At 41.8% G+C, this 142,652-nt stretch overlaps 7 protein-coding genes across 14 annotated transcripts; all 7 read left to right on the top strand.

Moving 5' to 3' along the window:
- Positions 1-1,187: 1,187 nt before the first annotated feature.
- Krt28 (keratin 28) lies at positions 1,188-8,955 on the top strand. Of its 2 annotated transcripts, XM_090351703.1 has the most exons (8): positions 1,188-1,631; positions 2,640-2,722; positions 3,455-3,611; positions 6,267-6,428; positions 6,512-6,637; positions 7,288-7,505; positions 8,494-8,549; positions 8,813-8,955. In XM_090351703.1, the coding sequence occupies exons 1-8, from the start codon at positions 1,188-1,190 to the stop codon at positions 8,953-8,955; spliced, it is 1,389 nt and encodes a 462-aa protein (XP_090207829.1). The 2 variants fall into 2 exon arrangements, with proteins under 2 accessions (XP_090207829.1, XP_090207830.1); XM_090351704.1 differs by lacking the exon at positions 7,288-7,505 and having other exon boundaries at positions 6,512-6,641; positions 8,514-8,549.
- A 4,489-nt stretch (positions 8,956-13,444) lies between these two features.
- LOC150051730 (keratin, type I cytoskeletal 27) lies at positions 13,445-18,271 on the top strand. Its single transcript, XM_090351702.1, has 8 exons — positions 13,445-13,870; positions 14,309-14,391; positions 14,875-15,031; positions 15,711-15,872; positions 15,954-16,079; positions 17,405-17,622; positions 17,877-17,923; positions 18,115-18,271. Exons 1-8 carry the CDS (start codon positions 13,445-13,447, stop codon positions 18,249-18,251), a joined length of 1,356 nt encoding a protein of 451 aa, XP_090207828.1. The 3' UTR covers positions 18,252-18,271.
- A 5,545-nt stretch (positions 18,272-23,816) lies between these two features.
- Krt26 (keratin 26) lies at positions 23,817-30,385 on the top strand. The gene is made up of 8 exons (XM_090351516.1): positions 23,817-24,248; positions 24,921-25,003; positions 25,575-25,731; positions 25,868-26,029; positions 26,116-26,241; positions 27,453-27,670; positions 29,106-29,173; positions 30,234-30,385. Exons 1-8 carry the CDS (start codon positions 23,817-23,819, stop codon positions 30,383-30,385), a joined length of 1,398 nt encoding a protein of 465 aa, XP_090207642.1.
- Positions 30,386-35,605: 5,220 nt separating this feature from the next.
- On the top strand, positions 35,606-41,881 carry Krt25 (keratin 25). Its single transcript, XM_090351701.1, has 8 exons — positions 35,606-36,034; positions 36,581-36,663; positions 37,349-37,505; positions 39,207-39,368; positions 39,459-39,584; positions 40,223-40,440; positions 41,349-41,416; positions 41,772-41,881. The coding sequence occupies exons 1-8, from the start codon at positions 35,606-35,608 to the stop codon at positions 41,879-41,881; spliced, it is 1,353 nt and encodes a 450-aa protein (XP_090207827.1).
- A 12,853-nt stretch (positions 41,882-54,734) lies between these two features.
- On the top strand, positions 54,735-59,450 carry Krt24 (keratin 24). 3 transcript variants are annotated; one of them, XM_090351699.1, is made up of 8 exons: positions 54,735-55,292; positions 55,978-56,060; positions 56,911-57,067; positions 57,333-57,494; positions 57,578-57,703; positions 58,255-58,472; positions 59,083-59,147; positions 59,347-59,450. In XM_090351699.1, the coding sequence occupies exons 1-8, from the start codon at positions 54,735-54,737 to the stop codon at positions 59,448-59,450; spliced, it is 1,473 nt and encodes a 490-aa protein (XP_090207825.1). The 3 variants fall into 3 exon arrangements, with proteins under 3 accessions (XP_090207825.1, XP_090207824.1, XP_090207826.1); XM_090351698.1 differs by having other exon boundaries at positions 59,083-59,159; XM_090351700.1 differs by lacking the exon at positions 59,083-59,147 and having other exon boundaries at positions 59,318-59,450.
- A 21,183-nt stretch (positions 59,451-80,633) lies between these two features.
- Krt222 (keratin 222) lies at positions 80,634-90,714 on the top strand. The gene is made up of 6 exons (XM_090350814.1): positions 80,634-80,803; positions 85,432-85,560; positions 87,171-87,391; positions 87,804-87,880; positions 88,031-88,166; positions 89,230-90,714. Exons 1-6 carry the CDS (start codon positions 80,708-80,710, stop codon positions 89,456-89,458), a joined length of 888 nt encoding a protein of 295 aa, XP_090206940.1. The 5' UTR covers positions 80,634-80,707; the 3' UTR covers positions 89,459-90,714.
- A 2,463-nt stretch (positions 90,715-93,177) lies between these two features.
- Smarce1 (SWI/SNF related BAF chromatin remodeling complex subunit E1) lies at positions 93,178-116,842 on the top strand. 5 transcript variants are annotated; one of them, XM_090350808.1, is made up of 11 exons: positions 93,252-93,321; positions 95,580-95,631; positions 95,810-95,853; positions 99,276-99,380; positions 105,045-105,125; positions 106,779-106,910; positions 107,189-107,360; positions 110,143-110,315; positions 113,684-113,785; positions 114,314-114,524; positions 116,569-116,842. In XM_090350808.1, the coding sequence occupies exons 2-11, from the start codon at positions 95,625-95,627 to the stop codon at positions 116,775-116,777; spliced, it is 1,236 nt and encodes a 411-aa protein (XP_090206934.1). In that variant the 5' UTR covers positions 93,252-93,321; positions 95,580-95,624; the 3' UTR covers positions 116,778-116,842. The 5 variants fall into 5 exon arrangements, with proteins under 5 accessions (XP_090206938.1, XP_090206939.1, XP_090206934.1 ...); XM_090350812.1 differs by lacking the exon at positions 95,580-95,631 and having other exon boundaries at positions 93,178-93,321; XM_090350809.1 differs by lacking the exon at positions 99,276-99,380.
- Positions 116,843-142,652: the final 25,810 nt, after the last annotated feature.

Below are 142,652 nucleotides of genomic sequence, written 5' to 3'. Positions count from 1 at the left end.
TTTTAAAAGACTCAAAATGTTTCCTATATGTAGCTTTTGTACTTTTTGACCTGGGTGAGTAGATGAGGCCATATCACCTAGCAAATCCTAATCCTCACACAAAGCTTCCAAGTGGGTAAGATGGATGAGGACTATACAAAACCCAAAAATGGAAGATTTCTTAAAGGTTATCGTCATGTCCTTTTCATTTCTGCATCTCTATGGAAGTGTGCATTTAATGTAGAGCACCAGACATATGTTTTAAATAAGTAAATTAATATTTGTGTTATTGTCTAAGGCAATAAACCGAAGTTGCCAACATAAGAACAGGGAGGTTACCAGGAATATATGTGGAATATATATGTGATCATATACATGGAATATATGAAATATATGCTGAGATATAGAAAAATATATTGGGGCTTAAACTCAGGAACTGGGCACTGTCCCTTAGCTCTTTCTCTCAAAGATGGCATTCTATCACTTGAGCCGCAGTTCAACTTCCAGCTTTTGGGTGGTTATTTGGAAATAAGAGTCTCACAGAGTTTCCTGTTCAAGCTGGCTTTGAACTGAGATCCTCAGATCTCAGTCTCCTGGGTAGATAGGACTATAGGCATAACCCACTAGCACTGGATAATATATTTTAATAACATAACATGGTTTGGGTTTGGTTTTTTTTTTTTTGCTCTCATGGGTTAAAAATATATTTCTGTCATGAATGAGCCTTTATCCCCCTCGAGGGTAACTGAGACGCTGTAGTAACTGAGTCCTCATCCCCATCCTGCTTAACTCTTCATCCTTGATACTATCCTCTGGATAATGATGGCATTTTCTTAGGGTCTAGATGAAAGAAAGTGAAGGATTACTCACACAAAATTAGAAGCTCAAATAATGAACTTAAAACACAACAACCCCTAATTTATGTTCAGATAAGAAACATCCTGAAGCAATACCCAGGGGTGTTAGACATTCATTATATATAAATATATATATATATTAAAATCTCCCAATTATACCTCATTTCATACTAATCTAAATGCTGCCATTTTTTTCCTTTTGGCATTCAGAAGTCAAATAGGTGCCCCTCCTCCCACCCCCAACCTCCTCCAGTAATCGTGTATAAAAGCTCAGGGAAACCATCCCCGCTACACTGCTCATCTTTGTGGTTCAGCTCTTCACAGGTGAAGGTGAAAGACCCTCAGGGCGCCATGTCCCTCCAGTGTTCTGGTGACTCTAGGCACATGGGTTTACAGGCTGCAGCTGCCAGAACACCCAGTGGAGGAGCCAGCTTTGGTGGTGGCAGCACCTATGGCAGCTTGGGTGCCACGAGTGGATTTTCCTGTGGTTTGGGAGCAGGTCTGGGCAGTGTTCCCAGTGGGAGCATTGGGAGTGGTGCCCTGGGAAATGCTGGCTACGCTGGTCTGGCTGGAGGCCAGGGAGGCCTCCTGTCCAGCAATGAGAAGGTGACCATGCAAAATCTCAACAACCGGCTGGCCTCCTACCTGGACAGTGTGAAAGCGCTGGAGGAGGCCAATGCAGAACTGGAGAGAAAAATCAAGACTTGGTATGAAAAATATGGACCTGGCTCCTGCCGTGGACTGGAACAGGACTACAGCGTCTATCACCTCACAATTGAGGATCTGAAGAGCAAGGTAAGAAGCCCAGTGACAGGCCCATTCCAAGATGTCCAACGAAGAAATAGCTAGCCAAGGGCAGACAGCCTCACCACCACATGGTCACAACTGCTACCTCCGATTTGCTTACTTGTAATTAATAGGTAACTTAAAGAACGCTCATTTTAATACATAATCACTCAATACATCATCATTCCTGTTGCTTCAAATTAGCCACTTGCATATGTGAATCTCAAGATAGCTAAAAGGTTACTGATGCCATTGTTTGGAAATATATTTGTAGAGAAGAAAGTCTGATGCCCTAGACTAGATGGAAATCAATGGGAACGTAGCTCATTTTTTTTTTTACCAATCCTGGGCTTGAGCTCAGGGGCTAAGCCCTGTCCTTGGGATTTCTCAAGGCTTAGAGCTCTACCACTTGAGCCTCAGCACCACTTCCAGCTTTTTTCTATGTATGTGGTACGAAGGAATCGAACCCGGGTCTTCGTACATGCAAGGCAGGCACCCTACCACTAGGCCAACTCTCAGCCCCCGTAGCTCATTTTTTTAAAAAATAAATTCTAAATGTTTTGGTTGTTTCATGTGGATTTTTATGTAATCACCTCTTACTGATGTAACTTTGCGTGTGTGTCTGCGTGTGTGTGTGTGTGTGTGTGTGTGTGTGTATGTGTGTGTGCGCACATGCACGCACGCATGCACAGATACTGGGGCTTAAACTAGGGGCCCAAGTACTATCCCTTAGCTTTTTTACTCAATACTGGTGTTCTACCACTTGAAGCACAGCTCCACATCCAGCATCTGGCTGGTTAATAGGAGCTAAGAGGCTCTCAGATGTGTTTGCTTGGGCTACCTGCAAAACCCCAAGCCTCAGACTTCAGCCTGCTGAGTAGCTAGGATTATAGACATGAGCAGGCCAGCAGCCAGCGATGTAACAGTTTTATTATTCTGAAATAACAGTTTTTATACTGAAATAATAAATAACAGGAGCAAGTTATTTATTGTTGCATTCCTTTTGATTTCCTCTAGATTGTCACTTCCACATCTGCAAATGCAAATGTGATTCTGCAAATTGATAATGCCAGACTGGCAGCAGATGACTTCCGACTAAAGTAAGTGAAAGAAAAAAAATGTGTTCTAAAAGGAAAAAAGTTCCTATCGACTTAATGAAATTTCAGCTACATCCCAAGTAGAATAAACCAAATCTAAAGATGAAAAGAAACAAAGGACTTATACTGAATCAGTTATAATTGAGATTTGTATATACATATGACTAGCTTGGAACAAAATACCAATTTGGGGCTGAGAATGTGGCTTAGTGGTAGCATGCTTGCCTAGCATGCATGAAGTCCAGAGTTAGAGTTCTCATTACCACATAAACAAGAAAAGCCAGAACTGGCACTGTGGCTCAAGGGGTAGAGTGCTAGCCATAAGCAAAAGAAACTCAGGGACAGTGCTCAGGCCCTGAGTTCAAGCCACTGGACTGGCAAAAAAATATACCAATTCATCTCTATATCTCCCTAAAATAATGCCAAGCATAAAAATAAGTACCCAGTTAATCCCTTGCTGCCTGAGTAAAACTGTTAGCTAAGATAAAATTGCCAAATAGTATCCTTTTTAATTTATTTAATAAAGATATGCCACTGGAAGCTGTGGGGTTACATAACTGCGGGTTTTCATGCCCAGAATCATAAGAAGAGTTTTCTCTATGAACCTTTGTAGTATTTGGAGTACTCATTCAGCTTCTGATTTGGTTTACATGAATGGGAATTTCCCCTTTCTGCTTCTTGAAATTGCCTAAGTGGCTCTGACATGTCTCTCGATGTTCTTCTCCCACTCGCCAGGTATGAAAATGAGCTTTCCCTTCACCAGAATGTCGAGATGGACATTAATGGCTTGCGACGTGTCCTGGACGAGCTGACCCTCTGCAAGACCGATCAGGAGCTGCAGTATGAGTCCCTGAGTGAGGAGATGACATACCTTAAGAAGAACCACGAGGAGGTAGGAGACCCTTCACTTCTAGTCAAATTGTGATTGAGTGTGTGTGTGTGTGTGTGTGTGTGTGTGTGTGTGTGTGTGTGTGTGTATGTGTGTGTGTGTGTGTGCTTGGCACTGGGGTTTCAACTCAGGGCCAGAACCTTAACATTTTTACTTAGGGATAATGCTCTACCACATGAGCCACAGCTCGGCTTCTGGCTTTTTGCTGGTTGGTTGAAGACAAGAATCTCATGGATGTTGCTGTTCAGCCTGACTTTGAACTGTGATTTTTTTCAGCTCTCAGCCTCCTGAGCAGTTAGGATTACAGGGGTGGGCCACCACACCCAGCTGATTCTGCACATTAAAAAAAATGCTTAGGAAGAGGGTGTTAAAATTACAAGAGTAGCTGGACACCAGTGGCTCACACCAGTGACTCACCCTGCCCCCGTGGAGAGCATTATGGGAGAAAGAAAGAAAAAGAAAGAAAGAAAGGAAGGAAGGAAGGAAGGAAGGAAGGAAGGAAGGAAGGAAGGAAGGAAGGAAGGAAAAAAAAACAAAAAATAAGAACTTAAATAAAATAGGAAGGAAAAGAAGGGTGGCAGATCAGAGTGACCGAAGTGACACTGCATCATCGCATGGGGCAGGATAGCACAAGCAGCCCCTTCTCCCCCCTGTTCTCCCACCAAGGCACTGGAGAGGACCTAAGTATGGACACCAGTGGGTTGTAATCCACCTGAATAAGCTCAAATAGGAAAATCTTGGGTTCAAGTAGGAAAGTCTTGAGAAAGGACGGGAAGCAATGGCAAACTCAGCTATCTGGAGACATGAGAGATGGGCCGGGATGGCAATAACATACCCCCAGCCCCTGAGATCATCTGACCCTATGATCACCACCCCTGGAACAATTCCATTTTCAAACACTGACAGCAGCAAGAGTTCCACTTCACATGGATTCTTACACAAAGCTCTCTGAAAACAGGGAGCATGATCCATCATAGCTGGTTTCCTTGGGCAATTCACATCTTGTTTGGCTCATGATAGTTGCTGGAAGGATGTAAGTTTAGGGTCATAAGAAGATTGCTTAGCAAAGCAGAACTGTCAGTCCTTCAAAAGCAGCTTGAATGAAGAGGTCATGCTGGCGGCTCATGCCTATAATCCTCAGATCTCAGGCTCCTGAGCAGGACTTTCGTCTCCCATGAATCACTAGAAATCAGAAGTGGTACTGTGGCTCCAAATGGTACAGTGCTAGCCTTGAGCACAAGAGCTAAGGGATGGCACTCCGGCCCTGAGTTCAAGCCCCAGGGCAAAAAAAAGTCACTAACCCCAAAGATATTCATCAATCCATCCTCTGACTTAGACAGGTTAATGATGTGACTTGGGACAGACCCTGTAAGAGGGAATAGTCCCTCAAGAGCCAGGGTAAGACCTTCAAATCCTCTTCTGTTCAAATCCCAACATGGCAACTTACCCTACCTCTCTGTGCTTCAGTTTCCTAATACAAATGTCTACCTCATGACATTACACGGCTTGAAAATGGGACCCATCCAATGCTAAGAGTAGTGTCTGGTACATAATAATCACTTCATAAACCATAGCTGGTGTCGCTAAGATGAACAGTTCAGAAGAGATGAGATTCTTAGGTGGTTTTCCCATTGGGCATAGATCCCCATCTGTCTGACACCTACCTAGTCCATAATTAGATGCTGACTAACTCTGATCTTTGCAACCTCTTCTCATGGAAAAGAAAGTCTTTCTTTTGGGAATGCTGTGACTAATTTTCATAGACGTAGTGGGTCTGTTTATTTTCATGAGCAAGCAAATGATTGATTACACTGATCATCGACATGAGCACGGATCAAATGAATTGTGTGTGTGTGTGTGTGTGTGTGTGTGTGTGTGTGTGTGTACCTGCATGTGTGTGTGCTGGTACTAAGGCTTGAGCTCAGGGCCTGGGTGGTACTGTCACTTGAGCCGTATCTCCAGTTCCAGCATTTTGGTGGTGAACTGGAAATTAGAGTCTCAGAGACCTTCCTGCCCAGGTTGACCTTGAACTGTGATCCAAAGATCTCAGCACCCTAAGTAGCTAAGATTATAGGTGTGCGCTGATATTTTTTTAAATGGGATCATAACATTTATGTTTCATGATCAATGACTAGGTCAAGTGGGTGTGAAATTTCAGCAAGTAAGACGAAATTCTAGAGACTCGCCACGCAACCTTATGCTCACAGGCCACAGAATTATGTGGCGCACATAAAATTTTGCTGACAGGGTAGCTCTAGTGTCAAGTGTTCTAACCTCAATTTTTGTCATATATTTTTATTCTAATTAATAGAAGGGTTACATGATATTCACCAGATAGAAGGTGCATTAATTCACATACATTGATACCCTTTCTCATGTCTTGGTCCCCATTTCCCTCCCCCCCACCCCCACAATTTTTTTTTTTAATTGAGGAGAAAAACTAGGAGAGAGGGAAGAAGAGAGGGGTGACATTGTCCAAACCAAAATGTACGCATTACCCGACTTAGGTCACTGACGCCGCTCTGTGTAGCACCTTTATCACCACGTTGTTGGTTTTCGTTTTTGAATGTGGGTGGTGAATTATGCCCACTTGATTGCAAACGTTGGGGCCTGCAATGACCAGGGCCCTGGTGGGTCCCCGCTGTGGTTCCCCTGCAGGAGATGAAGGCCCTGCAGTGCGCGGCGGGAGGCAACGTGAACGTGGAGATGAACGCGGCGCCCGGGGTGGACCTCACCGTGCTGCTCAACAACATGCGGGCCGAGTACGAGGCCCTGGCCGAGCAGAACCGCAGGGAGGCCGAGGCCTGGTTCCAGGAGAAGGTGAGGTCTCCCCATGCCCTCCCCGCCCGGCACGGAGGCGGCGCAGGCTCGGGGTGACGCTCTGCGCCCTGCCCGCCCCGCAGAGCGCCACGCTGCAGCGCCAGATCTCCGACGACGCGGGCGCCGCCAGCTCCGCCAGGGCGCAGCTGGCCGAGATGAAGCGCGCGCGGCAGACGCTGGAGATCGAGTTGCAGTCCCTCCTGGCCACGGTCGGTGGCAGTGCGGCGCCAGCCCGGGACTGATTTGCGGGTGCGGGTGGGGGTTTGGGGGAAGGAAGGGAGCCGCTTAGCAGGGTTTAGATTTGGATTTGTTCTTATTTTTGTGTGCTTGTTTTGCTCAGACACACCTCCGTTTCTGGCTTTGGGGTTGTTAATGGAGGGTAAGAGTTCTCGCAGACTCTTCTTGACCAGGCTGGCTTCCAACCAATCAGGATCCTCAGAGCTCAGGCTCCTAAGGAGCAAAGATAGACAGGCGACTTTATGAAGAGAAAACAAAAAAACAAAAAACTAAAGGAAACCCTTCTCCCCCCCCCCCTCCTCTCTCTCTCTCTCGCGCGCACGCGCTTTTTTATTTTTATTTTATGTCGGTGGTGGAGCCTGAACCCTGGACCTGGGCACTGTCCCTGAGCTCTTCGGCTCTAGGCTGCTGCCCCACCCCTTGAGCCAGGCCCCACTTCCCATTTTCTAGAGGTTCATTGGAGATAAAGAGTCTCAGGTCCTTTTGTGCCCAGGCTGGCTTTGAACCTTGATTCTCAGATCTCAGCCTCCTGAGTAGCTAGGATTCCAGGTCTGAGCCACCCCGCCCAGCTAGAAAGCCCTCTTCTTTCCTTTCTCTTGCTATGGATCTTTGCCGTCCCCAGAAACAATCCCTGGAGTGCTCCTTGGTGGAGACCGAGGGCAACTACTGCACACAGCTGGCCCAGATCCAGGCTCAGATCGGGGCCCTGGAGGAGCAGCTGCACCAGGTCAGGACGGAGACCGAGGGCCAGAAGCTGGAGCACGAGCAACTGCTGGACATCAAGGCCCACCTGGAGAAGGAGATCGAGACCTACTGCCGCCTGATAGATGGAGACGGAAAGTGAGACCACGTGGAAGGCCGGAACCTCCGCTCCACCTGCCTCTCCCTCTTCCACACGCCCCTCTCTTTCGGCTCTCCCACTGCACTCAAGCATGTCCATCTCGTGCCTATGCAGTCACCTCTTCCTCATTTTGCACGTCACAGAATTCTCACCTGTCTTGGATGGGGCCAGTTCTTGTGGCTCAAGTTCCAGGTTATTGTCCCTGGCAATGCTTGCATATTTCAACTGTCTTCTGAAGCCTCCTCCCAAGCTTTACTGTGCTTCCAGTTCCTTGCTAACAGTACTTCTGCTCTGAAGTAAATGGACTCTGAAGAAACACTCAAGATCCATATCTATCTGTCTGTCAGCCATCTATCCACCTGTCTATCTGCCTATCTATTTATATTCATATATATATCTGTATATATATACATACAGATGGATATATAGAGATGGATAGATGGATCCTAGCAGTCAAAAAATACTTCATTATTTTATGTATATATATATGTGTGTGTGTGTGTGTGTGTGTGCCTTAAGTTAATATTTGTACCTTAAGTTACATCCATAAATTACCATATATAAAATTCCTGAATTTTAAAATCAAATGGAAATGGGGAGAGGGGTTTGTTTACTATCCTCTGTCTCCTCCCAGTCTCTCTGACTCTGTCTTTCTGCCTCCATCCTTTTGTCTCTCAACTCTCTCTCCCTCTTTTTTTTTTTTAATTTTATTTTATTGTTGGTGTGGCATCTCCCCTTCCTTCTCTGCAGTATTGGTAGTCTGAACTCAGGGCCTCGTGATGGCTGACACTCTGCTACCTCTGTCACCTCTATTGGTGTCCACTTATTTTTCAGATAGGGTCTCATGCTTTTGCACAGGCCAGCCTATGACTCATTATTTTCTCTTTATGAAAACCTCAGTCTTGTCCACCATAATAAATTAACATTCACTTGAACTCATAATACGAACAAACAGAAATACAAAAGTATCTTTTTTTATCCTTACAGTTCATGCTCCACGTCAAAAGGCTTTGGATCAGATAGCTCAGGGAATCCACATAAAGGTAACCAAATCCTGTCCTATTTTCTATCACAGCAAATGCTTTTACATTAATGGCCTTCCTATGCCACAGTCCAAACTTAAGTGATTTTAACTAAAGTGTTCTGACTAAATTTTTAATTTTATCAGCAATGCCAAACTGTTATTATTAATCTATACTTGCTCCCCAGCCAATGATGGGTATGACACATTACAGCCAGCAATGGAATTCTTTGTCACATAATCTTTTAGGCTGACTATATGGATTCACATGTATTTTGTTTCTAGATTCACCCAAAACCACACTGGTAAAGACAGTGGTAGAAGAAATAGATCAACGTGGTAAAGTTCTTTCATCAAGGATCCATTCCATCGAGGAAAAGACATCTAAAATGATAAATGGCAAGAAAGAAAAGAGAACACCCTTCTAACTGTTCTTTTAGGGGAAAGAACAACTCAGGAGAGGGTTCAGCACAATTACATTCCTCTAAGGATGAATAAAAACTCTACTCTTAAAGATTCTTAGCTCAAATAAGTGTTCTCTCAGATGGGTGTTGTTTTCAAATAAATAAAAAGTTGATATACACATATTTCCATTCACTGATGACTTATAATGTTTGTTATGGTATCTTTCCTTAGAAATACACTCATGGAATGTGTTTAAATTTCAATCAAGGGTTTTTTTTTCCTTTGTTTTATTTTTTGTTTTGGTGCTATTACTGGGGCTTGAAGTTGGGGCCTGGACACTCTCCCTGAGCATTTTTGCTGAAGGCTAGCCCTCTACCAATTGAGCACAGCTCCACTTTGGGCTTTTTGATGGATAATTGCAGATGGGAGTATCACAGATTTCCCAGCCCTGGGAAGCTTCAAACCTTGATCTTCAGATCTCAGCCTCCTGATTTTCTAGGATATCAGGTGTGAGCTACTGCCACCAACTTCTAGTCTAGTTTTACATAATAGCTGATACCTGGCATTTAAACATTAAAGACTCACCAGGCATTGTCTTTACATCCCCTCATGTCTATAAACAGGCAAATGATCTATGAAAACGTAGAAATTCTTCTGCAACTGAAAAACCCCAACACTAGATGATGCATACTTAATGTTTTACCAAAAGCCTGTCTGGAACTCTGCAAGGCATGGAGATAATTCCAGGGTACTGTTTCTTACCTAAACAGGAAATCTCCAGAAATAGCCGCAACTATGAACCTCATGTTAATGACTTCCTTTTTTCCTAGAAAAGAATTTTGATGCTTTTTTCTATGAGGGCTGAGAGCAAATATTTTTGACTTTTCAGGCCTCCCTATCTATTCAACTGCCCAGTTTAGTGATGTTAACAGAAAATGGTCATAAACATAGTCATGGTCATAAACATAGTCATGGTCATAGACAAAAGCCAAATGAGTGTGACTGGGTTCCAATAAAACTTTATTTAGGACACTAAAACTTGAAAACACTTTCACATATCATGAAGTATCATTCTTCCTCAAAATTTTTCACTTAAAAAAACCAACAAACTGGGTGCAGTGGCTCATGCCTGTAATCCTAGCTACTCAAGAGACTGAGATCTGAGGATCAAGGTTCAAAGCCAGCCCAGGCACAAAAGGACCTGAGACTCTTATCTCCAATTAATCACTGGAAAACGGAAAGTGGAGCTTGGCTCAAGGGTAGAGTGGTAGCCTTGAGCTGAAGAGCTCATGCACAGCACCCAGGCCGAGTTCAAGCCCCATGACCCACAAAACAAAACAAACACACATAAAAAACAAAAACAAAAAAAAACACAAACAAACGTTCTTCATCTGGGAGCTATATAAAAACACATGGCTGGCCAAATTCAAGCAACCAGCATCTGTTTGTAATGTCAAAACTCCACAAGGTTGAGAAGCGTTATGGTTATTGTGACCTTCAACAAAAGTAGAGGAGAAAATAAAAGCAACTCATATTTTTCAAATACATGGTCTGATTTGAATGAAAAGTTCCATACACAACAACTGCATAGTCACATGGGAACTCGAAGAAAGATAAAATAATTAGCTTTAACAATATCAACAAGTCAAAAATTCATCCCAAAAAGCAAAAATTAGAAACTCCTTGAGAAATGACTCTTCAAATCTACAACGCACGGGACCAGCTACTTAATTAGCTTAGTGTAATTGGGGTTTAGTCCCCTTTTTCAAAAACCAAAGGAAATATGCTATCAAAGGCAATAAAATATTATTCTTTTTCCTCTCTTTTTTCAGTCACATTCTCAATTTGTCCTGCATTTTGGTTGCTTTGGTTTTTAGAGTTTGGGGGTTGGGTTGGTTTGGTTTTGCTTTTCATTTTAGGTTTTATGGTTTATTTGGATTTTTTTGTTGTTGTTATTTGATGTCGTTCTGAGTAAAGGGAAAAAATAAAATTTTAAGTTGTTGCATGCCTTTTATCACACATTTTTATCTGTTGCTGAATGCCAGTTTTAAATTCAAACACGAGAACATTTAACATAGATGTACAACACCAGAATTACACAATCCATACTTTGTAGTTCACACAAGCAAGGATATTTTATTCTTACCAAACAAGAGGCACACAACATACTACAAACTCAATTGCTTCTCTTTCACTTCACATGGCCTATCCTATTAGCCCCCTTTACCTTTGGCTTACTGGTAAGTAAGAAATGGCTCAAAGGAAAAGGAACAAGGCTACTCTACCTTGCTATAGAAAAGCAACAATAATACTATGATTAGTATAAGTACATGGCTAATATAAGAAAGCACACATGTGATAGGATGCCTTGGTCATTCATGTTCATTGAAACACCAATACCTTCCTTCTGTACTTGAAGTAAGTTCTGGTTTGCAGGGAAAGCCTTGCTTGTTGGGGTTGTCAGAACAGAAGCCTGACTTAGTGGTAGTCATAACAGTGTACTTGGGGTACACTGCCTCACAGGGCTGCCAGAATGCAGTGCACATGGACTCTGTCTACGTTCTAGATCTCAGAGGTAATGTGGAACCAACTATAAGACAGACGTCTCACACATTGCTCTGTTCCTTTGCACACCCCAAGATTCAATTAAAATTCTCTTACCAGACACATGTTCAATGACACAACCACAAAAATATTCACCAAGGCAATAAGGAATATCAAACCAAAGCGGAGGACTCTCCCAAGCATATGACCTTTGTCCTCCATCTCTATGACCCTCTCCTGACCAACTGGTTCTGACCAACAGATTCTCATTGTGGGCTACACTTCTGGAAGAAAGCTATTATCTGGTCACGTTTGAGACTTCATAGTGCCAAGGTGACATCATTTCCTTCTGACTGGACCATAGAGACAACCTCAGAAGTTCGAAGATGTCGGGTCTGATCATTCACCCCTCACACACACTCCTATTTGCCAAATAAAGAGAGGAGTGAAGGGCAGAGAAAACTGTGAGTACGCCACAAAAGGAGATTGACTGTGCCCTTGAGCCAATCTTGGCAGTAGACACATGAGCTTTGGGTTTAACTAGACGAACTGGGAGAGATGCAGAGAATGCCTTCATAATTAAACAGTCCAAGGTAAAGGAGAGCTTGGCTGATGGTTATCTCCGTTGTGTTCTGGGAAGGGTTCTAGCTAAGTTATCACTGACATCACTGGAGGGGAGTAATCTGGTTCCCAGGAGATGATTACTACTGTGCCAAACTGCAGCTTTATCCCAGCTGGTAATTGTCCTCATTGGAGGAGTAGTCTGTCCTGCCAGTCTCTGCCTTTCCTTTTCCTGGGTGTAGTTTCATCTCCTCATCCTAACAGATGTTGTTTACCAGTCAGTCCTGTTCTCCCTGGAACCCAAGGGGATTTGCAGGGGTGAGAACACAAGAGTCAATGATGATGGATGTGAAAGAGAGGCTGAGATGACAAGTTTCCCTCCTGATTTTCGTTAATTCAATGTTTTTGAAACAACTAAGTATTAAACTTATTTCTGGACGACCAATAATAAATTCATGGCCCTATATGGCCCTGAGGATGAATTAGATATTTGAAAAAAATCTGTCTGTGGGGCTAGGAATGTGGCCTAATGACAGAGTGCTTGCCTGGCATGAATGAAGCCCTGGGTTTGATCCCTCAATACCACATAAACAGAAAAGGCCAGAAGTGGTGCTGTGGCTCAAATGGTAGAGCGCTAACCTTGAGTAAAAAGAAGCTCAAGGACAGTGCCCAGGTCCTGAGCTCAAGCCTCAGGACTGGCAAAAAAAAAATGAACTCAGGGGTCATAATCTAGGTCCTTCATTGGCAGCTGAAGAAACTGAGGCTCAGAGAGGTGAAACCAATTCCCTTAGCCACCAAGCTTAGATAAAAAACAAGAAAAGAGTCAGTGATAATTCAGGAAGGATAAAAATCAAGGGAAGACTTTCAGTCTCCGAAGTAGATAAGATTTAGTCCTTCCATTTTCCTTTATGACCTTCTTCTAGTATAGTCTGGAAAGTTATCTTCCACATATTTGATATTAAAAAAACTATATTTCACTAGCTGAAGAAATGCAATGTTATTGATTTGGAAGAAAGAAAGAGAAATGAGTCTACCACAGTTTTTTTTTAATTCTTACACGAATCTCATATTCCCAAAGCCTAGAAGACAGGAAGGGTTACTCACATGAAATCTGCAAAGCGTCCCTATAATAACCTTGATAATACTCCACCCTGCCCCAGTCCAGAGATAACAAATAACCCCAGGGGAACCCTCCACCTACAGAAGTGGACATGGGAAGATGAAGATAGTCATTAAAGGGGGGAGGGAGAAAATATCACCCAATTATGGATAATTCACAATGAGCTGGCAAGCCCTATTTTGCTATGAGTAGCAGAGTTCACCCTGAAACACCCTAACAATGTGTATATAAAGCAAACCCCACTGAGAAGAGCACTCGCTACCTGAGCAACACCCCAGCTCAACACCATGTCTGTGCGCTTCTCTTCAGCATCCCGACGCGTGGGCTCCGTGCGACTCTCAAGTGCAGGGTCAGGGCTGGGGGCCGGAAACACATGTGGTGTGCCAGGCATTGGAAATGGCTTCTCATGTGCCTTTGGGGGCAGCTTGTCAGCTGGAAGCTATAGTGGAGGGCCGGGCAGTGGAAGTGTTTCATGTTCTACCTTCACCACCAATGAAAATGGCCTCCTGTCAGGCAATGAGAAGGTGACCATGCAGAACCTCAATGACCGCCTGGCCTCCTACCTGGAGAATGTCCAAGCACTGGAGGAGGCCAACGCTGACTTAGAGCAGAAGATCAAGGACTGGTATGAGAAATTTGGACCTGGTTCTTGCCGTGGTCTTGACCATGACTACAGCAGATACTTTCCAATAATTGATGATCTTAGGAACCAGGTAAGCAGCACCTTGTCACGTGAAGCCAGGTACTTAGCGACACGCATGTGCAAATACATATGTTGGCACCACAGGGCTTTGGGATCTGCTTCCAAATATTTGGTAATTTATTGCCAGCGTGAATTCTAAGGTTCCGTTGTAGCCCACTTGTCACCTGATAGGGAGTACGCATGCATGTTTTTCAGTAATATTTAAAATATTTTTAAACTGTCCTCAGTGATTTCAGTTGCATTTTTATAAACTTTTTATAAGGAAAAATAAAAGGTTTCTGTGACAGGTTGAGTGGGAAATTAAAAGAGACTATATTTCCATTTCTCATTTTCATGTTTTTAAATACAGGTGCCAGAAATACTGCTATACATTCGTAGGTAACTTTATGTCAAGGAAAATTGAACTTCCAAAGAGTTTTCTCACTCTTAGCTCTCCATTTTTTTTCAGATAATTACTGCAACTACAAGTAATGCCAACATCATCCTGCAAAATGACAATGCGAGACTGACAGCTGATGACTTCAGACTCAAGTAAGTAGAACTGAAGAAAAGCAAAAGAAGAAAGCATTTCCTTCTTTATATTATTATTTTTCCTGTGCCAGTACTGGAGATTGAGCTCAGTTATGGGGCTTGAACTCTGGGCCTTGGTGTTGTCCCTGAGCTCTTCAGCTCACAGCTACCACTCCACCCTGAGCCAAAATGCCACTTCTGGTTTTCTGGTGGTTAATTGGAGATAAGAGTCTCACGGACTTTTGTGCCTGGGCTGGCTTTGAACCATGATCCTCAGATCTCAGCCCCCTGAGTAGCTAGGATTACAGGGATGAGCCACCAGCCCTGGGCTAGATTTCTATTTTCTTACTTCAAAGAAATGTATTTATTGCATGATAGGTGATCTAACTGAGCCTTGTGTATGACTTTAACAGTTTGACCTCAAAGTTTAGTTGGAGTTTTATGGTCATCTGATGCGTGATACGAGTTACTTATGAATGATGTCTTTTCAATGACATTTCTCAGGTTTGAAAATGAGCTGGCCCTTCACCAGAGCGTAGAGGCAGACATCAATGGCTTGCGAAGGGTCCTAGATGAACTGACCTTGTGCAGAACTGACCTGGAGATGCAGCTGGAAACACTCACTGAAGAGCTGGCATACCTCAAGAAGAATCACGAGGAGGTAGAACACTTCCTCACTGGCTCTCACACTTGACTCCTTTCCAAAATGCCACATGACGTGACCAAAGTCACATCTTAAATTGTCTAAAAGGAGCTTGTCAGTTTGCCCCCATGTCTGAAAATGGCTTCATTTTGTCCCTTTTCCATAAAGGCTTCCAATTCTAGGGATCTTGTGTCCCTGAATCTTTTTAAAGCAGTCAAGATCTTTTTTTTTTCCCCCTGCCATTCCTGAGGCTTGAAGTCAGGGCCTGGGCACTGTCCCTGAGCTTCTTTTGCTCCAAGGCTAGCACTCTACCACGTGAGCCACAGCCACTACTTTCAGCTTTTTCTGTGCATGTGATACGGAGGGATTGAACCAGGGGCTTCATGCATGCTACCACTGAGCCACCTTCCCAGCCCTAGTCAAGATCTTAAGGTGGTTAAATAAAATCTGGTTCAGAGCCTGGAGCAGTGGCTCAACTCCTATAATCCTAGCTACTCTATCTGAGGATGGAGGTTCCAAGCCAGCCCGGGCACTAAAGGCTGTGAGACTCTTATCTCCAATTAACCACCAGAAAACTGGAAGTGGGGCTGTGACTCAGGGGTAGGGTGACAGCCTTGAGCTGAAGAGCTCAGGGACAGCGCCCAGGCCCAGAGTTCAAGCTCCACGACCAAAAAATAAAATGAAAACTCTGTTTCAGGAGATGAAGGCCCTGCAGTGCGCGGCGGGAGGCAACGTGAACGTGGAGATGAACGCGGCGCCCGGGGTGGACCTCACCGTGCTGCTCAACAACATGCGGGCCGAGTACGAGGCCCTGGCCGAGCAGAACCGCAGGGATGCCGAGGCCTGGTTCAACGAAAAGGTGCCTGCCGTCCAGTGAGCCGCCGCGGCCCTGGGGCTCCTCCGGGCACTCACGCTGGCTCCCTGGCTTTCCCCATCACAGAGCGCCTCGCTGCAGCAGCAGATCTCAGAGGACGCGGGGGCCACCACCTCCGCCCGGAACGAGCTGACCGAGATGAAGCGGACCATGCAGACCCTGGAGATTGAGCTGCAGTCTCTCCTCGCCACGGTGAGTGCTTGCTAGCTGGCTACAAGTCTGTACGGCCAGATTTGCTTTCCAAGGGTGGGAAGGGTGAAAGGGGTGTTTTCTTCCAGAGAGCATTACTCACGCGGGGATGTTTATCCACTGATGATGAGGTTGACATAAGAAGATCCACTTGGCATTTTGCATGTGACGCTTCCCTGGGCCTGACTGATACACTTGGTCGCTAATAATTTTGGGTTGGCACATGCAATTATTTTGAGGGACAAGAAGAAAGAAAGGAAAGCTAGGCACTGGTGGATCCAGTCTGTTATCCTAGCTACTCAGGAGGCTGAGAGGGTGGCTCAAAGCCAGCCTGGGAAGAAAGGTCTGTGAGACTCCGTCTCCAATTAGCTCAGCAAAATTCTGGACTAGAAGCAGGAGTCAAGTGGTGGTGGGCACAAAAAAGAAAAGAAAACAAGAGAAAGGGAGGCAAAGGAGAAGAGAAAAGAAGAAAAGAGAAAAGGAAGTTTACCCTGAATCTCCTCTTCCCACTCAAAAGGAACAAAAATTGCTGTTTAAGGAAAGCAAAACTATGTTCCAACCTTACCTCATCTAGCATTCCTTTTGGCCAGTTAACCAAGCGCACTTAAGTTTCTTTTAAGTGACCATTAAGAAGAAACAAAGCAGAGGCGTAAGGGTTGACTCCAACCATGTGTAATGATAATAATAACCTTTTTCATTAAGGGTTTGCTCAGTGATTTCACCCACATTAGACCACAATCCCTTGAGGCAGAGGCAGGGAACCTGGGCCACTGGTGCCATTGTCTCCAAAGGAAGAACTCAAGATTCAAGGAAGTTTCATGCTTCCCAGAGTCTCACTGCTGGAGACAAAGGAACCACAACTGTCTCTCCAAATTGTCAACCTCCAAGACTATATTTTGGCTAGCAAACTTCCATACTTTAAGCACAGACAGAGCTGTGAATATATATAAAATTGGGGTTTCTGTAAAAGATATTTCCTATACAATTAGTTCCTCCTGTGGATCAATATAAACGTACGTGAGCTCACAGGGCCAAAGAATCACACTATAAAGCTTTTGTTCATTCTACTTAAACAAATTTCATATAATTCCTTATAGGATTGTTTCTTCTTTTCATAGAAGACCTGCAATCCTAATGAGACAAGGCTGTCATACAATTAGAAATAAAATAGGCAAATATAAGGGGACATTTATTCCTTAAATATTGAACAAACGGAATGGTTTAGTGAATAGGATCATTTGCATTAAGTAAATGTGTTTCCTAAGTGATTTGGCTTATTCTGAAACAGTATGGTAACATCTACAAAACTATGTCTTATCAAACCCTAGAAACAATCCCTGGAGTGCTCCTTGGTGGAGACCGAGGGCAACTACTGCACACAGCTGGCCCAGATCCAGGCTCAGATCGGGGCCCTGGAGGAGCAGCTGCACCAGGTCAGAACAGAGACCGAGGGCCAGAAGCTGGAGCACGAGCAACTGCTGGACATCAAGGCCCACCTGGAGAAGGAGATCGAGACCTACTGCCGCCTGATAGATGGAGATGATAGGTAAGTACTGCTTACACTGAGAAGGCCATTCATCTCCTAAGATGATTAAAGATTAATCAAAATCAAGGACATGCAACCTATGAACCAGATAGTGTATTAAAACACACACACACACACACACACACACACACACACACACACTCAGAACCTTTCTAGTACTAGTTCAGCATTTAGTGACTCCTTCCTACTAAGCAGTGCTTTCAATTACTTTAGCAAAACCCACCGAAATAATAAGTGCAATATCTACTTTACAGTTCTTGTTTTAAATCAAAAGGCCAAGGAGGACCAGGAAACCTCAAAGGTAACTAAAAGCTGCATGTGCTTCCTCCCTTCTTGAATTCCTTCCTTCACTCCTTCCATCCATCTGTCCCTCTTTCCTTCCTTCCTTCTTCCTTCCTTTCTTCTTTTCTTCCTTTTAGTAAATGTTTCAAATAGAGTTGTTTCCCATTTAGGAAGTTAACAAATTTTAACAGGTCATGCGTGTTTTTTCAGACTCATCTAAAACTGCCATTGTTAAGACAGTTGTTGAAGAATTAGATCCTCGTGGCAAAGTGCTCTCATCCAGAGTCCATACCATGGAGGAGAAATCCACCAAAGCCAACAAGAGTGAGCAGAGAGTTCCTTCCTGAGCTTTAGGATAAATCAAAAGAGTGGCCCCTAAATTAAAATGCAAAGTAGAAACCCATTTCCTGGATAAGGGGCTTCTTACTTTTATTCTGCTGAATGAAGATACACACTTCTTAGAGTAGTGACACTTCTTTGACTTTTCTTTATGGTTGGTGTTTCAATAAAACTTCTTCCTGTTGCAAGTCATCTTTGGCCTGGGTCTGGTTATTCTTTGTATTTTAAATATATCCTCGAAGGGGAGCTGCATTTGTCTTTAGTTTCCTTGGTTTAATTCATAGGTCCTTACAAGTTATGAGTGAGTTTAACATATGTAAACTAGTTGGGATCTTTTTCTCAGTTCTGTAAAATTTTGTCTGAGTACATACTAATGCCAGCTAATGAGAATAAAACATCAGAAACACACAAAATACTCCACATGACCAACGCTAAGGAGTGAACTCAGAACCTATAAGGTTCTAGGCAGGAGCTCTACCACTTGAGCCATGCTCTCAGACCTTATAAAAAGTTCCTTTTGAAAGGAGAAAGAGAGACATGCGAGGCATGGAAAATTAATCATTTTAGTCCTTACATCGTTATTTTAGTCTCTCTGCCATGAGGGTGGAGATTTACAACCACACTGTTCAGATTTTTCCACCCATGGCTACACAGCAATGGACTCCTCAAGTTAGACAGAATTGTAGGTGAGATTGTATGCAGCCTGTGTCATCAATGAATTTGTTTCCCTGACTCATGGAGGCAGGAGGAGCTAGAAACACAGCAGAAACTCCTTCAGAGACGTATTTGAGAGGGAATGAATTTGGTTCCTGCCTTGACCCACGTGACAGCCTGGTTTTCCTCAGAAGCCAGTATCTATCACTGCAGTCTGCAAAGCAGGTTCACACCAGCTGAGTGGAGTCACTCCCAAGCCTTCCTCACACACACTTAAAACAACCCAAGTGAACTTCAAACACATATCTACTTTCTCACTTATCTAATTAACTGGGCCTCATATCCAATAGTTCAAAATCAGAAAAAAATAACTCCCCCTACAGCTTCGTAGTCCAAAGGATTTAGCTTTCTTTTTGAAGAATAGTTTAACAGGTGCTTACCAAACCAGACTTACTCTTACTACATGATCCAGGAGCTGCTGAACCCTCACCCCTTTATCCAAAAGAGTTAAAAACTGTATGTCACGCCTCTAATCCTCACTATTCACGAGGCTGAGATCGAAAGGTCATGGCTCAAAGCTAGTGCGGGTAGGAAAATCCATGAGAATCTAATCTCCAATTAACCAACAGAAACCCCAAGTGAAGCTGTGGCTCAAGTGGTAAAGCCTAAAGAAAAAAATAATCTCCAGGATAACAATCCAGGTCTTGGGTTCAAGCCCCATGACCAGTACACATGCATTTTAAAACCAAGACGGGTGGGGGGGGGTGGGGGGGGGAGGGAAATGGGTACCAAGACATGTGAAAGGGTATCAATGTATGTGAATTAATGCACCTTCTATCTGGCAAATATCATGTAACCCTTTTATTAATTACAATAAAAAATGCAAAAAAAATCATGTCCATAAAAACTCACACAGATAGATTTAGTCACTTTGTTCATTAATGGCATACTTCTACATTTGTAGAAGCAACCAGAATGCCTTTCAGTGAGTGAAAGAGTAAAGAAACTGTCTAGATCTAGACAATAGGCTATTATTCAACACCAAAAAAAAAGAAAGAAAGAAATGAGGTGTGGAGCCACAGAAAAAGACATGGAGGAAAGTTAAATGTAATTAATGAGTGAAAAAAGCCAATTTAAAAGGCTTTTGTTGTTATACATAGATCTCTGTTGCCAGGGCAGAGGATAAATAGATAGACCAAGAAGATTTTAGGATAGCAAAAATATTTTCTGTGATACCTAAGAGTCTACACATCACCACTGAAATGTCCAAACCCAAAGAATGTACAACGCCAAGAACAAGCACAAATGCACATCCTGGAGGTTAGTGATATGAGGTGTCAACATAGATTAGGTGACTGAAATAGATGTGCCGCTCTGGTGGAGGGTATGAGGGATAACCCCATTTCCGCAGTGGAGGGTATGAGGGATAACCCCATTTCCGCAGTGCATATGCAGAAACTTTGTGTACATTTCTCTTACTTTTGTTGTGAACCTAAAACTGCTCTAAAATAGACATCACTATTTTTCTTCAAAGATTTTTAACTGCTTGGCTCAGATTTCTTTAGTATTTGAAATGTCTGACCACCAGTTCATGATAACTCAGGGAATAAACTCCTACTACTAGAACCAAATTGAAAGAATTGATTCCAGAAAGAATCAATAACAATACTTACTACAATAACAACACTTACCACACAGAAAGCGCTATTCTAAAAATTAATTTTCACAACAACCCTGTGCAGAAGATAACTATATCATTTTTACCTTACAGGAGACAAAATTGAAGCAGAAACAAGTTGAGTTATGAGACTGATGTGTTACCTACTACACTAACAAAACACTTATAAGTTGAATTATTTCCCCAGAGCTACACAGCTCATAAGAGGAATCCAGTAAATCTGGGGACTTGACCAATACCATTCTGCTGAAAACTTTTGGACCTTTAGTCAATCTGAGGTTAGCAGAGCTCTCAGTCTCCTTCCCAAACCCAAAGAGTCATTTGGTGAGAAGAATTAGCAAACCAGAACCTGATTCTCCAAGGAAATAAAACTAAGTAGGCATTCTTTCCAGCCCTTGAGTGACAGAGACAGGGAGATCATGGGCTTGAGACCAGCTTGAGGTTCATATTAAATTCAAGGTAAATCTGGGCTGCATAGTAAGACACTGTCACATAGTAAGACCCTTTCTCAAAAATAATAATAATAATAACAATGTAATGAGAAAACTTCATTTGTGTTCTAGAAAAAAGCCTTCATAAGCTTGGCTAATGAAAAGGTAGAGTGTGGGCTTTAAGTAACAATGTTTTTAAAACTAAATCCTAAATTCATTGAGGGAAAAATTAACATACAGTCATTAGAGTAACATGACACACTGAAAAACTTTATCCTGAAATAAGGAAACCCCAATGCAGCCTAACTTCAGGGTTTGTTCTATTTGATCACTCTGATGATTTATACTATGCACATTCTGTAACATTCTACTATCTAATAGATTTTCAAAAAAAAAAGTTGAAGAATAAATTGCTGGATACTTCTTCCTTAACATGGATAAAATAACCGCCCTCCCAGAATAGACACATGGACCGAAGTGGCCTGGGAAGTTTATTAAATCTATCCTCCACTTCCAAAAAAAGGACAAAAGCATACCTAAACTTTTTAAAGACAGGAAGCTCATGCTTAAGAGAATTCAGGAGACTTTCCCAATGAGTCAGTGGGGATGACCTTCGGGAAGGAATTAAGCACCATGTGTCCCCTGCCTGCTTCGATGGAGGAGGAGTTGTCTGTGATCTATGCAGCCATTTCAGTTTGGGAGCCAACTCATCTCCAAAATGGTGCTAATAATATATGCTTAACTTATTTTGCAAAAGATGTGAAGTTAATTAGTATTTATAAACTATCTGGAGATAAATAGATTATGCTAATAATACTTTGCAACCTCATAATACTTCCTATCTAAAACAAAAACTCAAACCTTGTAAACTATCATACTGACAATACATTTTGCTTTTTGTATTTTGTTTCATTTTGTTTTTCATGAGAACTTAGGATAAATGATTAAAATTTTGACCAGGTCACAACAAAATCAGTAATAAGTCTCTAAATGCAAAACGAATTCTTCTCATGCACTATTCAAACATGAATTGGAGGTCTGAGTTACTCTCATATTAATTTTTTTAATATTTGTGGTCAAGAAAAACCCATGCATACAAATCAACCAGATATTCCATGCCTTCTACTGACAATAACATTGGATATTTATCAATATATTCAGTATCCACAACACTGAAACATCTCATTCAGGAAATTTAAAAAAAAAAAAGATTGCTTTACCACTAAGCCTGTAATTAGTTGACCAATTTAATTTGTCCCATTGTAAGTGACAGAGAGTTGTCTGACATGCCCACTTCATTATAATGATACAAATAATTAATATTTGCAAAATGTCTGTGCCCTTCAGACTGTCTTATAAGTCATTCATTATGGGAGCCACTAATGATTGGAGTCTTCAGGTGAGGCTGTGGGTGTTTACTTCGTAGGGGTGAACCACAAGGGTACTGGTTAAGAGCCCAAGGACATCAAGGCAAAAGAAAAGAACATTCTCGCCTCCATGACAACTGACATTGGTACCACAGTGAGGGAATTTCAGGTCATGATGAAAATCTCTCTCTCCAGACTTTTCATGTCCCACTGGTAGGCACCAAGCTATGTCTCAAAACAAGTCAAAATGTTTTAAATATATCCATGTAAAGAACAATAAGCCATGTCCTTGAGGCAGGGAAGTGAACCATTTGGACACTCCAAAGTTAGTTCAATTGGTGTTCCGCAGAATCAGGAACTCTCAATACATATTGGTACATATTGTAGCAAGACAGATAAGTAAGCGACCACAGGAATGCTATTATCTGTTTTCAACATTTTTTAAAATCAAAACTCCTACTATTAAAAGATCACTGGATATTGAGTGTCTGGTTTCAGTTTTTTTTTTAAAAAAAACAACTCATTAAAGTGACTCATGAAGAAACTTGTACATATGTGCAGCACAAGTTTAGTGACTGTTTCTCACTTGAATAACTAATCCTTGGTTGGACAGGAAGGAAATCTAGACTCTATTCCTGCGATCAGAAAGATGTGCAAAGCCAGGTATGGTAGTACATGCCTGTACTCCCAATACTAGGACAACTGAAACAGGAGGACTTGAGTTCACAGACCTGCACTATGCAAAGAAAGGAAAGAAGGAAGAGGAAGGGGAGGGGAGGGGAGGGGAGGGAAAAGGAAGAGAGGGGAGGGGAAAGGAAGGGAGGGGAGGGGAAGGGAAGGGAAGGGAAGGGAAGGGAAGGGAAGGGAAGGGAAGGGAAGGGAAAAAGGAAATAAACTATTTTTTTTGCCAGTCCTGGGGTTTGAACTCAGGGTCTGGGCACTATCCCTCAGCTTCTTTATTGCTCAAGGCTAACACTCTACCACTTGAGCCACAGCCCTACTTCTGGCTTTTTCTGATTATGTGGTACTGAGGAATTGAACCCAGGGCTTCATACATGCTAAAGCAAACACTCTACCACTAAGCCACATTCTCAACCTGGAAAAGAAATTTTTGTAAAACTAAATTATGGCTTCCATGGTCTGTGAACTATGATTTAATATTACTAGGGCTATGAAGCTATGATTTAGTCTGACTCTACCTGCCACCTTTTTCATATATAAAATATATCCCTGAGGCATCTTGTCACCTACTGGACACTATAAAAAAAAATCACCCAATGGTGCAAACAACAATTAAGATGCAAGTAGTGCTTTATTACAGGTGGGCTCCTGTGGATTGCAAGGACTTCTAGATGCTATAAAAGGCCACTTGAGCCATGCTCTGAGCAATGTGGCCTTCGCTCTGGACCAGTCTGGGAAAGGGGCACTGGCCAGGCTGTCACCATGTCTTTTCGGCTTTCTGGTGGATCCAGGCGGATGTGCTCCCCGGCTGAGTCGGTCCGGCTGGCTAGTGGAGGGACCAGCTTTGTGACTGGTAGCGTGTGTGTTGGGTCGGGAGCAGGAAGCAGCTATTCTTGCACTCTTGCAGGCATTTCTTCTGGGGGCAGCTGCAGCCACAATGGAGCACCAGGAAGTGGCTCTGGTTATCTCGGGAATGAGGCTGGCCTCCTCTCCGGGAATGAGAAGATGACCATGCAGAACCTCAACGACCGTCTGGCCTTGTACATGGACCACGTGCATGCCCTGGAGAAGGCTAACGGGGAGCTGGAGCTGAAGATCAAGGGCTGGTATGAGAAGTACGGGCCTGGCTGTTGCCGGGGACTTGATCATGATTACAGCAGATATTTCCCAGTCATTGAAGACTTGAAAAAGCAGGTAAGAAATGATAGACTTGAGGCCAGGAATTTGGCCTACTGATAGAGTGCTTGCCTAACATGCAGAATGCTCTGGGTTTGATTCCTCAGTACCACATACACTGAAAAAAGCCAGAAGTGGTGCTGTGGCTCAAGTGGTAGAATGCTGTCCTTGAGGAAAGCCCAAGGACAGTGCTCAGGCCCTGAGTTCAAGTCCCAGGACAGGCAAAGAAAAAAAGAAAAAAAGAAATATGGACTTGAGGTGGGCACTGATAGCTCACACCTATAATCCAGGCTACTCGGGAGTCTGAGATCTGAGGACTATGGTTTGAAGCCAACCCTGGCAGAAAAGTCTATAAGACTATTTCCAATTACCCGACCAAAAAAAAGCCAAAAGTGGAGCTGTGGCTCACTGGCCTTGAGCAAAAATAGCTTAGAGAGTGAGAGACCCTGCATTCAAGCCCCCAGAACAGGTACAAAAGAAGAAAGGAAGAGAAAGAGAGGGAGGAGGGGGTGTGAAGAGGCCATGTAACATTTAAGTTCAGGACAACTATTATCTGAGGGAAATTTAGAGTTCATTTAACATAGGGAAAAAACGGTGCTTAATACATATGCCTACCATGGAATCATACTGAAATCTAGAGGGTCCTTTGACTTTGCTTATTTCACATTTTGCACAATCTGTCTTATTTAGATTATTTCTGCGACCTCTGGTAATGCCAGAATTATCCTGCAAAATGACAATGCAAGACTGACTGCTGATGACTTCAAGATGAAGTAAGTTCCAATCAAGTCGTTCATGACATTCAGACACGAAAATACTGCCACTAAAGAACTCAATCTTTTCCTTTTAACCCCTGAAATGTGCTGACAAAATGATTCTACAAAAGAAATCCAATGTCACACACCTTTCTAAAGAGCTACCACCAACTCTTTAAATCTAGCAATACTTCCTTCAACTGCCCAACACACTGGATGACAAAAATCAGTTCTAACAAAAGGACACCCATAGAATAAAGTGCATCAGTTAGTAGGCTTATCAGATTATTTCAACAGTTTATCCTTGTAAGAAATGCCAGCAAGGGCATAGAGTGTGGCCTAGTTGTAGCATGCTTGAAGCCCTAGGTTCGATTCTTTGGTACCACATACATAGAAAAAGCTGGAGGTTGTGCTATGGCTCAAGTGGCAGAGCACTAACCTTGAGCAAAAAGTGCCCAGGCCCTGAGTTCAAGCCCCAGGACTGACCAAAAGAAAAAGAAGAAAAAAAGAAACACCAGGAAATGTCTTTACAAGTTTTGCCTTACCCCAATCTGTGATAAGAATGCTTAAGCACCTTGTGATGTTTAAGGTATGAAAACGAGCTGGCACTGCACCAGGGTGTTGAGGCCGACATCAGTGGTCTTCGCCGAGTGTTAGAGGAGCTGACCCTTTGCACAACCGATTTGGAGCTGCAATGTGAGGCCCTCAATGAGGAGTTGACCTATCTCCAAAAGAACCATGAGGAGGTGAGAAAGCAGCCTGCATCATCGCCTTGTACATGATGTCTGGCTTCCTTCCTCACCTTCCATTGCAGGGGTGAATATCAGTGCCCCCCCCCAAAAAAAAGGCCTCTCTTTAGTATTAATGCTGATCCCTTTCCAGGAAATGAAAGTCCTACAATGTGCCTCAGGAGGTAACGTCAACGTGGAGATGAATGCAGTCCCGGGAGTAGACCTGACTGCTCTGTTGAACAACATGAGGGCCGAGTACGAGGACCTGGCGGAGCAGAACCGCAGAGATGCCGAGGCCTGCTTTAATGAAAAGGTGTGACTATGGGAGCTCACACAGGCCAAGCTTGTTTGATAGGCAATCCAGACCGGCAACTAACGCTTCTGACAAATCTGTTTCAGAGCGCATCCCTGCGACAACAGATCTCAGATGATTCAGGAGCAGTCACATCGGCCAGATGTGAGTTGACAGAACTGAAACGCAACCTGCAAACTCTGGAAATAGAACTGCAGTCCCTCGTGGCTATGGTATGTAGAAACTGCCACCAAATCCAGTATCTGTCAGTCCATTTGCCATCAGTATGACAAAATGCATGAGGCCAGATACTTTAGAAAGAAAAGGGATCCATAGTTTTGGACACTGAAAATCCAAACAACCTGGCACCACTAGATCATGGTGGATCGTATTGTGGTGAAAGTACATGCAGAAGTAGAAGGGCAGGAAGTTAGACCATGTGGGGTTGGGAAGAAATCACTGTAACAACGCTTTCAGGGGAACTATGAACAATTTCTTCCAAGAGCAACATTTTCAATGGCTCAATTATTTCCCACTGAGCTCCACCTCTTAAAGATCCTAGCACCACTTCTTTTTTGTCGGTCATGGGACTTGAACTCAGGACACTGTCCTTGAGCTCTTTTCCTCAAGGGTAGAGCTCTATCACTTGCAGCCACAAGGCTACTTCTGGTTTTCTGATGGTTAATTGGAGAGAAGAGTTTCAAGGTCTTTCCTGCTTGGACTGGCTTTGAACTTGGATGTTCAGATCTGAGCCTCCTAAGTAGCTAGTATTACTGGTGTGAGCCACTAGATCCTGGCTCCCAGCACTTCTTAATATCACCGTGCGAGGACCAAGTTTCTAGTCTACAAGCTCTCAGGGGATACATTCAAACTTTCATCCAAATATGGCAATGCAAATAATTATGTTATATAGAGAAGATATAATACACACCTTATTTATGCTTTTTTTAAACTTTTTTTTTTGCCAGTACTAAGGGCTTGAATTCAGGACCTTGAGCTCTTGCATGGCTTTTTCTGCTCAAAGCTGCTCTATTTTCAGCTTTTTGTTGGTTCACTAGAGATAACAGTCTCTGATTTGTTTGCTCAGGCTGACTCTGAATAGCGATTCTCAGATCTCAGCCTTCTGAGTAGTTTGGATTATAGGTATGGGCCACTGACAGCTTAAAATAGATATTGTAACACAACATACAGTATGTAATGATATATGACTAAAAAGATAGAGTATCATAAATATCTAGAATGCTGTCCATAAATGCTACTCTGACTCACCAATACCAAAACTTGAAAAATGGCATTTTTAATAGAGAGTACTTTTTTTTTTTAATCTTGACAATTTGGATTTTCCATGGAAGGTACTTGGGCCCTAAACAAAGATTCCTTTCTGCCTTGGGAATGTTTAAAATACAAACATACAATTCTCTTTTTCTTTCCTTCATTCTCTCAGAAACAGTCCTATGAATGTTCCTTGGCTGAGATGGAAGGAAACTATTGTGTTCAACTCCAGCAAATACAGGATCAGATCAGCGCAAAGGAAGAACAATTACAACAGATCCGAACGGAAACAGAAGGCCAGAAGCTGGAGTATGATCAGCTTCTTGATATCAAAATATTCTTGGAAAAAGAAATTGAAACCTATTGCAACTTACTAGATGGAGAAGAAGGGTAAATACTGATTGGGGAAAGAATTAACCTCACAATGACCAAGCCTCTCTCTATATATTAGGCCAATATTACATCCTGAAATTTGCTGAAGATTATATTCTTAGATATCTTCAGTTGTATACATTATTTCATTCCAGTAAAATAATTTGAGAGACAGATTTGAAAACAAAAGTTCTATATAGGTAAAATAGTTGGGTATACAATGATATAAAGGACAATTGAGTATGTAATATTTAATCCTAGTAGTTCAATCAGAGAACCTGTTCTGTATCTTTGTATCACTTATGTTTAAACTGTGTGTGTGTGTGTGTGTGTGTGTGTGTGTGTGTGTGTGTGTGTGTGCAGGTACTGGTGCTTGAACTCTGGGCCTTAGCTTTTTGTCACTCAAAGCTAATGCCCTTTCATCACACACCTCCACTTTTCAGCTTTTGAGTAGTTCATTCAAAATTAGTCTCACAGACGTTCCTACTCAGGCAGGTTTTAAACTGAGATCCTCACTCAGATCTCAGCCTCCTGAGTCGCTAGGATTACAGGTTTGAGCCAGCAGCACCTGGCTTAGTCATTTCCCATATAATCACTTATTTTCTTATTACTTTACAAGTTGTCCCACACACACCCTCCCTCTATCCAAGTTGAGCAATGATGATTATGAAGATGTCATTGTCAGCCAAGAAAAAAAAGGCCCTAGAATTATAGTCCTGGGATGAATCACACACTGAATGAATTTAAGCATATGGTTTAACTCCTTTGAACCACAATTTCCTCACTGGATAATACCAAAACCATTTTCTTAACTGCTGTCAGCCACAGTGGCTCATTGCAGGTAATGTACTCTGGTAAGAGCTTATGCGTGAAAGGTCCTCAGCCATCAAGGGCTATCACGATACTGTTGCCATGGTCACAGGATGGGTAGGTAACATCTCTGTATCCTCTGAGGCTAAGATGATCCCTGTAAAACTTGTTTTCCCATGGACTCAACAGTGATGGCTTCTTTCTCAGTACAAAGTATGCTTTGTAGCCACCCTACATGTTTTTTGCCTTTCATACAATGCTATATGCAAATTTTTACATGCCAATGCTTGATTTCTAAGAAAGCATTCTAGTAAACTATTTGTATTTTTTAACACTATACCAGCTACAGTGCTCCGAATCAGCACTCCAAGTGTGGTCACTGGACAGGTGAATGAAAAGTGGGAATGAGAGCCTGAAGCGGCCACATTGTTAGATGAAATATATTTGGTTATGGGAAATTTCTGATTGCCAACAGCTATTTAATCTCTTCTGAAGTTGTGAAAAGTTTAGTGGTGTGTCTTAAACATAGATGAATTTAACTTTTACTGAAAAGGAGAGCTCCAAAATTCTTGTTTCCCGTCATATTTGTTCCTGATGTTCCAAATAAAAGAAAAAATACAATAATTTACTCTTTTCTTCACAGAATAAGTAAAGCTACATGTCACAAATCAAAGGAAAGCAAGCCTGCAAATTCTGGAAATCAAGTCAAAGGTATAGAAAGACTTTTACTGGATGTAGTTCTTTCAAATTATTTGTTTTATTAAATAATCTGTTGATTTGTTAACTAAATAAAATGTATTCTAAGTTTAGTGACTGAAGACATGTGAGGATATTATGACAATTGTGTGTGTGTGCACACGCGTGCATGTACATGCGTACAGACGCGCACACACACCTCTACTAGAGCTTGAACTCAGGAGCTTGAACTCTTGTTTAGCTTTTGCACTCTAAGTTGGCACTTTACCACTTGAGCCACACACTGCTTCACTTCTAGCTTTTTTGGTAGTTAATTGGAGATTAGAGCCGCATGGGCTTTCCCATCTGGGCTGGCTTCAAGCTATGACTTCAGATCTTCAGTCTCCTGAGTAGCTAGGATTACAGGCATAAGCCATCAGCACCTCACATGACAATTCTTAATATTTATATTTTATATGTCTATAGAATGGCTGTGATCAAATTATTGGAAAAAAAGAAAACTCAATCCCCAACATCTTTCTTACCCAAAATATGTTGTCTTTTATGAGTTTCATGTTTGATAAAAGAGTAACTCTAAACCACATCATAGGAAAGCTAATATTTTTTAAAAACATAACATACTTTAAGCCTGTTCTTATCCAACAATTAGTCATTTTTAATTCAGATTTATTAATGCTTCCAAACTACACTTAAAAATAACAGTGGCTTCGTGGTAGAGTGCTTGTCTAGCATGCATGAAGCCCTTGGGTTTGATTCCTCAGTACCACATATACAGAAAAAGCTGGAAGTGGTGCTGTGGCTCAAGTGATAGAGTGCTAGCCTGGAGAAAGCCCAAGGAAAGTACACAGGCACTGAGTTCAAGCCCCAGGACTGGCAAAAAAAAAAATAGAAACAAAAAATACGTGATAAACATTTTTTTCGATAGATAGTCCCAGGTCTTGCTAAATGTTGATTTTAGATACAGTATTTTATCTCAATTTTCTACAAATGAACAACTGATTTAAAAAAAAAACATACCTATGGCAACTACCTTTTGGTTTGTTACAAATGATCACTGCACTTTCTTTTAATTTAGACTCAACAGAAGAATCATTTGTCAAGACAGTGGTTGAAGAACTAGATCAACTTGGCAATGTCCTTTCACTAAGAGTTCATTCAGTGGAAGAAAAATCTTCTAAAATAAGCAACATTACAATGGAGCAACGGATGCCTACTAAAGCACTCTAAGGAAGCAGGGGAAAGTTATTTTAACACAATGCAAACTTCCTTTGCCCAATCCCATCACTAAAGTCACCCAAGGAAATTATTCACCCTGCCCTTAAAAATAAAAGGGCTATAATCTGATTTCCTTTTTACTTTTCTCATGGATTTTGCATGTAATCCTTTCAGGAGAGGGAAACATCTTTCTCTTTGCCGAGTTTTTTTTTTTCCTTTTACTTTGTGGGCCTTTGTTTTTTTTTTCCTTTTGCCATTCCATTAAAAAAAAATCCTGTCACACATTATTGTTTTTATAAATCTGATTCCACAGTTGATCTCCATGTGACAGTATTAAAGCCATGCTAATAAAATAATATGCTTGAGGGTCACATTTAACTCAGTTAATAACAAGGACAAATTGGGAAGTACACTAACCCTACATCTAGTCCCCAATATATCATTGATACTGCATAAATAACCTAATCACTTTGGGTTTAGGCTTGTAGGTATGTAAAAGATGAGACACCTGCTGCTGGTGGCTCACACCTGTAATCCTAAGGACTCAGGAAGCTGAGATCTGAGGAACTCAGTTCCAAGCCACTCTAGGCAGGAAAGCCCATGAGACTCTTATCTCCAATTAACCACCAAAAAATGTCAGAAGTGGAGTTCAAGAGATAGAACACTAGCCTTGAGCAAAATAGCTCAAAGACAGTGCCCACGCCTTGAATTCAAGCCACAGTACCAACACACGTGGGCACCCGTGCGTGTGTGTGTGTGTGTGTGTGTGTGTGTGTGCGCACACACATATAACTGTTCATTCTCATATACTGGGTAGAAATATTTTAAAACTGTTGCCAGTCTATATTTGCCACAAAGTATGAATTCTATTGTGGACTTCTTTCTAATTTGAGACAACAATATTCTATAGATATTCCTCACCCACCATCTAGTACATGTGCAACATAAGTTAAATAGAAAAATAAAAATGGTAAGAATGAAGGACCCGGCCGGGAGTTTGGTCTAGTGGTTAAAGTGCTTGCCTAGCATGCATGAAGACCCGGGTTCGATTCCTCGGTACCACATACATAGAAAAAAGCCGGAAGTGGTGCTGAGGCTCAAGTGGTAGAGCTCTAGCCTTGAGAAAACCCAAGGACAGTGCTCAGGCCCTGAGCTCAAGCCCAGGACTGGCAAAAAAAAAAATGAAGGACCCATCAGGAACACTACCAAGCAAATACTTATATAATATATGAAAGTTGCAGGGGAACTGGAAGAAGGAAAAGAGTAGAAATCATACTTTAATAGTGACCCCTGTTGCCCCTAGAGACACAAAGTAGTCACCTGGGGAACAAGAGGACCTTGCTGGCCCATGGGCTGTACGGCAGCTTGTGGCCTAAAACATCTCCTAGTAGGTCCCCACACACACAAAAAAGGACCACTTCTCAAGTGAGGCACAGAAATGAACAGCTCTTCCCTTAACCATACAGTACCAACCCTCACACTGGGAGCTACAAAAGACCCTAGTTGGTTTTCCACTGTGTGAGTGGTGCCACTAGTCAGGCCTTGTGCCCTGACTTATACAAGTGAATGTTTGGATACTGGGCTAGCCCCCTTCTCCAGTGGTGAAAAAGTTTACCTCCATCCTGCTACTCGGCAGTCCTGCCTGAACACTGGGAACATTCAAATTGAAAGATGAGCAATGAAAACGCCCAAACAATGATTTGGCCTTGATATACAAATCTCCATTCAGAAATACAAGATAAATGTAAAAACACGGCAATAAGCACACAAGAATGAATGCCAGTGAACATGGATGAAATCCCAAGGAATTCCAAAGAACGATTGTAAGAATGAACAATATAATTAAACACACATATTAATACCTGAATGAATTTTTTAAAGAATATAAATAAACCACTGAATGATTGTTTTAAATTCAAGCAGTTAAATGATAAAAGGAAGACCATATAAGATATAAAACAGAAATTCAGCCAGGCACTTGTGGCTCATACCTGTAATACTAGCTATCCAGGAGGCTAAGATCTGAGGATTGTGGTTCCAAGCCAGTGTGGGCAGGAAAGTCCATGAGACCCTTATCTCCAATTAACCACCAAAAAGCTGGAGGTGGAGGTATGTATCAAGTATTAGAGCACCAATACATGAGGAGAAAAAGCCAAGTGAGAGCACACGGCTCTGAGTTCAAGCCCACATACTGGCACTATAATAATTAATAATAATAATAATAATAACCATATGTGACAAGTTCACAATTAACATCATATGTAACAATGAGAAGCTGAAAGCTTTTCCTCTAAAATAGGAACAAAACAAAGGTGCCCATGCTCACTAATTCTATTCAGTATAGCACTGGAAGTCCTAGCCAGAGCAGTTAGCTTAAAAGAATTAAAGGCAACCATGTTGGAAAAGATGTCAAATCACCTCTGTTTACATAAGATGTATAGAGAACTAAACACTTTATTAAAATCTGTTAGAACCAGTCAGGCACTGGTGGCTTACACTTGTAATCCTAGCCACTCAGAAGGTTGAGAACTAAGGGTCACAATTTTAAGTCAGCCCAAGGCAGGAAAGTCTATAACACTCTCATCTCAATTAACCACCAAAGTGGAAGTATGGCTCAAGTGGTAGAGCACTAGCCCTGATCAAAAAGCTCTTGGACAGAGCAGAGGCCTAAGTTCAATTCCCAGGACCAATACACACACACACACACACACACACACACACACACACACACACACACACACAGAGAGAGAGAGAGAGAGAGTCTGTTCCAACGAATAAATTCAATGAAGTTGTAAGATATAAAGTCAACAACTGAAAGTAATATTGCTTACTGACTAATCACAAACTAAAAAAAAAAAGTCAAGAAGACAACCCCTTTAACACTAACATAAAAGATCAGAAGAAAAACATAAAGCAGTGAAAGATCTTTATACTGACAACTGTAAAATAGGAAAGGAAACAAAACTTATGGAAGCAGAAGCCAGTAGCTCATTCCTATAATCCTAGCTACTCAGGAGACTGAGACTCTTACCTCCAATTAACCATGAGAAAACAAAAAGTGGCACTATGGCTCAAGTGGTAAAGCAATAGCCATCTGAAAAGCTCAGGGAAAATGCCCAGGCCCAGAGTTCAAGCCCCAGGACCACCTCCCCAAAAAAAAAACTTAATGGAAAGATATTACATGTCCATAGATTAGAAGAACTGGGATTATTAAAAGATTCATAATAGCCACAGAGATCTACAGATTCCATGTAATTTCCAATTTAAAAAAAACTGCACTACAATTTTTCTCAGAAATTCATATGCAATCACAAAAGATACTCAGAAGAGAACATGAAAAATGTTGGATATATCACTTCATCTAATCTCAGAATCTACTATAAAGCTCTAAATAACCAAAACATCATGGTCCTGGTAAAAAAAAACTCTTCTACAGACCTACAGAACCAAATAAACAGCCCAAAAATACAATTGCATTTATAGCCTTTTTTTATAAAAAAAAAAATAGTGCTAAAAATATAGACTAGAAGTTGGACATTCTCTTCAATTAAAAAAATGAGAAAATTGTGATATCCACACATAGAAGAAAGAAATCAGACCTTTATTGCATACTATGTACAAAAACAATTCAAAATGGATTAAACATGCAAACACAAAATGTGGAAAAAAAACTGTAAAGCTATTAGAAGAAAATGTAGGGGCACGTTTCTTGATATTGGGCTGGACCAAAAAGCAAGGCAGAAAAAAAATGAGATTATGTAACCTGAAAGGGGTTTTTTTCACAGCAAGAAACTATTTAAAAAATAGATACCTCACATATTCAAAGAATATTTATGAACAATACATCTGATTAAGGTTTAGTCTCCAAAATATATAAGGAACTTTATTAGCCCAATAATAAGAAAACAACCTGATTTGTAAAAGACAGTGTTTTTGGTCAGTTGAAGGGCTTGAGTAAAACAATTTTTAAAGGAAGACATTCAAGGAGTCAATAAGTATTTGAAAAAAAGCAAAAACAATTCAATAACACACTAATTGCCAAGGAGAGACATTGGCCCAAGTATACAAAATTTCAATGAGAAGGAAGATATAAGTTGAAGAGGTTTATTGTACAATTAGGTGACTGTCATTAGTAACAATGTATTTAATGCTTGAAAATTACAAAGGGTAGATTTTAAATGTCTCACTACAAAACTATGTGAGGTAATAGGTATGTTAATCACCTTTATTTAGGCATTCCAGAATGTTATACATATCAAAACATCACATTCTACCCCACAAATATGGGGCTATCAGACACTTTTCTATCATATTTAATAGAGTTTTTGATAAATATTTCTATTCATATCTAGTAGAGAGCTAGCCTTCCTCGCAACTTTCACCTAAGCTAAATAAACCACACTACTTAAACACACATCAAATAAATTCCTTCCAGGTTGGCTTCAAATTGTGCAGGGTCAGGAAACAGGCTAATACCTTTCCAAACTCCCACAAAACATAACAACAATTAGAAGGCGTGTGTTCCTAATTACTCAAAGGAATAAGAGAAGACAAACTATCCCCATCATAAGTGTCAATAAACACGTTGCATGTGTCAGCCAAAATGGTAGTTAACTTCCCTTTGGAAATGGTGGCAAAAATGAAGCAAAAAGCAAATGCCACCAACAAAATAAACCACCAAAGCCTCCTGATTGAAGGTCCCCAGTTTAGGAGGCACGGTTACAATTTCTCTTCTCAACTGATCCCAAAAGAATTGCAAAAATAAAAGCAGAGTCTCAGAAACTTCAAAACCTACCTTAGCTTCATAGCCCCCAAACCACAGTGTCTGGTTTGTTTGTTTTGTTTTAAATTCTGTAATGGCCTGATGAGCTTTATCTTCTTAGGGTGGAAATGAAGAATGACTCATTAGTAATTTTAAAATGCGATCATGAACCCGACCTTGCTCCACCCAGACCCATTTCTCAGATAACCACCAACCCAAAGGCAACTGCCCTCCTACGAAAAGGAGCCCAGCAAAGCTAGATACTAATTAGGGAGGGGGGGAGAAATAGTGCAATTATGCGAACTTGCTGAGGCTGGCAAGCCATGTTTTATTCCTTGTAGGCAGAACTCCCCTACTGAACACCCTTGCGCATCGTCTATAAAAAGGCAGACATCCTCGCGGAGAGGAGAAGGCAGTCCACTCTGGCTTTCACCAACACAGATCTGTGACAGATTCGCCCTGAGATCATCATGTCTCTTCGACTTTCCAGTGGATCCCGGAGATCCTATCCCCGGCCCAGCACAGGGTCACTCAGGCTGTCTGGAGGAGCAGCCAGCTTTGGGGCTGGAAATGCTTGTGGCATCCCAGGCATCGGAAGCAGCTTCTCTTGTGCCTTTGGTGGCAGCTCCTCAGGAGGAAATGCAGGGGCAGGCAACTCCTGTGCTGGCTTCACCATGAATGAGGGGGGACTCCTGTCTGGCAACGAGAAAGTGACCATGCAGAATCTCAACGACCGCTTGGCCTCCTACCTAGATAATGTGCAGGCTCTGCAGGAGGCCAACGCCGACCTGGAGCAGAAGATCAAGGGCTGGTATGAAAAATTTGGACCCGGCTCATGCAGGGGTCTTGATCATGACTATAGTAGATACTTTCCTATCATCGATGATCTTAAAAACCAGGTAAGAGATAACATTTGGCCATCACATGCTGTGTGTGTGTTTTTATGTACGGATGTCATGTCACTGGGATTCTAGAACCAGGTGTCATCCCTATTCGTGATTATTTCTTACAAGGAACTTTAATTCAGCATTGGAAATTAGCACTAAGTAGATTCAGTCAACTAACCTCATGATAAAAATGTCAGTAATAACTGAGTTGATTTTTATTATTTGCTAGTCTGGGTGGGGGGGGGGGGGGGGAGAAGCTTGGGAGGGTTTAACTCATTGTGATAAACTGCCATGAGAAACTCAAACTCCTGCCAAGTGTCAGTGGTTCACGCCTGTAAACATACCTAGCTACTCAGGAGGCTGAGATCTGAGGATCACTGTTCAAAGCCAACTTAGGCAGAAAAGTCTTCGAGACTCTTTCTCCAATTAACCAACAAAAAAGCTAGAGTGCTAGCCTTAAGTAAAAAACACTCAGGGACAGACAGCCTTCAAGCCCTGAGTTCAAGCCCTGGAGCAAAGTAAATTTTTAAAATGAAACTCCAACTCCCTATTTTTTAGATCATTGCTTCCACCACCAGCAATGCTAATGCTGTTCTACAGATCGATAATGCCAGGCTGACAGCTGATGATTTCAGACTCAAGTAAGTAGACTTGCAGAGTAAAAACAGCACATGGTGACTAATAAAATGACTCAAATTTCTTTTTTAATGGCACCGTTAAATGTACCCACTCTTACTCCAAAACTGTAAAGTTTTTTTAACAGACTTTAACAGGGAATCTTATTATAGTAATAAGATTATAACACCACTCATTATTTAAAATATAAATTTAATATTACTAGAATCTCTCACTTTTCTGCATTGTGGCTAGTTTTAATGCACTCCCATAAATATAGTGTCCATTACCTACTTCTTTTTCTGTTCAGTACACCAGAATACAATAATCACATATAATAAATTTTATAAGTGTTTTTTGTGGCCAAATTTGCCACTTCAAAAAAATTCCAGAGACAGCTAGGCACTGGTGGCTCATACCTGTAGTCCTAGTTACTCAGGAGGCTGAGATGAGACTATCATAGTTAAAAGCTAGCCCAGGATGAAAAATTCATGAGACTCTAATCTCCAATTAACCAGCAAAAAAAAAAAAGTAGCTAGAAGTGGAGGTGTTGCTCAAGTGGTAGAGTGCCAGCCAAGTGAGAGATACAGGTCCTGAGTTTAAGCCTCAGTACTGGTACACACACACACACACACACACACACACACACACACGTGCACACACACTGTTTTAGCATTATCCTGTGACACGTTGGAAACTTCCCTTTTCAAGGTATGAAAATGAGCTGGCTCTTCATCAGAGCGTAGAGGCCGACGTCAATGGGCTACGCAGAGTTCTGGATGAAATCACCCTGTGCAGGACAGACCTGGAAATCCAATATGAGACCCTGAGTGAAGAACTGACTTATCTCAAGAAGAACCACAAAGAGGTAAGAGTTGATCGCCTCCATTGTTCTCCACCTCTATACACACTGCCTACTCCACTAGGGTCAGTGTACTAACCGTATTAAATAAGGAGGTCTGAAGACCCACTGCGTTCTGCTGGTTAGTCTTTGTGTTGAGTTCCCTGTATGGACTCACCTTTGTTCTCTCATCTAGTTTCCCATGAGAAGATAAAAGAATCTTGCTTCCCAACATAATCAGGGTTACAAGATCGGCATTTGCTATGTAATTATAGCTAAGTTAAAATACTCTACTTAGCAGATTATATCTAATTAGATAAAATGAATATCCTTTAAGGGGCTCCATTAACCAAAACAAAACTATGTAACTGTTACACACTTTAAGTACATATGCTTGACATAAAGACATATCTTAATTAATAGGGCTAGAAAAATGAAACAGCAATTAAACTATTACTCTATAATTTATACTTCTAAGCACATAGTACATTCCAAAGTGGTCACTCCAGGAAGCTAGATTGAAAATCAGACCATGTGATCATTTCATTTTGGAAGTCTGTTTTAAAACTACTTTTTTCTAAAAAAAAAAAGAAAGAAAGAAAGAAAGAGAAAAAAATAAAGGAAAATCTTTAAATTTTGAAAGGAATTTAATATTGTTAAACAGCTAAGAGACTTCCAAACCTAAGTCAACTGCTTGAAGCAGGAGATTAGCTGTGTTGAGAATGATACTTGGTTAATCACCAAGCTGCCTTGCAAATAAAATTACTTAAATCATTTGACCAAACAAGTTCAAGTATGAGTGCAGTCCATGGAAGTCATTCAATACATTTTTGATGAATTGTAAGCAAGTGATTTGAAAAAAAGAATGTTTCTCTCGGCTGGGAGTTTAGCCGAGTGGTCGATAAGTAAATCTGGGCTTCAGCAGGTCAGTCCACAGTCTCTAGTTCACACAACCACTAGAGGACAAAGCTAGACTTCACACAGAGATTTATCTGACTCCAAAATCCAACAGATCCATATAATGTCACTGTATGAGCATGACAGGAAGCTGGCTTCTTTCTTCCCTAGCGGAAATATACACACACTTAAGGATTAATTGATTGACTATCAACTCACTTGGAATTCTTCAAACTCCGATCCCAGTCCTCATGTCTATTCCCAGAATGCACCCAGGTTGAGAGCTTGTGGAACTGTGAACTTTAGTGACATGAAGCCCATCACAAGGATGTATATTGATGTTACAAACAGATTAAGAGCCAGAGGGCCAGTTCATTTTAAGTATTTTAAAGACTTGCATTTGGAAAAGGAAGGAAGACTTGTTCTGGGTAACAGAGCTAAAACTCCTGAGTTGGAGTTTCAAGACTAAGAACCCCATTCACCACAATGAAAAGCTGTGTAACCATTAAAACTCTAAGTCAACCATGGTGATGCATTCCTGCAATCCCAGCTTTAGGAAAGGCTGGGCAGGAGAACTGGGCCTCTGCATTGAGACCTTGACTCAACACAAACAAAACCCACCAAACTCACTACCCCCATGAAATGGTGATGCGTTCACCAACTATCCAAGGCAAGTTGAATAGTCAGAAAGGATAAAACGTGGAGGGAAGAGGTCACTTCACACAGCCTGGAAATTCAAACCAGACGGCTCAGAGCTCTTCCAAAACTAAGCTTCTAGACTTCCCAGACTGCGTGCATGGCTGAGCTGAATGCACCCTTCTCTGTCTACAGGAAATGCAAGTCCTGCAGTGCGCGGCGGGAGGCAACGTGAACGTGGAGATGAACGCGGCGCCCGGGGTGGACCTCACCGTGCTGCTCAACAACATGCGGGCCGAGTACGAGGCCCTGGCCGAGCAGAACCGCAGGGATGCCGAGGCCTGGTTCAACGAAAAGGTGCCTGCCGTCCAGTGAGCCGCCGCGGCCCCGCGGGCCCTGGGGCTCCTCCGGGCACTCACGCTGGCTCCCTGGCTTTCCCCATCACAGAGCGCCTCGCTGCAGCAGCAGATCTCAGAGGACGCGGGGGCCACCACCTCCGCCCGGAACGAGCTGACCGAGATGAAGCGGACCATGCAGACCCTGGAGATTGAGCTGCAGTCTCTCCTCGCCACGGTATGGAAGCATTACCCTACCAGCTCCTAGGTTCACGATGACTACGTGCCCATTGGTTTTTAAAGCCCCTCACAATGATGAACAGATACCCACAGAGAGGTGTGTGTGTGCGTGTGTGTGCGTGTGTGTACATGTGTGTGCATGTGTGTGCATGTGGGCCTGGGGCTTGAACTCAAGGCCTGAGTGTTGTATCCAAGCTTTTTTGCTCAAGGCTGGTGTTCTACCACATGAGCCACAACTAACCTTTTGGCTTTTGGACAATTAATTGGAGATAAGAGTCTCAGGGACTTTCCTGCCCAGGCTGGCTTTAAACCAGGATCCTCGGATTCCAGCCTCCTGAGGAGCTAGGGTTTGAGGTGTGAGCCATTAGCCATGACAGATTTTTATAACAATCTTGAAATAATAGGACACAATGGCATTACATGTCAGTTAAACGGCAACCCAAAACCTCTAGGCCTTTTCTACCATAAAGAAAGATTTGTCCACTTAGTTATGAAGCCGTAGAGTCATCTTAACTACAAGTTGATGGGAAATCTGAGAGTCCTACACCAAGCTGATGAGAAGAGGAGATCTTATATCAAACACCTATTTGCCTGTCTGTGTATCTGCCTCAGGTTCCCTATTCTGTTCCCTAACAGAAACAATCCCTGGAGTGCTCCCTGACAGAGACAGAAGGCAACTACTGCACACAGCTGGCCCAGATCCAGGCTCAGATCGGGGCCCTGGAGGAGCAGCTGCACCAGGTCAGGACAGAGACCGAGGGCCAGAAGCTGGAGCATGAGCAACTGCTGGACATCAAGGTCCACCTGGAGAAGGAGATCGAGACCTACTGCCTCCTGATAGGAGGAGATGAGGGGTAGGCAAAGTAATTTACCTGGAAGATGCCATATGGAGCCCTTCTGTATGGACACCACCAATCACAGGACAAACGTACCCAAACATTTCCAAATGCATCTGCACTTAACATGTATAGATTTCCTATTTCATTATTCCCTAAAGAGTACATTATCACATCCTGTGACAGAGGAAATACATTATATGGTATTTTTATAAGTCATCTAGAGGATGACAGCATATAGAAGATGTTTTAGATTATATGCAAATACTACACGATTTTATGAGATTTCTGTATCCACTAGTGTCTTGGAACCAACCCCCACTGACACTGAAGGATGATTAGCCTGAAAGTAGCTTAAACTTAGGTCCCTGGGAAGTGACTGAGAACTAATATAGCTGCATTCATGACCATGAACGCTGAATGTAATAATACAATTTGGCCAGAGGTGAATTAGCAACCCTTCATGAGACCAAATGCAGCAAGCTTTCTGTTGAAAATATATACTATGATATGTTTATTTCTTTATTTGAAATAGGAAAGGGAAGGGGGGAAAACAAGATGATTGGTAGGGGAAGGGGGGAGGTAAATGGGAACAAAAACATGAGAAGGGGTATTAATGTGTGAGAAGTAATGCACCTACTACATGGTGAATGTAATGGTAACCCCTCTATACATTGCCCTGACAATAAAAACTGAAATTTAAAAAAGAAAAAAATATATTATGTTCTTGAGGTTGAGACCAGGTTTCCTGTCTGAACTCAAACTCTAGATCCTCCAGCCCCAAAGTCCCAAGTGCTGGGGTTACAGGCATATATCACATTTCTCTTGACGAGAAAACAGAACCAACAAGCTAAATAATGCCTAAGGGTGGCTCTAGAACTGAAGGCGCTCTCTAGTCATCATTCTTATGTGTGATGTCTTCACAGGGCTTGCAAGACTGCAAGTTACAAGTCTAAAGATTATGGAGCTGGGAATGTGGGATCTCAAATCAAAGGTAATTAAAATGAAATTCCATTGTTATGCTACACCACCTCATTTCCAGTGAAGACTGTTTTTGTCTAGTACCTGAGATTAGTAAGACTAGATATAATAAATATTTTTAGCAGACATCAGTGTGTGTGTACTAAATGTCTAACCTTAGTGGTCTGTGCTAATTTTAAACAAAGTCACATGTGACTATGATTTTACTTAAGCAATCAAAGATCACAAAACAAAAAGCGTTACTCGTAAGTATGCATGCTTTCTACCTAGTCCATTCTGCATACAAAATATTATTGCACTAATTGATACAATTTCGTATTTATCTTTTTATAACTCTAAAAATCTCCTTTTGAATTTTAATTTTTCAGATTCAGCCAAACCTATCGTGGTTAAGAAAGTCCTTGAAGAGGTAGACCAGCGAAGCAAGATCCTTACCACTAGGCTCCACTCTCTGGAAGAGAAATCTCAAAGCAATTAAGAGAGAATAGCCAAACTTCCTCAAAGAAAAGGCATAATCTGTGTCTAGAAATATGAGCAAGTCTAAGAAAAATATCTGTCCTATGATTTTCTGTTCTTTTATCTTTCTGGGCAATCAACAGTAGACCTGTGCCTTCATCTGAAAGAATGCCACAGGCAAATCTGATTTACTTGGTCATTCTACAGCTAGCTAGAATCAATACTTGGTACTCAATAAACCTTCTTCCTTGAGCAAATTATCACCGGTGACATTGTCTTGTCTTTAAAACATTTATATCTGTGGTACAGATAGATATTCAACAGTTTCTCATTGTGTGAAAACTTTCAAAAATATCTAATGGGTTTTTTCCCCTAGATTTTCATGAGGACTTTGCAGATAACTCAAAATCAGACTAAATCAGAAGAAGTAAACACATTTTAATTCAATTCCTCATCTACTTTACACTTTGACACTTTAATGCCTATATTCCTTTTAGAACAGCTAAGATGTGTGCATTTCAGATCCTTCATCTGTAAATGTGAATAATAAAGGCACTTGTCTTAAATAGTTGTTGTAACTATTAAATGAATTATTATAAAGTGCACTTATGGGATAAGAACTCGGTAAGTGCTAATTCTTACTTTTTAATACTCAATACTTGTAATAATCTATTTTCAAGTCTCATTATTATAAAATATATATTAAAATAATATAGCAAATATAAGAGAGATTAATAAACTTCCTAGTGCGGAATACAAATTCTATCTATAAAGTCCCCAGCTTGTCTTGCAGGGTCATATTATAGTTAGTATTTATAATTCTCTTAAACAGAGGATTCCTCTTAAAAAAAGGAAAATGAGGTAGATGAGCTGACACTGTAACATCCTCAGATCAAATGTTGTCCTTTCCAGCACTTCCTTCCATCCATCCCAACAATTTGTAGCAGGTAGGACGTTTAGTGATAGGGCCTGGTGGAGAGGGCACAAGTCATTTCCAACAGATGAGAAAGGTGATCTTGGTTTTAGCATCAGAGTACTGTGACGAATCTAAGGAGAGAATCTGGGTTGTACTGCTTGGCAGCAGGTAATGGTTTCATCTGTGACAGACGGTATGGAAGGAGGAAGTGCAGGACAAGGTCAGCCTCTGGGACCAAGCTACATGGAAACTGGGTTTCTAGGTAGAGCAACTGTTTGTCACCAAGGGGAGATTAAATCAGCCATCTGCAACCCAAAAATACTATATATAGGTCAACCCCCAGCCAGTGAGAAACTTTGCTCTATTGTGCCTCCATAAAGGAAAAAAAAAACAACAACAAAAAAAGACAGTGTACGTTGTTTTTAATGACACCTTAACATTGTGAAAAACACATTAAAGAATTCTTTTATGTGCTCTTGAAAAGCAACTACTATGGCTTATCCATCTGATTACCAAGATCTAGCAGAAAGCATTTTGCAAATATTAAAGTATTAATCAAGTAAACATTCAAATACTACACATTTTAAAAACTATATATTTGAAGGATGAATGACACTTTTTAGTTTAAAAATGGCACAAGATAAAAGTTATATTTGTATTAATAGAATGATCTGTAACAATTAGAAAGCAAAATGCAAAGGAAAAACAAAAATCTATACTTCTGTTTAGCATGGCTGAGAAAACCAACCAAATCTAGAATAGCTAGGCAGCCAGTTGAATCTAGATTTGTACTACAGCATTTGGTTTTGTCTAAACTGTGGTTAGCGCCACCTGCTGTGTCTTAACGGTAAGGTCACATCCAGATCTCGGGACACTGAGATCTGAGGCTAGCTGTCTGAAGCCAGCCAGAGCAGAAAAATCCTTGAGACTCCACAACCAACAAAAAGCCAGGCATGGAATTTCTGGCTCAAGTGGTAGAGTGCCAACTTACAGCAAAATGGAAAAAAAAAAGCCAAGCAAGTATATGAGACCTTGAATTCAAACCCCTCAGTAGCAACACACACACACACACACACACACACACACACACGAGCACATTAGCTTATGCCTTTGGGGTCTTGATGTAAAATGAAAGACAAGTGGCAATTTCTTCACATCTACATTTTCAGTAGTAACCCAACGGTGTCAGGAGGTTTTAGCCACACTGGTGATAGGTTGCCATCCAAAGGCAATTATACCCAATATATAAACTCATAAACAGATCTATAAGTAAGAGATAGCATCATCAATTAACAACGGATAAACAATACACACGAGAGATTCCTAAAAAAAAAGAAATAACCAACAAAAAGCACTCGATGTCCAACATCTATGCCAGGTAATATTCAAGTAAAGAATTATCGATAAGGAAGCAGGATAGTGCCAGACAGTGGACCTCTCAGCACCTAGGTCTTGGATTTCTCCAGCTTCCAGAGCAGAAAGGATTAAATTTCTATTGATTTTCTTTAGAGAGCTGACATCGTCACACCAAAACAGGTCCTATTTATTTAATGATGATAAATATTCATGGTAGCAGGGGTAGAGGGAACAAAAGGCACTGACCTAATCCTGATGGAACCAAGTTGGCAAACTTTCAAGAGGACAACTCAGCAACAGATAACAAAGCCTCTAAAAACAGAATTCCATTTCTAAGAATGTCTCCTCACAGAATCAATTATTAATATTAATATAGCTACGCAGATATATCCTTCTCAGCTGTTTGCTTTAGTGAAACCTCAGCCATAATAAAATCTTCATCAATTACTTTGAATCAGTAAGCTAAGTTACAGAGTACCCACCAAAGTCCATCAAAGAACTATCACCCAGCCATAAAGATGGGTCAAATAAGAGTCTAGTATGGTATCTCACACCTGAAACTCTAGCTTCTCAAGAAACTGAGGTCAGGAGAATTTTGATTTGAGGTCACACCGGAAAAAACAAGCCCTTGAGTCAATCTCAAATAATTTTTTTAAAAAGCTAGGCACAATGGTATATAATGGTATATATACCAGTCACCCTAGCAAGGCAGAAAGCAGGAATAATAAGATCATAGTCAAGGCCAGCCAGGGCAAAAAGCAAGAACCTATATGAATGCAAAAAGGGTAATAGAGGTGTGGTTCAAGTGGTAAAACACCCGCCTAGAAAGCACAAGATTCTGAGTTCAAACCTCTGCACTGCAAAAAAAAAAAAAGGGTAGCCTGGGCAAAATTAGTGCCCAGGCCCAGAGTTCAAACCCCACAACCAACAAAAATAATTATTATTATTATTGCGTACCTGTCGCATACATGCTTTTTTAAAATCTAAAGCAACTGGCTATTGTGAAAAAGCCAGCTAGCTACTGTGAAAACATAAGCAATCTTGACTTTCTTTTTTTTTTTTTTTTTTGCCAGTCCTGGGCTTGAGCTCAGGGCCTGAGCACTGTCCTTGGACTTTCTCAAGGCTAGAGCTCTACCACTTGAACCTCAGCACCACTTTCAGCTTTTTTCTATGTATGTGGTACCGAGGAATCGAACCTGGGTCTTCATGCATGCTAGGCAAGCACTTTAACCACTAGGCCAAACTCCCAGCCTGCAATCTTGACTTTCTACCCTATATTGTTGTGCTTTCTAGTCTTCTAAAACAACCACGTAGGGGCTGGGAGTTTGGCCTAGTGGTGGAGTGCTTGCCTAGCATGCATGAAGACCGGGTTCAATTCCTCAGTACCCACATATGTAGCAAAAAGCCAGAAGTGGTGCTCAGGCTCAAGTTGTAGAGCTCTAGCCTTGAGAAAGTCCAAGAATAGTGCTCAGGCCCTGAGTCAAAGCCTCAGGACAGGCAAAAAATGGACTCATGGAAAGAACAAAACAAGACCTATTCCTAGGCCTTGCTCTAGGAATAACCACATCAAAGATGCTTGTAGAAAAACCCAGTCACCTAGAGTGAAGGGGTCACGAGTTAGTACATATCCTCAGCTCTTTATGTCCACTCTGTACCCTGAAGGGCAATCGTAGGCCTTTGGAGTTACTGTTGAAAAACACTGTGGGAAAGACATAGGCTAACTTGGCATCTTCTAGCTAAGATTTCTCAACAGCTGGCTTCCCTGTATCCCTCCAGGGCACAGACACCATGGAGAACAAGTGCTTGCTGAGGCCTGTGCTTGGGTTTGATCTAGTCATCCCCCACATCAAAGCTAAATCTTCTTCGTTTTCTTCCTTCTTAGTTCCAAGTCAGTATTTCCCTGGTTCCTTTCTAGGTTCTCGTCACAGGTGGCTCCTGTGTAATCCAAGCCCTACTCAAACATGGCTAGATCTCTACCTCTCTAACTCACTTTTGTCCTATCTTGTCAACCTTTTCATCTGAGCACACAGATCTGCCATTGTTTCTAAGCAGCCCTATTCTCCTAGTGTGAGCCTGTGCTTCCTTCTTCCCCCAGCATCCTTTGGGGCCAGTATAGGCAGAATGTACAGCTGAGTCTGCCCCATTTCGCTTCCTGGGGAGAATCTGGACAGGACTGGTCCAATGGCATAGAGATTACCCATAGAGAGATAGCAATTTGGCTTAGTACTAGAGCATTGTTTAAATGTGCTACTATCAATATGTATGTGATATTCTCCTATTATTTCAACCTTTCTGTATCTTGTTTATTTGGTGGGGGTCTCTCTTTTCCTTAACCAGACACATGAAGAAGTTTATCTCTTTTATCTGTCTCTTTAAAAGAACCATCTTGACATGATAAACTATACAGGACCCTAGGTATTCACACACAGTGAGGCCAAAGGAGAGGAACACAACGGCCCAAAGGCCTGTGTGTTTCTAGTCATATAAAATGATTTTACTGAAAGGAACACTAGAAAGTGGAAACCAAAGGTGTTTTCTTTGTTGCTGGGGTTTTTTTTTTCTTTTTGTCTTGTCTTTTCATTTATCTGTCTTTAAAAGGGTAAAGAGGGGCACAAAAAGTGGAGGGAGCCTGGTGAACAAATTCAGCAGCGGTACTCACTAGACACTATGCTGAAAATGAGTTGTACAACTCCTGGGTGAGAATGGGAGGGGGACACTGCGGGAGAAATGCACTCTTTACCTGGCTTATGTAACTGTAACCGCTCTATAGATCACCTTTATAATAACTTTTTTTTTTGGTCAGTCATAGGGCTTAAACTCTGGGCCTGGGCACTATCCCTGAGCTCTTCAGCTCAAGGCTACTGCCCTATCTGTGGAGCCACGGAACCACTTCTGGTATTCTAGTACTTAATTGGAGATAAGAGTCTCTTGTTCTTTAGTGCCCAGGCTGGTTTTAAACCTCAGTCCTCACATCTCAGCCTCCTGAGTAGCTAGGATTATATACGTGAGCCACCTTGTAATATTTTTTTAATTAAATAAAAGAGGCCAGGAGTTTAGCCTAGTGGTAAAGTGCTTGTCTAGCATGCATGAAGACCCAGGTTCAATTCCTCAGTACCACATACATAGAAAAAGCCAGAAATGGTGCTGTGGCTTAAGTAGTAGAGCTCTAGCCTTGAGAAAGTCCAAGGACAGTGCTCAAACCCTGAGTTCAATCCCCAGGACTGGCAAAAAATAAATAAAAGAACCATCTTTTAAATGCATTTATGTATTTCTTGTTTTTCATTTTAATGTGTGTGTGTGTGTGTGTGTGTGTGTGTGTGTGTGTGTACTTCTTTTTCTACAGGACCCGGGTTTTAACTTATGTCCTCAGGTCCTCATTCTTGCTAGGCAAGTGTTTTACCATTGAGCCATACCTACAGCCTTTTGTTTTTGCTCTGGTTATTTTTGAGATAGCGTCGGACTGCAGTGCACCTGCTTTGGGCTTCCTATTGTAACTGGTTTGACACGCATGAGCCAACACCCAGCTTCTACTGATATGGAATCCACCATACTTTTCCACCTGGGATGGCCTAGTACCACAATCCTCCTGTCCTCGGCCTCCCACATAGTTGGGATAACAGATGTGCACCAGCTACCATGTCTCATGAACGGTGGAGAAAGGTGTCTTGTATGTTTGCCCCAGCAGGACTCAAACCATAATCTTTCTAATACTAGTTTCCCAAGTAGCTAGGATTACACACAATAGATTTTATTTTATTGTTTTCTTTAATAATAGAGCCATTTGAGGCTGTGGATTTTCAATGTAAAACTGATGCAATATTCCAAAAATTCCTGATACTCTTCTATTGGGGGGCTAGAGAGTGCTTGTCAGCTCAGCCTCATGGAGACAGTATCACAGTGGTGAGGGTACACGGAGAAGAAATACCATAGCAGCTTGGAGGAAGCTGGAGAGATTCAGGGGCCAAGGTAATCTGTGCTTAACTGCCACCTGTTCTGACCTGAGGCTCTAGAGGCAAAATAGCTCAGCCCCTATAAAACCATGTATCAGTTCCCTTATCTCTATAAACTGATGAAATGAAAATTTGATGAAGGAAAATTTGGAAGTCGTCCTATTCAGGGAGATTCCGCAGTCACTTTTTTTCCCCCCTCTCAGAACAAACTACAGCAAAATGGCATGATCAAACAGATGTTTGCTGATGACAAACTTTCTCTCAGGGAGAGAAAGTCGTACAAGTGAACTTAGATGGTGGAAAAGAGCTGCTGGCAATTACCCTACAGAGACATCATTTAGAACAGCTGTTCACACATGCCAGTACCTTCACAAGTGCTAAAGACACCAGTGAGAGCATAATAATAACAAAAGATGGACTGAAATGAATGGAAAGGGCGGTTCACATGATCTGTTTCTCCATCCCACAAATCCTTATAGCACAAGAAGACACGCAAACAGTTTAGGGGAAAGGATGGAACATGCACATAGGACTTTGGATCCATGATAAGAAAACCCAACACCCAGGGGCCGAGAGTTTGGCCTAGTGGTTAAAGTGCTTGCCTAGCATGCACGAAGACCCGGGTTCGATTCCTCGGTACCACATACATAGAAAAAAAAGCCAGAAGTGGTGCTGAGGCTCAAGTGGTAGAGCTCTAGCCTTGAGAAAATCCAAGGACAGTGCTCAGGCCCTGAGCTCAAGCCCAGGACTGGCAAAAAAAAAAAAAAAACCAACACCTGGCAGTCTACTGGCTCCATCTAGACTGGTTCCTGCAGAACACACCACCAGACCTGCCCCAGCATCAGGCCAAAACCTGTAGCACCCACAAGATGGGCTGAAATCTCTGTAGTTAGCATCAAACTAAAGCCATCTTGGGTGCCAGGAAAATCTTAGCAGTAGACAAGTTTTGAAGGTTATGGTGCTGCTGGCATGTCCAAGCATTGGACCAGCGTTAAAGGTCATAGTTCTCCATCCAAAACCAGCATGGCCACAACTGTCCAGAGTTTAGAACACACACACATATATCCCAATACTGCAAAGACCACAGGGGTCCCAGGCATAACGACTGTGCCAAATGGCCTGTGTGGGATCTCTAGACAGGCTGACTTTGAAGGGGCTTCCCAGATGGAGCCAAGTCCACAAGGCCTATGACAAGTACTTATTTCTTCCAGTCAACAGACCTATAGTTACAGGATCAAGAGTAATCAGGGAAACATGGTATCTATCCCTGGAGACAAAATAAAAGACTAGTGCCTGACCCTAAAGAGACAGAGGTGTATGATCTATAAGACAAGATGTTCAAAGCATCAGCCTTAAGGAAGCTCACTAAACTTCAAGAAATCACAAAGAAATGAGAAAAACAATAAATAACTAAGGTCAGAACTTTAAGAGCTTAAGTATTTTTAAAAATCAAACAGAAACCATTCAGCTGAAAATCCAATGTTTAAAAATAAAATAAAAATGAAAAATGAAGAAGAGAAATGAGGGAAGAATGCAGTCAAGAATATAATGTAAACTGGACACTAGTGGCTCATGCCTGTAATCCTAGCTACTCAGGAGGCTGAGATCTGAGGATTGTAGTTCAAAGCCATACCACGTAGGAAAGTCCGTGAGACTCTTATCTCCAATTCACCACCAGAAAACCAGAAGTGGCAATGTAGCTCAAAGTGGAAGCATGTTAACTTTGAGCAAAAGAGCTCAGGGACAGTGCCCAGGTCCCAAGTTCAAGCCCCATGACTGGCAAAATTAAAAAAAATGGAAGAATACAATATACGTACAACAAAACTAAGAAAAGTAAGGGAAGAATTGGGTTGGGAGAGATAGGTGAGAATGTTGAAAGGCTGGTAGTAATCAAGATGCATAGTATTCATAAACTGCTTTGTTAAATGGCATCCCCTTTGTGTAACTACTTAAACGTAAATAAAGTTGTAAAAACAAAAAAATTCACATTACATTTTTGAAAAAAAATGAAAAAGGCAACAGGGAGCAACAACAACAGAATTGATAACAAAGAAAGAATCAGTGAACTTGAAGACTGATCAATTAAAAATATACAGAGAAGGTCCTTACATTTGCTAGGCAGATATTCCACTGCCTGAGCCATGCCCCCTGCTCACTTTCCTTGCTCGTATACAAAAAGTCCTATCAACTCAGGGCCAGTGGCTCATGTCTATAACCCTAGATTCAGGAGGCTAAGATTTAGGACTGCAGCTAGAAGCTGAATTAGGCAGTCAAATCCAAGAGACTCATATCCAGTTAACAACCAAAATACCCTAACTGGAGCTGTGGCTCGAGGGGTTTAATGTAGCAAAAAATGGATAGCACTTGGGCCCTGAGTTCTGCACAAGAAAAGAGTAGCATTCAATAGTACTCTGAGCCTTTTCCTTCCCTTAACTATTTTGATCTTAGTACTTATTTGAAAACTAGAGAATGTTCTGTGGAATGGACAGCCAATAGAAACCCTGAGTTCTATTTTCAATTCCACCGAGACCCCTTCATAGCAATAGCTTTGCCAGCTCATCTAAGAACATATATCATGCCACTGTTTAAATACTAGCAATTCTGTCCCACAAAAAATGTAAAGAAAGAAAGAAAAGAATTCATGGCTATCTTTTAGAAGTCATTCTGTACTCACAAAGAAAACATTCTATAGTGCAAAATCATTTATACAATTCTTCACAGATCAAAAGAAACTGCTGATCACAAACCATTCAAAATAGCCCAAAACAAATGGCAGAGCACCAAACTGGGAGCCCAAGATATTTGGTTTACTTCTTCAAAACTATTTACTTATCAAACAACTAAATGCCAGGCATCAAAACTACCATGTTTCTGAATGTCCCGGTGAACTCACACCTTAACAAGTCCTTGAAACTTCCACTTTACATATAAAAGAAATGCCAGGAGCGTTTATCATGTTATCTTTGGCAAGTCATGACTTCAAATAAAGGTGTGTTAAATATGAAGTTGTCTCAATACATCAAAACAATGAGGGCAAATGCTTACTAAAGAATCCTAACACTTCAGGTGAGAATGGAATGCATTTATAAGTGTGATTAATATCTTTAATCCACTAAATACCAAACACTGCTAGACAGTTTGCAAATAACAGAATCAAAATTAGTCTGTTAAACAGACTCATCACTTACAAAGAAATACCACACAGGTACAGCGGAAAGAAAGCTGTGGAAATGTACCAGAAGAACTAACTAAGAGAACAAAACCCTGTGGGTTTATCTGTTTATTTTTACTGACTTAGTAGACAAAGATTGAGAGGAAATGAATGCCTATTTTAGTCATAAAACCACCTTCCCCGACCCTTCAGTTCAGAAAAGACTTAAGAAAGTATCCCCTAAGAACTGCATTTTGGACCAAGACATGTGAAAGGGTATCAATGTATGGGAATTAATGCACCATCTATCTGGCAAATATCATGTAACCCTTCTATTAATTACAATTAAAAATATATGAAAAAAAGAACTGCATATTGAAGCTGAATTTAAAAGATAAGAAACTGAAAGATGGCACACACTGACCCTGGGTTTAATCACTAGCTTTGCAAAATAAATAAATAAGACAAGCATGGTTGAAGTAGAAGAGTGCTTACCTAGTATACATGTGAGACCCTGAATTCAAACCCCAGTACAGAGAAAAGGGGAGGGGATAAAAGAGCAGAGAAGGGAGGAGGGAAGAAGAAATGAATGCATCATCATAAACTATATCATAAAGAAAGTTGAAAATAAACAAGAAAATAAGCAGAAATGCCTCCCTCATTCATCACAGGCTTCTTCAGTTCAGACACCCCAAAAGACATGGCAAATAAAGCTGCAAAAATAAAAAGGGAAAAAAACTACAGAAGAAAAATTGTACAATCCCAAGGCAAAGTTTAGAGGTAAAAGGAGTTGTTAAATCATATCATTTCTCAGCCAGAAACAGTGGCTGTAATCCCAGCTAGTTGGGAGGCAGATATTGGAGAATGGTGGTGGTTCTAAGCCTAACTATAGAGGCTATAGATCTGAGGTCCAGCCCTGGGCAAGACACCACCTGAAAGCAAAGCTAATAGTTTTACTAGTGTGGCTCTAGGGTAGAGTGCTTCCATCCTTCCTCATTCGTAGCACATATAGTTCTTTCAACAGAGGCTCTTAAATTTCTAACTTCCATCAGATTTCTTTTATGTAGCTCTTTGCTTAAACCTTCTCTTGGTCCAGTGCCAACCTTCATGAAAATGAAAATCTTCCATCTCATGATGGGGAGAGGGGGAAATGACTGGATCACTGTTCAACCCATGCCTGTGATTTCACACTTGTTAATCATTAGTGTCCAGACTTTCTAGTTTCTTAGTTTAGAGCTAGATGTGGTGTACTGACAGCAAGTCATTATGCCTACCTTAGAAAGGGTATTATAAGCAAAATGGTTGAAATGAAACACCAAAAAAATACATACATGCATTTTAAAATGGCTCTTTAATTTAAAAAAATATTATAAGGTGGTTCATGCCTGTAATCCTAGCTATTTGGGAGGCTGAGATCTGTGGATCACAGTTCAAAGCCAGGCTGGGAACTAGAGTCAGTAAGACTCTTATCTCCAAGTAATCACTAGAAAATGGGAAGTGGCCCTGTAGCTCCAAGATAGGGTGGTAGCCTTGAGCTGAAGAGCTCAAGAACAGTGCCCAGGCCCAGAGTCCAAGCCCCATGACTGACCAAAAAAAGTCATTCCCAGCTTAATAGTTTTATTTTAGTGTCCTGTGGAGAGGTAGCACTCTAAATAACAAATGGAATAGCATCACACTCCTGTAAAAAAAATCAATGCAGATAAAGTATAAAAGCTAATAAAGAGCTATGTGATAAAGGAATCAACACCTTTTTTTTTATAATGGTCCTCCCCCCAAAATGTGTCCCAATAAGAATAATTTAAGAAAAAAATAAAGAGAAGTCAAAACACTGGGTAAAAAATGATTGACTATAAAAAGCAAGCAGCTACTGTAATGGAAACTACAATATAATAAGGAAGTTTTTTGGTTTTGTTTTTGTTGTTAGTTGTGGGGCTTAAACTCAGGGCCTACATTCTCTTGCTCCAGGTTAACACTCTACCACTTTGATCACAGCTCCACTTCCAACTTTTGAGAGGTTCATTGGAGATAAGAATCTCATGGACTTTCTTGCCTGGCTTCAAACCACAATCCTCAGATCTCAGCCTCCTGAGTAGCTAAGATTACAGGCATGAGTCATCAGCACCCAGCTCCCAAAATATACTTTTATTTATTTATTTTTGTGTGTCATGGAGCTTGAACTCTGGGCATGGGCACTGTCCCTGAGCTCTTCAGCTCAAGGCTACCAACCTACCCCTTGAGCCACAGCCCCACTTCCCATTTTCTAGTGATTAATTGGAGATAAGAGTCTCAGTGTCTTTAGTGCCAGGCTGGCTTTGAACCTTGATCCTCAGATCTCAGCCTCCTGAGTAGCTAGGATTACAGGCATGAGCCACCACGCTTGGCTCAAAAGATACTTTTTAACCAGAGAAGCCACTAACAGAGATGAAAGGAAATAATTTATAGTAAAGAAAGTCAAAAATATGAAAGTGATCCTCCAACTATAATGTGAATTATTCAAAGTCTTTTCTAAATGTCTTTAAATACACAAACACACACACACACACATATACACTAAGATTTTTGACATCAGTAAAATGACTCATCAATAGTTAAAAGTGGGTTCTGATCCTTTTCTAGCAAGTATCTTCAAAACAAAGACAGAAGAAATTGACACAACTCCACACTGCTCAAAACTCCTACTCTAAGGATAGCATTCTCATTATGCCAGAGGATAGCTCAAGGAAAAGTGTGTTAGAGCCATCCCTCTGGTTATAACCATGCTCTGATCTGCTGTGAGAAAATCTGCCTGAACATTTGTCTGTTCTTTCTTATCCTTCATCTGTTTGAATAAGCATGGTGCTAAGAAACCATGCTTAAGTAGAAAAAGACCATTTTCTCTTTGAAGTGTTTCAATATTAACAGTAAGAACATTCTATTCATCTCAAAACACAAAAGAAGACAATAACCTAATAGCACAAACTTCAACAGCCTCAAAAAAAAAAAAAAGCAGGATGATGGAAAAAGAGAAAAGGATGCTTGAAGCCAATTTCAACATTTGAAAACACTACAAACAGAAAGTTACACATTGGGAATTTCTCATTCTCATCACACGAAGTATTTTAATTATGTTTGGTAATCTCGGCATGTTCCTTGCCATTGAGAAATCATGAAGCAAATTTAATAGAATGATATTTTCAGAAAACAATCACCAGTCATCAAAAGCTCTAAAAGATTAAAACTATAATTCTGAAATATTTTTTATTCACTCCACCTTATTTATTTTTCTCTCACCCAGCCTTAGAAAGAAAAAAAAAAAGAACCAGTAGAGTAGGTTTATGGAAAAGACATTATCCAATTAGGGATTAGTAAAACTGTAACAGGGATTAAGAAACTACAGAGACAAGGAACACCCTAAACGTGTGTATATAAGGCCAAAAGAAGACAGCCTGACACAGGCTCCTCACCGCACCTCTCCCTGCTGCACCTCTCCCAGTCACCTGGCAAGCCAAGGGTTCCCAGAAGCATGTCTTGCTCGACTCGCATCTCCTCCTCCAGGGCTGGGGGCTACAGAATGTCTGCTGGTGGAAACAGCTTCAGCAGTGGAAGCAGATGTGGTCTGGGGAGTGGCTCTGCCCTGGGCTTCCGAGGAGCCAGCAGCTGGGGCCTGAGTGGAGGATCGAGCGGTGGCATTGGGGGTGGCATTGGAGGGGGCTTCAGTAGCTGCTCAGTAAGGGGTGGTTTTGGAGCATCCTCAGGCTCTGGAGCTGGCTTTGGTGGGGGCTCTGGATTTGGCAGTGGTGCCAGTGGAGGCTTCTACGGCCAAAGCTATGGTTTAGGAGGTAGCTTTGGTGAAGGTGCTATTAGCAATGGGGGGCTATTCTCTGGAAGTGAAAAGCAAACTATGCAGAACCTCAACGACCGCCTGGCTAACTATCTAGACAAGGTCCGAGCTCTGGAGGAGGCCAACACTGATCTAGAGAATAAAATCAAGGAGTGGTATAATAGGAACCGGTCTAGAGATGGTGGATCTAGACAAGATTACAGCAAATACTACTCAGTAATTGAAGACCTTAAGAACCAGGTAGGACACTACCTTTACTTATCTAATGAATTGAAGTCAAGGAATTGCTTATTGAATGCAAAATGGTTTCTGGTATGTCTTAATTATGACAATCCTGTACATGATATCCATCTGCATTGATTTTGTGTTGCTCCTCAAATTTGAGTATTTCTACAGATGAGTGAAATCAATTTAATGCCAGGCTTCAAACAAATGTGTGTGTGCACACACACGTGTACTCGCGCACATGCACACACACACCATATCAGCAGATTGAGCCATTTTAGTGTCAATGTAGAGTTAAATCCTTTTCCTAGAGAAATCTGCTGCGAATATTGTACAAGAATGCAGTATCTCTCGAAATCAATTGTAAAGGCTTTTCTTAAGCAAAACTGAATTTTTGCACCAGTTTTGGAAAGAGCTCATGGATTAAGGATTAACAGATTTCTTCTCAACAGCAGAAATACACAGATGGTGGCATTCTCTAAAACAGTGTTCTTTGTGTGCCTATTGCAGTAAATATAGAAACTATTGCCCTTTTTGCAGAAAGAGAGTCCTAAATACACAGGTGTCCATACTAAAAATGGTTACAGATGTGTTCACCTTTAAGAGCAGCTGCCAGAAGACAGCCACCCTTCCAGGCAGGCCTGCAAACAGGAGGATTTATGATAATCCATGATTTGTTCATTCTTATCACCTTTTCTAGATCATCACTGCCACCGTTGAAAATGCAGGGACCATTTTGCAGATTGACAATTCCAGACTGGCTGCTGATGACTTCAGACTCAAGTAAGAAAGATAAAGATTTGGGAAACAAGGGTCATAATAAGAATAAAATTCAATTCATCATCCAGGGGGAAAACAATTGGGGATTTTGACCTAAATTCACAACTCTCCCAAGAAGGGGAGGGGAGAAGTATTAAAGGAGGGGCAGATAAGTGGAGAAATGAAGGATGGATGAATACAGTCATACTATTCAGTGTACATGTATGAGAATAGAACCAGGTAATTTGAGAGGATGGGTGGACTTGGAAAAGCTTGGAAGAGTACAATCAGAGGGGTGACATTGGAGTTGGGTGCTGGTGGCTCACACCTGTATTGCTAGTTACTCAGGAGTCTGAGATTTGAGAATCCAGGCAGGAAAGTCCATGAGACTCTTATCTCCAATTAACCACCGAAAACCTGAAAGTGGAGCTGTGGCTCAAAGTGGTAGATTGCTAGCCTGGAGAAAAAGAGCTCAGGGACAGTGCTCAGCCTCTGAGTTCAAACCCTATGACAACAAAAAAAAAAGGGGGAGGAGGGAGTATGCTACTGATCAGGAAGCAATGTAGTCAGCAAGAGAGATGTGGAATTGAAACCCCTTTGTATGACTATTTAAAGATAATTTTTAAGTAAATAAATTTTTAAGTAAACTAAATTAAGTAAATAAATGTAATTTATTTAATAAGTAAATTAATTGATCCTTTTGTTCTAGAATTAATAGACATGATTAGAAATGACAGTAAGCATCTATTTTCTGGCGGGATAAGCGTGAGGATCTTCAGAGAAAAGTTCAAAGGCCTCATTTGCCAAGATGACAGAAGGGGCAGGGTGACTTGTCAGGCCAGCGCACTGCCTTCCTTCCCGTGGCCTCTTCCAGGTATGAGAATGAGCTGTGCCTCCGGCAAAGCGTGGAGGCCGACATCAATGGCCTGCGGAAAGTCCTGGATGAACTGACCATGACTCGCTCTGACCTGGAGATGCAGTTCGAGAGTCTCACCGAGGAGCTGGCCTACCTGAGGAAGAACCATGAGGAGGTAGCACAACTCCACACGAATGGACAGCTGGGGCTTCCATGTTTCTCTTTTATGCAGTCTAGAAAAATCAAACTTGATTGTATTCAGATGGAATGCCTACATCCACTCTCTAGATGAGAGTCACAATGAGCACATGATGCCTGAACTTAATTTTCCGCGCCCCCCCCCTTGACTGCCCTATTGTCAACAATGCATAGCTATACATATCTTAAGAAATGGTGGTCTTCCTATTTGCATGGCTGTGACCTTTTCCCCTTCATGCTAGGAAATGAAGAGCTTGCAGGGAAGCTCCGGCGGGGATGTGACAGTAGAAATGAATGCAGCTCCTGGAACCGACCTGACCAAGCTACTGAATGATATGAGGGCACAGTATGAGGAGCTGGCTGAGCAAAACCGCCGGGAAATTGAGGAACAGTTCAACAAGCAGGTCAGTGTTTGTACTTAGCACCTAACCTTCAGCCACACACAAGCCGTTAGCCTGTAACAACTGTATTTTATATTTTTTTTCAGAGCGCATCTCTGCAATCCCAGATCTCTGTTGATGCTGGAGCAGCCAACTCAGCCAAGAGTGAGATAACAGAACTGAAACGTACAGTACAAGCCCTGGAAATTGAGCTTCAGTCTCAAATGGCCTTGGTATGCATGAAGAGCAATCTACAAATCTACAGTAGGGAGTTAAGCAAAATGCCATCTTCTTTCTCTGCAAGATGCTCTGTAGGCATGAAATAGAACAGTGCTAAGGAGAATAATGCTGTGGTTCTAGAAAGCAGAAGGCAGTTCAAGAAAATGTACTCTATTTCAATTAAATAAAAGATTTATCCAACACCAGCAGTTCATACCTATAATCCAGCTATTCAGAAGGCTGAGATCTGAGGAGCTACGTTCAAAGCCAGCTCAGGCAGAAAAGTCCAGAAGTGGAGCTGGTGGTAGGGTGCTAATCTTGAGTAAAAAATAAATAAAGCTAAGGACAAAACCCAGGCCCCAGTACACACACACACACACACACACACACACACACACACACACACACACTTAATGGAAAAAATAATGCAAGTAAAAATTAAAGAAGCAATAGTAAAAATGATACAGGTTGTTACTGGGTATTCTTTTGAGTCCCATATGAACTTTTTTCTTATCCATTGATCCATTTTCATCCTGATTTTTTTTCACTTGCTTTTTCCCCTTAGAAAAGTTCCCTGGAAGGGAATCTGGCCAACACAGAAGCTGGCTATGCAGCTCAGCTGTCAAAAACTCAGATGCTGATCAACAGCCTGGAGGAGCAACTCTGCCAGATTCGGGGCGAGACTGAATGCCAGAACGCAGAATATGAGCACTTGCTGGACATCAAGACCCGCCTAGAGATGGAGATTGAGACCTACCGCCGCCTCCTTGATGGGGAAGGAAGGTAAATGAAGTCATGATCATGCTGGATATACACCTTCCTGATCAACCCACAAAGGATGCAGGGGTTGGATGTGCATTTATGAAGTAGTAGAGAAACAGACAAATCCAGTCATCTGAGATAGGGATAGAGTAACAAATACTTGTAATCTCAATTTAGGAGACAGAGGCAGAAGAACCTCAAGTTCAAATGCTACATAATGAGAAACTAACAACAACAACATCCAAGTGATATAATGGTTTACCCTTGTAATTCTCACTATTCAATTATCTGAGATCTGAGGATCATAGTTCAAAGCCATTCAATGCAAGAAAGTCCTTTCGACTCTTATCTCTATTGAACTAGCAAAAAGCCAGAAGTGGAGGTGTGGCTCAAGTAGTAGAGCACCAACTGTGAGCAAAAACACTGAGACAGTGTCTAGGCTCTGTATAGTCCCAGGCTGCTACTGGCACACCCATGCACATGCACACTCATATACATAACACACACACACACACACACACACACACACACACACACACAGCCATCCAAAACTAAAGTTTTGGTACAGAGGGTTTCTGCTGCCATTGTAATGACAGAAGTTACGTACGCAAATCATACTTCTTTTTTTCAGTGGCTTTGGTTTTAGAGGATCCAGAAATGTGAGTTCCAAGGAGTCAAGATCTGAAAGCTCTTCTGGTCAAGGAAGAGGTAGAAATATTTTTAATGTTGATTATTATTTTGCAATTTTAAAATTAAAGACATGCTTTGCTCATCCTTTTAAACTGTGTACAGTCGTTCGCATAATCTTACCCAGAGAGAACATACTAAATGAATATTATTGAATTGTTTGAATCTTGTGTTTCCAGACTGACATTGTGGTCTCATGATTTTCCAGATCCCAGCAAGACAAGAGTGACAAAGACCATCATTGAGGAGGTGGTAGATGGCAAAGTTGTCTCATCTCAAGTCAGCAATATCTCAGAGGTGAAAATAAAATAAGCAGCTTTCTAGATCAACAAAAATGTCCCTCAGTGAGTTATGTACTCATCTTTCTAGAGAGCTCTGGAGGAAAGCTTCAGTCCCAAAATGGCCAGCAAATGATTTTTCTCTACATCTTCTCCTTTCTTAATAAAATGCCCCCAAAACTTAAAAATGACACTATGTGCTAACTTTATGCTTCAATAAACTGACTTTTGCAAATTAACAAAACCATTCCTGAATTTTTCTAAGAAAGTCAATATCGGTATGTATGATCTAGAGGAATCATATTCCTAATGTTAATTTTATTTATTTGGTGGCTTCTTCAAAAATAGAGTCAAGAATATAGTCATTTTTGCATCTGAGCAATTTAACAGTCTTACGCAAGACTGGAATTATGCCATAAATGACATTAAGGTCTGTAGCACCTCAACCAACAGCTTAGCTCACCAAAAATAACATTACCAATATATTAATTAGTGCCTAATTCTTTTATGTCCATTGCTGAGAGGAAGTATTTCATAAGACAGAAAAGACACATAAGCTATGTATGCTTTCCTCTTCGCAAAAGTTACCTCATAGGTGAGGAGGAAAGCTAAAACACAAGGATGATAACAGGGATTACTATGGTATTCCAATTAGGGGAGGATTGGATTTCACAGTGTGCACCAGAAGTTCTATGGAAAGAGACATGATATGTTTGCAGAACATTTAGAAAATGGGCCAAATAAAGAGATTAGGGAAAGCAGATTGGATGTGTGAAATCGTGTCAGATTTCTTAAACACCCTTGAAAGCCCCAAAGAAAAGAGATGCTGTGGTATTCATACCTTTGCTAAATCTAGCCACATCTCTATCTAAACGCTGTTCCTTGGTCAAGCTGGTATTTCTTTTCGCCACTCTCCATTGCTCACCTTGTCTTGCTTGGGATGGTAAAGCCATTAAGATAGAGCAGGAGGTAGAACAGGTCCCAGAAAGGACCAAATTTAGGACTAAACCAGGCTGAAGAAATGCATTCTCATTCAAGGCAATGCCCAAGTTAGGGAATCTATTCCACAAGCCCGCCCTCAAGAAAAGAGCATAGGACATGGCAGAGAAGGCCACAAATGAATAAGCCTAACATACGTCATGAAATCTATACATAGAAAACCAGTACATGATGAATGATAATATTGTACCTGAATCATCAAAACAACAAAAAATGCAAAATTTTTGTCTTCTGTGCACACTGATGGAAAACAAAACTGAAGCTCTGGATATGAACCACTACTCAAAGAAAAGGGGCAAAGTTATCTTGTCTTTTTTTCTTCTTTTTTTTCTGTTTTCTTCTTTTTTTGCCAGTCCTGGGGCTTGAACTCTTGGCCTGAGTACTGTCCTTGGGTTTTTTCAAGGCTATCGCTCTACCACTCGAGCCACAGCACCACTTCTGGCTTTTTCTATGCATGTGCTACCATACATAGAAATCAAACCCAGGTCTTCATGTATGCTAGGAAAGCACTCTACCACTAAGCCAAACTCCTGGCCCCTATGTCAGATATTTCTCAATAATTCACTTCAGTAAATTAAATCTTGATGATTTCTCTTTCACTGAATTTTTTTAAATATGAAATTAAGAATGTGATCCAGCCTGCATATTTCCAGAAATTGAAGAATGCTTTGTACAGGGCCCTCACAGCTACACCAACTTAGCCCTCTTCCTGGGCCTGTCCAGATCTGGTCTTCTCGCTGTGGGTCCTGACCTCCTGGGAGCTAAGTTAATCCCTGGTGTCAAAGTAAAACATCACACCACTCTGAAAATCATCTGGTGGTGAAAACATTCACTCTGTGTTTCCTAGACTCAGGTTAAGAGGCTGCTAAAGACTAAAGACTTTCTAAAGATATAGCCAAGGGCCCGGGAGTTTGGCCTAGCGGTTAAAGTGCTTGACTAGCATGCACAAAGACCCGGGTTCGATTCCTAGGTGTCCCACATACACAAACCAAACCGGAAAAGTGGCAGAGACGAGACTGCGATGGCGACAGAGAGCGAAAGAAGCGAGCTGAGCTGAAGTGAACAAAAAAAAAAAGCCCAACCGAGCGGTGGCCGGGGCGAGCGGGGCCGGAGCGAGCAGGACCGGAGCGTGCGGGAGCGAGCCGAGCCAGAGCCAGCGAGGCCGGAGCGAGCGGGGCCAGAGCAAGCCAGGAGCAGGGCCGAGCTGGAGCGAGCCGGGCGGAAGCAAGCGGGGCCAGAGCGAGCGGGCCGGAGCGAGCGGGGCCTGAGCTAGAAAGAGGGCCTAGCCGGGCCGGAGCGAGCGGGGCCGGAGCGAGCGGGGCCTGAGCTAGAAAGAGGGCCTAGCCGGGCCGGAGCGAGCGGGGCCGGAGCGAGCGGGGCCAGAAAAGAGAAAGGGGCCAAAAAAAAATAATAATAATAAAGTGCAAATAATAATAAAGTGCAAAGATATTCAGATAAAATAGAATGTGCTGCTAGAAACATGTTCCATTTTTTAATTTTTTTTTGCAGCTGTGGACCTTGAACTCTGGGCCTGGGCATTGTCCCTGAGGTCTTTAGCTCATGGCTACCACTCTATCCTTGAGCCACAGCGCCACTTCCAGTTTTCTAGTGGTTAATTGGCGATAAGAGTCTCACAGACTCTAGTGCCCAGTCTGGCTCTGAACCACAATTCTCAGATCTCAGCCTCCTGAGTAGCTAGGATTAAGAGCATGAGCCACAGAAAGGGGTTTTGACTTAATATTGAACCATTTGGGATTATGAAATTAATTTAGAATACTGAACAGAAGATTTCATTAAATGGTATCTGAATATGACTGCCTGTTCTAAAATTAGAACCACATAACAAGAAACTCTGCTCTGTAGTCAACTTTTAAAGCAGAGGATCACACATCTTTCTTCTGAATAGACTTGCCCATCCGGAGGAAGAGCCACGGATTCCTCTTCAAACTAGATTCCCTAAGGTACCTCTTGTGTTCCTGACCTCAAGCAATGGTGTATTCAAGAAGTGCCATCTGTCTTCAAAGAGATTAGAAACAAGACAAGATATCCAGCAAACAGCACCAAGGAAACAGCGATAGAACTTGAAGCTCTAAGAGAAGAGGCCCAAACTTGCCTGATGACTTCACGGAATTAGCAACAAGAAGACAAAGGAATGAATGGAAATTGCCTGCAACGCAGTACAAGTACCACGATCTACACCACCTCTGCAAGTCACAAAGTGCAGCAAGTAATAAATCACTTCAACAAATTATCAATGGATTGAATGTAACGATGTAACATTTAGACAATGGGGTATATTTGGTCAAATCTTTTCAATGGCAACTTATTTGTAATAATAATGTCTACATGAAATAATAAGGTAGGAAGAAGCAAAAGGGGTGGGGGGGAGAGGGAGAGGGAGAGAGAGAGGGAGAGAGAGAGAGAGAGAGAGGGAGAGAGAGAGAGAGAGAGACAGAGACTCTGGCACTGAGATACGTACAAAGCTCAAGGTCCTAGAAAATTTAATCAAGTGTGTAGTTTGTCTCCTGAATCACAAGGAAAACGTAAGGACTGGTGTTCAAAACAAGACTGCAATTGGCTGAGCATTGCATGGCTCAAAACTTGGCTTCTTAATGATACAGTGGAGTCAGACAGTGCTAAGGTTTCCACATGGCTTATCTGGGTCCCCCCCCAAAGGGGCATGTGTTGGAAGTTTGGCCCTCATTATAACAATATCAGGAGACAGTGTCTACTGAGAGAGCCTTAGGTTAATTGGACAATCTCCCATGGAAGGGATTATGGAGTTTTAGTCTCTCCCTTGCTTCCTGTTTTGCAATGTGATGTCTATACACACACCCTCCCCACACTGCCAGCTGCCATGAGATCATACGGTCCAGAGACAATCACCAGAGCTCCACCAGGCTCTTTAGACTCTTTGCAGCCAAAACTTAAGTTGAATAAACCTCCTTTGTCTATAAAGTTAGTCTGTTTCAAGTACGTGATTGTAACAATAACATCTAAAAAAAGAATAAGATGCCAGACTACTTCAGGCAGAATCCAAATCATGTAGAGAGGAGAAAAGCAAATTGCAGGTATCCTAAACCTATAATCCAATTCTAACTTGCTGTTATAACTAGTAAGGATAAATATGTCAAGCCATGATAAGAAAAACAAGCTATTGGGGCCGGGATTTCGGTCTAGTGGTAGAGTGCTTGCCTGGCATGTACGAAGACCCAGGTTTGATTCCTCGGTACCACATACGTAGCAAAAAGCCAGAAGTGGTAGAGCCCTAGCCTTGAGAAAATCCAAGGACAGTGCTCAGGTCCTGACCCAAGCCCAGGACTGGCAAAAAAAAAAAAGAAAAGAAAAACAAGCTATTGTTTTTAAAGTATTGTTCTAATATCACTTAAATGCCTGTGGAATATGACTAAAAATCTACATTGGTTTCTGAATAAATTTGTCCAGAAATCCTTTGCAACTTTTAGTAATACCCAGATCTCAATCCAGAAATACAGGTGAAAGGGGCAATCCAACATTGCAAAGAGAATATTTTCTTCTGATTTGCCTGCATCAAAACTTGTCCACAGTCCTGGAAACAGATTCTAAGAAGCTGCAACTAAGGGAAAATTTGCCAGTGAAATCCAGAAGTGAAACTCTAGGTCTTGGGCCTGCCATGAAAAGGAAATCCTTAGCTTTATGGAGATTCCTACTTGGTATCCAAGAAAAATGAAGATGTTTGCTTTTCCTGGAAGAAGGAATTTTTAAATAAGTCATGAGACTTGAACTCTGGGCCCGAGTGCCATCCCTAACCTTTTTAACTTTTTTTTTTTTAAACTCAAGGGTAACACTCAACTGAGTCTGAAGATGGCTTATCACAGCTCTAGCCCACACTGGGTCAGTTGTAAAGATGAATTTCCTGAGATCCCAGAAAATATTAATATTGCTGACATCATCACAAAAGCTCCAGACCTGTCCTATTTTAAATAAAATACTAAAAGGCTACTTCCAGGTAAAACCCAGAGGGGGAAATTATCTAAGTTTAACATACAGTTGTTTACTAAAAATAGAGGCAAAGAGTCAACTTTGGCTCTTGCATTCAAGTCAAGATACTGCTTAGAAGTTGCATGAAATCAGTTTAGAAGTCTGATGTTACTTTTCTTACCCAATGGCTTCACAACAATTGAGTGTGCTAGTGTGATCTCTCTCTCCCTCTCTCTCTCTCTCTCTCTCTCTCTCTCTCTCTCTCTCTCTCTCTCTCTCTCTCTCTCTCTTTCTCTCTCCTTTTCTATTGCTAATCTTCATTCCCACACCATCTTACAGCATACACTCACTATTACAATATTTGAAAAAGAGAGATAGTTCTGGGGTCGGGAGTTTGTGGTATTGAGGAATCGAACCTGGGTCTTTATGCATGGTAGGCAAGCACTCTACCCCTAGGCCATACACAGAAAAAAAGCCAGAAGTGGTGCTGAGGCTCAAGTGGTAGAGCTGTAACCTTGAGAATGTCCAAGGACAGTGCTCAGACCCTGAGCTCAAACCAGAACTGGAGAGAGAGAGCGAGAGAGAGAGCGAGAGAGAGAGCGAGAGAGAGCGAGAGAGAGAGAGAGAGAGAGAGAGAGAGAGAGAGAGTCAGTCCTATGTACATCTGGAAAAGTTGGAACATTTATTAATCCTACTGTTTTTCACAATTACTTATAGAATCAACATATGTTGGTGGGAATCTGGTTTTTTCTCATAACTCCATGTTGCTCCCTCCCCCGTGGATCCCTCCTGATTCTCAGGAAAACTTCTCCCCTGACTTTATCTGAAAGTGCAGGACTATTGGCATCAGAAAGCTTGCCCTAACCCAAATCCCAAACAAGACAGGATAAAGACCTTCCAAAGAAGAATCTCATCCTAGAATATATAAAACCCTCACTGCCAGTCCCTCTCCCCTCCCCCCCCCCACACACAGACACTCCCCTGCTCCTGATTTTTCCATCCCCACTTGGTGTTGCACAGAGTCTCTCTGCAGCAATGATTAAAGCCTATTCTGGTCTGTCAGGTCTCTGCCTTCTTTCTCTTCTTCTGTCTGTTTGATCTTTCCCTAAATTACATGGTCATCTGTTCCTAGCTTAAGTAAACGCCAATGAAACTAGTCAAAGACAATAAGACATCACAGATGGATAATATGGAGTATTTTAAGAAATTAAAAGGTCCAGATCAGTTGGGAAGCAAGTCAATATTTGTTACAACTATGGGAAAAGAAGTTAACTTAGAAATTAATCATTTCTCATAGTTTGACAACAACTTATGCCAGATTCCTGAAAACCCACAGACCTAGACATCTGGTGTACATGTTAAATACATAGGAAGAGTCTGAATTTTTACCAATAAAGAAATGATTGAAGCAGGCACTGGTGGCTCATATCTTAATCCTAGCTACTCCAAAGGCTGAGATCTAAGGATCAAGGTTCAAAGCTAACCAGAGCAGGAAAGTTTGTGAGACTTTTATCTCCAAATTAGCCACCTGAGAACTGGAATTGGTGCTATGACTCAAAGTGATAGAGTGCTAGCTTAGAGCGAAACAGGTCAGGGACAGCGCCCAGGCCATGAGTTCAAGCCCCACAAAAAAGGGAACGATTGAATAAACAATGTTCATCCAGACAGTGGTAGCAAAGAAGGCATAAAAAATCTCTTAGACTAATAATATATATATATATGCAATTAAAAGAAGAGAGGAAAAGAAAAATGCAGTCCATGCATCATGTAAACAACCATACTAAAAAAAGAGGGGAGAAGCCATTTGTATTTATGTATGTTTCTCTGAATGTAGGAAAATACAGCAACATCAAAGATTAACAGTGCTTGTCTTTTGTGTAAGAATTCATAACTGAGATTGCTAATGTTGGGAATTTACCAGCCTTCTAAAAAGAACTGAAATTATCACAATCTCTGTCAATGAATTCTAAACCTTCATCTTTAGAAATGCATATCTCTCCTAGATTTCATTTTTTCTAAGACCAAGAAGTTAGACTTTCAAATCTCTGTGACAGTTTTTATGCAAGTGAGGGCTTTGTTCTACCCTGTCAAGATGAAGTCATTTTTTTTTCCTTTCCTTACTAGGTGTTCCACACCCAAAAGTTTCCATCAGGATCCAATATCAGAGCTTGTGATTTCTATCTCAAGCACAGGAACATAAAAACCACAGAATTTTAAGGAGTTGGATGATAATTTTTCTGTAGACTAGAAATTCTTGAACTCACAGCCTGGGCACTGTCCTCGGATACATTTTGCTCATGGCTAATGCACTTGAGCCACAGCACCACTTCAGCTTTTTTCTATGTATGTAGTACTGAGGAATCGAACATAGTGCTTTGTGCATGCTAGGCCAAACTCCCAGCCACTAAGAACTATTTTTAAATGGCTACTGTGTTTTCCGTTTTCTAGGCAAAAATCCTAATTTTTTCTATGCAAATGAGGTTAAGGAGAAGGATATCATGAGTAAATTCTTCTGCCATTGTGTTTGAATTCCTTGGTGATCATTCCTAACTGAAGAAATCAAAGTCTAGCCATCTATTGTAGAAAGACCCAAGACGCAGGGCTGATCTTTCCTGATTCCTCAATGACAAAAAAACTCACTAACTCACTATGAAGGTATGACCAGCCAGAATCACCAAGCTGCTTCCACAAGGCTTAACAATACTTAAGCAGCATACCCAGTGTCAGAAAATAGAGAGCAGAGTGCAACAAGTGGGCTGCTGCTTTTGCTGTTTGTGATTCTAACGATGAAAAAGAACAGAATTGTGTTTTTAATGCCTTGGAGCCAAAAGGACAAGTCTACATGCAGTAGTTGTGGTACTTAAAACCTTCCCCCCTGCATGAACACACCACCCATCAACTGCCCACCCAGATAATTTGGTAATTTCATATGAATTCTCTGCAATAGGTTTCAAAAGCATGCTCCCTAGAGAGGATGATTGTTGTAGCCTTGTAAGAAAAAAAAAATCCAAGAACTTATGAGTTCTTCACTTAGCAACTTAGGCAAGAAATTTTCAAATGAATGCATGAAAAAAAACTGGTTGCCAAATTATGAACTACCCATATCAGACCTTGCTTTGCAATTACTACAACCACAGAATTTGCTGAGCTCCCAAGAATGTCAGCATGAGATGCTGTTAGGGAAATGCTGGCTCACATTCAGAATGAGATCACCTATTCTCTACCCAAGTAGGTGGTAAGGCAGGTTCCTGTCTGAAAGACCTGCAAGTAGGTCAGCTAGAAACCCAGTAAGCATCAAGAAATATACTGAGAGAAGGGGTGACATTGTCCAAAAAGAAGTGCCCTCTTCACTTGACTTATGTAGCTGCAACCCCTCCATATATCACCTTTATGATAATATTTTTTTAATTTAAGTAGACTGAGAGAGAAGGAGGGAAGGGATGACATGGTTGAAAAAGAAATGTACTCATTACCTGACTTATGTAACTGTAACCCCTCTGTACATTGCCTTTATAATAACAATAAAAAAAACAGTTGAAAAATATGTAAGCTCTTTTTAACTAAAGGAGATTAAGACACTTAAGCTTGAACAGCAATCAATGTTCACCTCTATGCTAAAAACCTAAGATAGTTAGTGATCATTCTTTCCTTCACCCAGTTGTTTCAGGACCCAGGAGTTTAGGAACAAACATAGCAGCAGCAATTATCTTCTTTTTTAATTTTTATTTTTTATTGTTATTATAAAAGCGATGTACAGGGGGTTACTATTACATAAGTATTTTTGGATAATGTCAACCCTTTCCTTACTTTCTCCCAAAGCATTTAATGTAAAAGGAGCACATCAACCACTGAGAAACTTCCGTTATATTAATCATGTATTAGTAAGTTGCTAAACCTTACACGGACCCAGTCCTCGATCCCAGATAATCTCTAAACTCAGGTAAATCAATCTCCTGTAAGACTCCATCTTTAGACCTCATTATTTTCTCCCTCTGTAATACAACAGAGTTAACAATCCCTAAGGTTCTTTTTAGCTCAGAAATTTGTGACTCTATGCAACCAAACTAAAAAATAAAAGGAAGGAGGAGAAAAGAAATGATTGAGATGGCAGAAATGGTGTTACAGGGAATCAAAATGAGATCTGATTTTCCATAATTCAAGCAGTTTCTCCAAAAATTTTGTATACATAACATCTCAATATCAGAGTTCAAAGGAGAGTACAGTACCTCAATCTTGGCACCACAGACATTTGGGTCGGATGATCCCTTGGTTAGGGATGGCCTTCTGTAGGCTCCAGGAAGTTAAGCCCCAGAAGTTACAGCCTTTATGTAACAGTTGATTACCAAAAATGTCTCCAAACCTTGCCAGAAGCTAGAATGTCTGCAGAGGATTACAGCTCTACCCCCCAAAAAAGCAGGCACTTCCTACTCAGTGCTCACAGTGAATGCAGCTAAGTGAGAAATACTCTGAGAGCCTGAGATTCCCTCCTTCTCATGAAATCACAGAATCGCACCTCTATAAAATATGATATCTGTATGGAATGGTTCTTTCTGATTTGCTTGAAAGAGGAGGGGTAAGAAGAGAAAAGAGAAGATAGATATTCTCTTCTTACAATGTAAATGATAATAAATCGCCAGTACTAATCTACCTAACTAATTCTGCTTTATCTCTTCTCTTGAGCAAACTTCATGCCACCCTTAGAAAACACCCCCTTCAGCCAGGCACAGGTGACTCACACCTATAATCCTAGTTACTCAAGAGACTGAGATCTGATGATCACAGTTCAAAGCCAGCCTGAACAGAAAAGTCTGTGAGATTTGTAGCTCCAATTATCAAGCAAAAAGCTGGAAGTGGAGCTGTGGCTCAAGTAGGAGAATGCTAGCCCTGACCAGAAGACATGGAACAGCACCTAGGCTAAGTTCAAGCCCCAGGACTAGCACAAAAATAAAAATAAAAATAAACCAAAAAAAAAAAGCCTCCTCTTGAAGGCAGCCTGGAAGAATCAAAGCCAGACCCCACTCTGCTGTTAGTGACCCAAGTCACATAAACATACTGGAGACCCAGATCCTTCAAGTCCAGGGCAAGAGCAAGAGACCAAACACCACACAGCTTCTAGACTTCAAAGCATGCCTGCAGAATGAAGGTGATGGAAGACTACTCTCCTCAGTTTACAGATGAGGACCCTGAGACACAGAACATGTTTAATTACACAGCCCAGAAAGCTACTAAGCAACCTCTCTAACTTTCCAGCCTAGGCAGTCTAGTTCCAGAGTCCCTGCTCTTGCTGCCATGGTGACCTTCTCTCCCAAGGAAATGTTTCCCTAGTTCTGAAATAGTGCTGACTGCATTAACCAGCTCCTTCGCATGTCACCAGTTTATGGTAACTTGTACAAGTCTCAAAGACAATGGCTTTGGAAGGAAACCAAACCTGTGGCACCTCTGTGTCAACATAGCACCCTATTTCATTTCTGGCGTCGTCGGCAACAAGCAGACGGCGCTGAGACACCAGCAAGTTGTGACATCTGAGAAAAACAATTAAGAAGGAGCTGAAGCTCAAAGGATTAATATAATGACTTTTTTCTCAGGGTGAGAATATTGTGTGTGTGTGTGTGTGTGTGTGTGTGTGTGTATTTGTTAAAGGAGTGACTGTGGAAATCACTCATTCACTATTTTCACTTTGCCATATAGGCTGGCTTAAACACAGAAAGTTCATTTACTTCCAAATGTAAATGTCTGTAATTTAGGGCAAAAGAGATCTGAAGACATATTACACTTCTTTTTCTGAATAAGTTAATGATATAGGAAGCCAAAAAATGTTTTTAATTCACAAATTTGAGAACACTTTGTATCCCTGAAGAGCACAGTACTTCAGACCATAGTTGGCAGGAAACCAGCAAATATATTATGCACTCAAGCAAAAACTAAGGAAGTATAAGGACTTTGAGGTCAGTGCCATCCATGAGCAAGCAAGCTGAGTGAAACTGCAACATCCTGAATTCAAGCCCCAGTACTGGCACATACACAAAAACACATAAAATGCATACATATATTTATATATTTATACGCAGGCCTAAAGGTGGAGCTCAAGTGACCCACAAGCCTGCTTAGAAAATGAATTATATAAACTTTTATTAAATTATTTTCCTAGATCAAAACTTACTGATTGCTAACTATACAAAGGTACAACAAAAACAAAAGAATACAGCTTAATTCTCAAGGATATCATATAGAGCACTGGCCACCAGTGGCTCATGCCTCTAATCCTAATTGTTCAAGAGTCTGAGATCTGAAAGTTGACGGTTGAAGCCAGTAAGGGCAGACCACGCCATGAGACTCTTATCTCCAAATAACCACCAAAATGCCAGAAGTGGAGGTATGATTCAAATGGTAGAGGTCTAGCCCTGATAGTTCTCAGGCCTGAGTTCAAACTTCAATACCAGTACAAAGAGAAAAAGGGGAAGATATCATATAGGACCATAAGTTTAAGAAGGGATGGATTTGCTGGGAGCCAGTTGCTCATGCCTGTAATCTTCTAACTCAGGAGGCTGAGGTCTGAGGTTCAAGGCCCGCCTGGCATGAAAGTCTGTGAGACTCTTTTTTTTTTTTTTTTTTTTGCCAGTCCTGGGCTTGAGCTCAGGGCCTGAGCACTGTCCTTGGACTTTCTCAAGGCTAGAGCTCTACCACTTGAGCCTCAGCACCACTTCCGGCTTTTTTGTATGTATGTGGTACCGAGGAATCGAACCCGGGTCTTCATGCATGCTAGGCAAGCACTTTAACCACTAGGCCAAACTCCCGGCCCCAAGTCTGTGAGACTCTTATCTCCAAGTAACCACCAGAAAACTGAAAGTGAGGCTGTGGCTCAAGTGGTAGAGTGTGTTAGCCTTGAGCTGAAGCACTCAGAAATAGCAACCAGGCCCAGAGTTCAAGCTCCATGACTGATCAAAAGAAAAAAATGGGGGGGGGTAGATTCTATTTCATTCACTCTATAAGACTCATCAAAGAGAACTGAAAATGTTTCTCTTACTCCAATACCAGCTCATTCGTGGCATGCATTTTGTGGCTACTTTCTATCCCAAAGATAGTGGTTTTTTTAAGAGTAAAAACTACATTTTGTTAAATGGCAACTCCTTTGTACACATATTTAAAGATAATAATGAAAAGAAAACAAACTAAAACACAACTATTTAAAAAAAAAGTGCCAGTGATTGTATATAGAGATTGCCTTCTTGAATACTTGTTTGTTAAACATGTCATTTGAAATATGATGTAAAAATCAATGTTAATAAATTTAAAAAACTACAAACTCAGGGCCGGGACTTTGGCCTAGTGGTAGAGTGCTTGCCTAGCATGCACGAATACCTGGGTTTGATTCCTCGGTACCACATACATAGAAAAAAGCCGGAAGTGGTGCTGAGGCTCAAGTGGTAGAGCTCTAGCCTTGAGAAAATCCAAGGACAGTGCTCAGGCCCTGAGCCCAAGCCCAAGACTGGCAAATAAAAAAAAAAAAACTACAAACTCCAGCATTTTCTTTGAATGTGCAGCCTCATTTGCAGGAACAGAATTATATTCATGCAAAATGATACAATCTGTAGATATAATTAAGTTGCCTTAAGCAATTGCTGGTATACCATATGAATGTCTTTAATCTAAGCACAATCTTATGCCCCAGAGAAAAGGATTATCATTCCATCCTAAATATACAACAGTAATCCCCAAGTGAGCAACTCCTCTCCTAATTATACAATTAGAAAATCAAAACAAACTTGGACTTTGCAATGAAAATTGCCAGAACTCAAGATGTATTTTCAAAAGAAGTATAAAAAGAATTGATGCCCTTTTTGTACAGAACTTTAAACGTTAATAAACTAATATATACTTTAACAACAAGAAAAGAAGTTTAACCTAAGAACAGAAGGGATTATTAGGGAAAGGAACAAGAGGGGGGACACAGAGAAGAGAAGAGAGTATAGAAAGAAATGTAAACATGATCCAGTATCATAGATGTATATGTGGAAGTGTCACAGTGTAATTCACTCATTTGTACAATTAATATGCATTGATAACTATAATTATAAAAAGTGTCTATTCTGATGTTCATTCATTTGTCCAACAACACTAAATACAAACTCTAAGGAACTGATAGGAAGAGTTAGAGCAAGTTCCAGAAAACTGTAAGACATACATGTCCATCCTTAAGAAATCTGCAATCCAATGAGAACAGTAGATAAAATTCATAAAAATCAAGATGCTAGTTTAGTAGTTAGACTGGGGGGGATGGGTGTCTCAGTTCTGGGGCTTGAATTTGGCCTAAGTCTGTTACTGACCTCTTTAGTCAAGCTCGCACTCTACCACTTGAGCCACAATGCCACTTCTGGGGTTTTTGGGGGTTGATAGGGGATAAAAGTCTTATGGACTTTCCTTTCCAGACTGGCTGTGAAACTCAATCTTCAGATCTTAGCCTCCTGAGTAGCTAGGATTACAGGCATATGCCATCTGCATCCAGCTTGTATTTAGACTTTTTTTTTAATGCAGTATGTTCCTTGTCACTAGAAGAGCTGGAGAGGTCATGGATGTGGTAGAAATGATTTAACTATTAAGGGAAATATAAGAACAATTTTCCTAGCCTTTTATCCTAGACCGTTCTGTGCTAATGTCCTCTTCATTTTTGTTAATGTCACCTAATAATAGCACATCCATTTCTCTCTCTTTCAAATAATTATGTAAATAGTTGCTCTGTTCACAAACACATAATGAAAGCAATTCTTTTTCAAAACACAGGCTTACCATCTAGTGAAGGGGAAAACAATTACCCAGAATGTTTAATCTTACTTCAAAATTATGAATTTGATAGAACGATGGAGAGGGTAACATGGAAGAAGATGCATTATGCTCCTACACTGACATGCTCAACTGAAAACCTTTGTACAACTACTGAAAAATAACTTTTTAAGCAGCTGTGAACAAACAGAAATTTTGTTCATCTGTGGTAGATCCTGAGTATCTGCAGGCATATGGCTTCAAAAGACCACTATGGGGGCCGGGAGTTTGGCCTATTGGTAGAGTGCTTGCCTAGCATGCACAAAGACCTGGGTTCAATTCCTCAGTACCACATACATACAAAAAAAGCCGGAAATGGTGCTGAGGATCAGGTGGTAGAGCTTTAGCTTTGTAAAAGTCCAAGGACAGTGCTCAGGCCCTGAGCTCAAGCCCAAGACTGGCAAAAAAAAAAAAAAAAACCACCATGACAGGCACAGTGGCTCATGCCTGTAATCCTAGCTACTCAGGAAGCTGAGATCTGAGGATTCTGTTCAAAGCCAGACCAGGCACTAACATCTATGAGACTCTTATCTCCAATTAACCACCAGAAAACTGGAAGTGGTGCTGTGGCTCAAGGGGGTAGGGTGGTAGCCTTGAGCTGAAGAGCTCTGGGACAACACCCAGGCCCAGAGTTCAAGTCCCATAACTGACAAAAAAAAAAAAAAGACCACCATGTCTAGGATACATAGAGTATCCTGCTTTAGATAGTATTTTCCCTAAAGACCTGGGTCCTCCAAAACTATGAGCCCTAACAAATCTAAAAATGTCATGTCATCATTTACTTTAAGCATTACTTGCCATTTAGGACTTGGGAGAATTACTTTAACTTTTTAGGAACATTGGTTTGGGGCACCATTTACTTGTTGAGAAAGCAGGTTGCACCATGATTTAAATACATCTGGGAATAATGTGGGATGGACTGAGAGCCTCTCTGCACAGCTGAGCTGTGGAATGTTCATGGGGAAATTTAAATTGGTTTTGAGGGAAGATGGCCCTGGACTTCAGAGTTGGAGCTGCTGAACGTATTGGGACTGAGTAGGGAGAATAAACACTTCGAGTGTTCAAAGGCAAGCAACAGATCCAAGTTCTTCTGACAAATGATGGTCCAAGTCTAACAGACTATAGTAACTCATGTAGTCAAGTAAGCCAACAAGGAGTATTTGCTGGAGGGGACTGTAGAAAACAATAATAGCTCAGCAAGGGTTCAAATATAAGGTCACATCAGGTCCTAGTGGTTCATCCCTATAATCCTAGCTACTCAAAAAGCTGAGATCTGAGGGTCATGGTTCAAAGCCAGCCTGGATAGGAAAGTCCATGGGACTCTTATCTATTAACAACCAGAAAACCAGAAGTGGCACTGTGGCTCAAAGTGGTAGCACTAGCTCTTTACAGAAAGAGTTCAGGGGTCATCCCAAGGTACTGAGTTCAAGCCTTACCACCACCAATAACAAAAAGAATACAAGGTCATTTGAGTAGATGGACACTCTACAGAAGAAGATAGTCACATTCTGCTGAAAGATCTTCATTTATATCTTGAAGATAAAGCCTACCTTGTAGGATATAACTTCACCTAAACAGATATCCTATTGTACTGTTTGGAATGACAGTAAACAAGGAAGGAGAAAGAAGCACCAGGGAAAATACCAGAAAAAGTAAGTCTCAAGGCTAAATCCTGATTGGAGAAATTGCCCTATTTTCCTGTTTGTATATTCTTGAGCTAAAGTGACAACTGAGGTGAGCCTTATGTGACATGCAGGAGCCAGGTGGCATGTGGTGTACCCTGCTTCATCAGTCCACACAAAACACATGTGCAGGGCACATGTATGTCTCATACATACTGAAAACCTGCCACACAACTTTCCATGAAGTTCCCTAATCTGTAAAATACAAGATTCGCCCTGTCCTGTGGAGGCTTGCTTCTGTGAATAGAAAGATCAACAATATAACAAAAAAGGGGACCGTCCCATAAAGGCCTGTCATTTACAGCAATTTTTTTTAACAAACTCTTTTACTTGCTGTCTAGTTCTGCCCTCTAATCCTATTAGAATGTGTGCTTGATTAAAAAGAGGTATCTGAAGTTGCTAAAGAAACTATAAACAAAAGACTACGCAGGTTCTATGTGATTAAAAGATCATTTGGATATATCTCTTTATTTAAAGAAAAGTAAGAGGCTGGGAATGTGGCTTAATGGAAGAGAGCTTGCCTGGAATGCAGCCCTGGGTTTGATTCCTCAATACCATATACACAGAAAAGGCTAGAAAGTGTACTATAGCTCAAGTGATAGAGTGCTAGACTTGATCAAAGAAAGAAGGAAGGAGGGAAGGAAAGAAGGAAGGAAGAAAGGAAGGAAGGAAGGAAGAAAGGAAGGAAGGAAGGAAGGAAGGAAGGAAGGAAGGAAGGAAAAGAGAGATGGTTAGGCTGGGAGTGTGGCCTAGTGGTAGAGTGCTTGCCTAACATGCTCAAAGCCCTGGGTTCAATTCCTTGTTACCACGTACACAGAAAAAGCCAGAAGTGGTCCTACTCTCGAGAAAGCTCAAAGACAGTGTCCAGACCCTGAGTTCAAGCCCCGGGAGGGGCAGAAAGGAAAGAAGGAAGGAAGGAAAGAAGGAAGGAAGGAAGGAAGGAAGGAAGGAAGGAAGGAAGGAAGGAAGGAAGGAAGGAAAAGAAAAAAGAAGAAAGGGAGAAACAGAGAGGGGGAGAGGGAGGAAGGATTGGAAAAGTAAATCATCCTGACTGGGTTCTCTACAAACACTGGATGCAGGGCCATCTGCACACTTGAAAGCAGTGGGATGCTGCGCTCACGTCCCCAGTCTCTGATTTGGGGGTGGGGTGGGGGAATGGTGATTTCTGATAACTTTGTGGAGGGTAGAAACAAAATTTCTTTTTAAATATAGTATATATGTACACACGTGAAAAAATATCTGCTTTGGTGGGAGGGGTCTATTTATCTTCTGTTGGAAGTCCTTCTCTTCTATCAGGAATCCTGCCTGCTGCTTTGTGTACTCGTCAGATTCCTGACACATTTAGTTCCCCTGTTGTAATAGTGCTTTTCCTGGGATGGACTAAACCTCTTGACTTTGTTAAAGATTTGGTTATGTTTGTTTTTCACCCCCTTTTGATTTAATGTGCTGAGGAGGAAACGGGGAAACTCTGAACATTAATAAGATCCATTGTAGGAGTGTTCGAGATTGTTAAATAGCTGTTCATTCTGGAACACAAGACAGGGTTGTAATAAAATGGAGTGGAACAAAAAAAAGTAATTCATAATTACGATTATCTTGAAGGAAAAGCCACTTTGCCTAAACTGTGTGTGGTATATGCCATATGAACATACACACACATATATATACATATACATATATAAACCTCTCAGATATACCATATATGTGTATATGCATATCATAACATTTTGTTATAAACTTCAAATGTACATTTATGCAAAAAAAATCTAATTAAAAGAAAGGAGGGGCTAGGTGCCCGTGATTCACGCCTGTAATCCTAGCTACTCAGGAGGCTGAAATCTGAGGATCATGATCCAAAACCAGCTGGGGCTCCAATTAATTACCAAAAAAGTGGAACTGTAGACTTAAGTGTTACAAGGTATTCCTGGGCATCGAAGCTCAGGGACAGTGCCCAAGGTCTGAGTTCAAATCTCTGGACAGGCAGAAAGAGAAAGAAAGTCAAGTGTCAGAAAGGAATTCTTGGTCATCAAAGCTCAGTGACAGTATCAGGTTCTGACTTCAAATCTCTGGACAGGCAGAAAGAAAGAGAAAGAAGGAGGAAAGGATCTTTTTTTTTTTCCCAGTCCTGGGCTTGAACTCAGGGCCTGGGCACTATCCTTGGACTTTCTCAAGGCTAGAGCTCTACCACTTGAGCCTCAGCACCACTTCTGGCTTTTTTCTATGTATGTGGTACCGAGGAATCAAACCTGGGTCTTCATGCATGCTAGGCAAGCACTCTACCACTAAGCCAAACTCCCAGCCCCAGGATCTTATTTTTAACAGGAAAAATAGAACCTCTTATTATTTACTAATATATTTAATTGTACAAGATAGTGGGCTTTGCTATGACACTTGCATACATTACATATTAAGTATTTTGATCATATTTACCATCCCTATTACCCACATTTATTATTCCTCTTGTGGGTCTTCCTACTCAGTAATAATCCCTTTTCTCCATGTATGAATTCTTCATTTGATTTGATTCCACATATGAGTGAGGGAAAAAAAGCCTGTGATACTCATCTGAGCCAGTCAGTTAAACCCACATCTCAAATCCGCACTAGCCACATGCCTGTTGAGCACCTTGAGGTGGTTTGTTTTGTTTTGTTTTGTTGCTGTAATGGAAATCAAACCCTACCTTATAGCCCCAGTCTGCTTCACAAATTTAAATATGGCTTGTACAAATTGAGAGAGGCTAGAAGAATGAAACACATTTGCTTTTTGTCAGTCATGGGACTTGAACTCTGTTATGGCTTGTACAAATTGAGAGAGGCTAGAAGTATGAAACACATTTTTTTTCCCTTTGGTCAGTCATGGACTTGAACTCTGGGCCTGGACGTTGTCCTTGAGCTCTTCAGCTCAAGGCTACTACCCTACCCCTTGAGCCACAGCGCCACTTCCAGTTTTCTGGTGGTTAATTGAAGATAAGAGTCTAACGAACTTTCATTCCTGGGCTGGCTTTGAATTGTGTTCCTCAGATCACAGCCCCTGAGTAGCTAGAATTACAGGCATAAGCCACCATTCCTGGCTACATTTTTTTTTTTTTTTGCCAGTCTTGGGCTTGAGCTCAGGGCCTGAGCCCTGTCCTTGGACTTTCTTAAGACTAGCGCTCTACCACTTGGGCCTCAGCACCACTTTCTGCTTTTTTCTATGTATGTGATACTGAGGAATAGAACCCAGTGCATGCTAGGCAAGCACTCTACCACTAGGCCAAACTCCCGGCCCCTACATTTTTAATTTCAAAGACAATATCAAAAGTAAAGATTCTTCCTTATGTATTTAATTGCAACCCCTCTAGACATCACTCTGACAATAGAATTTTTTTTCTTTGTTGGTCTTAGGACTTACACTCTGGGCCAGGGTGCTGTCCCAGAGCTCTTTAGCTCAAGGCTACAACCCTACCCCTAAAGCCACAGCACAACTTCTGGTTTTCTAGTGGTTAATTAGAGATAAGAGTATCAGGTCTTTAGTGCCTGGGCTGGCTTTGAACTGCAATCTTCAGCCTCCTGAGCAGCTAGGATTACAGGTGTGAGATACCACGCCCAGCTAGAATTAATTTTTTTAAAAAATCAAAGAAGGATTCTAAATAATGTATAGTATTATATCAAGTGAAGTAAAATATGATATTGAAGTTAATTTCATCCACTTCTTTTTCCACTTTTGGTATGGCTGCAAGAATGTTGACATTATAAAAATGATTTGCCTCTGTGGCATACATTATCTTGCTGTTCAAGAGCACTGTTTTAGGGTTCACAGGAAGTATCTGTTCAAAATGCATATTGCAGCCTAGAGGCATGGCTCAATTGGTAGAGCGTCTGAGCTAAATACTCAGGACTGCCACAAATGAAAAGATGACAAATGAACTGAAATGCAAACTGCCAGGACCAGCCTCCATGGTATCTAGTTCAGCTCTATTTTAGTCAGACCTTAGCAGAAGTTGGGTAAAGTAACCAGAGGGTGTAATTTATTGTTTTGGAATCTAATTTGAGTTTATTTGTCACTTCTTTTTCCTATCTTAAGTACCTAGTCCTCTTCATATTTCACAGTCTCAATTACCAACAAAAAAACATCAACTTGGCCTGGATAAACTCCTCCCCCTCTCCAAAGGGGAGCTTTTTATATCAGGCTTCTCTGACCCACCAATAAATTGTCAATTGTGACTGGTGGTGAATGTGAATGAAGGCGGGTACAGGCCTGGAATCTCTCCAAGGACTTGGGAATCAGCCCAAACTTTGGGGAAGACTGTGGAAATGCCTGGTGCAGACTAGCCTGCCCGAAATATGTCTACTGAGAAATTAAAATAACAAGCTATATATGCAAAGGCCAAGTGAGAAGTAGAGCCAAGATCCTGACTGCCCCTCTGAACCATGCTTTCTATATACTTCAGCCAAGCTGTTCTACAAGCAAATCTATTCACCAAGAAAAAAAAAAAAATTCAGTCCTATTTGAATCTGTTCATGCTGGCCGGATCAAACAAGGAATTTGGGGAGTGGGGGTTGGGGTGGGGATGGTCGAGAGGATAAGATGGAGCAATGGACTACAGCCAAGTAATCGAAGTTCTAGTCCCAAAGATGCCATTACCTTCTAAATGACCTTGAACTCAACACCTTTCACATCTCTGGCCTTCAGTCTTCTCATCTTTACCGGTCACCAAATGTCAAAATCAAAGATTGGGTAGAAGAGCAAACGCCAAGTGCTTGTTTAAATAGGAAAAGGTGCAAAAACATGTCCTATTTTCAAATATAAATGGTCATTTAACATCATGTTTACTGAAGAAGGTGAAATCTCCCAGTCAATCCTATCTCAGTGAACACCATCTTCACAAAGACCAAACAAGTCTATGTCTCTCTCCCTTTTAAAACACTGGAAATCATAACTCACAGCTCCCATAATGTCTTAGCACTGACCTCTAGCCTTGATTCATCTGTAACATGCCTTCAGGAATTCGTCAAACTCTGCTCTCAGCCGGAAGTCCTCCTTGAGCTAAATTCCAGGGAATTCCAGGGAAATGCAGTCAGTCCTACAGCCAGCCAATGGCAAGTGTCATTTTAATCTGATGGTAGCTTCTTCCAATACTTGTCATGATATTTAAATTTTCCACCTAGTCTAGTGATTCACCACAGCATTTCTGTCTAAAGAATCCAAATGGCAACTGGTTGCTACTCAGGAGACTGAGATTTGAAGATCAGCTCTAAAGCCAGACCAGGCAGAAAAGCCCATGAGACTCTTATCTCCAATTAACCAACATAAAGCTGGTAGAATGTTAACCCGTAGCAAAAGTGCTCAGCGACAGTGCTAAGGTCCTGAGTTCAAGCTGCAGTACCAGCACTAAAAGGGAAAAAAAAAAAAGAAAGAAAGAAAATCTGATGGTGAAAAGAAAATTTCAGCCCTCACGTTTTTGGACCCAGATTAATTTCTATGTACTATCTTGGGAAAAACTAAATATAATTTTCCTCATCTTGTGACCCGTTTCCTTTTCACAAAAATAAATGACCCCCCCCCATACTCACACACACACTCAGAGTGCTCAGTGCTTTATTTTTCCTTCCTTCTACCAAGATGCTGTTACATTCGGCTATACCAAGAGCAATCATTTGCATGGTATTTGCATAATTGATTTGAAACTCTAGATTTTCCTTGGCCTTTAAGAAGAAAAAAAAAAAAAAAGGGCTCTGCATCTTTAAGGCTCCAAACCCGGCTGTCTGCTCTCTACGCAGGCAAGGCAGGCTCTGCCGCAGAGACTCATCCTATCGATAGGGTTCACTTAGCCAAGGTGGAGGATGGGGAGAGAATGGAACTGTCCCAGCTCCTCAATGAGATCAGGGCAAACTATGAAAAGCTCCTCACCAGAAATCAGATAGAGACGGTGCTCTCAACAAGGATCCAGGTAATGATTTCATACAGACAGGCACCTTCCAGGATAAGGAGACAATCCATGTCTATCCAATTCCTGTCCCGGCCTCTCTGAGGTACAGTATTTCCTTTTCCATGCAGCATATACTGGGGAAGGAATATAGGTTTTTACAGTACTGGAACCGGGTCAAGGAATGGGAGGGGGGAAGAGGGAGACAGAATAACTGTGGATGTTAAAATCCCATTCTGTAACTATTGATTGGTGCGTTTGATTTGTATGTAAATTATGAGATGGCTGTCATTGATCAAAACATGGGGGTCAAAAACAATAAAATGGTGCTCTCTGCCCTCCTTTTAGACATTCTTCAGGGAGAAAGCATATCAAATACCCTATGAAATTATTGCCACATCTTTTAAAATGGAAATTTTGTTCGCATGCACACTCTCTAGAGATAAAATTAAGCAGGATATTTCTAAAAGGTTTGCATCATTTTTTTATGAGTATAGTTTTATACCAAATGGTTATACATATGAATGATCTGAGTTTGTGAACATGGTATTCAGAACCAATGATATAAATTGGTAATGATACCCCACTAACAGATTTTTGCTTTTGTACTGTGAGAAAGGTTTATTTTCTTTGCAAAGCTTGCAATGATTATGAGAGAGAGAGAGAGAAAGAAAGAAAGAGAGCGAGCTTAGATCAGAGTTAAATCCTAATTTCATATATTTGGTCTTAAAGTGATAATTATGTTTAGTAATTAATTAAAATCAAAATAGTTTAAAAATAAAGTTAGGAATGTAGAAAATGAAGATTTAGGCTCCAAAGCTTGATCCTCAAATCTCAGCTACCTTTTACTATTAGTCTACCTATTATATCTGAATTCAAGTTCTGTTCTCAGTGCCCAAATACAGCTAAAAGTTTATGAGGGAAGGAAAGGAAAAGGAAGGAAGGAAAAAGGGAGGGAGGGAGGGAAGGAAAACAGGGAGGAAAAGAAAGATCTCAAGGAAATCACAGACTTTTATTTCATTAGCAATTCATATGAGTATATTATACATTTGACCTTTGGGTAACATTTTCAGTCTTCATAAAATATTATCAACATCCTAATTTCCCACTTTATTTATTTTATTCTAACACTTTTACACAAAAAGGAAAAAAATAATAGGTGACAACTAGGGCAAATTATAGGCCAAATGAATAGTTTATTTTGCAGGAATAGGAATACAAGTTCAGTTTACAAGTCTCAATGTTAGAATGAATAAATTAAACTTTAAAAAAAAAACAAGACTACAGTAAGCTATATTTAGAGCATGTTGTAATATAAAAGACCTTTAGACAATTTTCCCAAATAATTTAGAAAGGCAAACTAGAGTTCAAGAAAGCCTGCATGTTAAATTAATAAACCAACTAGAATTCAAGAAAGCCTGAGTATTAAATTATCGCAAAGGCCTAGGTTTAAACCCAATCACAAAATAAAGAAATGTAAATTGTTTTAGTTACCAATTTACTATAGAATAAAGCTACCCCCAAAACATACTGGGCTAAAATATTGTGCTCCATCGCATGATTCTAGAGAGAGATCAGGGAGATGCTGGTGAGGTCATTTGGGGGCATGATTGGCCTAGAACACCCAAGACAGATGGCTCATTTGTTTGGCCCCTTGGAGAGGATTGCCAGAAAGCTAGTTTAGCTGGCTGGACAAATGAATGTTTCCCTCCACTTTTCCTCCCTTTCCCAGTCTCCATCTCTCTGCCTTCCTCTCTTTCTCTCCAGGTAACCAGAGTCTTATTCAATTGGGTCTCTCCCTTCTTCCCCTTCCCTCTCCCTCTCTCCCTATTTCCCACCCTCTCCATCTGGCCTCTCTTTGTAATCTCTCCAACTGGGTATTCAAATTTCAGTAACCATAGCCCAGGGCTGCCAAAAGCATAGACGTGGAACCTGACAAGGCTTCTTAAGGCTTTAGCTCTAGAGTTGGCAGTGCATTACTTCTGCCCACTGCTGGTTAAAGCCAGAATCAATGTGGAGGGAAATCACACTGGGACAGGAATTTGGTATAGTTTACTAGATAACATTTCGGAAATCTAGCTAACCATACAAGCTTAGCTACCCATTCTACACTACTTATCAGCAATTTTTTTTATTGTGCTGATATTCTACATTCTCTGTTGTAACTGTATTGGCATGTGCTGTTTGCATGCATGACTCTGCTAACTAAAAACAAGTAATGAGCCAACCAAAAAGGAGCCTATGAATTCCAGTCTCTTAACTCTATTCATAGGCTTCCCTCATCATCTTGTATACATTCAAATTAAACCTTTTAATTTCAAAGTGTATTTTGTAAGAACATATAAAGTCACTTCAAAATAATGCAATCAAGTTGATACATGGGTTACTTGTACTTTCACTTGTACATTATTAAGAATATTGAGAATTCTGTCAACAGATACTTTTTTTAAATTCCAACATCAGAATGAAAATATTTAAAGCTAGGCTAAAGTTGTTGCTAAGTGGTAGAGTGCCTCTCTAGTAAGCACAAAGCCCTGAGTTCAAGCCTACTACCACTAAAAATACAAAAACCACAATAAAAAAAACAAAGCCAAACATAAAATATTCTACATGATTTTTAATATGTGGACTTTTAGACAATAACTTTTTAAGATGTAATAACCTTTAAAATAACCTTTAAAAAGTAATAAACCTTTTGGGGCCGGGAGTTTGGCCTAGTGGTAGAGTGCTTGCCTAGCATGCACGAAGACCCAGGTTCAATTCCTGGGTACCCCACATACATAGCAAAAAGCCTGAAGTGGTGCTGAAGCTCAAGGGGTAGAGTGCTAGCCTTGAGAAAGAAAGTCCAAGGATAGTGCTCAAGCCCTGAGCCCAAGCCCAGGACTGGCAAAAAAAAAAAATAAAAAGTAATAAACCTTTTGTTACTGTCCCAGCTACTCAAAATTAAGATGATTTTTTTTGGTCTTTTTTGGTACTAGGGATCAAACCCAGGACATTGTACTTGCTAGGCAAGCACTTTGCCACTGAGCTACATCCCAGCCCCTAAGATGACTTCTTAAAAAATCATTTTGGAAAAAGTTTGTGAAACTAGGGCTTTATGCATGCTAGACAAGTACTTTACCACTAGACCACACTCCCAGCCCTGGAAAAAGTTTTCTAAAGTCAGGCACTGGTGACTCACACCTGTAATCTTGGCTATTCATTAAACTGAGACCTGAAAATTGAGGTTCAAAGCCAGCCTGGGCAGAAAATTCCTTGAGACTCTTTTCTCCAATTAACCACCAGAAAATCAGAAGTGATGCTGTGGCTCAAAAAGTGGTAACATTGGGCCAAGAGTTTAGCCTAGTGGCAGAGTGCTTGCCTAGCATGTATGAAGACCTCCATGCCACATACATAGAGAAAGCTGAAAGTGGTGAAGTGGCTCAAGTGGAGGAGTGCTAACCTTGAGAAAAGCCAAGGACTGTGCTCAGGCCCTCAGTTAAAGCTCCATGACTAGCCAAAAAAAAAAAAAAAAAAAAGTGGTAACATTGGGCAAAACACGCTCAGGGACAGCATCCAAGCCCTGAGTTCAAGCCCCACTACTTTATTTACTTATTATTTTGCCAGTCCTGGGGCTTGAACTTAGAGCCTGAGCACTGTCAGGCTTTCCTCAAGGCTAGCACTCTACCACTAGAGCCACAGCACCACTTCCGGCCTTTCTATGTATATGGCACTGAGGAATCGAACCTGACAAGCACTCTACCACAAGGCTAAACTCCTGGCCAAGCCCCATTAATTAAAAAAAATAGTGTCTATGGTATTAGATCTCTAATTTACTAGTAATATATTTTCCAGTAGTATTTACTCCCTGTCCATATTCCTGTTCAGGAATTGATCCATTTTGGATATGTAGCTATGTATCTTCTCTAAAGCAGCCACAAAAAAAATATGTAGGAAAGTAATAGTTCATTTTGAATCCTACTTCTTCAACAACCTATAAAAGAAAGTTAAGAAGCAAAGTTCTAACCAGTCAACAGTGGCTCATGCCTGTAATCCTAACTACTCAGGAAGCTGAAATCTGAGGATCACAGTTTGAATCCAGCCCGACAGAAAATTCTGAGACTCTTATCTCCAATTAACTACCAAAAAGTCAAAAGTACAGCTGTGGCTACCTGGCCTTGGGCAAAAAATTCAAGGACAGTGCTTAGGCCCTGAGTCAAGCCCCACAACTGGCACACACACATGCACTCATATATACACACAGAATCAAGGTCATGAATTTAGATCCTGCAAACTGTTTCCTTTCATGTTAAGATATGTATTTTTTAATATTTCATTAGCTGTCATATATTTGGAATTTTAGGCTTGGAGTGTTTTGTTTTGTATTGAGACAAACTCTCAAACTAACCTCTGTCTTCCTGTATCAGAATGATAGGCCTGTACCACCATGTCCAATTTGACAGAGATTTTGAGATTACTCTACATCATAGAAAATTGAGGCTGAGAACACACTTGACTGGCACACATAACTAATTTGTCATTTAAAACTGGAACATGTCTGTAATCAAACAGTTCAATTATTTCCTATGTGATTTTTCTATAGTTGCTTCTAAACATTTTTTTTCAAAAGTGCCCTTTGGTTTTGTCTGTTGCTATTGTTGGCTTTCTTTTAGCTAGAAGAAGATTTAAGCAAAAAGATGGACAAAGATGAAGAGGCTTTAAAGGCGGCTCAAGCAGAACTCAAGGAGGCTCGACGCCAGTGGCACCACTTGCAAGTGGAAATTGAGTCTCTGCACGCTGTGGTGAGAAGCATCTCAGAGCATCTGGTTCATGGCACCCACAAATGTGACAAGATTAAGAGGGATGGGAATGTAGACTACTTGTACAGTGTGCACAGGAGAAAGAAGGAAAGGAATACTAATATTCATCACTTTAAGGAGCCTCTGAAATTCAAGGGCACAGAATACAATTCCCTATGTTCAGTTACCCTTGCATGGCAGCTGGCTTAAGATTTGGTTGATACCAATTGAAACAAAGTAACATTTGTCACCCAGTGCCCTAATTGTTGAAATAGAGGAAAAGATACATCTGTTATCCAGTCTTTTTTTTTTTTTTTTTTGCCAGTCCTGGGCATGGGCTCAGGGCCTGAGCACTGCCCTGGATTTTTTTCTCAAGGCTAGGGCTCTACCACTTGAGCTACAGCACCACTTCTGGCTTTTTGCTACGTATGTGGTACCGAGAAATCGAACCCGGGTCTTCGTGTATGCTAGGCAAGCACTCTACCACTAGGCCAAACTCCCAGCCCCTGTTATCCAGTCTTAACACTGTTGTGTTGTTTTGGTTTTTTTTTTTTTAATATGCATGCCATTGGAGGTTCCTACTAGAAAAATATATTGAGGCACTTCATGAAAATTCCTTTGAGAAACCGTCTATGTTGCCTTTCATATTCATTATCTTGGGAATATTTACTTCAGTGAAAAGAAATGAATCATGGCACAGAAGATTGTAGGAAGAGGATGCTGTAGAAATTATTACAGGACTTAAATATATTAAAAAATAGCTTTTTTTTGGTATTGCGAATTGAACTCAGGGTTCAATTGCACATTAGGCAAGTACTCTACTACTAATCTACATTCCCAGCCTGATTTCTTCTTTTTCACTTTGTTTCTATTTTTCTTTTCCTTCTTGACAGTTTTAGTAAGTTGCCCAGGTTGGTCTTGAATTTGTGATCCTCTGCTACCTATTATTGAGTATGTTACCCAGCCATATTTTTTTAATTGGGTAGGCAAACACAAGACATAAAGAAACTCTTCTTCTATAAGTGAGACACTCTTACTGCATGCAACCTTTAAGTATATCTATAGCAGGCACGGTACATGCCTGGAATTCCGTTATTTGTGTGGTGAGGGTCAGGAGGCCAAACTGGGCAAAACTATCAATCAATAAGCCAGGTGGGTGGTACATACCTGTGACCTAAGCTATGGAGGACAGTCTAGGAAATAGAAAGGTATTGAGGGGTTGGTCTCTGGCAAAAACAAAAACAACAACAACAAAAACCCACAAAAACCTATCTGACAAATTAAAAACCAAAAAAAAAAAAATAGTGCTGGTGCCATGGATCAAGTGGAAGAGTGCTGGCCTAGAAAACATAAGACCATGAGTTCAAACACCCATTCTACCAAAAAACATTATTAAACAATAAGCAATAGATAGATAGCTAGATAGGCATGTGGATCAGTGATAGAGTGTTTGACTAGTATGCACAAGGCCCTGGATTTGATTCCCAGTACCCCACAAGCAAATGGACAAATAAATCATTAACACAGAACACAAACAAATGAGGATATTGCAGGTCTGATTTCAGAGACACATTTGGTGCCGCTGATTTCCTACTGAGGATGTCTCTAAACAGGAAAGGGGCCTTGAAAACTCCCTGCATGCCAGCGAGCAGCACTACCAGATGCAGCTGCAAGGCCTCGAGGCAGTGATTGACGGGCTGGAGAAGGAGCTTCAGGAAGTCAGGTGCGGGATTGAGAGGCAGCTTCAAGAGCATGAGATGCTTCTTAATACCAAGATGAGGCTGGAACAGGAAATTGCAACGTATCGCCGCCTGCTAGAAAAGGAAGAAATCAGGTACCTAACCCCACAGAGCCAGAACTGTCATTACTGATAAAAGTCAGAGAAATCAAACTCATCCTCATGACACACTCACAGAACAACTACAACACAGTAGTCAAACACGTGAAGGGGCGGTTTCCAGACCTGCTAAAACTAGGAACCCAATAGCCAGAGCTGACTCTTCAAAGTCACCCACAACAACACGCACGCAATCCTTGATCACTGCACAAATAAACCTTTCCTAACCTCACATCCCTGTTTTTGCCTTTTTCTTCTAAAGAGTCATTGACAGAGATATAGTCCAGTATTCATTCATTCATTCACACTGCTAACCATTATTGTATGAATGCACAATTTATCCATTCTTTTATTTATTTCAATTACTACTACACAGTGGCTCCTACAACATAATTCTTCCTATTTTCAGATATTATGGTTGTATCCAAGGTGGAAAAAAAGAACCCAAACCGACGACCAGTAGAGTTGGTTTTCGTTTACCTTCAGGTGAGTTTCTGATGCAGATAAGCTAACCTGGAAAGTGAGGTGCTATTTATGGGGGTGATAAGAAAATGAAATACTTCAAAGCAGCAAAAAAGAAGTTACCTTTGAATAAAAGTTGGGTATATGATTTAACTGTGAATGACTTTTTCACAGCCATTATAAATGAAATCTCTTTTTCAACAAAACTCCCACAAAAGTTTGAGAATGAAAAGGTGGAGACGGTGACCAAACAGGCAATATTAAACGGAAATGTCGTGAAGGAGAGCACTGAAGCACATGGCACTATTCAGTGAGTAACTTAATAATACAAAGAGGTAAAGAAAATAACTTCACCTAGTTGTCCCAGGCCAGGGATATTCATTATTTTCTCTTTTTTTTTTCATTTTTTTCTGGGAGGCAGGGGTAACTAGGGCTTGAATGTAGAACCCTGAGATTGTCCCTTAGTTTTTTGTCTCAAGTCTAGTGCGCTACCAATTGAGCCACCACTCCACTTCTGGCTTTTTGGTAGATAACTGCACATTCTACCTGGGCTGGCTTTCAAACAGTGACCCTCAGATCTCAGACTCTTGAGTGGTGAGGATTACAACTGTGAGCTATCAGCACTAAATAACTACTCTCTTCTTTCTTTTCATTTTCCTGTGTGTGTGTGCATGCTAATCCCAAGGTTTGAACTCAGTGTGCTGCCCCTGAGCTTCTTTCGCTCAAGGCTCTACTACTTGAGGTACAGCTCAACTTCCAGCTTTCTAGAAATAGGAGTCTCATTGACTTTTCTTCCCAGGCTGACTTTGATCCATAAATCTCAGATCTCAGCCTCTTGAATAGCTAAGAATACAGGCATGAGTCACCAGTGCCTGGTCAATTAACTATTTTCAAACACAGTTTTACTATATCATGATTTTTAAACTGGCATAAACCTACACATCAAAACTCAGATTGTGAAAGAATAGGTAACCAATTCATCAGGTTTTCTTTTCTTAAAAATAGAACAAAAACAAGCCGAGATAGCTCGGTTGGGAGAGTGTTAGACTGAAGAAAAGTAGAACCAAAACAGAATTCTGCAGAAATTCCACAGAATTCCTTAAAACAACCCTATGATTTTTAATGTTCTATATGTTGGAAGTGGAGGTGTGTTTCAAGTAGCAGAATGTAGGTTTTAGCAGAAAAAAAGAACAACATGTGGCCCTGAGTTCAAGCCCCAGTACTAACACGCACGCGCACACACATGCACACGCACATCCTGTATATCAATTATAAATCCCATTAACTATAAATTATTTGCACAGCCATGTTATGTCTATACCTTTATGTGCCCATTCTTCTTTCTATAGAAAGTTGTACTTTTATCATTCCAGGACAGAGAAAGTGGATGAAGTTATTAAAGAATGGGAAGGTTCCTTCTTTAAAGACAACCCTCGATTGAGGAAAAAATCAGTTTCCCTTCGATTTGATCTTCATTTAGCAGCCACGGATGAGGGGTGCTTACAGACTAAACAGGATAATCTGCCAGATATAGAAGTCAGGCTGATTATGAGAAGATCATGCAGTATTCCATCTATCAAACCTCCATCAGCAACTAATTAATTCAAATGTAGATCTCAACCTGATCTGACATTAGGATGGGCCAAAGAGAACATGCTGATACCACTTCGGTCCCAAATGTAAGTTATGAAGTATGTATGGACAGTGTTATCTCAGTGTGTGACTGTGATCCTCTACACACACACACACACACACACACACACACACAGGGTAAAGTTTCTCTAAATCCATTAATGGATATATATACATATATATTATTTTTTTGGAGAGGAGAAGCTTAAAATCAAAATTCAGTGTGGTTTCTATTTTATTTATTCTCCAAATAGTCGGGACATTTAATCAAAGACTGTAAGTATTAATCTGGCATCATTAAGTAGGTAGTTCCACTCAATGGTTAAACACAAAAATGGAAAAAAAAACTGAATATGATAATATTATGTTACAGTCATGTTGAGTAATTAACCATTAGGCCAAGACCTATTAAACCTAAATTGTTCTATTTTAAAAAGCCAAAGGAAGTCATAAAGAAATTTTTAAGGGAAGGCTCACTGTTCTCTTAGGGATTCTTCTTTCTTTGGGACAATCACATAAACACTTAAAAACCTAAGAAGAAGCTAGTGGCTCACACCTGCAATCCTAGCTACTCAAGAGGCTGATATCTGAGGATCATGGTTCAAAGCCAGCGTGGGCAGTCTGTGAGGCTCTTACCTCCACTTAAATCACAGAAAAAGGTGGAGGTGGTACTGTAGCTCAAGTGGTAGAGTGCTAGCCTTGAGCAAAAGGAGTTCAGGGACAGTGCCAAGGCTCAGAGTTCTTGCCTGAATACTGGCAGAAAATGAAAAAGAAAAAAAAAACTGTAAGCAAGCTATGCCCAAGAGGATGTTTTATTAGTTCACATCAGAAAGGTTTTTGTAATCAATATCTGATTTGTAGAAGTCACCTTATTAAACGAACTTCAAAGGTTGTATCCTTCCATACACAAAACAAAGATCCCAGACCCAGTTGTATTAAACACAAAAAGCATAATTTAAAAAGGCAGTTAGTTACTAGAAGTTACCCAATCTCTCAGCATCCCAATTTTACATCTTAAAGTAAGATGTGATTAGAGTGTTTTTCTATGAGCCTTAGTAAAATACGGTATGAACTATTACAAATATTTCTTGCAATCATTTATGTGAACTAAGATAACAGCATTGTTATCTGTGCTGGGGATGATTGCAGGACTTCTTAAATTGTTCAAACTGTAATAAATATGGATAGAAAACATATCTTTCAATAAGCAAAGTACGACTACAAAGTTCTTACTGAGTATAGGGATATTTAAGACCTTAAATAATAAATAAATTTATAGGCTATTGTTTCCTAAGCAGAAAAAAGATGGCTGAGACAACTCAACATACTTTTTTCTGGCTAAAGTATCATCTAAGGGCTACAATGATGTTAGCATTTAGAACAGCTGTTACAGTCTCTATTTCTCTCCCTTCTTTCTCTTCATGTATATGTATATTCAAGCAGTCAAAATTTAAATTTTCTTTACATTTACTTCAGATTCCTTCTGGCCTGGCATATTCTATTTTGTGAAATGGAATAGTTTTATTTCATCAAAGATACAATAGCATGTTAAGCGTTTATTCTTGTATAAATATCTTTGCACTAGGGATGCCATTCAGTGATAGAGCACTCATCTAGCAGGTCCTAGGTTTGATTTGTTTTTAATTCATTTAACATTAGTTAAATGTTATGAACTGTATAAAAGCTTTAAAAAATGCCATCATATAAGCTACCAGACTGAAGTTACTATACTAAGCAGCAATGATTATAATAAACAACCTATCTACGCTAATCTATCACAGTGTTACAACCTTAGTACTGGATATTATGAATGTAACTGCCTGTTATAATAATCCCACTGTGCTACTAATGTATGTATAATGTACATTTCAAATACAGTACTTGAATTTAAAACAAAGTTGTATTTGCTCTGAGACATTTGAAAAACGGGGATATGAATTTACCAGAGTATATGATACCACTACAATAAATGTTTTTAAAAGAAAGAAATTGAAACATGAATTTCAGAGACCTCTTGTATTTCAGATGGATACATAGTACTTTTTTAGTTCCAAGATTTCTCTATAAGGTTCCGCTAAACAGAATTAGCTCACTTTGTTAGGGACTAAACTACAAGCGTCCTGGGCACTGGTGACTCACACCTGTAATCCTAGCTACCCAGGAGGCTGAGACATGATTATGGTTCTAGACCAACCCTAGGAAAGTCTATGAGACTTTTTTTTTTTATCTCCAATTAACTACCAAAGACCTTGATGAGGAACTGTAGCACAAATGGTAGAGCACTAGCTTCAAGCAAAAGAAGCTCAAGGACAGCACCCAGACACTAAGTTTAATCCCCAGGACGGGTGCACTCGCACACACAAAATAGTAAGAAACACACCTGTGTCCTAAAAACTATTTCATTAATAAGATTCCCTCAAACTTATTGTGTCCTTTGGATGTAATAAACATCAGAATTTTAAAACGGCAAGAGGACTGGTGGCAAGTCCAAAGAACATGCATACCAGGAGGAAAGTAAAGTTGAATTTCTCAGACCTGAGCCTGAGGTTGATGGACCTTACACAAAGGACCTGGGGGTTCTCGTGTACTGGTTCTGCTAAATAAAACTAATAAAAAACAAAAAACAAAAAACAACTTCTCGCCTTTTTAGACCGGTCATTCAAGCCATGAAAGACGTTTGTGTAACGCATACACGTATATACTGGTGCAAATAGACATAGACATATGCATGCGTGTAAAACAAAATATAGCATCGTATGTCCCTGGTTTTGCACTCTTATGGAGATGACCCAGCTCCTACGGGCCCAACCAGGAATGGGGTCTAAGTCAGGCCCTGAAATCAGCCTATCTCTATAAATGCCAACACTGTTCATCCTCCCTCCCCAACGGCCCACATCAGTCAGGTGTTCATATACTCCAGATGCAGGAGATGAGTAGCTAGGGTGCGTGAAAGGAGCCCCGGCCTCCACAGACGCTGACTGAACACCTAATGATGGCCCTCCGAACCTCTGCTCTCAAAACCTCCCTTAACCCACTGGAGACCCCCACAGGAGTGGTCTGGTCATTCTTCTCAGGGGTCTGTTATTCCCAAGGAGCCAGCCCAGCCCAACCGAAGGATGGGTGGAGCAAGGTCGAGGAGGGCATCACCAGAGAGACCCGCGCTGGGTCGGGAAGGAAAAACTCTGCCACGCGGGGAGGGACCTGAACTGATGCAACGCGGAGTGAGTGGGAAGGACCAGGTTCCCAGGGCAGCATCTTGGCCTGCACGAGGGGAAGCCAGGTGCAAGAGCATCCAACCTGGGGGGGGGGGGGGGGGCGGCCTGCACCCTGGCCCCGGCTGCGCTTCTCTCTCCCTCCACGGCCGTCAGGGCGCCTCCGGGCCACACCCCCGCCGTCCCCTGAGCACCCCCTCCACACACACGCACTGCCCCCCGTCCCCGCAGCCCGCCGGGGAACCTCCCGCCGCCCCGCCCCGCGCCGCCCCGCCCCGCGCCGGCCACGCCGGCCCAGGCCGCCGCGGGGCCTCCGGGGAACCTCGTCGTGACGAATCGGCGGCTGGCTTTGGAAAGCTTCCGGAGTCGGGACGTTTTGAGGAAACGGTGAGACTTATCATTTAACCAAAAAAAGAAAAAAAGTGACTGAAAGAACCACCACCGCGTCCCTCCCCAGATGAGTCCGTTCCTCGGGGGCAGAGACGACGGGAGAGCCCGGAAGGAATTTCCGCCGCGTGCGGAAAGTGCGGCCGCGGACGCGCAGGCGCGCGGGGAGGGGCGGGGCGAGAGCGGGACAAAGGGAAGCGAAGCCGGAGCTGCGGCCGCCTGCTCGGCCCGCGGGTGAGTGTCTCCAAGTGGGCCCGACCCGGCCGGGAGGGTGGTGAGCCGTGCTGTCCCCGTGGAGCGGAACCCCGAGTTCCCGCTGAGATTCCAGGCGTGGCCGCGGGGGCCCGAGCCGGGGGTCCGTCAGGCCTCACTGAGGCCTAGCGACGCGGGAAAGCCCTGGCCGGGACGCGACCCCCTCCCCCCCCCCGCACCCTCAACGCTGAGCGCAGCACCTGCGCCCCCGACCCGGGCCCTACCTACACCTCGGGGGCACTTGTCAGAAAAGCGCGCCCTCCGCGACAAACGTTAAGGAAATGGCCTCAGGAGCAGCCCATGGGGCAGGCGAAGCCTTGCTGCTGGGGGTCCTCACCCCTTCCCGGAAAGGTGGCTCCCCTCCTCCTCCCCCCATTCCGATTCAGGCAACGATTGGGGAGGGAGGGGGGCCGGGGGGGGCTCACGATGTGGACTTGGAATGAGGAGCGGAAGATCTTTTGAGACAAGTGTGACTTAGGTTTTTGAAACCCATCTGGCACTTGCTGTCGAGTTCAAGTTCAACGCCCTGAGACTCAGTTGTTTTTTTATCATCCGTAAAATGGGGAGACTGGAACATAATAATCTCGTAGGGTCGTTGTGATTGGTGAGCCGAGATCGTGTAATAAGCCTCTCCCCGAATAAGGTAATTAATTATTCAACAAATGCTCGGTGAGAATTTGTTCTAGGTCAGTCAAGAGAGACGTGTCCAGGATGGACAAATACTTGCACAGACCCACCCCTTAGAATTTCTATTCCAACAAAGGTGAACAGTCATCTGAAAGTGTTAAAAACAAACAAACAAACAAAAAAAAACAGTGAAATGCAACGTACAGGGTGCTGTGGCAGTTTCTGTTAAGGGCTCCCCACAGCAAGGCCTATTGGATACGACAACTCCCATAAACTGAGCAAGAAATAAGACTTCAAGGGAGTCTTTAAGATTTCTGCCTGTTGCTTAAAGAGAAAGAGAGATCTAGGTTGGACCATTGAGCAAATAAGTTATCTGCATGCCAAGACTCTTATTCTGATATTCCAAGAAGTTTCCTTGAAATGCAAAATACAGCCAGGCACTGGTGGCTCACTCCTGTATAATCCTAGCTACTCAGGAGACTGAGATCTGAGGATTGTGATTCAAAGCCAGCCTGGGCTGGAAAATTTGTGACACTCTTATCTCCAGTTAAGCCAAAAAAAAAAAAGAGGGGTTGGGAGGAAGAGCAGAACATAGAGCTGTGGCTCAAGTGGTAGAGTGCTAGCCTTGAGCTAAAAAGCTCAGGAACAGTGCTCAGGCCCTGAGTTCAAACCCCAGGGCCAACAAAAAGAAACAGAATAGTAATGCTTGCTTTAGAAATCATTGGCTTGAAAAGCTCTAGTATCACAAAAGTTTGCCTTCTAAAAATGAATTTGTCTCCTTATACTTTACCCCTTACCTCTTGTGATGTATATTGATAAAAAGGAACACGCTTAAGGGTGTATGTTCATATTATGAGCTGATAATATTCAGACAATTTATTTAAGAACTGAGCTAAGAATAAATTGGATGGTCCCTATTCCCTAGCAGCACAAAATCTAGCCATATTCAGAGGTCAGAAGAAACTATCACAGATCGTTATAGGTGTGAATACAAATGGAAGAGCAGGTAATTTATCAAGAAATGCCATTGAAGAAGAGAAGGAATAAGAGTTCTCCAGGTAGACACTCCAAATTTAACTCCTAAGAGTTGTAAGCTACTTTACCATTATGGAGGATGTGAGATTCATTATTGTACCAGGAGTAGAATGCTGCTCTATTCCAACAGAGGTTGTTATTTCAAAAAGCAAGGTAGAGCGGTTGATCAGGAAGTTGTCAGAATCTGCTAGGCCTTGTTGGGATCACCCTGATAATACATCACATTCTATTGTCATTATTTTTTTTATCAGTCTGAGTAAACGTTTACATGGCATCAGCAAAATGTTTTCCATATAAGACGTGGCTCGATATCATAAGCAAAAACCTAGCAATACATTTCTCATATTACTCTAAATATCCCAGTAATTTATTTTAGTCATTTAATTCTGATCAACCAAATGACCTAAAAGAACTAGTTAAAAGATTCAAAAGGCTTGATGACTAGCAATTAAAAGTGAAGTAATTTTGCTCAGAAATACCAATTAAACTACCCTATTCTTTAGGAAAACATTCTCTTATGCTTGCTGAGTTTTGATTCTCTTTTTTTTTTTCCTTTTTTTTCTTTTTTTTTATTTTAGTGTCTCAGATTCATTCTTAAGGAACTGAGAACTTAATCTTCCAAAATGTCAAGTAAGTTTCAATTTTTATATTTATCATCTATGTTAATAAGAGACTAATGCCCTAGCAAGTGGGAATTCCAAAATACTCTCAAAATTTTTTTTTCTTCAAAACAGGACCATTGGTAGTTTTGTTGCATAGTATTATATCTCAGTTGTTTACAAGAAGTTATTTATTTTCTTTCAAACAGAAAGACCATCTTATGCCCCACCTCCCACCCCAGCTCCTGCAACAGTAAGTTTTAATTTTCTTGTTAATGTAATAGCCAAGTCTGGCCTTGATACAAAAACCCAGATGTCTTCCAGTGACAGTCACTCAATCATCACAGCCACAGGATGAAAAATTCAGCTTTAAAAAAAAAAAAACCAGCACTTCCTACTAAATAAAATAACTCTTTACAGCTTACCTTGAACCAACCCCAACATTAAAAAAAAGAAAAAAAAAACTGAAATTCCAGCATCCTATGCTCTGTTTGGTTTTTTCCTTAATGTGAATTAACCCGTTTAACACTTTTCTTTTGTTGATCTTCACTATTAGATGTCTTTAAGTTGATATTGAATGAATGCTTTTTCTGACATTTTATTTTATTTGCTTAAACCTAACCTTCAGCTGGTTAACATTTTTCTCTGTTTTCTTATATGGGTATGGGGAAGTACATATTCAGTGGCAGACTTCGTGTCTAGCATGTATAATGCCCTGGATTTGATCCTCAGTACCACAAAAATACTACTAATAATGAAAAAATCTCATCTATATATAAAATTTTCATATTAAACAAGCTTCTAGTTCTAATAATTAACCATGCCTCATGGTAAATCTTTATTTTCAAGCTGTTCAAGTAATGATCTTATTATCTATGGATCAGATGTTGCTACTGGGTTTTATTCCATTCTATAAGTTACATTTTATTGCTTTCTAAATCGATCTCTTTCAAAGTGTTTTAAGTGATTGATGTGAACTAGTTTTCTCACCCAGTTAACTCTGGCCCAGCTTGATCAGCATGTAAAATAATGATTCAGCCCACAGTACAGATTTAATAGTAACTGTTCAGGACTTGATGAAATGGCTTCCTTATTACTATTTTTTAAACAAAATAGTGTTAGCATGACCATATTCTCCCTCTCTTCTCCCTCCTCCCCTTTTTTTTGAGACAGGGTCTTGGCATGTAGCCTAGGCTGACCTCATACTCAGGATCTACCTGTCTCAGCATCCCACAGGCTGGGATTACAGGCATTCACCACCGTGCCTGGATCACATTTAGTTCTTTACCAGTTGTTAGCGCTTCCTTCCATAACCCTACAACCTCAATTTCAGGCTAGTCTACTTTTCTTTTTTAATCACTAATTATTTCTTTGTGTAATTTCATTTTCTCCACTAGAAGCCTAGTCTGTTTACTAACTCTCAGATGTATGCTTTAGTTACATCTATCAATAACTTGTTTTAAAGACTTCTTAAAAGAGATACCGTATCATGCTTTCTCAGTTCATATCATATACACAGTCTCTAAAGTTGATTGCAGAAGACCTTAAAGCTTGTGCCTGGTTTGTTTTCTTTCCTAAATCAGAGTATTTCTTACTACCATCCCCATGGCATTATATTCATGGCCGTCCGGGTAAAGTTGAACAGCTGAGAGTCTGTCCTCAGCAATGCAATCATGTATTTCACCTTTAGAAATGGGATCATTCTAATGTTTAAATTTCTTTTAGTTCTCGTAGCTTTTCCCACATTTTTACCTCATAAAGTTGGACTGTGATTCTGTCAAGGTTATTCAACCTTTGGCAGTATCGTTTTATTGTAAAAACTGTCTCCAACAGTATAAGATCTCAATGACAAACTTGATATTTTTGAGATTAAAATATTTTTCAAACCATTATGCCCTTTAGATTTCATACATAAAAAGATTTTTTGCCTTTTTTTAAAATTCATTTCTGTGTCATCATAATTTCTCATTGATATACAAAATACAGAAATCAGAAAATAGGAATAAGAACCTTCAACAGAATGGAAATTTAATTATTCATTTATTTTTTAATTTCATTACTTCTACCACCACCATTACCACTCCCTCCACCACCACCACGCCACATGATAGACACTTCTTTTATGCCTTGATACGTCATCTGTGCTTTGCCTACCCAAATATGCTTAACTTGCGTCTTCTCTAACTCTGTAGGCTAAAAATTGATCGATTTGATTGTTCTCTTTTCTCCTAAAAAGTATCAAGTGTGCTGCCTGCTTGAATGTCTTTGGACACTAAAGATATGTACCAGCAGCATGTTTTAGAAAATTGTGTTTATTTTGACAGCTAAAGCCTAGTTGGAATGTGTTAATGTATTTGATATTTTAGATTTTAGAATCGGTACTATTATTTGCATGTAAAAATGAAATTACTATCACTTGTTATGATTGCGTTTCATGAAGTAAAATATCCTACATTTGGTCTTACGCATTATGCCATGATCTTCATGAACATAGGATGTCATTGTATCAACCACAAGGCCACTGTTCCATATGAGCTCGTTTGTGCTTACATCTACACATAAGTCACAAAAGCCAAAAGCTCTGATGCTGCAGTGAAGAGTTGTATTTCAAAAGGGTGAGAGCTTTCAGGAAACTAGATGGAAGGAAAAAAGGAAAGATCAAATCTGTTGATTAGAAAAGTAGCTCCTACCAAGATTAGTTGCAAAAATTGGTAGTGATTGAACTATGGTAGGTGGGTCAAAGAAGAGATGGAAGAGAAAGCTTATATAAGAACAACTGGAAGCCAGGCACCAGTAGCTCATGCCTGTAATCGTAGCTACTCAGGAGACTAAGATCTGAGGAGTGAGGTTCAAAACCATGCTAAGCAGGAAAGTCTGTGAGACTCTTTATTTCCAGTTAACAAGCAAAAAGCCCAAAGTGGGGCTGTGGCTCAAGCAATAGAACATTAGCCTTGAGTGAAAAAAGCTAAGGGACAGTGCCCAGGCCCTGAATTCAATCCCCAGTAACAGCACCCAAAAGAAAGAATAACTGGGTTGGAAGGATCAGATGGGACCCCAGAATGAAATCCATGCATTTCTTACAAGTCTTCGTTTTGAGATCATGCATGTGACATCCATTGAGTCCAACATAGATTCTTCTCTATTGACAACTCCTGGCTTCCCAAGTCTCATTTCTTATATAAAATTATGTAAAACTGTCTTTAGAAACAGATCCATTTCTTGTTTTTGTTTTTAGTAGATAAACACATTGGTGACATCTACATAACCGTCAAATAAATCGTGTTTTGTTTTGCATGTAGTGTTTTCAAACCTCTAGCTTATCACACTTCAAGCTCAGGCATCACATGTTGCTAAGTTATTATATCATACTATTGGCTATAAAGTAATTCTGAATGTTTGAGATACTTCAGTGTATTGCTCTCCTTAAAAACAAACCACATACATTCATACTCTCACAGACAACCCCCAGTTCGTGCCCCCCCCTTAAAAAAAATTGTGGGAGAACACTTACAACATTGGTTTCCCAGTGAGAAGTAAAAGTAAATTACAACACATCATTGCTTGTTTAAATTCAGGTTGCTTTTGCATGCCATATGCAGATCATTTTTCATTTCTGTGTTTTCCTCGTTTGAGCTCATTTCTCATTCGTGTTTTTGTCTCATTTGTTTCCATCAGCAAATGCCCAGCACACCAGGGTTTGTGGGATACAATCCATACAGTCATCTCGCCTACAACAACTACAGGCTGGGAGGGAACCCGGGCACCAACAGCCGGGTCACGGTAGGAGAATCAACTATTACAGCCTCCGGCAAACAACTGGAATTGACCAGAAATGCCTCCAGAGTTAGGTCCTTTTGAATTATAAGCACAGCCATTGAAAAGAAAAAGGAAAAAAAAAAAAAAGAACCAGGCTTTTCACTTATTTTAAACCTTCTTTGTATAGTCTGACACTAAAAGATAAAATAGTGTGATCTGGATATGTATATGAAAGAAAAAAAAACTTTCTCTTGGTGTTCAGTAATGATCAAGTCTTGTACACTTGATGCTTATGCTATATGTAACAAACTGGTTTAAATACTCTTTCTGATACAAAGAGTATCTTTCATTTTTCTAAGATAAAATGGCAGTGGTCTCAGAACTTGGGTTGTTTATACATATGAGGCTTTCAGACCTGGATTTTCAGGGTTTGAAAGCTTTTGGCTAACCTGCCAGTCCAAATTGCTACACATAGTTATTTGTCTTTTGGATTTAATAGTTGACCTTCTAACAGGCTCATTTCTCTTCAGTTGAAAAGACTTCTTTCTGCTTTGAGAATTACAGAGTAAAAGTTGAGTGAAATTTCAAGTATCAGATAATTATAACTAGAAGCCAATTTCTAATCTATAGTATCACAGACAGGATTTCTAAATTTAGGATGTTTGATTTAAGTAATCAACCTAAGATAATCAGAAGTGGATGATATACCTCAAATTTTTCTCCTAAACTTGATTCAAGAAATTTAGGTAATCAAAATAAATCCAAAAGTCAGATACCTACATACTCTGAAATGTGGTGTTGGTAAGAATGTATACAACCCAGAATAGCCATAACTTTTTAAATACCTGGTTTTCATTTTGCTCTATTCATAAATAATAAACTCATTCAATTACTGTAACTTCAAAAAACCCTCTCACCCTGTAGTCAAGCTACAGCTGAAAATTTGTTAACTACCAAATCGTTTGTCTATCTTGGGAAGCACATTGCTTAGCTTGATAGGTTTTGTATGTCTGAATTTTTCATTGTTTCTGCATAATTTGTACTTCATACACATATCAAGTTTATGTGCCATGCATATTTCATGGTATCCAAAAAAAAGTTCTGATGGTGTGTTTATGTATGCATTTCACAATGCATATGGTTTTTATGTGCATCAGTACATGTTTTCCCCTGGCCTAACTGTGGTGTTTCATAGTGTACTGGGTGGCAAAGTTATCAGACAAGAAAGAATAATTTAAATGAACAGAATCAATTTTGGATAATTCACATTAATGTAGAAATTTATTCACAGGCAGTAAATTAGAAACTGATTGCATTTAGTAGCTCTATACAGTCCGCTCTTGATTATCTCTCTTAATGGAATAGGAATAGAAACTGTGATACTAGAATAATTAGTTTTTTGACTTAAATATGTTTTGTTCTTATTTGGCGGTATTGATAAAGTAAGATTACTCATGGAACTCTTAACTAGGAAAAGAAAAGTGCACTTCCTATCTCCCGGCCTGGGTCATGGTTCAGTCACTCATTTCTTCCCTTCCCTCACTGGGGAACATTAAGAATCCAGTATTTGTAGCAGGCACCAGCTTCTGGGTACGTTAATACAGCAGAATTGTTGTGCATGGGAAATTTGGTGTTTTGGTTCTTCGTGGTTCTTTTCATGTACTTGTCCTAACAGCAAAGTGAAGGGTCTCAAAAATGTGGAAGTTTCACATTTTCCTATCTTTGATTTAGCTGTACTAGGACTTGACAGCTCTTGAATTTAACCATTATAAATGTGGGGAGTTTTTTGTTTTGTTTTTGTCGGTCATAGGGCTTGAACTTGACCTGGGAAAAATGTGGGTTTTTTTAGATGACCCTATCCCCAATTTATAGTACATTGGGGGGTGGGTGCTACCAATTGGAGTTTATGGTCTGCAAATTGCCTTAGTCACTGATTTGATAGGCCAGGTCTCTGAAGTACTGAAGAGTTTGTGGGGTGCTTTTCAAACAGTAGATCACTTGGGTAGTAGCAAGTTGAGACCTTTGGGAGTGCTTAGGATAGTTTTGAGTACAGTTCTTCCTTCAGATTTTACGGGTATGCAAACTGATTAAGACACCTGGGTCCCTATGTTAGTAAAATTCTGTCCCCAGAAGAAACCCCACAAGATCTTACCAGAGATGAAGCTAAAACTTAAGAAACTACAAAAAAAATGGTCATGGTAAATTATACAAAATTATGAATTTTGTCCATAGATTTCTTTGGACATGACTATTAGGTAAGCACAGTTTCAACAAGAGAATCTACTTGTTTTCCCCTATTTCATTGTAAATTGGAAAGAGAGTCAGTGCTAGAGATAGGTTTCCTGATCAACAAGGCAAGAACCATATCAAAAATGGAAATTGGACCCCCTCAAAATTCAAAACCCTGCCAGTTAATAAAAGCCAACTACAGTTTTGTACCTCAGAGGATGACAGCCCCACAAGTCAGTGGGGCAATTGATTGTTTTGTGTTTGTTTTTCGTTTTGTTTGTTCTTTTGTCCATTGTGGGACTTGAACTCTGGGCCTGGGCACTGTCCTTGAGCTCTTTAGCTTAAGGCTACTTGCCCTAACCCTTGAGCCAGAGTGCTACTTCCAGTTTCTGGTGGTTAATTGGAGATAAGAATCTCATGGCTTAGGCCAGGAGTTTGGCCTAGTGGTAGAGTGCTTGCCTAGCATGCACAAAGACCCGGGTTCGATTCCTGGGTACCACATACATAGAAAAAAGCTGGAAGTGATGGTGAAGCTCGAGTGGTAGAGGTCTAGCTTTGAGACAGTCAAAGGACAGTGCTCAGGCCCTGAGCTCAAACCCAGGACTCCCCCCACTCCCCCCTCCCAAAAAAAAAAAGAATCTCATGGCTTAGTGCCCAGGCTGGCTTTGAACCACAATCCTCAGATCTCGGTCTCCTGAGTAGCTAGGATTACAGGTGTGAGCCACCACACCCTGCTGGCTGGTTGTTTTTATGATGACTTTGTAAAGAGAACAGGCTAAATTGTGTTCCAGCTTTCTGTTTTTGCTTTTGGATTGGTTTGATCTTTAAGGGTAAAGAAATGTTTAAGACAGAATATAGAGAGATGTTCAGTAAATTGGGGATACTTACTTCTTCAGGTGCCCAAAAGCCTGCTGGAATTTCACTTTATTTTTATGGAATTTTGGGAATTTGTTTTTGTATTTGTAAATCAACTAGTCAGTGAAATAGGGCCTGATTTGTGTCCCTTTCTCTAGAGGAAAGAATGGGAAATAAGAAATCTATTAGTTTTACCAAAATGTGATTCATGAGAACAAATACAGGTATACCGTGTTTGTGAAAGTATTTTAACTCATATAGCATAAAAACACGGTCATGTTAGGATGCTTTTCCTCTTCAGATTTCTTTAAAAATTGCCAGCCAATGGCCTGCCACCTTCGATTATAGGCACCATTCCATTGTCACTTGTAACCCAGTTCCTGTTCTACAGGTTTGCTTTCTAATAATGTCAAGTGTGGAGAAACTACCTCTTCCTATGAATCCATGACAGAGGTTAGACTTGTAGGAATTTCCTTCTTCTTAGTAGCTAATTCCTGCAAACCCTTGTCCCTATCTCCCTTCCTGGATACTCTTATATAATATCACTGTTGGCAGTTTCTGCCCCTTATTTTGCACCTGTACCACTCCATTGCCCAGTGGCTAAACCAGGATCTGTCTTTGTGGACACCTACATAAGGTGCAGTAAGGATAGTTGAAGCAAGGACTGCCTTGAGTGGAATGCTCTTGAGTGATCCTATACAGGAGTAAGTAGAGTTACTTTACAGTATGTAAGGGAAGGAAGAAGCAGCATGTCTTGGTCACAGGGGAAAGGATACAGATGTTCCCTTGGCCCTTAGATGAAAAATGAGGATATCACTGGATAGAGTCCTGTCCCTGAGTTTGAGGAATTGCCAGTCACCTGCATATTTTGGTAGAATAAAGCTAGTACTTTTTTTTCCTGACATGATGGGGAGAATTTATTAGAATTTTCCCAGGATTTAGAAAATGTGATTGGACCATGATTTTTCTTACTCTGGGATCCTTAGTTGAATACAGTCATGTCAAGGGGAGACAAAACCATTGGGAAACAGTAGCGGTTGAGTGGCAGCTTTATATAGGGGCCCACCAGAAGTTGCCTAGTGTCTCCAACTAGATCTCAGCCTATGGAAGAAACTCATCTTGTTCTTTTTTTTTTTTTTTTTTCCTATTTTCCACTTGCTTCTTTTATCTTTTTGAAAAATATTTTTCAGTGTATTTATCTTTTTTTTTTTTTTGCCAGTTTTGGGGCTTGAACCCAGGGCCTGGGCATTATCCTTGGGCTTTCTCAAGTTGAATTCTCTATCACTTGAGCCACAGCACCACTTCTAGCTTTTTCTGTATGTGTGATTCCGAGGAATTGAACCCACCCAGGGCTTTGTGCATGCTGGGCACAACTAGGCCATGCTCCTGGCCCATATCCTTTTTCTTATACATCCCATTCTCCCTCTTTCTCTTATGCCTTTTCTAGACACATACACAAAGAAAGTTTTAGTGGATTGAAGCTTTTTAATGTAAGACTTAAGAAACAAGATAATCTTAAGAAACAAACAAACAACATCATCTGGCTCCGTATCTGCCAGGGCTTTGTTCCTGAGAAAGTTGTTTTCTTCTACATTGTGATTAAGACTTGAGAACAAATAAAACTGTGAGTTTAGTAGCTCATAAGAAACCACTTGGGGGAGGGGAGGAGTTTAGCCTAGTGGTAGAGTGATAGAGTGCTTGCCTAGCATACACGAAGACCCAGGTTCGATTCCTCGGTACCACATATAGAAAAAACTGCAAGTGGTGCTGTGGCTCAAGAGTTCTAGCGTTGAGAAGGTCCAAGGACAGTGTTCCTCAGGCTCTTAGTCAAAATCCCAAGATTAGGCAAAAAAAAAAAAAAAAGAAACCACTAGGGGTCATGAGTTAGTTTAGTGTAGAGTGCCTAGTGAAGCTCTGGGTTTGATGCCCACAACCACAAAAGTAGAAAAAAAGGAAACCAGTAGATAGCAGGTATATACCCTTAAGTGAAATCTCTAGTGCTAAAGGAAATACCTTTTTGTTTCCTTTCTTTTACTTTTTGACTTTGCCTTCTAGCTATGTCCAGTTTTCTTATTTGGTTGCTTTTTAACCTGACAGGTAGTTTTTTTGCTGGTATGTCTGTAGGTGTGATTCCTAGCATAATACTAATAGATCCAAGGCCCCTGTAGCCAGTGTGAGGATGGTTAAGTGCCAGCATTCAGATCCTGTTACAGATAATCAAGCGTTGACTGTATGTATCATGGCAATTAAGCAAAACAAAAGGGTGCCATGTAATGTCCTCAGTGTGAGATGCTTGGTATATAACCACATATTCTCAATGTCTGGATTATGTAATACTTTATTTGTTCTTGCAGCCAGGTTGTCAAAGCAGTCGCAGTAAATTGCTAAGTAAAACGTTTAGTTCTATGTTTAAAGTAATTTTCTTTTCTTATGAACATTTCTGAATTTGCAGTGCTAGCTATTTTCCGTGGAGAAAAAAAAAGAATCTTTTATACATGGACGAGTAGAAGAAAGGCGAAATAGAACTTTTTAAGGGACTTTCTTTTCAGGTTACCAGTGGACATCTATACAATTGAATAATGAATGTATTTACCTCTTTTGTAGGCATCCTCTGGTATTACGATTCCAAAACCCCCAAAGCCACCAGATAAGCCGCTGATGCCCTACATGAGGTACAGCAGAAAGGTAGGTACCCGGGAATGGGGAAAGAATGAGGTCAGCCACCTCTGCCCCTCATCCTCGAGTGTGACTTCACATGGCTCAGCTGCTTTCTCTGCACTTTCAGGGGGAGGAGAAAAGACAGCTTTTTTAAAGGTTCATTCCTCAACTAAGCTACAAGAGGAACATGACTAAAATAAACCGCTAATATGCAGAATGTTCTAAAACCATCAAAATATTGTCTTTTGGATAATACTGGATAATGCAAACAAAATGTTAAGTGGAAAAAAGGAATACAAAACTATGTGTTAATATGTTTCATAAAAATAAAAGACCAGGTGGGGCGCAGTGACTCACGCCTGTAATCATAGCTACTGAAGAGGCTGAGATCTGAGGATGGAAATTCAGAGCCAGCCCTGGAGACTCTTATCTCCAATTAATCACTAGAAAATGGGAAGTGTAGCTGTGGCTCTAGGAGTAAGGCAGTAGCCTTGAGCTGAAGAGCTCAGGGACAACGCCTAGGCCCAGAGTTACAAGTCCCACAACCAACCCCCCACACTCCCCAAAAAAAGAGAGAGAAAGGGAAGAGAGAGAGAGAGAGAGAGAAAGAAACCAGGAGTATAGCTTAGTAGTAGAGACTTTGCCTAGCCTGTGAAAAGGCCTTGGGATCCTAGCAACACAAATTTTAATTAATAAGTAAAATAAAAATAATAGTGGGCTAAAACATGGTTCAGCAATATCATCATAGCCTAGCAAGTACAAAGCTCTGAGTTCAAACCCTAATACTGCACCTCCACCAAGAAAAGAGGAAGAAAAATAGCAACCACACAATATTTTTATGTTATTTTTAGAAAAGAACTTATAAACAGTGGTTAGTGCCCAAACCATTAACCTTATTCTGACTTTTGTTTCCTTTATGCTTCTTTACATTTTCCAGGTGTTGAACCTATGTAATTCTTTTTTTGTCGGGTGGTGGGGTCGGTCATGGGACTTGAACTCTAGGCCTGGGCATTGTCCCTGAGCTCTTCAGCTCAAGGCTACTTGCTCTTTCCCTTGAGCCACAGCACCACTTCCACTTTTCTAGTGATTAATTGGAGATAAGAGTCTTGAGGATTTTAGTGCATGGGCTGGCTTTGAGCCACAATCCTCAGTTCTCAGCCTCCTGAGTAGCTAGGATTACAGGTGTGAGCCACCACACCTGGCTAAACCTATGTAATTCTTGAAATTAAAAATATAGCTAATATATTCATTAAACAAAGGATCATTTTAACCATACTTTGAAATGTCTTAAAAATGTTTTAAAAGTTGATCATACTTATGATAAAGTATATATTTTCATTTTATTACACAGATTAACCATTTTCCTTCTAAATTCACATAAACTTTTAGAGATAAAGACTAGGTTATTGAGTTAGCTCATCATAAATATCTCCAATGATTAGAAATGTTCTTGGCTTATCAAATTAAAGTATTCGTGTGAAGTGACTTGCCTCAAAATAATCCTTCTGGTAAAGGAGATATACCAGCTATGAATAATTGCTGAAGTAAGCTGATAAGGACATAGGAGTTTGATGCTGCCCTCTCTTGTTTGTGTTTATTAAATGTTTCTACATTAAATAGTATTTTACACGAGTATATGTTTATACAGTATTGAGAGTTCAACTTCTTTCTTTTCTAAAGGTCTGGGACCAAGTAAAAGCTTCCAACCCCGACCTAAAGTTGTGGGAGATTGGCAAGATTATTGGTGGCATGTGGCGAGATCTCACTGATGAAGAGAAACAAGAATATTTAAACGAATACGAAGCAGAAAAGGTAGGGGAGACTCAGGATGGGTGGGGGGTAAAATGGCTTAGTATGAATAAAGACAATGTAAGAAGTAATCAGAAAGCTAAGGTGACAGATTTAAGGATTGAGGCTCTGTCTGCGTGGGTCTGTACTTGGTTTCTCTAGTCCTCAGATAAGTTATCTATAAAAAGAAGACATTACCAGATGACATCCTGCTTTGTATCAGTTCCTTGATATTCAAATGAGTTGGTACACTGTAACCTGCACATTGTTCATTGTGAAACTGGAAATCCTTTGACTTTCAGATAGAGTACAATGAATCTATGAAGGCCTATCACAATTCCCCTGCATACCTTGCCTACATCAATGCAAAAAGCCGTGCAGAAGCTGCATTAGAAGAAGAAAGTCGACAGAGACAGTCTCGCATGGAGAAGGGGGAACCTTACATGAGTATTCAGCCTGCTGAAGACCCAGATGGTAAGGGGCAAAGCAAGTGGGATTTTCTTTATAGTTCCTCTGAATTAAAATATTGATCTGTTTATCTTTATTTTTATTTTTTTTGCCAGTCCTGGGTGTTGAACTCAGGGCCTGAGCATTGCCCTTGGGCTTTCTCAGGGCTAGCACTCTACCACTTGTGCCACACCACTTTCAGCTTTTTCTGTGTATGTGGTACTGGGGAATCTCACTCAGGGCTTTGTGCTTGCTAGGCAAGCACTCTACCAGTAGGCTACACTCTGGTCCCAAAATATTTATTTCTTAATTTATTTATTTATTAAAATTTCTTTAAAGGTTATTTCGGGATCTTGATTATTTTGAGTAAGATTTTTTTGTGTGACTCTTTTGAAAAAACTCCTTTCTGTGCAGAAACTATTTTAAAAAAGGAACTCATCCAAGTCTTTGTATTTAAATGTCTTCTAGTTATACCTTCTTTTCTTTTTGGTTAAATTTGCTGAATTAAAAATTCCCAGAGGAGAAGATTAACAAGTAAGTAGGAGCATTCTGAAGCTGTCCTCTAGCTTCCTCGCGGAGGTGTGCAAGTTACTTTCCTGGTCCTCTGTGGCCGGGTCATGGTTTAAAGCTACAGGTGCCCCAGAGGAGAAGGTTACCAAGTAAGTAGGAGCATTCTGAAACTGTCCTCCAGCCTCCACGTGGAGGTGTGCAGGTTACTTTCCTGGTCCTCTGTGGCCAGGCCATGGTATAAAGCTACAGGTGTCCCAGCGGTGGCCACCATGTACACACATGCTGCAGAGACATTGATGTCGCATCTGTGTGCTACCACAGCATGGAAAACGTTGGAAGTTCTAGCTTCCAGTCACAAAACAACAATAAAATCATTTTGGATCCCATTTTTAAAATAGCAGCAACAAAGTTGCTGCAGGTTCTTAAGAAATTTAAAAATACCAGTGAGGGAAGAAACAATATCACCTGACATTACTGAAGACATGAATGATTATACTTCAAAAGAAGAATAAACCAAAAATGAGTTTTTGAAGGACTTTGCTGAAATAGTGTCAGATGTTATAAATACAGAGTATAATGATACAGATAACAAAATATGGAATGGAAATAATACTGAATGTTGAACAGACTTAGTGCCACAGATACTAACATAGACAGACTTTAGTTATTCAATGAAAGTCAACTCTACAGACAGTTGAAATCGTATCTGTTCAGGAAAAACAAAGACATAGATGGCCATAAGCAGAAAATAAAGATATCCTTAAGTGGAAGGCAGTAGTAACATGAACCCTTGACACAAGTTGAATGGACTCACTGAGCAACACCCTCAGAGTTTGTCATGTTTCAGAGTTAAAGAGAGGTAATTAAACCAACCAGTAAGGTAGGATATAATGATGAAGATGTTAGTGTGAGACCAACTTTAGACTTTGACCTTCGTCCTCTGGGAGGACTTGAGAAGTAGAAATGTATGTAAAACCAAGAAACAAGAGCTGCTGTATGACTCCCGTTGACTTCCTGAGCTGTAGACAATGACTAAGTCCACTAGACATATGCCCCCATCCGCATACGACATTCTCCGTCTGTGAAGACCTTGGTGGGCATCACTAGGATTGGAACTCAGCGCCTCAAGCTTGATAGGCAGGTATTCTACAACTAAGCCATGCTCTAGCCCCTTTTTGCCTGAGATAGGGCCTTGCCTTGTGTCTGGGTGTATACCTGGATCACAGTCTGCCTTCTTGTCACAGCTGAGATGACAAACATGCACCGCCTTGCTCAACTAGTGGTTTAAGAACGATCTCATGTGTACCAGACCAGCCTTAAACTCCGATCCTTCTCATTCAGGCTCCCAAATAGCTAGAATTACAAGCATGCCCCACTATCACTTAGGGACTGTGAAGGCTTTTTGAGATGATGCTTTAAGAGACCATTCCCTACAGCACAATGCACAGCTCCACAGCAGGGCTTCCTCATGCTCCCCATCTCTGTGAGACTCGAAATAAGACGATTAGGTGGTTTAAAGACAAAACTGTCCTAATAAGGAAGGGAAATCTTGGTGTTTTTTTTTTTTCTTTTTTAATGAGTTAATAAAAAAAACAAAACTAAGTTGATATCAATACAGGTTATTACCAGTCATGTGAAAAAAAAACCATAAAGGATAAATTTGGTTTCTTTCCTACATAGTTACTTCAAGTCTTCATGGGCTTGAATTCAGGACCTGGGCACTGTCCTTGGACACTTTTTGCTCAAAGCTAGCACTCTGCCACCTGAGCCACAGCAACATTTTCAGCTTTGTCTGGGTATGTGGTACTAAGGAATCAAACCAGGGCTTTGTGCATGCTAGGCCAGGACTCTACCACTAGGTTACACTCTCAGCCCCTGTGTTTTTCTTTTTTATACTGGGGATCAGTAGCTACTGTGACAAAGATATTGCCCAGTTATTATGGCTCAGCTCATTACCAAAAGAACAGTAAAATGATAGGCCGGGAGTTTGGCCTAGTGGTAGAGTGTTTGCCTAGCATGCACAAAGTCCCGGGTTGGATTCCTCAGTACCACGTACATAGAAAAAGCCAGAAGTGGCTCAAGTGGTAGAGCTCTGGCCTTGAAGACCCAAACCTCAGACTCCCATCATCACTTGATCACTGTGAGAACCAGTACTGAGGCCAGTGAGCACATTCTGTCCTATGATTCCTGTCTGTCTCATGCTTTCCTGATGCTGGCCTTTGAGTTTCTTAATACTAAAACCTTAACTTGCCTTTTTGGGGTTATAAAGGACCTGATTTCTAAAACCTCTCCATCCCAGATTATGACGATGGCTTCTCAATGAAGCATACAGCCACTGCCCGTTTCCAGAGGAACCACCGCCTCATCAGCGAGATCCTCAGTGAGAGTGTGGTGCCAGATGTCCGATCAGTTGTTACCACAGCCAGAATGCAGGTCCTTAAGCGACAGGTCCAGTCCTTAATGGTACATCAGGTAAGGCATCAAAGCGTTCATTATGATAAAAGTGGGCTTAGGCCACAATTCTCAAGTGGCATGATTCTTATACTGTACATAAGTATACTTGTGAAATGTGTAGTTTAGACTCATCTGTTCCTGAATTGGGGAGGAGGCTCCGTGGAGTAGACCATTCCAGAGATTTAATGAGCTTAGCATTAAAAAACTTGTTACCTGTGCTTGTACTTCAAAATGAAATACAGTTTATATGTAAAATTAGATGTTTGTAGAAGTATAGTAAATAGCAGTGGCTTTTCGTCCTTTGACATCAAAGGATATAAATTCTGTTGCTGAAATAGTTTTGCCAACTACTAATTTGATAATAATAATTTTTTGAAAGCTTTCATATAGAGTTTTCACAAAGGCATAAGCCAATACCTGCAGGATCTGAGCTCTATACTTGAAGACGTATCTTTTTTTCTTTTTTTTCTTTTCTTTTTTTTGTCAGTCATGGGACTTGAACTCTGGGCCTAGGCATTGTCCCTGAGCTCTTCAGCTCAAGGCTACCAAATTACCCCTTGAGCCACAATGCCATTTCCAGTTTTCTGGTGGTTAATTGGAGATTGGAGTCTCACGGACTTCAGTGTCTGGCCTGGCTTTGAACCGTGATCCTCAGATCTCAGCCTCCTGAATAACTAGGATTACAAATGTGAACCACCATGCTTGGCTAAGACATAACTTAGTAACAAAACTTCATCTAGGTAATAAACATATACATAGTACTTTAAAAGAAAAAACTAACTAAACTTGTATTAGAAAGTATATCTGCTAAGAAAGATGAATGACCTTAAAGGATTTGAGGCATTCTATCAGCCTTGCTTTAGAAAGTACTATAGGCAGGTATACGTGGCTCACATCTGTGATCTTAGCTTCTCAAGAAGCTGGGGTTTGAGTGTCTTAATTAGAAGCCAGTCTGGGCACACAAATCAACCAACAAAATCCCAGAGCTGTAAGTATGCCTCCAATTGTAGTCCTAGCTATTTGGGAGGCTAAGATCTGTCACATAGACAGACAGACAGACAGACAGACATAGAGGCTGAGCAACAGAAAGACAACTAACATGTTTTCTCCTATTTGCAAAAGCTAGATCTAAAATATACCAGAATATGATCATTATACAGGACTGATACATTATACATAATAATTATACAGAACTTTAGGCATTCACAGTGAGACCAAAGAAGGATAAACCTTAGGGGAAGAACCCAAAGGTGCAAGGTCTTTGTGCCTCTGGTCATATAAAGTAATACTTATCCACATGAATTTCAGAAATGGAAACGAGGGGTTTGTTGGGCTTGGGGTTTTGTTTTTTTTTTCTTGTTTGTTGGTTTATATGTCTCTGTGGAGATAAGGGGAGCAGGGCTTCACAGAAATGGAGGAAGGAAGGGTGAACAAATGTAGCTTAACTAGGCAGGGATGAAGGGTGACATTGTCCAAAAAGAAATGGATTTTATAATAAAAAAATAAAGCTGAGCAAGCCAGGTGCTGGTGGCTTATGCTACTCGGGAAGCTAAGATCTGAGGATTATGGTTCAAAGCCACCTGGGGCAGAAAAGTCTGAGGCTCCACTAAATTACCAAAAAATTGCAGAGTGGATCTGTGGCTTAGTGCTCAGGTTCCAAGTTCAAGTCCCAGTACAGACGGAGGGAGGGAGGTAGGGAAAGGGAGAGAGGGAAAGGGAAGGAAGAGAAGACAAACTTGCTGAAGAAATTGTTCAAGGCTGAAGTGGTATTCTTTTTTTTTTTTTTTTAATTGTTTTTATTGGGGCTGGGAGTTTGGCCTAGTGGTAGAGTGCTTGCCTAGCATGCACGAAGACCCAGGTTCGATTCCTTGGTACCACATACATAGAGAAAAGCTGGAAGTGGTGCTGAGGCTCAAGTGGTAGAGTACTATCCTTGAGAAAGTCCAAGGATGGTGCTCAGGCCCTGAGCCCAAGCCCAGGACTGGCCAAAAAAAAAAAATTGTTTTTATTGTCGGGTGATTTATAAAGGGGTTAAAGTTACATTCATCAGGTTGAGGGTACATTAGTTCTTGAACATACCCCCTCCCTTGTTTTTCTCCCACTTTCCCTCCCCCCACTCCCTCCCAATCATTTTGTTTTTCCCCTTCCCTTCCCTATTTCAAATAAACAAATAAATGTGTGTATATAATATAACAGGTACCACAGTCAGTTACAGCAGCAACAAAGGTGAACCATAAGGGAGAAAGAAAGAAGAGAGGAAAAAAAAGAGTAAAGAAATAAGTTCACAGCAGGGAGTTCAGCCTAGTGGTATAGTACTTGCCTAGCATGCATGAGGGGTTCAACTCCTCGGTACCACATACATAGGGGAAAAAAAAAAAGCTGGAAGTGATGCTATGGCTTAAGTGGTAGAGCACTAGCCTTGAGAAAGACCCAGGACTGGCAGAGAGAGAGAGGGTGGGGGTGGGGGTGAGGGAAGTTCACATAGTACATTAAGAACAACAATAACAAAGATCTTGTTTCCACATCCTGGGGTTCAGTTCACTTCGCCTCATCCTATATGACCATATGTGCATAGCTTTTGAGCTGTTGTGAGCCTCTGCTAGAAGAATCCTATACTAATGGTCACAAATGAGGGAAAGCATGGAGCCTGTGTTCCTTTGGGTCTGACTTACTTCACTTAATATAATTTTTTCTAAGTCTTTGCATTTCCTTACGGATGGGGCCATGTCATTCTTTCTGATGGCAGCATAGAATTCCATTGTGTATAGACACCACATCTTCTTGATCCATTCCTCTACTGATGGACATCTGGGTTGGTTTCATATCTTAGCTGTGGTAAATAATTCTGCAATGAACATGGTTGTGCCAGTAGCTTTAGTATGTCCTTGCTTATGGACATTTAGGTAAATGCCAAGGTGTGGGATTGCTGGGTCATAGGGGAGCTCTATGTTTAGTCTTTTGAGGAACCACCATACTGCTTTCCAGAGTGGTTGAACGAGTTCATACTCCTACACACAGTGTAGTAGCGATCTCTTCTGGCCACATCCCTGCCAGCATCTGTTGTTACTAGATTTCTTGATCATGGCCATTCTAACTGGAATGAGGTAGAATCTCAAAGTTGTTTTGATTCACATTTTCTTGATCTATACATTCATAAAGTGTAGATCATTAAAAATGAAACATGAAGTACTTGAAGTAGTCAGAATTATACACAACAATAGAATAGTGATTATCAGGCAAAGGGGAGAGGAGAGATGGGGAACTGAACAAATACAGAGCATCAGGTTTACAAAATGAACAAAATTACAAATGAGTCATATTTTCTGTTTGACATCTGCTTCAGAGAATCTGTATTTACAAAGTAAACTTGATCATTTGTTTTACAGCGAAAGCTAGAAGCTGAGCTTCTTCAAATAGAGGAACGACACCAGGAAAAGAAGAGGAAGTTCCTGGAAAGCACAGACTCCTTTAATAACGAGCTGAAAAGGGTATCCATCCACTCAGCTTGCTCACTGTGCCCTTATTGTGTGCCTGTTACCATGATTTCCTTGTTTCCTCCAAAACATTGTTCTTACCCAGCCTCATTCCCTTTAATACAGGGCTAATGTCACATTGTAATCTGTATATTTATAGCATCTTAGATTTATAATGTCATTCCTATTTTCTGGAAAAAGTAATAAGTGCAACAATGACATAGTGTTCCTATGTACTAGGCCAATTGATGCTAGAACCCTTCGATGTTGTTTCCAGTTAAATTCCTACACAGTCTTGAGGAGTTGATGGTACTTGGCTGCTAGAGAGCTGCTTGATTCTGTAAACTCTCCCCGCCCTTTGGTGATCCTGGGGTTTGAACACAGAACCTTATACTTTCTAGGCAGGTGCTCTATCACTTGAACCACACCCCCAAGAAGTGTATCTATCTTGTTTGATAGGCAAGGAAACCCACTTTTGAAGTCTCTGTGTTTCGAAATGATAAGAATGTTGCTGAGGTTTGTTTTGTTTTTTCTGACCTCCAGTTGTGTGGTCTGAAGGTAGAAGTGGATATGGAGAAGATTGCAGCTGAAATCGCCCAGGCAGAGGAGCAGGCCCGCAAACGGCAGGAGGAGAGGGAGAAGGAGGCTGCAGAGCAGGCTGAGCGTGGCCAAAGTGGCATGGCTCCCGAGGAAGAGCCAGCAGCCAGCAAAGCCGAGGAGAAGAAGGACGATGAGAGCATTCCAATGGAGACAGGTAACCACCTGCTGGCAGCACGAGCGATACCAGGGCCCTTCACTGATGCTTCTATAGACGCTTTCCACAAGTCATATCCTTGTCATTTTACTGAATTTTTAATCTGTATTGCAAACCTTATTTACATAGATAATGACGTTGCTCTCAAGAATGTCTTTGATACTCCAGAACACAATTAGTAAAAATAAAACATACAGGCTAGATCCATACTCGCTTGCTCGCTCTCCCTCTCTCCCTCTTCCCCCCTCTCCTACTGCCCCTCCTCCCTTTGTTGTTTTGTTTTGTTTTGTTTTGGGGGTGGGGCCAGTCTTGGGGCCTGAGCAGTGTCCTTGGGCTTTCTCAAGGCTAGAGCTCTACCACTTCAGCCACAGCACCAGTTCTGGCTTTTCTATATATGTGGTACCGAGGAATCGAACCCAGGTCTTCGTGCATGCTAGGCAAGCACTCTACCACTAGGCCAAACTCCCGGCCCCCCCTCCTCCCTTTGTAAGTGAAGTTTTATTGAAACACAGCCACTCCCGTTAGTTTATACACATATTGTGTATGGCTGCAGAGAGGAGTTAAGTAGTTGCAACAGACTGGCCCACAAAATCTGAAATATTGTCTAACCTTTTGCTGTTCCCACCTTAGAAAAACTTACTTATTAAACGTAACTATTTCCTGAATAAAAGCATCTCTGAAGGTAAAACTGGCATGTAAATTTCAGTATCACCTAACATTCTGGCACCAGGTTTACCTGCCTGGCACTTTATAAACAGTGCTAAGCTGAAATTGGTTACAGCAGCCCCAGCAGAGCTCCCTGGACCAACATCACAAGAAGTGGGGGGAATATAAGCATATTTTGTACTCAGGTAGCAACTTCCTGGAAAGCATTTGATAGAATTATCGGTATCTTTACCCAGGGTTTCTATAAAATTTAACCACAGACAATTAACATTTCACATAGTCTGGTTTTCAGGTTTCATTATCAGAGCCTCTTTACATTTTTATAAACATGTTTTTGTCCTAAATTTGGCTTGTGAGCAAGTTTTTGTGGTTCAAGCATGGGCTTGAGAATCAGGGTATGGTTCTTCGCTATGTGGTAACTAAACACTCGTCTTGTGCCTCTGTTTGGTCATCGATCTATGGGCCTGTCTTAGTCCCATGGCCTATATGTCCTTTATTCAGATTCTGTCTGGCTTAAGAAAAAAGAGCTGAAGAAAAACAAGTAAAAGCAAAACAAGTAAAATTCAGTCTTGTTGTGTTGTGGGCTTGGCCTTGATCTCCTGGGCTCAAGCAATCCTCGGACCTCAACCTCCTGAGTAATTGGAATTACAGTAACTGCAGGCATGCCTCACCATACCCTGCATAATTTTAATAATGTATTTTATTTAACATAGTATGTCTATGTTAAATACTACTTCAATATAAAGCAGCACTTTTAAATTAATAACTTTCTTATATTGTTTTCTCATAGTATTTGAAACCCAGCACATATTGTACTTTAAAAAAAAAAAAACAACTCATCTCTATTCTAAATCTAAATTTACATCAAAAGTGCTTAAAGTGAATTAGATCTCAGAACCTTTAGAGCTGAAAATATTTTCTCACTGTAAATTTTCTGGATAATGCTTGAAAATTCTGTCAGGAACATGCCTGTAATCCTAGCTACTCAGGAGGCTAAGATCTGAGGATCAAGGTTCAAAGCCAGCCCAGGCACAAAAGGACCTGAGACTCTTATATCCAATTAACCTCTAGAAAATGGAAATGGGGCTTGGCTCAAGGGTAGGTCGGTAGCCTTGAGCGGAAGAGCTCAGGGACCCCACCCAAGCTCAGGGGTAGGGCAGTGGGTAGCCTTGAACTGAAGAGCTCAGAGACAGCACCCAGGCCGAGTTCAAGCCCCATGACCCACCCAAAAAAAAAAAAAAAAAAATCCTCCCTGGGCTGGTTTCGGAAGTTAATAGATATCAGTGGCTGCCGTGGGGGGCATCACGACTCTATAGCATGGGTATCGTTCCTGTAAATGCTAGTTTTGAAACTGACCATGACAAATGTGCAATTGCAGAAGAGACACGCCTTGAAGAAACAACAGAGAGCCAACAGAATGGTGAAGAAGGCACGTCCACTCCTGAGGACAAGGAGAGTGGGCAGGAGGGGGTGGACAGCATGGCCGAGGAAGGAACCAGTGATAGCAACACTGGCTCCGAGAGCAACAGCGCTACAGTGGAGGAGCCGCCCACAGACCCCATCCCAGAGGACGAGAAGAAAGAATAGATGTTGCCTTGTTTTATGTGTCGCAAATAACTTTTTTAAATGAAAAAATTGTTTTTTGGTTTTAATGGTGTTATGTGGTCTGTGTATTAATTTTTTTCTTGTCCATATTACACCACCAAAGGCACTTGGACCACGGGTGTTGTGCGCTTAATGGCCCAGTCCCCTGCCTCCCTCCGTGTGATGAAGATGGCTCTCTTCTCTGTGGATCTTGTTGTTAGCCTTTGACTGCCTCAGAACCTAGACTAATTGGGAAAACACCCACCTCTTGTAGAGAATTACCTTTGATGCTGCAGAATCTGTTCTTACAAATGCCTTCCTACAGCTCACTTGGGTGCTTACCAAAACCATAGCTTTAAACCTCCCCAGGCCCCATTAGCAGCCTCCTCAGTCCTGTACTTGTGCTGAAGACTTTCTTGGAAACACAGTCATGTCAGGATGTGTTTATTCACACCCCCTTTTTATTTCTAACCCATGTAAGGCTCTAGGAGTCCTGTTAAAAGATGGAGTGTAACCTCATCTACTACACATGGATCCTCCTTATCAGGAAAATAGTCTCCATAGCTAGTTTCTGGTATGAAATCATCACAGCGAGCAATGCATATGCACACTATACTGCATTTATCCTGATTATACTGACTGTGTTCAGTAAATTCATCTTCGTTATATAGGGGGAAAAATAGTAATCCTTTCTTTTACAGAGAGATCACAGAGCTTAAGGAATACAATATTCTTGTAATGGACTAGAAAAAAATCTTGGAATTAAGTTCATCCACTTGAAGTTGTTTTATAGGAATCAAAACTTGAAAAACCTCAAGGCTCAGGATCCCATAGATCGGAGCCTATCTTTTTGATAAACTCTTCATAGAAAAGTCTTGGAGACTAGAAGTAAGACAGTTTGTGACACATGCATCCTAAGAACTAGAATAGATTTTTACTAAATAGTGGTATATCTATGGTATATGTTTCTTAAAAGTCCAAATGTAATAAAAGAAAAAAGAAAGAAAGAAAAGGTCTCATCATTTTTAATACAGTAAATATTTGTATGCGAGACAAACATGTAATTTGTTGCTATAATGTAGAGACAGAATGGAATGGCTGCTTGCCAGGTCCTCATCTCACCCAACTGTATTCATCAAGTGCTGTGCTGCTGGGTTCATTTGCGTAAAGTACTTGAGAAGCACATAGAGATGGTCTGATTCCAAAAGTAATTGGGAACGTTTTTTACATTGGTAAGTTACAAGTTCTTTGAGAATCAAACAAGCTGTCTTTGGGGGGAAAAAAAGTAGACACATAATAGATGTATCTGAACATGCTGGCACACTTGTCTAATCTCAGGAGGTTGAGATAGGAGGATCACAACTTGAAGGCCAGCCTGGGCTACACTGAATTCAAGTGATGATATGCTATAAACCCCAAAGAGAAACATCTAAACTGACTTGCCTTCATTTCCAGGGAGTTCACTGCTGAGCGCATAGCACCATTTGTGACTCTGACCTCCAGCCACCATCTGACTTGGCTCCTGAGGAATGAAGTGGAAACAGCCTATTACATCTGCTTTTCTAAGTATGTAGGTCCTTTCTCTTGATTGCTTATGAATCAGAAAACCAACTTATCAAATAGGCCTAGTTCTGGGTATTGGGCATTGTAGATCTAAAAATGATCTCTGCCCGGACAAACTGGATAACCTCATACATTCTGTGGCAGTCAAAATGAGACAGATGAAAGCAGAGCCAGATACCAGAAGGCACTAAAAAAAAAAAAAGATTCAGCCTACACATGCAATACTGTACCATAATGACAGGTAAAAAACAAATTAAGTTAGATGGTAGTTGACAGTTCCTAACCTTTGCTGGGAGAGGTGAAATTAAAATTGTGATGCATGTAGAGACAACATTCAATAAATCTTAGTTTTGAGAACATAAGATGATCTTTTTGCCCCTCGTCCCCATAGACATTGAGCCCAGAGCTTAAGCTGAGCCTGCTTCAACTCCTAAGTGGAGTGAGCTACTTTCCCACCATCCTCAGCTCCAAACCCTCATGATTCTCCTCTGCATTTGTTCTGAGTACAGGTGCAGTAAGTTTGAGAGCTTCCATTTTTCTTAGTTTCTAACAAATAAGAATGGGGACTGTACACATACACACCTATCTTGCTCATAGGAATGTCATTTGGGCTTTGCATCCTTCTATATTTTTTATGTGACTTTTACGGTACATGCTAATTATGCACAGTCAATGCACTGTACAATGTTTCAGCCCACAAAGGGCCACACAGGAGATGGTTCTCATATTAATGGAGCTGAAAAGTGCATATTGCTAAGAATGTTTACTGTTGTGTATGTTTAGATGCACAGATGCTCACCATTGTGTTAGAATTGATTAAAGTATTTAGTACAGGAATGCACCAAATACTGGATTGTAGCCTTGGAGCAGTGGGCTTAGACACAGCCTAAACATACCATCAGTTTAGAGATAAAGCCTAAGATACAGTAGGGCTGGGCACTGGTGGGTCATGCCTGGAATCCTAGGTATTCAGAAGACTCATAGCCGAGGATCATGGCCAATCAAGGCAGAGAGGTCTGTGAGACTCTTATTTCCAACTAACCAGCAAAAAGTCAGAAATGAAGCTGTGGTGTAGGTGGTAGAGCACCAACCTTGAATGAACAAATTAAACACCCAAGCCCCAGAGTTCAAGCCCCCATGCTGGCGCATATGCAGGCACACACACACACACACACACACACGCACGCACGCACGCACACACACACACACACACACACACACACACACACACACACACACATATCCCATGCTTTGTAGCAATGCTTAATTACTTGAGGTTTGGAAAGAAGTTTAAAAAAAAAAAGAGGGCTTCTTATTTTAACATTCTGTCAGTACTGAATGACTTAGCAAAAGGAATCCATGATTGTCTAAAATAGCTATTGAAATTCAACTAGATGTGTCCAAATCTTTTGATCCTGCACCTTTAGAGACAGGAATGTCACACAGCTGGTGGTCACAGGGCAGAATCCCCAATATCTACAATTAAATTGACACTGCCTTTTCAGATGAACTGGCGATGAGATAGATATATTTCTACTTTGTGAAATCTCCCTCCGCCTCCAAGCTTACACCCACACGCTCCCCAACTGGCTTCAGCCTCTGCATGGGTTTTGTCTTGCTTGTCACCTGGGGTAAACGTTACTGGAACAACAGTTGATGTCTTAAGTCTTAATTATCTACCCGTAAGTCTTAATTATCTTTGCAAAATGAAAATTACCCTATGCAGTAGTGAGCTAAAAAGAACACAGCTGTTTTTTGTGGGGTTTTTTGAGGTTTTTTTGTTTTTTTATGAAATCATGCTGAATTATGATTGGAATTACTAGGATAATTTTTTTATGGTATGGTAAGACAAATACTGAATTTGGTAGAAAATGGTATAAACACATTAGTAATCATAAAAGTGCTTATAAAATATCTTGCCATGAGCCTAAACCATATGGGATTGCCAGTGTAGATTTTTGTCTACAAAATGACAATGTCACTTGGTTCAGCCAAATAATTCTGCATTTTATCTTCCACACATAAGTGCTTGCTGGGAACTTTTTGAATGTGAAATGAAGAAACTTGCGATTAACCAGACCAATTTATACTTCTCTAATGGTTTTGTTGTATATTGTTAAAGGGAATCCTGATTAAAGTGTCAATCCAAGCTATCAAGTATTTAACAGCCTGATTTAGAAAAGTAAAAATATATAGCTCAACTAGCTAACGTATGTTCATATTATCCCTCTTTGGGTGATACTCAAGTCTGAACTCAGGGCTTTACACCCACTAGGCAAATAAGCATTCCACCACTCGAGCCAAGTCCTTAGTCCTCTTTTTTTTGTTTTATTTTTCAAATAAGATCTTACTACTTTTCTCTCAGGCCAGCTTCAGACTTCAAACCTTTCAAACCTCCTATGTCTCTCACCTAGCTAGATCGTAAGTGTGTACCATCATGCTCATACATTGAGAAGAGATCTTGATAACTTGAAGCTGGATGGGCCTTAAACCATGATCCTTCCAAACTCTGTCTCCCAGTTAGCTGAGATTATAGACTGTGAACCACTGGGGTCAACCCTGAAGTTTTGTTTTGTTTGTCAATCTGAACTTTTTCTCTGAATTGACTAAAGAAGTCATATATGACACACGTGACATATGGACCCTAACCCTGCACTCATGTGCAAAGAGGATCTCAAGTTGGGGGCCAGGATGAATGACATAACAAGTCTAAGTGTGTGTCCTTAGGCTTGTAAGTATGCTCACCCATGTTCACGTGACCTAGCCTCTAATTGTCTTACTGCACATTGCTCAAGAAAACCGGGATTCAAGGACATATCCCAAGCCATCAAGTGCACGACAACCTGAGTTTTTAAATATGCAGTAGTCAATGTGTAGCTAAATTAGCAGGCTTCTGTCCACCCTGTCTCAGTCAGCACCAGAAAGGTTTTTGTTTTCATATATTTTTTATTGTAATTAATAGAAGGGTTACATGATATTTGCCAGATAGATGGTGCATTAATTCCCATACATTGATACCCTTTCACATGTCTTGGTCCCCTTTCCCTCCCCCCCACCCCCACTCCTCAGAAAGGTTTTTTGTATGTATTCAGAGTTAAAGAGTGTCGTGTGATGAGGCGAAATCCCCAAAGGAAATGCCTTCCCCAAAAAACCCAGACAATAACGGAGATGACGGGGCTCTGTTGGAAAGTAGCCCAAGGCTGACCACACTCATGAACCACACTCATGAGGAGCCACTTCCACATCCACCCACAACGGGCTCCCTGGTGCAAGGACATCACATTGTACTTCCACGCAATGCTTCTAGTTGTGGGGAACTCGGCCTATCTTCAAAGACAAGCTCACTGCCTCTGTAGTGAAACAGCAAATTCTCTTACCGAGCTAAGGCCTACCTTCCATAATTTCAGTCCCCTATTCACACACACACACACACACACACACGCACACACACCTTGGAGTCAAATAGAAAAAATGCAATGCTCTTCCAAGTAAAGGACTTTCAAATGTTTCAAGTACCCCTTGGGATCTTGTATGAGAGTTGCAGTTCTCGGCGGTTGGGAGAGGGAAGGGGGACAAAAACATGAGAAGGGGTATCAATGTTTGAGAAGTACCCACTACCTGATGAATGTAACTGTAACCCCTATACATTACCCTGACAATAAAATACCACGTTAAAAGAAAAGAAAAAGAGATAGTTGCCGTTCTCGTGGTTCTATGGCCCCTCCTCCCATGGGCATTCAGCCATCCTTCTGGCTGATCATACTGCTTCGTGTAATACAGTAAAATCATAGCTCCTTCCCAGCGGGCTACATTTAATCCAGGTGCCACATCTCTAGACCTCAGACACTTCTTCATGTAAAGGGGGTTGCCCTACTATCATTTTGAGGTCCCTTACAAGACAAAAGCCAGATAAAGAACATTTTCAAATGTAGTGAAGTAGGGAGCCATCAGGCCCAACTCACTGATGATACACCACATCTCAAAACTCAGTCATTTGCAAACCATCATCATCATCTGCACCATTTCTCCCTATCACCTGTGCTGTGAGTATACAATGGCTTTCTGTGAATTAGCTCCTTCCACTGCTTAATTTATCTGAAAAATATCAGCACAAATGCAAAGCCCTTGATTATACTTAGCTTACTTTTTTGTGTATGTATGTGCCAGTCCTAGATCTTGAACTCAAGGCCTAGGCACTGTCCTAGAGCTTTTTTGCTCAAGGCTAGCCCTCTACCATTTGAACCACACTGCTCTACTCCTGAGGTTTATAGGTGGAGATAAGAGTCTCACAGGCTTTCCTGCCCAGGCTGGCTTCGAACTGTGATCCTAAGATCTCAGCCTCTTGAGTAGCTAGGATTATAGATGTGAGCCACAGATGCCCAGCCAATACATTTGTGTGTGTGTGTGTGTGTGTGTGTGTGTGTGTGTGTGTGTGTGTGCCAGTACTTTAACTTCATCAGATGCTAAGGTTTAACTGTTCCTTTAGCTCTTCATTTCCTTATAAGGTTCCATTGTCATTTAAAACCTAAATAAATTTGTATGCTTTTTGTTGTTGTTAAATCTGATTTTTGTTACAGAAATCTAAGCAAAAAAGGATTTTAAAAAGGGGGAAGGGGGAGGATAAGACTTCCTTCTTTACAAAATTCAAATTAGTTTCATGTTTTGTTTTTTTCTGCTCTGGCCTAAATCGCTCCAGACTCATGCAGTAGGAATGGAGTGTCACAGAGCAAAAGCATCTTTGGAAACGTGATGCTTTGCATCAAACCATGGTCTGTTTCCACATGGTTTACCTTCTCATAATCAAAAAACCAGCATTGCAGAGCCAGGCACCTGTGGCTCACACCTGTAATCCTAGCTACTCAGGAGGCCGAGATCAGAGAATCACTGTTCAAAGCCAGCCCGGGAACTAAAGTCTGTGAGACTCTTATCTTCAGTTAACCACCAGAAAACTGGAAGTGGCACTGGCTCAAGTGGTAGAGTGGTAGCCTTGAGCTGAAGAGCTCAAGGACAACGCCCAGGGTTCAAGCCCCACTACCACCAAAAAGAAAAGGAAGGAAGGAAGGAAAAGATAAGACCAGCATCGCAAATACCAGACTTGTCCAATATAGTCACTCCCTTCTTATTCAGCAGGCCTGTTTTTCATGGAAGGGTTAAGGAGAGCAGATGACTGGTTGAGAAGCCCTTTAGCTTTGCCTCAGCGCCCTCTACAGGAACTTGTAAGAACTAGCTGCAGGGGTTCACTGGGCGAAGTCCTTGGACAAACTGGAACAAGTTAGTCATTTTACTCTTTTTGTCTCCCCACCCTATTGAAATATGAGGGATCTGGTGTGGGGGGGAACAGCTAAGGCCAGTGGTAACTATTTAATGAGTGAAGCCCCCAGGGAAACACATATATATGTATGTAAATATATAATAGTAATATATATATTTATTTATTTAAGACTGGTTGCCAGTGTTCTAATCCTAGCTACTCAGGAAGTTAAGATCTAAGGATCTTAGCTTGCAGCCAGCTCAAGAGGGGAATCCATGAGATTCTTATCTCTAATTAACCAGCAAGGAGCTGTGATTCCTAAGCTAAGGGACAGAGTTCAAGCCCCAATACTGACATAAGGGATAGATAGATGGATAGATAGATGCCACTGATTAGATCTATTACAAAAACAAAACAGCTGTATGTCAGTGGCTCTACCTGTAATCTTAACCACTCCAGAGGCTGAGATCTGAAGATCAAAGAGGAAAAGTCCATGACACTTTTTTTGTCAGTTGTGGGCATGAACTCTGGCCTTGGGCACTGTCCCTGAGCTCTTCAGCTCAAGGCTACCACCCTACCCTTTGAGCCACAGCGCCACTTCCAGTTTTCTAATGGTTAACTGGAGATAAGAGTCTCCCAGGCTTTCGAGTCCAGGCTAGCTTTGAACCATGATCCTCTGATCTCAGCCTCATGAGTAGCTAGGATTACAGTTGTGAGCCACCACACCCGGCCATTAGACTTTTACCTCCAAGTAAGCATCCAAAAAATGGAGCCATGGCTCAAGTGGTAGAGCTCAGTGACCACACCCAAACTCAGTTCAAGCTCCAGGACCGCGCAAGTATGCACACATACACACAGGCCCGCAAGCATGCATGCACATGTGTGTGCGTGTGTGCACGCCAACAGTCCTAGATTAATACATTTGCAGTTTAGTTAAGGAGGGTGGCGTCACACAGGGGAACCTGCTGCCAGGACAGGTTTTTGGCAGTGTAGGGCCCAACTCTGGGAACCACGGCAGGCCCAGACAGCACCACCCAGAACCAATCCCATCAGCAACCACCTTCACCCCACAACTCCACCAGCCCCTGCATGGCACTTCAGAGAAAGACTCAAGGTTGTATAAGAGTCAGTGCTTCCTGTCCATCACTTTCCTAGCATGTCAATTAGCTCCCTGCCCAGCACCTATCCCTGATCCCATGGCCTCTCTCCTAGGAACTCTTTATTTTGTCAGTCGTGGAGCTTGAACTCTGGGCCTGGGCTCTGTCCCTAAGCTCTTCAGCTCAAGGCTACCATCCTACCCCTAAGCCACAGCACCACTTTCAGTTTTCTAGTGGTTAACTGGAGATAAAAGTCTCACAGACTTTAGTGCCCCGCCTGGCTTTGAACTGCCATTCTCAGATCTCAGCCTCCTGAGTAGCTAGGATTATAGGCGTGAGTCACCATGCTTGACTTAGGAACTGTCTCTGATTAAGGAAAAAGAAGTTGGTATTAATTAATGCATAAGAAGTCTGAATAGCTGTTGAGGCCACTTTCTACATTCCTGCTGGGAAAGAAAGCTTTGGAATCAAAGGTGCTTATCCTGCTGGGTCCAGGTAGTGACACGTGTAATCCTAGCCACTCAGGAAGCCGATTTCTGAACACTGCCATTCAAAGCCACACAGCTAGGAAAGCGCATGATGCTTTTTTTTTGTCAGTTGTGGGGCTTGAACTCTGGGCCTGGGCACTGTCACTGAGCTTTTTTGCTCAAGGCTAGGGCTCTACCACTTTAAGCAACAGTGGTTAATTGGAGATAAGAGTCTCACAGTGACTTTTCTGCCTGGGCTTGCTTCAAACCACAATCCTCAGATCTTAGCCTCCTGCGTAGGATTATAGGCGTGAGGCACCAGTGCCTGCCAGGACTCTTATTGTCTCTGTGTCTGTGTGCACATGCCTGCTGATTTGGGAGCTTGAACTGGCTACTGTCCCTGAGCTTTTGTACTCAAAACTAGCACCCTATCACTCGAGCTATAGCTCCACTTTAGGTTTTGTTGATAGTAAATTGGAGATGAATCTTATGGTTCCTGCCCAGGCTGGCTTTGAACTGTGGTCATCAGATCTCAGTCTCTTGGGTAGCTATGATTACAGGCAGGAACCACCGGTATCCAGAAAGAGCCTCACTTCTAATTATCCACCCACGAGCCAGATGCAAAGTTATGGCTCAAGTGATAGCGTGTGATTCTTGAGTGATAAAAGCTAAGGGAAAAATTCAAAGCCCCATCAACTGGCACACATGCACTCATAAACACCATGGCAGGGGGCAGGAGAGAGGGAAGTATACACACTGGTCTGGGAAACTGTTCCTCTTCTTTAGGGATAACGAATCCAAAGCAAACAGGAGAACTCCATAACTGGGAGACATCCACAGATGGATAACTCTGGGCCCATTTCCTTCACATTCCATGGCCAAAGGGCTCCACCCAGTGGCTAATCAGATTCTTGCCTGCACGAACTTTTCTGCCTCGAGTCTAAGTGAACCTAGAATCCCTGAAGGAATTCCAAACCCTAGGCCTTCCCAGAGTCACGACAGAACTCTCTTCTTCCTGAATTAACCGGTCCTCAGCCCTGTCCCATCTCTCACACACATCACCCAGGAATGCCCTCTGTCTGTAAATAAAAAATGAAATTGAGCTGGATCAAGATTCCACCTCCCACCTGTGGGAGCTCTGAGGATGGAATGAGGCAATCTGTAGATAGGACCCAGCCACACCAAAAAGTACATAGCGCCCTCCAAGCCCAAGGGGGGTTTTGGGGGGTTATTGACTACAAGGCCAGAGGTACTGGAAGAAAATTCTCCCCTCCTGCTTTTACTTCCTCTTCTCTCTCTTCACCCTGGGAAAGGGGAAAATCCTACCAGTAATAGCAGCTGCTAAGAGAACCCAAACATTAACTCTTTTATTTCTGCTTGCATTTTTATCATTGGGTTCTGAGGTTCCCAGCTCAAGGCCAAAAAGAATCACTTGACCTGAACCAAGTGTGCCGCTGGAAAGAAATCAAAGGCCATCACAGCTGCCACACAGTGCTGGGTGTAGAAGTTCTCAAAGACCAGAAAACAACATATTCAGGCAGCCCATTGAAGACATTGCCTCTATATTACACTAAACCACCTGGGCCTGTCATCCTCTGGTCTTCCCTGGGGCTGTGGTGGCATTTTGGTATACAGAGAACCTAGGAGTGCCCTGCCCCTGCTCTCTCCACCTCCTCCCCATCACAAGTTCCCAGAAGAGCCAAACCAAGGGGACTCACAGCAACATATATGAGTCCTAGCCCTCAGCCAACTGCGTCAAGATCAATGATGTCATCAAACTCTGGGAAGAGTCCCTAGGTTTACTAAGAGTAATAATAACAAATCTTTATGGTTTATATTTACTGTAGTGCCAGTCCCCAGGGTAAGCAAAGCTGGGGGTTGGGGCAAAGACAAAGCACAGGGAAAGACTTATGGGGGGGGGGGACCTGGGCAATGGAAAGGCGTGAGTGTGAAGGCATGACTGGTAATACCAGCTCATCTTTGACAGACATCAGCCTGGTTGAGTGCCTACCCTATGATCGAGAAGGCAGCTCTTACGGTGTCCTATGGTAAAGTCTTTGCCGCACCTCACTTTGGGCTATGGAGAGATGATACACCCTCTTCATGTCTTTTAGCCAAGAGTATGGACACAGCCTGCATCAAAGCAGTATCCCCAGAGCCTGGCTTACAATAGAGATGGGCAAGGATATTGAATTCCATCTCTGTGCCCCCAACCATAACTATACACAATATATGACATAATTGGGTCTGGGCAAATGTTGAATGAATATATCAACTAGCAAATGAGAAGATGGATGGGCATCCTTAGCTCAGACTGTTCCTCACTGGCTTCCCATGAAGCAACCACACCATCAGAAGAACCGATTCAACTGAACATGTAAGAATCATTTCATCACATGCACGAGTGGCTCACACCTATAATCGCAGCTACTCAGAGGGCTGAGGTTTGAAAATCCTGTTGCAAAGCAGACAAATCTGAGCTACTCTTCTCTCCAATTCACCACCATAAAGCTGGATGTGGAGGAGTAATTCAAGTGGTAGTATGCCAGACTTCAACAACAAAAACCAAGGGATGAACTGGACCCTGGTAGCTCATGCCTGTAAATCCTAGCTACTCAGGAGGCTGGTATCTGAGGACTGAGGTTCAAAGCCAGCCCGGGTACAAAACTCCATAAGGCTCTTCTCTCCAATTAACCACCAGAAAATGGGAAGTGGTGCTGTGGTTCAAGTGGTAGAGCGCTAACCTTGAGCTGAAGAGCTCAGGGACAGCACCCGGGCCCAGATTTCAAGCCCTAATACTAGCGTGCATGCATGTGCACATGTACACATACACAATTGCTTAATCAACAAACATTTACTAAGTTTCTATGCTGTGTAGGCTCTAGTCTAGGTGCTAGGGACATGTCGGTGAGCAAAACACAAAACCCCCATCCCAGCATCCTCAGGGAGCATATACGAGCACAGAGCATCTTCTGAGTCATACACACACTCGTCATTTCTCTTTACATTTTCTCCTTGTCCACCCTGGTTCTAGAATGAATGACCTAGTCAGGGCCCCTCCCCACTTCAAAAGAACCTGTGTGCTGCTGAAGGCTGGGGTGTAACTCAGTAGTACAATGCTGGTTTAGCATGTGCAAGACACTGGGTTCCATCCTCAGTACCACACACACACACACACAAATGGAATGTGAGAGAGTGCATGTTTGCCCAGCAAAGTGACACCACCATCTCAGCATCTCAGTTCAAGTGACAAGTTCAGAAGAGGTGATACTTTTGTTTCTGGTTCTCAAATCTCACTATATATCATTACCACCCTTTTGAACTAATTCTCTTACTTTATTGAAGCGAATAAAACAGAATCACCTTTTTCCTAACTAGATGAAGCAGGAATATGGCAGCAGCCACCCTCACTCTGAGCATCTTGCCAAAGTTGGGGCTTTGGTGTGGCACTGACCCGGACTCCCCATCACCCACCTCCATCCAGCTGGCTTCCAGTCGGGGTGAACACTGGAAAGGAAGTTGCCAGCCTTCAGGATGACTGGCTTCTGCAACGTGGGTTCTGTTCCTGAGTAATGTTTCCTCACGTTCCTGGGTCTAGTGATTCTCACTGGATACTGAAACAGGTGCTGTAAGAAAGGCTCCAAAAGATCTGAGTAGCACAGTTCAAAGTCAACCTGGGCAGACACATCCAAAAGATTCCTGTCTCTACTTAACCAGCAGAAAGCTGAGGTGGAAGTGTGTCTCAAGTGGTGGAGTACCAGCCTTGAGATTAAAAAAGCCAAGAGAGGAGCCGGGCGTTTAGCCTACTTACTGGTAGAGTGCTTGTCTAGCATACGCAAAGACCCGGGTTCGATTCCTTGGTACCACAGACATAGAAAAGGCTGGAAGTGGTGCTGAGGCTCACATAGTAGAGCTCTAGCCTTAAGAAAGTCCAAGGGCAGTGCTCAGGCCCTGAGTTCAAGCCCCAGGACTGGCAAAAAAAAAAAGCCAAGTGAGAATGTGAGGCCCTGAGTTCAAACCTTAATATAAGCACACACACACACACACACTCCAAAAAACTTATCTCACAGAATGAGGGGGGTATGCTGAACATCTGCCTTAGAGACTTGGCTAATGTGGAATGCAGCAGTCTCAACAAAGACTTCATTATTTCAAGGTGGAAAAAACTGTAGAAAGGGGACTATTTAAAGTAATTATGGGGGCTGGGCACTGTGTGGACCACGCTGTCATCCTAGCTACTTAGGAGGCTGAAATCTGAGAATCAAAACCAGCCTGGGAATAAAAGTCCATAAGACCCTTATCTCCCTAAATAATAAAAAAAACAAAATAGAATCTGAGGTACGGGTTCAAATGGTATAGCATCAGCCTTGAGCCAAAAAGCCAAGGGAGAGTATGAGACCCTGAATTCAAGCCTCAGTACAGGCACAAAAAGCAATAAATCCATATATCCATACTTAAATACATCCATATATCTATTAAGTAACTGTGGAACAAACTGTTGCAAAGTGATAAGCCCTTGTGTGGAGTGAATAGTCTTATTCAGGTTTTTGTGAGTGGGTTTGTTTGAAGCAAGTGGCGCCCTTCCTGAAGTAGCTGTCATCTACATAATCCTTCCATACCCCGGATCAGTATCACCTGCCAATCATCCATTCTGCCAGAAGACAGCCTTACAATTCTGTAATCATGGGGATTGAAAAGACAGTGTCACTACCCAGCCAGCATTCCGCCATTAATAAGCAATATTCTCTTCATTCCTTTCTGGTTTCTGCTAGGAAATTGAGCTTGGCAAGCGTGCTCCTTTCCTTACAAAGCCTGCTGCTGAGTCGCCTCCCTCATGCAAGCCATCCCCACCTAGAATAGAAGATGCTGTGAAGGGGGGCTGGCCTCCCTTCCAGCTGGAGAGGGAGAAGTGCCACTTGACCTCTGAAAGTCAGTCCAAAGATCAGCTTTTGATCAAAATGGTAGGTTAGAAAGTTACACGATATACATCTCCCCGCTGGTGTCGCATGCAGATTTGGATGGTTATCCGCCACTGTTCCCAGCTGGTCTTCTTTAGATTTGTTCCTGGATGCAATGATTTAACACAAGGGTTCAGTGAGATTTTAAGCATAGTGACCAAGTCCTATGAAAGGAGGCCACACACATACCTGTAATTCTCACTGATCCGTGGAGAAAGGGTTATCTTTGAAATCCCATGGTGGGCAGGCACCGTTGGCTCACACCTGTAATCCCTCCTACTCAGGATGCTGAGATCTGAGGGTCCAAATTAACCGCCAGAAAACCAGAAGTGGAACTGTGGCTGAGAGTGTTAGAGCTCAGGAACAGCACTCAGGCCCTGAGTTCAAGCCCCGTGACCAACAAAAAAACAAAGATAAAACAAGGCTATAGGGGTGGCACTGATGCAGAGTGTCCTCATAACAGGAGAAGGGGACCCAAACAATGCAGCCCCCTAAGGAGACATCAACAGTAGCCATCTGCAGTTGAGAAGTGAGGCCCCCAAGAAACACACATCACCACTATCTGGGTCTCAGGCTTCCAACTTCCAGAACCGTGAGGAAACACACTTTTTTTTTTTGCCAGTCCTGGGGCTTGAACTCAGGGCCTGAACACTGTTCTTGGGCTTTCTCAAGGCTAGAGCTCTACCACTTGAGCCACAGCACCAATTCTGGTTTTTCCTATGTATGTGGTATCAAGGAATCAAACCTGGGTCTTCATACATGCTAGGCAAGCGCTCTACCACTAGGCCAAACTTCTAGCCTGAGGAAACACATTACTATGGTTTAAGTCACTTAGTATGATTTTTATCATACTGACTGAGCAAACCAAGACATTACTCACATTTTCAAAGACTAGCTCAAATACCAACTTCCCTCCAACCTCAACCTCCTTCTCGCCTTTGTATCTACCATTCACCTTTGTGTCATTCTGCTCAAAGCTAGCACTGTACCACTTGAGTCAGGGCTCTATTTCTGGCCTTTCTTGATGCTTAATTGGAGATAAGAGTCTCACACACTTTCCTACCCCGGCTAGTCTGAACCACTCCTGGTAGATCTCAGTCTTTTGAGTAGCTGAGATTACAGGTGTGAGCCACCCATGCCAGCATCCCTGCTAAGCTTCTTAAGGAAACAGATCTCTCTGCCTCCTTCAGCTTTTCTACCCACCCCTCCTCCTGCCTGGGACTTTTCTGTCACCCTCCCCATCATACCCCTGAGATAGTCCCTGATGCAGTGCTGATACTACCCCCGGCTGGGTGTATGTGCATACGTGCATGTACCTGCACATATTGTGCACGTAGGATCTTGAGCATGTGTGTTTCTGAATATGTGTGCACGCATGTGTGTGCACTGGGGGAAGGGTGTGGCTGTTTCGGGAAGGTCCCACCCCCCGCCAGCTCTGTGTGATCTTGGGGACAGTCACATTTTATACCTAAACTTGAAGTGTTTGCAAAGCACTCTTGTATATAGCCTCGTGTTTGGTTGTCATAACAATCTACCAAGGTAACATGTTATTTCCTCCAGTCCACAGGTGAGGGTACCCTCCTCAGACAAGGTGGGGAGCAAACCCTTTAGTAGTAATAATAACAAGACTCACACTAAACACTGTGTGTTATCCACATGGTTCAGAGCCAGCCCACACAGTAAAGTTCATGAGACTCTTACCTCCAGTAAACCACAAGAAAACTGGAAGTGGCACTGTGGCTCAAAGTGGTAGAGCACTAGCCTTGAACAGAAGAGCTCAGGGACAATGCCCAGGTCCATGACTGGAAAAGAGAGGGAGAGAGGGAGGGAGGGAGGGAGGGAGGGAGGGAAGGAGGGAAGGAAGGAAGGAAGGAAAGAAGGAAGGAAGGAAGGAAGGAAAAGGAAAAGAAAATCTTGTCCCCGTGAACCCTTACAATGAGCCTACAAGGAATGAATGATTTACTACTAGATCCATTTTATACAGAAAGAAATCAAGGCCCAGCGGAGATGCTTGAGACATGAGATAACATGGCTAGCAGAGATGGCAAGCATCTTGCAAACTCTTCTGCCTAGGCTGGCCTTTTCCATCCACAGATCCCAGGCCCCTGAGAAGGTGGAACTGCAGGCGTGAGCCCCTGGCAAATGCACCAGCTGAACAAATAAAGGCACTCTGATGACTGTGGCTAGGTGACTGGCACCATCTCTTTAGGTTCTGGAACACATTAGCAGCCTTATGATATATGTAATTTGTTTTCTTTGGCTTTTGTTGTGGTTGTTTGTAACTGATAAATCAAAAATCTACAAGCAATATGTATCTACTCCTTCAATCTTTTATCTTAGTGTCCATAGTTAGATGACCAGATTTGGGGGACATTTCAACTACAATAATTTGATCCTTTCTCTGGACCAAGAAGGGTGTGGGGCAGGAGTGTGGCCTAGTGGTAGAGTGCTTGCCTAGCATGTACGAAGCCCTGGGTTCAATTCCTCAGTACCACATACGCAAAAAAACATAGAAGTGGTGCTGTGGCTCAAATGGTGGAGCTCTGGCCTTGAGAAAGCTCAAGGACAGTGCCCAGGTACTCTGCATTCAAGTCCTAGGACTGGCAAAGAGAGAGAGTCTTAAGAAGAAAGAGGGTCCTCCTTCCCTGCCCCACCCCTGCCCAGGCACGTTGTATACAGCACCTGTAGCCTTATAGTCTCCCCTAATGCTGTCTCAGTTGACATTCTACAGCTCTACAGCTCACCCAGCACAGTGAAGGGCAGGGGCTCTGCAGGAAAACCTCACCTTCCTGAGCTGCAACACAACCCCAGGAGCTGTGGTCAAAGAAAGAGTTCCCAGTAACGCACCTCACAGGGCCCAGCAGCCTTCAGCAGCCAAAGCCTGGGCCAGGTAGACAGTATCACAAAAGCCAAGTGGAATGACTTACTTTTGCCCCCATTCACGCAGAGAAACTCGAAAATGCACTGTCATTCACTCATCTGACAAACACTGTGATTCCTTTTTGCCTGGCACCATATTCTACATCATGGATGAAAAACCTGGAGAAAGTCCCCGTCTCCAAAAACTCAAGATCTGTGGTGACACAAGGAAGTCATCATCCCTTCTTTCTAACTCCTCTCCACTCTCCTCCTCAATCCCCTAGTCCAGAGACAAGCCTGGTTTTGTCAATGTGGACAGACCATTGGGTTGACTGTTGGCCACCATTTTGAGAGTAAAAAAGGAGCCTGGCTAGCCAATCAGGACAAAGACTCCCACCCATAAAGGTTCTTCCTCCCTCATGTGGCCTTGAGCAGTTGCACATGAGGCTCCTGAGTAAGATATCATGGGCCATGACCCCTAGAAGACTTGCATATGAACAGCAGCTGATTAGATCCCAGAAGTGCACATCAGAACAAACATCCAATCAGAGAGGCCGCATAATACCTGGAGAACTCCTACAGATTCTGATTGGGTCTAGTACCGATAAGGATCACAGGCTGTCTAATGAACTTTAGAGTCACATAGCACTCTTTTGGGGATATCCTATTAATGCCACACAACATAGCCCAGGCAGTGCCTTCCCTGGAGACCCCTCCTGTCTAGTAGGAGTTTGGCTGATCTTTTTCTTCAATGAATCTTCACCATTTCTTCCTCTGTGACCATAGACTCATTCTTGGAGACCACAGAGACAAAGAACCTGATCCTGGCATGGCAGTTTTTCACTATCAATTTTAATTAAAAAGGCCAGGCAGGTGGGGTGGCTCACGCCTGTAATCCTAGCTACTCAGGAGGCTGAGATCTGAGGCTTGTGATTCAAAGCCAGCCTGGGCACTAAAGTCCATGAGACTCTTATCTCCACTAGAAAACCAGAAGTGGTGCTGTGGCTCAAGGGGTAGAGCGGTAGCCTTGAGCTGAAGAGCTCAGGGACAGCACCCAGGCCCAGAGTTCAGGCCCCATGACCAACGCCTCCCGCCCCCAACAAAAGACTAATGGAATCTGAGAGGCTTTGAGTTGCAGTGAGCTCACCAGCCCAGTCGGTCTTCCATGCAGCACTATTTGAGGCCCTATGTTGATAAAGGTCTGTCTGCAAATGGCCAGACACTCCACCTGTCCTTGAAGGGAAGAAGATGATTCAAGATGAGAAAGGGGCAGGCTAATGGTTGGAATAGGCCAGGTGGGAAAAAGTGTGACCTGGGCCTCAAGTTCTGGGCCAATGGATGAAAGGTAAGAACTACTGCCACTACCCTTTTTCTGGCTGGGGCGGTACAGTGGATTGTGTAAGAAGATTGCTGAAATAACTCGTGCAAAGTCTATCCCCGTAACAACTTAGAGCTGAAAGGCCAAGTCTGCTCAGGCATGGAGCTGAAATACTGCCCATGCCCTACCTGGGCTGGTGGTTAACACAGCTGTGCCCCTTGGGAAAGTCTGATTCTCTTTTAGCTTTGTTTCCTCAAGTACCAACTTTACAGGGCTGGGGAGGGAAGGGAGGAGAGTATGGTCAGGACTTGACCAAAGGATAATGTAAGGATAAAATGAGATGTCTAGTATCTACCATGTGAACCAGTTTTCCCATTGCTGTAATCCTTCCACTCTCCCAGTTAAAACTGGACCTCCTATCCCAGCCTAGATTTGTTTATCATGTTCCTACCCTCAAAGTGAAGATTGATGTCTCATATCCACAACAGCTAGCCAGAATTCAAATGATGTGTGAGAATTCAAATGATGCTTATGAGAAAGGAGGGGGAAAAAGAACTTACAAAACAATGATGTCATTGGCAGAAATGCAGTTATTGTCAACTACCGGAACAAGAACAAAAACAGGATCGGGGACGTAGTTCAGTGGTAGAAAGAGTCTTTGTCTAGTCTGTACCTCCATTCAGCCTCTAGCTCCTCCCCCTCCACCCTCTCACCCACCACACACACACACACACACACACACACACACACACACACACATACCCCTCCTTGATGGAACTTGAAATCCAGATTGCTAGTTCAAGTCAGAGATATTAAATTCAATATGTAAACCATGGACATTTTTTAATTGTTTGTGAGCTTCTCAGAAAAAAAAAAAAAACAACTTTAGTACCTATGCCAGAGCTGCTCAATTAGAATTTGAATTTTAGCAAAATCTCCATATGAGTTCTGTATACCACCAACCCCCCAACACACACATACACACACACACACAGAGCTTGCTGGGCAAACTAGTGGTTCTCCATTTCCACTGGGTTCTAGAATATTCAGAAATCATATATTGATTTTGTTGTAGCTTACCAGGTATTATTGCCAGCATGTAGCCCGAGTTGAGCGGTGTTCTCCTAAATCAACAGAATAATAATTTGCAGGTCAGCAAACCTAAAGAGGTAAATGGATTACCCAAGGCCATCTAGCAAGTGAGTGGGAACATACGTGGGACTCAAACTCCAGCTCCCCAACTCCAGGGCTTTCTTCGCTGCACTCTGCCGTTCTACAGATGCCTTTGGGAAATGTAGTGAGGAGCTGGGGCACAGCTGCATGGCTGAGTCCTTAACTTCAGGTTCCTAAGGCTGGGCTTTGGGATGGAATGTAGCTCAGTGGCCAAGTGCTTGCCTAGCAAGAGCAACATCCTGGGTTCCATTTTGGTACCCAATGTGTTTGTCTATATGTTTATCTAAATTAGGGAAAGGAAGAGGAATAACAAAATGGTGAGATAAAGGGCAATCCAAGGCAACAGCAATACTCACAAGACAAGAAATGAACTTTACAACTTTGGCAGGGGGAGGTTGGGGAGGGAAAGTGGGAGAAAAAATGTGGAGGGTAAGAATGTTTGACAAGAAATGTACTCACTACCTTACATATGTAATGTAATCCATTCTATCACCTTGTCAAGAAAATTAATAAAGTAATAAAAATAAACAATGTTCCTTGGATACTGGGGACGTGTTGCCTTTAGATTCCCAGGTAGACTGTGTTCATGGAAGTTTCCCCTTTCCACACAGTTGGTACCAGAAACCTGAGGCCAAGGTGGGATTCAGTTTCCTAAACTATAGCAAATAGTCTCTGGCCTGTAAGAAGCCTCCATACTCTCACCCTGTCAGCCTGGCCCTGCCCTTCTCACAAAGTTCCTCCAAACCCCTGCTTCCCAGAGACAAAGAGCACCCAGGGACTGTCCCTGTCCCAGGCCCCACAATTCTCAGAACTCAGGTGAGATTTCTGAGCTCCCACAACTTCAGCTCCTTGGCTTCTCCGGGGCCTCTGAGGTCTTGGGACAGGCCCATTCTCAAATCAGTAACCGCGACCAGAGGCTCCCCTGGGGCTTGTTTTTGCTCTTTTGTCTCAGGTTTGGGGGGGGAGCGGGTGTTTCAAACATCTGATTGCCTCTGTAAGATGATTTTTCTGGTGTGTTTTTGAAGTGGCTTTTTGTTATTCTGCCTCTGTTCCCCTCTCTCTCTCTCTCTCTCTCTCTCTCTCTCTCTCTCTCTCTCTCTCTCTCTCTCTCTCTCTCTCTGTGTCTCACCAGGTGAGGAAAATACATGGTGTCTTCTATTCCCTGGGCCTGTCAAGACCTTGAAAATAAACACGTGATATAACATCACCATGCTCCAGGATGGGGTAGACAGAGAAAGCAGAAGGAACTTTCTAGGCACACAATTATTCACTCAATGGGCTGTGAAGGTCTGTTCTGAACCTCTGGAGCCAGCAAGAAGGAATTTCTTCCTTCCATGAGCTTAGGCCTATTAAAGGTGTACCTTCACTTCTTGGGAGACTTGAGGGTCTCTCTTCCCGAAAACTTCCAACCAGCTCTCTATCTGCTCTTTCCAATATAGTAATCACTAGCCAACTACATGCAGATTATTAGTGGTTCAAGAAGTGGTGTGATGGGGCCAGGAGTAGGGCCTAGTTGAATGCTTGCTTGCCTAGCATGCAGGAAGCCCCAAGTTCGATTCCTCAGTATCACATACACAGAAAAAAGCTGGAATGGCTCAAGTGATAGAGCACTAGCTTTGAGAAAACTGAAGGACAGTACCCAGACTCTGAGTTCAAACCCTGAGACAGGCAGGAGGAGGAGGAGGAGGAGGAGGAGGAGGAGGAGGAGGAGGAGGAGGAGGAGGAAGAAGAGGAAGAGGGAGGAGGAGGAGGAGGAGGAAAAGAAGAGGAGGAGGAGGGGAGGAGGGGGAGGAGGAGGAGGAAGAGGAAGAGGAAGAAGGAGGAAAAGAAGAGGAGGACAAGGAGGAGGAGGAGGAGGGGAAGAGGAGGAGGAGGAGGAGGAAGAGGAAGAGGAAGAAGAATTAGCTGGGCACAGAGGCTGATACCTGTAATCTCAGCTATAGAGGAGGTTGAGATCCTTAATCCCAGCTACTTGGAAGACTGAAATATGAGGATGGTTGGTCATGGGGCTTGAACTCTGGGTCTGGGCACTGTCTTGAGCTCTTCAGCTCAAGGCTAGTGCCCTACCCCATAAGCCACAGTGGTTAATTGGAGATATGAGTCTCACAGACTTTAGTGCCCGGGCTAGCTTTGAACCACAGTCCTCAGATCTCAGCCTCCTGAGTAGCTAGGATTACAAGCGGGAGCCATCGTGCCCTACAAGTCCATGAGATTCTTATTTCCAACCACCCAAAAAACCAGAAGTGGAGATATGGCTCAAGTGACAGAGGACCAGCCATGAGTGGGGTGGGAAAGTCAAGAACACAAGGCCTTGAATTGACGTCCCAGCATGGGGGGAGGGGATGGAGAGGGGTGGGGTTAGAGCAGGGGACATGAAATGTAATCTACATTCTAGAAAATTAAGAAAATCCAGGAGAAAAAAAAGAAAGTTAGAATGACCTCAGATCTCAGCACTCAGAGACAAAGGACTAAAGCATTTAAGTGTATATTCCTACAGACATCCTTTCGTGTGTGTCCTCATTTTCCACCAAAGATGCTTCCTATTTTGTAATTGGCTTTTGTCACTTTCATTATTTGATTTAAAAAAGTTCTACACCAATTATAATCACTACATGGTATTCTGATATAATGAATGTGTGCGTGTGTGTGTGTGTGTGTGTGTGTGTATGCGCGCACGCACGCACACTACTACTGGGATTTGAACTCGGCCTCATACTCTGACTTGGCTTTTTCGCTCAAGGCTAATGTTCTACCACTCAAATCATATTACTAGTTCTAGCTTTTTGATAACTAACTGGGACAAGAATCTTACAAACATTTCTGCCCAGGCTAGCTTTGACCAGGATTCTCAGACCTCAGCCTTCTGAGTAGCTAGGATTATAGACATGAGCCACCAGAACCCTGGCTTATTCACTCTTCTTTAAAAAGCAACACTGGCGTTATCATGCCATTGTGCCCATTTAAAAAAATAATTGCAGGGGCTAGAGGCATGGCTCAAATGGTAGAGTACAAGCTAATGAAAGAAAGTATCAAATCAAGAATTCAAATCCCTTGCTGGGTGCCAGTGTCTCATGTCTGTAATCCTAGCTATTCAGGAAGGCTGCGATCTGAGGATCATGGTTCAAAGACAGCCCAGTCTGTGAAATGTGTATCTTCAATCAACCACCAGAAAACAGAAAGTAGAGCTGTGGATCAAAGCGATAAAGTGCCAGCCTTCGATGAGAAAGCCCAAAGACAGCACCTAAGCCCAGAAGTCAAGCCTCACAACCACCACCACCAACAATAAAAGTGAAGAATGTCTGGGTGCTATGGTTCATGCCTACTATCCCAGCAAAGATGGAGTGGAGTGAATCTCAGCTCAAGGTCGGCCCAGGCCAAAAAAACAAAAAGTTAGTGAGATTCTACTGCAACAGAAATGCTAGTGTAGTAGTATATGTCTATAATCCCAGCTATTTGACAGGCATAGGTAGGAGATCTCCGTCCTAAGCTAGACCTCAAGCAAAAAACACAAGATTCTATCTGAAAAATAATCTAAAACAAAATGGACTGGAGGTATGGCTCCAGTGGTAGCGTGCTTACCAATAGAGGCCCTCAGTGTAAAACAATAACAACAGTAAGCTGGGTGGTGGAGGCTCACTCCTGTGATCCTCCCTACTCAAGAGTCCAAGACTGAGGATTGCCCTTTCTAGCCTGCTCACCTCCAATTAACCAGCGATAAGCCAGAAATGGAGCTGTGGCTCAAATGGTAGAGCACTAGCCTTGAGTGGCAAAGCCAGACAGTGCCCAGGCCCTGAGTTCAAGCCCAAGGATTAGCATAAGGAAAAAAAAAAGAAAGAAGCAAAAGAAAAAGAGAAAAGAAGGGTCCGAAGCAGGAAGGATGGAAGGAAGGAGGAAAGAGAAAAAAAGAAAGAAACCAACAAACAAAGAGAGAAAGAAAGAAAACTCATGAATTAAGGAACTCACCCAACTACCTACTGGCAGGAAGAGCGTGCCAGCCACCACCCACCGACCCATTCATTCCCATTCCCCATTCCCCAATTCAGCCCTATATCATCAACCACAGGATGAAATTTCCCTGCTTGCCTGCCCTGTTTTCAACACCTCTTGCCCCTGCTCCATGACACATGATGTCCCTGGAGAGTCCCCTACATCGTCAGCTTCAGCATCAGCATCAGCATCACAGAACCAAAACAAAAACAACAAAGAAAAATTACCAAACCTACCCCAGGTCACGGCGGAGGGGGAGGAGGCCTTCTTCAAAGACTAGAAATGGAATCTTTTTTTATTCTTACCATTTTCACTTCTGCTATTTACACAGAAGTGCCTGGCAGGGACCTCAGCGCTGAACCATAATTCAAGTTTATTTTTGGACTTGTCAAGTTCTCAAAATCTACAAAATGCCAAAATATACTGGGGTGGCTAAGGACAGGTCACATCATGTCAAGATTTCGATTTAAAACCAAGAATGACTTAAAAGCCAGGTTTGGTTTGGTTTTATTTTGTTTTTGCTAGGGCTGGAACTCAGGGCCTGGGTGCTGGCCTGAGAGTCTTTTGTTCAAGGCTAGCTCTCTCCCACTTTCTGCTTTCTCTGAGTAATTTATTAGACATAAGAGTCTCACAGCCTCCAGCCAGGATACGATGGCTCACGTCTGTAGTCCCAGCTACTCAGGAGGCTGAGATGTGAAGATCAAGGTTTAAAGTCAGCCGAGGCGTAAAAGGACCTGAGACTCTTATCTCCAGTTAACATCTAGAAAATGGGAAGTGGGGCTTGGCTCAAGGGTAGGATGGTAGCCTTGAGCTGAAGAGCTCAGAGACAGTGCCAAGGCCAAGTTCAAAACCCATGACCCACAAAAAAAAAAAAAAAGAGTCTCACAGCCTCTTCTGCCTGGGCTGGCTTTGAATGAAGATCCTCAAATCTCAGCCTCCTAAATCATTAGGATTACAGGCATGAGTCACCAGCACCCAGCTCAAAAGCCAGCTTTTCTGACCTTCTCACCACCCTACCCTGCTCCTATACCTAACACAACTAAATCCACCCACTTCTTTTCAGTGTTTGTATCTGAGAATCTCAGTTCAAAGCCAGCCCAGGCAGGAAAGTCCATGAGACTCTGACCTCCAATTAACTACTAAAAAGCTGGAAATGGCGGCTCAAATCAGTAGAGTACTAGCCTTGAACACATAAGCTCAGAGGGCAGCATCCTGGCCCTGAGTTCAAGCCCCAGGACTATCACTTAAAAAAATGAAAAATAGGAGCCAGGAGCTTGGCCTAGTGATAGAGTGTTGATTAGCAGCCACAAAGCCCTGGGTTCATTTCCTCAGTACCATATGTACAGAAAGCTGGAAGTGGTGCTGTGGCTTAAGTGGTAGAGCACGAGCCTTGAGAAAGCCCAAAACAAGGCTCAAGCCCTGAGTTCAGACTCCAGAACTGGCAATAAAATAAAATAAAATAAAAATAGGGTTAATCAGAGTAAGCTCTGGAGATTTAAGGTTTGCTTTGGGTTGGATTCCTTCCTTTCCCCACCTCCACCCCAAAGTGGCAATGTCTCATTCCTACATTTTTTTTGGGGGGGGGTCAACTCAGGACCTGGATGCTGTCCTTGAGCTATTTGTGCTCACAGCTAAGGATCTAGTACTTGAGCCACAGCTCTCCTTGTGGCTCTTCGCTGGGTAATTGGAGATAAGAGATTCATGGACTTTCCTGTCTGGGTTGGCTTCTCACTGGGATTCTCTAATCTTAGCCTCTTGAATGCTAGAGTTACAGGCATGAGCAAAAAGCCAAAACTGCAAGTGTGGCCCAAGTGGTAGAGCACCAGCCTTGAATGAAAAAGATAAACAAGAATGTGAGGCCTTGCTTCAATCCCCAATACTGGCACTAAATAAGTGAGTCAATAAACAAACAAATAGCTAGGTGCTAGTGGTTCACACCTGTAATCCTATCTACTCACGAGGCTGAAATCTGAGGATCACAGCTCCAAGCCAGGTTGGGCAATAAAGCTGGTTAGACTCTAGTCTCTAAATCACCCAAAAGCTAGAACTAGAGCTTTGGCTGGAGTGGTAGAACACTAGCCGTTAGCCAAAAAGGGCTTAGGAATAATGCTCAGGTCCTTGAGTTCAAGCCCCAGAACTAGTATGAGTACATACATACGTATGTACACATGCTGGAAGGACTCCACCAGCTGGAAGGACTCCCACCACCTTTTCTTTCTGATCAAATTTTTTAAATGTGCATAACCTGTGCTTCCCTTGAGCCCACAGCTCCTCCATGAAATGATCAATGGTATCCCCAAAGAGGAGACCAGTAGATATCCAGCCAGCCAGGCTGAGCCTGGAACACCACGCTGTCTACCCCCACAGCCTCATACTACAGCAGCACTAAGACACTGAGCCTTTCAAATACTAAATGGTCCAAACGGAGCTGTGACATGCACCCTTGGTCCCAGCAGAGGACAGGTAGCAGGTGGTATTTGAATGCCTCACTTGATGAAACCAATATCATGATATCTGTCCCTCTCTCACCACAGACAAGAAGTTATTTCAGGCCAGGCTTGCGGTCGCCTTTGACGCCCTGCCAAGATAAAGGTCAACGGTTGGTTTTACGGGGGGTCAAAAGGAACCAGAGGGATTGGGGTAGCCCTCAGCCAAACCCAAGGGCTTGAGAGCTTGCTGCTCTCAAGAACAGAAAAACCGTCCCACTCACGCCAGTTAGCCAAAACTATGCGGAGTGTGGTTTGCTAGAGTGATTCTAGAAGAATAAACTGTTGTCAGCTTTCTCTTTCCCTTCATCCCTACCTCAGGCCTGTCCTCACCTGTCCCTTCCCTCCCCACGGCGAGCCTGGCCATGTGAAAAACACAGACAGCAAGCCTCACCCTCTCCATGCCCAACAATGAACCCTCACAGCAAAACAGGAAGCCCGCTCCTGCCAAGTAAACTCATTGTGTTCTCTCAGCTCACGTGTCCCAACACACGCAGGAAACCACCAGCCCTGCCCTGGCAGACGTCCCCACTCACCTGTGCCCATCCCTCCTTCCCTTTTCTCCTCCTCACCTCACACCTGCTGGTCCTCTGCCTCTTGGGGCCCTAAAGTCTCATTAAGACCTAGAAGGACCCCTACAATTGGAAAAAGACATAGTCTCCTGCCGAATACAGCTCCAGCTACAAAATACTACTCCAGACACACGAAAGGTGCGCATG

Source organism: Megascapheus bottae, chromosome 17 (genome assembly GCF_031878675.1).
Source record: "Megascapheus bottae isolate mThoBot1 chromosome 17, mThoBot2.hap1, whole genome shotgun sequence".
Classification (NCBI taxonomy): domain Eukaryota; kingdom Metazoa; phylum Chordata; class Mammalia; order Rodentia; family Geomyidae; genus Megascapheus; species Megascapheus bottae.
The sequence above is the reverse complement of the archived record's forward strand: the minus strand, read 5'-3'. Positions and strand labels throughout refer to the sequence as shown.

Excerpts from the sequence above, each read along its gene's own strand:
- Krt28 (XM_090351703.1), top strand. The coding sequence starts at position 1,188 with ATGTCCCTCCAGTGTTCTGGTGACTCTAGGCACATGGGTTTACAGGCT. Across the intron at positions 1,632-2,639 it reads TTGAGGATCTGAAGAGCAAG|ATTGTCACTTCCACATCTGC; the intron begins GTAAGAAGCCCA and ends GATTTCCTCTAG. Across the intron at positions 3,612-6,266 it reads TTAAGAAGAACCACGAGGAG|GAGATGAAGGCCCTGCAGTG; the intron begins GTAGGAGACCCT and ends GTTCCCCTGCAG.
- LOC150051730 (XM_090351702.1), top strand. The coding sequence starts at position 13,445 with ATGTCTGTGCGCTTCTCTTCAGCATCCCGACGCGTGGGCTCCGTGCGA. Across the intron at positions 13,871-14,308 it reads TTGATGATCTTAGGAACCAG|ATAATTACTGCAACTACAAG; the intron begins GTAAGCAGCACC and ends ATTTTTTTTCAG. Across the intron at positions 15,873-15,953 it reads AGGCCTGGTTCAACGAAAAG|AGCGCCTCGCTGCAGCAGCA; the intron begins GTGCCTGCCGTC and ends TCCCCATCACAG.
- Krt26 (XM_090351516.1), top strand. The coding sequence starts at position 23,817 with ATGTCTTTTCGGCTTTCTGGTGGATCCAGGCGGATGTGCTCCCCGGCT. Across the intron at positions 24,249-24,920 it reads TTGAAGACTTGAAAAAGCAG|ATTATTTCTGCGACCTCTGG; the intron begins GTAAGAAATGAT and ends TGTCTTATTTAG. Across the intron at positions 26,242-27,452 it reads TGCAGTCCCTCGTGGCTATG|AAACAGTCCTATGAATGTTC; the intron begins GTATGTAGAAAC and ends TCATTCTCTCAG.
- Krt25 (XM_090351701.1), top strand. The coding sequence starts at position 35,606 with ATGTCTCTTCGACTTTCCAGTGGATCCCGGAGATCCTATCCCCGGCCC. Across the intron at positions 37,506-39,206 it reads TCAAGAAGAACCACAAAGAG|GAAATGCAAGTCCTGCAGTG; the intron begins GTAAGAGTTGAT and ends CTCTGTCTACAG. Across the intron at positions 41,417-41,771 it reads TGTGGGATCTCAAATCAAAG|ATTCAGCCAAACCTATCGTG; the intron begins GTAATTAAAATG and ends TTAATTTTTCAG.
- Krt24 (XM_090351698.1), top strand. The coding sequence starts at position 54,735 with ATGTCTTGCTCGACTCGCATCTCCTCCTCCAGGGCTGGGGGCTACAGA. Across the intron at positions 56,061-56,910 it reads GCTGATGACTTCAGACTCAA|GTATGAGAATGAGCTGTGCC; the intron begins GTAAGAAAGATA and ends GGCCTCTTCCAG. Across the intron at positions 58,473-59,082 it reads CTCCTTGATGGGGAAGGAAG|TGGCTTTGGTTTTAGAGGAT; the intron begins GTAAATGAAGTC and ends TCTTTTTTTCAG.
- Krt222 (XM_090350814.1), top strand. The coding sequence starts at position 80,708 with ATGGAACTGTCCCAGCTCCTCAATGAGATCAGGGCAAACTATGAAAAG. Across the intron at positions 87,392-87,803 it reads CTAGAAAAGGAAGAAATCAG|ATATTATGGTTGTATCCAAG; the intron begins GTACCTAACCCC and ends TCCTATTTTCAG. Across the intron at positions 88,167-89,229 it reads GAAGCACATGGCACTATTCA|GACAGAGAAAGTGGATGAAG; the intron begins GTGAGTAACTTA and ends TTATCATTCCAG.
- Smarce1 (XM_090350808.1), top strand. Across the intron at positions 99,381-105,044 it reads GCACCAACAGCCGGGTCACG|GCATCCTCTGGTATTACGAT; the intron begins GTAGGAGAATCA and ends CCTCTTTTGTAG. Across the intron at positions 113,786-114,313 it reads TTAATAACGAGCTGAAAAGG|TTGTGTGGTCTGAAGGTAGA; the intron begins GTATCCATCCAC and ends TCTGACCTCCAG.